General features: G+C 40.9%; 1 protein-coding gene and 1 pseudogene across 1 annotated transcript; one reads left to right on the top strand and one right to left on the bottom strand.

Annotated features, from left to right (window-relative positions):
* The first annotated feature begins 26,701 nt into the window (after positions 1 to 26,701).
* LOC134203434 (uncharacterized) lies at positions 26,702 to 106,372 on the top strand (annotated as a pseudogene).
* Positions 106,373 to 112,528: 6,156 nt separating this feature from the next.
* LOC134203435 (uncharacterized) lies at positions 112,529 to 113,637 on the bottom strand. The gene is made up of 2 exons (XM_062678309.1): positions 112,940 to 113,637; positions 112,529 to 112,882 (listed from the first exon to the last, which is right to left on the bottom strand). The coding sequence occupies exons 1-2, from the start codon at positions 113,616 to 113,618 to the stop codon at positions 112,653 to 112,655; spliced, it is 909 nt and encodes a 302-aa protein (XP_062534293.1). The 5' UTR covers positions 113,619 to 113,637; the 3' UTR covers positions 112,529 to 112,652.
* Between the last annotated feature and the right edge of the window lie 30,542 nt (positions 113,638 to 144,179).

The raw sequence follows: 144,179 nt of genomic DNA, 5'->3' as shown, positions 1-144,179 counted from the left end.
CACTTTTTTGAAATGTGAATATTATCAATATGATTGAGATTTTTGACAATTTTTGAATGGCATCAACTAGCTATCTTGTTTAACTGTTGCATAATGTAAAAATACCCATGAATAGCGTTACAAATAAGACAATAAAGCAGTGTTTGCTTAGGGCATATTGCACCCCCTTCCCCTACTTTCCAATTATAAACTGCAACCACCATGTACCTAATAGGAAAATGGTAGCTTCAACCAATTTTAAGAATAACAATGAACAAATGTTGAATATCATTATGCTGGCCTTTTCAGCGATATTACACAGAATTTTAACAGCAAAAGCTCATCGCATTCTGAACATTTAGCAATAGTATTTTCCCATACTAATAAGAGCCACCCTAATGTGTGTACAAAAAATAGTTTGCCGGGTTGGCCGTGTATCTTTTGTTAACCTTCCGCGACTCGCCTCAATTTTCATAACACTAGAACTCGCATGTTGTAAAAAGTATCAACGTGAATTTCTCGGTAAAATAATAAAAGGGATAGATACTCTCATTGAGGACATATTTTAAGTCCAATGAATCTTATGCTGGTCCTCCGGAACATCCGGAACCAACGGAACACCGGTAAAAATAGTCTTTTTTTTAAATAAACGGCGCAATGTTTCTTATAACATTTCTTGAAATAGTGGCGTAGTAAAACACATTCTAAATCCATCTATGATCCCATTCGGCCCTGAGTCAGGAAAAAAAATATTAGGAATTATTCCACTTGGCAGTGTGGATATAACCACCAGTGTGGTTCGATATCTCGGGATCTATGAGATTTAGGAAGTTTCCTTCTTCTACAAAGTCTCTCTAGGATTGTAAACCAATAAGTTGAGAAACTGTTTAGTTTGGAATTCATCCGTAGGGCGGCGCTACTGTATATGAGAGATTGGTTTGGTTTGATATCTCGGGATCTGTGTGAATTAGGAAGTTGACGTCTTCAACAAAGTTCTTCAAGCATTGGAAACTATTTTTTTTTTTTTTGAGAAACTGTTTAGACTAGAATTCATCCGCAAGATGGTGCTACTGTACATGAAAAATCAATTTGGTTCGATACCTCGGGATCTTTTCGATTTAGAAAGTTGCCGTAATTTACAGTTATTTGGGAATTGAAAACCAATATGTTAATGGGCTTGATAGTCATAAGGTAAATCTGGGTAAGATGCCGCGTCGTACTTTAGAGCTCTGGTAGAACAGACTTGACCTATCCATTTCAATCGGTATATATGTCACAAAAACTCAGGGTGATACCTACTTACTATCAGCACATTAATGAGATATTATTATTAAGTGAGAAAATCATGTAAAATATGCAAACTAAGATATTGCAAGGAATTTGAAGCAGAATTCTGCCCAAAAAATCCAGACGTCCATGGATATTTGTTCCTTTATTAATGCTCCGAAATTAATGATGTTTGCAAAAGTAATACAAGGAACGATTTCGACTTAAACTAGGGTAACCGTACCCTTAGTAGAGGTAGCACCAATAGTGGAGGTAGTGGGGTTTTCATGAGATTTATCATGTTTATATTCTTTTCGATGGTTTCAGTTGATGCGTCGTGCTTTAAATGCCCTGTTAAATGCAACTTATCTTAAGATTTCGCTTGAAAAACTATTGAAAACAATGATTTTCCTTAACAAAATTGACTCCCTTGCACCTATAGTGGTGCAACTGTACCAATAGTGGCGAGTCTCATAAGAAACCAATGGATAGCACCACTATGGGAACCAAAATTAATTTTTACCGCCACTAAAGGAACAGTGTACCCATAGTGGTGCAAGCAATATTTTGTAATTATTGATTTTAAATGACATCTATCTCATTTTTGTTAGCAAATTTATTAGTTTATCTATTGATTAAGATATTTAAGCTGTAAATTTCCCATAATTATCAATTTTTAAAAAATATTTTCTTTTGTCGATCTACTAATATCTCCACTATTGGTACCGTTACCCTATGTCATTTTTCATTGTTAGCATGCGTGCTAACTACTGAAAACATTACAATAATGAGAAACAAATCAATTTACGCCCCAATCCTTCGTTTTAGATTGTTATTAATATGGGTACATATTAATAGGGCAGCAGGGACTATGTCCAAGGGCTTGACGATCCCTCCCCAGGCCATCTGCGAGTTGTGGCGCCGCGTGCCGCTCAAAGCGCACAAGCCCAAGTCCTGGTGTTAGGTGAGACGCTAAACAGCCCTGACACGACGGCCCTCCGACGAGACAGGAGGTTTGCGCAGGCCCAATAAGCCGCCTTTAAAAACAACTATTACGAACGACATAGAAGATAATACGACTCGATACAATCGGCAACGACCTAGGCGACGAATAAAGGATCACGATTGGAAGCTTGGAACATGGAACTGCAAGTCGCTAAGCTTCGCAGGTTGCGACAGGATAATCTACGATGAATTACATCCCCGCAACTTCGATGTCGTAGCGCTGCAGGAAATCTGCTGGACAGGACAGAAAGTGTGGAAAAGCGGACATCGAGCGGCAACCTTCTACCAAAGCTGTGGCACCACCAACGAGCTGGGAACCGGCTTCATAGTGCTGGGAGAGATGCGCCAACGCGTGATTGGGTGGCAGCCAATCAACGCAAGGATGTGCAAGCTGAGGATAAAAGGCCGTTTCTTCAACTATAGCATCATCAACGTGCACAGCCCACACGAAGGGAGATCCGACGACGAGAAAGAAGCGTTCTATGCGCAGCTGGAGCAGACACACGATGGATGCCCATTGCGGGACGTCAAAATCGTCATCGGACCGGATAGTCTGCATACCGTATCGAACGACAACGGCCAACGATGCATAAACTTTACCCAAGTAACCAGTAAGCATTATATAAAGCATTTAAGTGGCATTATATGCGCCTTTACTGCAAAACATTAAATGCCAATAAGCCCTATAGTCGTCTTTAATGCTATCTTAATGCAGGTTTTGGCTCAATATATGGCTGCTTAAATGCTCAATCCTATTTTATCGATAAAGTAGAATTTTTGATGAGTAGCATTTATACAGCATTCGAAATGCTGAATAAATGCTTAATTTTAAAAACAAGTAAAAAGGTTTTTAATGGCATTTTTTCTAATTCTTTTTTTACATAGTTTTTTTTCATATTATATCGTCATTGTATTTTCATATTTGAAATGGAACATATTTTTTTACTTTCTTCGAGCGGGATTCGAACTCGCGCTCTTGCCACCCGACACTGTAGTTGTCATCGCCCTTACCAGCTGGCCCATAAGAGAGAAATGGTAGTGGGAATCATTTTGCCCAACATAAACACTACGCCCTTTCATGAACATTGAAACTAAATCTAACTCATCTCAGAATGCAACTGTCACAAACGTCATACCCAGTTGCAATGAAACAGCTACAGTAGTGCTGCTTTAATGCATCCATCGAAAATAGTGCAATGGAATAATGTTCCTAAACTATGTAATTAGTGATAAGGTTAGGTTAACGACAAGTACTCTTGTCAATGGTCGGAATGGAAAAAACATTCTGCACGTACCGATTTCTATTCTCAAATGTAAGTTCATTGGACAAATAGTCCCCGCTATATGGTTCCATATTGGAAAATGTTTGACGTATGAACACTACAGGCCTTAAAGTGGCACTAATGTAGCTGTTCCATTGTACTTAACGAAAAACAACATTGTGCATTCAAAATGCTATTATAAGACTATGCCTCTCATGATTGTTTTGAGAATGCTTATTTACAGCATGGAGCATATGCAATGCCAGTATAATGCTACTATAGTGCTTACTTTAATGCTTATTGGTTACCTGGGTACAGCCTCCCGCGGAATGGTAGTCCGAAGCACTTTCTTCCCCCGTAAGAATATCCACAAGGCCACATGGAAATCACCTAATCAAGTAACGGAAAACCAAATCGACCACGTTCTAATCGACGGTAAATTCTTCTCCGACATCACGAACGTACGCACCTACCGCAGTGCGAATATTGAATCCGACCACTACCTCGTTGCAGTATCTGTTTAGATGTTAACTAAATAAATGAAAATACCTCGTTGCAGTATGTCTGCGCTCAAAACTCTCGACGGTGATCAACACGCGTCAGAGTCGTCCGCCGCGGCTAAACATTGGGCGGCTACAATACGGTAGACTAGCCCGAGACTACGCGCAGCAGCTGGAAGTGGCACTCCCAACGAAAGAGCAGCTAGGCGCAGCATCTCTTGAAGATGGCTGGAGAGATATTCGATCCGCCATTGGAAGCACCGCAACCGCTGCACTAGGCACGGTGCGGTGGCTCCGGATCAGAGAAACGACTGGTATGACGGCGAATGTGAGCAGTTAGTTGAGGAGAAGAATGCAGCATGGGCGAGATTGCTGCAACACCGCACGAGGGCGAACGAGGCGCGGAACAGACAAAACTCGATTTTCCGGAGGAAAAAGCGCCAGCAGGAAGATCGAGACCGTGAAGAGACGGAGGAACTGTACCGCGCTAATAACGCACGAAAGTTCTATGAGAAGTTGAACCGTTCACGTAAGGGCCACGTGCCACAGCCCGATATGTGTAAGGACATAAACGGGAACCTTCTTACAAACGAGCGTGAGGTGATCCAAAGGTGGCGGCAACACTACGAAGAGCACCTGAATGGCGATATGGCAGACAACGGTGGCGGTATGGTAATGAACCTGGGAGCACGCGTGCAGGACATACGACATCCGGCGCAGAATCTCCAGGAAATCCAGGAGGAGATCAGTCGGCTGAAAAACATTAAATCCCCTGGAGTTGACCAACTACCAGGAGGGCTGCTAAAACACGGTGGAAAGGCACTGACTAGAGCGCTGCACTGGGTGATTACCAAGGTTTGGAAGGATGAGGTTCTGCCGCAGGAGTGGATGGAAGGTGTCGTGTGTCCCATCTACAAAAAGGGCGATAAGCTGGATTGTAGTAACTATCGTGCAATCACATTGTTGAACGACGCCTACAACACACTCTACCAAATTTTATGCCGTCAACTAACACCAATTGAAGAGAGTTCGTGGGGCAGTACCAGGTGGGATTTATGGGCGACCGCTCTACGACGGACCAGGTGTTCGCCCTACGTTAGGTATTGCAGAAATATCGCGAGTACAACGCTGCATATGAGACAATCGATTGGGACCAGCTATGGCAGCTAATGCACGAAAACGGATTTCCGGATAAACTGATACGGTTGATCAAGGCGACGATGGATCGGGTGATGTGCGTAGTTCGAGTTTCAGGGGCATTCTCGAGTCCCTTCGAAACGCGTAGAGGGTTACGGCAAGGTGATGGTCTTTCGTGTCTGGTATTTAACATCGCTTTGGAGGGAGTAATACGAAGGGCAGGGATTGACACGAGTGGTACGATTTTCACGAAGTCCGTCCAGTTATTTGGTTTCGCCGACAACATTGATATCATGGCACGTAACTTTGAGAGGATGGAGGAAGCCTACATCAGACTGAAAAGCGAAGCTAAACGGATTGGACTAGTCATCAACACGTCGAAGACGAAGTACATGATAGGAAGAGGCTCAAGAGAGGTCAATGTAAGCCACCCACCACGAGTTTCTATCGGTGGTGACGAAATCGAGGTGGTTGAAGAATTCGTGTACTTGGGCTCACTGGTGACCGCCGATAACGATACCAGCAGAGAAATTCGGAGGCGCATAGTGGCTGGAAATCGTACGTACTTTGGACTCCGTAAGACTCTCCGATCGAATAGAGTTCGTCGCCGTATCAAACTGACTATCTACAAAACGCTTATAAGACCGGTAGTTCTCTACGGACACGAGACCTGGACGATGCTCGTGGAGGACCAACGCGCACTGGAAGTTTTTGAAAGGAACGTGTTGCGTACCATCTATGGTGGGGTGCAGATGGCGGACGGTACGTGGAGGAGGCGAATGAACCACGAGTTGCATCAGCTGTTGGGAGAACCATCCATCGTTCACACCGCGAAAATCGGAAGACTGCGGTGGGCCGGGCACGTAGCCAGAATGTCGGACAATAACCCGGTGAAAATGGTTCTCGACAACGATCCGACAGGCACAAGAAGGCGAGGTGCGCAGCGGGCAAGGTGGATCGATCAGGTGGAAGATGATTTGCGGACCCTCCGTAGATTGCGTAGACATGGACCGAGCCGAATGGAGAAGACTCTTATATACCGCACAGGCCACTTCGGCCTTAGTCTGAATAAATAAAATAATAGTTGAATAATTATTAATGGAAAATATATTCTAGCTTTGAAGCTGTGCATAATGATCACTGCTTTCAAAACGATTTATTTCGAGCCAGAGAAAACCCGTAACAACAAGGGCAATTGATCATGTGGCCGATTATTTCAAAAGAAGCGTATTAACTTACTGATAAAATGTATCGAAGATACCATTACACTAAATCGCATAAAAAAGATACTATAAAATAAACGTATCTGATTGTTCCCGTATAATATAATTTTTATATCACCTGAAAACATATTTCGTTTTGGGGTACTTGGGTCATACCTATTAAAGCTTAGTACAGGACACAGGGACGCTCTCAAGTCTGTCAAAAACGCTTAGTAGTTGAAGTTACGATTCAATAAATTCAATTCATGATTTGTACCACTTTAGAAAAGTGTCGATTGAAATAAAACAAAGCTGTCCTTCACCTTGACAAAAAAACACAGTTTAGAAAGCCTCCCTCTATTCCTATTTGGGACACCCAATTGCACTTGATAGCGTAATTGAAGAACCTGCAATCAAATTCCACATGCTCATCGCCCGATCGATCGATTGTTCGATCATTTGTACGCAATCGCGGAACATCCGCTTGGACAGCGATCGACCGACAACGACGAAAACAGCAGCCCTATAATTCATTAATCGTTTTGATCGATGAGTAGCTATGTGACTGCGATTGCGAACACTCCACGACTGACAACCCGGCCAAATTTGCATAATTGCTGCACTGTATTGCGGTGTAGCATCCGATAATGGCGAGGGCATCTTTGCCATTAACCGGTTCTTGTTGCCGTTGGGGAAACGTAATCGAACGATCAACATTTTTTCTGCGATGTAGGTAATCGTTGGTCAAGTCTGTTGATTAGAGTGGCGGAAAGTGATTTTGTCAACTACCTCCAGTTTGCTATAATCGCAGTCGCAAATATTCGAAGGGCTTTCTATACTAGAGTTCGGCGTAGCACAAACTTGTTTTTCGTTATGTGAATGTGTTGTAAATCAATAAAATGATTATCATTTAGCACCGCATGGTAGGTATCACCCCGTGAGGAAAACAAACATGTCACGACTGAATGATTTTGATCTTGTATAAATTTATCGTTATTCTTGGAATTCACACTCGTGAAGTGCATTCAAATCAACATTGAATTTGAAACAGAATATTTTTCATTAGCGGTGCAAGAAATATTACTTGTAACCTTTTCTTTAATTGATAATGTTTTCAGACTAAGAACTAAGCATCCTGAAATGAAATGGCATATACATTGTTGTCAGAGAAAAATAAATAAGCAAACTTTGACATCATCTTTCTTCAATTTAAGTAAAATAGATGGTAATCTGATAATTAATACATAGATTATAAATGATAAAAAATAAATAAATAACTAAAGTCGCGAAACATATGTATCTGAAAGTTGTGCTAAAATCTCAATGGTTAGAAGACTCTAAAGTTTTAACCTGATCAAATTTGCATCTTTCGCATTTGATTTCTAACAGACTTGGGAAAATTCAGCGATTTCACAAAGAACATTCAAACTTTCATATGTCAAGGTTATATCACCCAACACTAATCAAACAACAGTATCAACAGTATCGATTGTAGTAAAACGCATTTCTGCAGCACTTATAACCATCAGGAACATATATTCCACAAATACATAAGATACCAACCCATTTGACCAAGTTCGTAACCATTATGGAATGGAATTATCATTATTATATCTTGTGCCCATTCTTGTCGACCATTCATATTTTTATTATGCACTTCATGCTATAGTTTGATCTATCGATCCACTTGGGCACTTGTTAATGGTCAGTAAAAAATAGTCACTTTGCTATAGTCTGGTGGATAGAATGACGAGATTCAATTGTTACAAATCGATTTTTGGAATCCAATTGAACAGAATATCACACAATGGATGGAAGTCTTAAAATGTTTTTTTTTTGTATAAAACTGAGATAAAATTCAATGAGTTACGGGAAGTTTTGATATAAATTACTATATAACTGTGACAAATTTTACTGTTAATATTTCATCACACTTTCAGCAAAACTATTTGTTTGTGAATTATGTTTGAAAAAGTGTTAGAAGGCAGCAGGAACATTTTCCCGTGGAAGTGCTGTTTGTTTCGGTAAATTCGGTTAATTTTATATTCGCCGGACTATAAAGTAAAGTGACTATGCACAAAATGTGTCACAAGTGCAGCTCTGAGTACATATAATAACTGTGCGAGCTGGTCTTCTTCAAAAGTCGTCATAATTACCGATGGACAGCCATTCATGTATGTATTGCAATTGTAAAGGTAGATAGGGTGAAATAGTCCAAAGTGCACCCCTACATTTTTCAATGTTTCGCCCAATCAGTAAATTTGCCAATCATTGGAACGTGCATATACCAAATTTGCAAGAAATTACAATATTAGTTTAACTCAAAACATTTTTTTTTTAAATTTTGTGGTTCTTGATCTAACAGAATATGTGATTCTTAAGGCGAAAACTGGAAAAGTTTTCTTTTTAGTTTTACAGGTTCTACAGACCATTTAATGATTTTACATTTCACCACACGGATGCGCTTAAGGTCATTCTCCCCTATTTATGACGCCTTCGACGGCGTATGATACGGCATCAATATCATATATAGTGTGTCACCGTGCGATATCGATGACTATCCATCTAGCGGTATCTGCGCATCTGTTTCCTTTAGAGGCACATGTGCAAACCAATCTTTTGTTTATTTGCTTCGAACGTGTACAAACGGATCGATTCATTACAATGTTTCCAGTCACAAGCATTCTCAAACTCAAGAGCCCCGGCGGGATATTGATCGATCGGCAGTGCGGCGCAGTCCAACTCAATGACCGATTTGAATGTCAAAGTCAGTCTTGGCTGTCGCTCTGCAGCTTTGTGCCAGTTGAACAATGTGGTTCTTTGTTTGACTTTCGTTTCAGCTTTGAGTTGGAAGAAAAGAAAAAGTATTGATTTACACATCCAACATGTTGTAGGTTTCAAATGCAAGTTCTAAGAAGAAATATGAATCACTTACTAAAATTTTCTATGCATCAGAGAGATAACGGATTTTTTAAATTTCAAATTCGGTGAACGCAAAAGGTAAACTCTTCACGCACAATATAGGATTCTATTGTGGGGGAACAAGAAAGGTTTCACGCACATTATACACCTCGGGCAAATTTTTCGCCGGATTTTGAATTTTAAGTGGGGTCAGGATTTTGATTTTCCGTACTCAAATCCCGGAAACATCGTCTATGTAAAAATACATGGAGGAAAAATCCGCGGACCAAATTCTCGAGGTGTTAGGCTACGGTATTCGTATTTTAAGACGGAAATAGCAGAGCATCACGCCAAGTTGATTTTCTCTTAAAGGTTATGTGCAGTATGTTCGAGAATAAATTTAATATGTAACACAGAGCACAATTTTGGTAGGTTGCCCGCAATTCGTGCTGGTTATATGCAAATCTCGGCCGCATAATAAATCACAATAAGTAGATTTCTTACATGGAACTAAGGCAGCCGTTTCAATAGTCACGTCACCGTCTGTCACCACATTGTCTGAAACGTAAAGTGAATCGACAGATTTCTACGAAGGTTGGGCTATTAACCGGCTGGTGGTTGATCGTGTGAATGATTCATATATGTAGTTACCTGTTGCACCTGTAAAGAAAAAAAAGCAAAATAGATTATCAAATGGTAATGTAGAATAAATAACTCTAAAATCTATTGCTAATAAATAGAGCTTGCTGACGTTTACTCACCCTTCTCTTTCAAGCGCATGGGGAAGATAGGATTTGTTTTGCTTCCGCTTCCGAAGCGTTTCCCGATGAAAACAAAACTCATTCTTTCTGTGCGAGTACAAGAGAAAGATGACTTAAGGTGACACGGGGAGCACTAACAATCATCAAATCGTCATCATTTTCATCATTGAATGCTTAACTTTTTTTCTACAACAAATATGATTTAAAGAAAAGTATCACCGGCGCGTGCTTACTCGCAATTTACATGCTGATACATTTACAGTTACATCGAACAACTGAAAACCGAAATACGCCGCTCCAAAGTTGCGAGGTGATAATGATAGAAAGAGACGAAAGATAGAAGAAATAACACGGTGTTTAGTGCCTCCCCGAGTCACCTTAACGTCAGCAAGCTCTATACAAAATATGATATTGTATAATAACTGATGAAAGAGGTCGCCCTAACCTTGAGCAGAGCATATATTATACATATACGTCAAAATAGTTAGATAAATTTAATAAATATCTTAAAAATTCATTTTTTTCAATGATTTTTGCAGAAAATTACCTAGTGTCCGTAAAATATTTTTTTCTCGTGCTTTGTCAACCATGATTCAAAACGTATTTTTAATAATAAAAAATTACGTGAAAATAGATTGAAAACATATTATAACGGGACTGAGATATTGAAGTTTTAGCAAATCTTATAAACCATGAGCATTTGTTAATCTATCGACATTCTACAATTGTCTTATGGTAATTTCAACAATTTTGACGTCCGTTCAACCCGTGGTTAAAGCATTCAATATATTCGGTTTGTTATACGTGGTTTTGAAAAGCATTCAGTTTAAATTACGCTTTTTTGTTAACATAAATTATGAAAACGTTATTACATACATGTAACCAGACAAAGTGATTTTAGCAGACTTGAGAAGACTAATGGTTTCAATAGTTTTTAGTGTGTTGACTTTTCCTTGATTAATGACTTGTGAGGGAAGTCAGACACGGTGTGCCTGTGACGGTTATTAACGAAAAAAAATGTCCATCCATTCTGAACTCGCCTTTCGAAAGATATAATGTCCAGGCGTCTGCTATGAAAATTTCAAAATCTTTCATCTAGGGAATCGAAAGTTATAGCAGTTACAAATTTAATAATTTTTGCGTTCGATATTTCACTAATATGCAACCATATATATCGTGAATTTCCTCCTGATTACATCCAAATAAATTATCATCAAAGATGCAATTTGCAACCTCAATCAACTATAACCTAAAACCTATTCTTTGAATAATAGAAAAAAAATAGCAAAGGATGTAAGAGATAACATTGTACTACTATCAATGACAAAATAGACAATACAACCACAATACAGTATTCAAATTACATAATTATTGCACTTCAATCTCCTAATCATACCAAAGTGTGAATATTGTCTATGACAGACAAGTAACTACACTCTGTATGATGATTCTGCTTTTATTAAATATGATAATAGTTGGTAACATAGAATACCGCGCTGAAACAATTTTGTCTTTCATGGGTACTGGGTAGTTAGTATGACAAGTAACCAACATTTAAACAACAATGTGCATCATTTGTTGCCTGTTATACAACCATCATCCAGTTCGATTCAAGCAGTGGTACAAAAACGAGTTCCATTTGGCTAGATCACACGAGGAAAACCGCCTTTTCCGAGAACGGTAGACGGAAAGAGCATATATGCCCCAATTCGGAACGTCTCAACAATTTAACTGACGTGTTGAACTAAGATGCATTTACTTCATAAATTAATGCATTTACTACATAAATTAACTGACACAGGGAATACTAGTATCCGACTTAGAACTATAAGAGAAAAACCATCGCGTTTTCATAAAGCCAGGTAAGAAAATAAGAGATTTTAGAAAACTGAAACTATTTAAGAAATATTTCACTGTCATGAGACGAGTTTACTACAATTCCATTTAATTCCACCAAATCGTATTACTTTTACATATACGTTTTTCGACCTCAACTGTAAGGTCGTCTTCAGTGTCTCTTACTTGACTCAACTCAAGCAAACATGTTTTTGCCGAGATTTCTGTCAAAATTGCTGAAAATCAGCAAATGATTTGCCAAAAATCAGCTAACAAACATCATTTTTGCCGGAATATCAGCTTTTTGATTTGTTGGCGTACGGCTGTGCGGATTTTTGCCGAGCTGAAGAAATAAAAACTAAGTGTGTACAGTTAAGGTCGAAATACGTATATGTAAAAGTAATACGATTTGGTGGAAATAAATAAATTGTAAAATCTTTCAATTGATTTAAGTTCAGTTATGTCAGTTGAACAAAAATGAACATTTATCAATTCTATTCAAGGTGAATCAGAAAAGAAATTTGCAGATTTGAATTGAGGGAACATACCGTGTGTTGAGATAAGTTGTCAGATGAAAAATTCATCTTTCAGTTTCACAAGCCTACACTGGAATTTTCTTTCTTAGAAAAGATGTTCAATTTTGATACGCATAGTTAAGTTGTGCCATTTAAGATGTTTTTATGAAATACTAGCTGTCCCGGCAAACTTTGTTTCATTTTTTTTAGTCTACATCTAAACAGATAACACTGAATCAACTATTTGACGCCACAATACACGGTTCGAGGCCGCATCTCTCCATCCTCGAATACGCCCCACGCTCGCCAAGTCGTTCTGCACCTTGTCTGCCCATCTCGCTCGCTGCGCTCCACGTCGTCTCGTACCTGCCGGATCGGAAACGAACACCATCTTTGCAGGGTTGCTGTCCAGCATTCTTGCAACATGCCCTGCCCATCGTACCCTTCCGGCTTTAGCTACCTTCTGGATACTGGGTTCGCCGTAGAGTTGGGCGAGCTCATGGTTCATTCTTCGCCGCCACACGCCTTCTTCTTGCACACCGCCAAAGATGGTCCTAACCACTCGAGCATCGTCCATGTTTCATGTCCGTAGAGGACAACCGGTCTTATTAGCGTCTTGTACATGACACATTTGGTGCGGTGGCGAATCTTTTTTGACCGCAGTTTCTTCTGGAGCCCGTAGTAGGCCCGACTTCCACAGATGATGCACCTTCGTATTTCACGACTGACATTGTTATCAGCCGTTAGCAAGGAGCCGAGGTAGACGAATTCCTCGACCACCTCGAAGGTATCCCCGTCTATCGTAACACTGCTTCCCAGGAGGGCCCTGTCGCGCTCTGTTCCGCCCACAAGCATGTACTTTGTCTTTGAGGCATTCACCACCAGTTCAACTTTTTTTGCTTCACGTTTCAGGCGGGTGTACAGTTCTGCCACCTTTGCAAATGTATTGCCATAATATAAGTTTGTTTCCTTATGATGTCTTATTCATGAAACATATGCGCAAAATATTTATTTAAATTTGAGCTTACTAATTTGAAAGTTGTTTATATCAATTCACAGATTTACGTCTTTTTTTTTTAATTATAATATTTTTTTAATTTTAAGCAACAATAAATATGATTGAACAATGAACATGTTTTAAATTCTAGTTTTTAGATTATCCCTTAATATTATTGCAATGTCTTGCTATAAACGACATCTTTAGTTTTTCCGTTGGGAACATATACATATAAAGAAGTTGGACTGCCAACCCGTGAACAGGCAACATTGTTACCATTTTGGCTACTTTACCCTAGGATCCAAATCTGAGCAAAGTATTGGTAGTTAAGAGAAATTAAAAGCGTATAGTACTGTTCACCATGAGCAGAATTTATTTAGGTAACTCACTTGTTGTAAGCAATGTTGAATGCAATTATTTAAATTAAAAACCTATAGGAAAAGAAAATAGATAATCCACTCCCATCACCAACTGTTAGTTTAAATGAAAAGTGTAGTCTAATACCCTAAGCACACTTAATACACTACACACACACAAATAGACACTGAGATGAAATAAATGAGTGGGTTTTTGGATGGAAATACAAAGGAATGGGCGTTAAAGGAGGAAAATTGGACAAGGAAGGGAGGTATGGTGCAATGATGGGTTAGCTAGAGCTGAACTAGGCTCGAGCTACTTCTTTCCACTTAGGACAGTGAACTATTCAGTCGCCTAAAGTCAAAGCTCCAAATTAGTAAAAGTTTGCAAGAAGTGTCAGTTCATTTCAATAGTTGCAGTGACATTGTACAAGTGCAAAAGCTATTTGATTATTATCCTAAATAAAGTGGAAGGTTTCTTTAAAGGATACTCTAGCAAGTCAGGTAACATAACCTGAAAAACAACCCAGTGGCATTACAGCACCCTCATACCTCCCCATATTTCCCAATAGGACCCATTAAGTGTCGACTGGAGATTTACGTGGTTCTCAAGCCCACCAATCACCGTCGCCAGCTTGGCCGAGATCGCAATCCGGGTTAATACCGACCTGCGGTCAAACCCGGTAGCTGCCTCTAACGGAAATCAGGGCCACGTGGAAGCAACTAAGAGCCCCTGAATCCCTCTCCGACGCCATACGGTTGAAACACGCCCACCGTTGCTAAGGAAAGCAAGGCCACGTGGAATTCACGTCCCATTATTACGAATTGACGCAGTACGGCAGAAGGACGTCTATCGCTAACAGCCCCTCAGGACCACGAGAAAGCCAACACGAGTCCCGGTAGCCATCCCACCGAAAATCGTCGTTCTACATCGAGTAAACGCAATTTGCAGCAGTGAACGTCTATATCCAGTGTCCCACCAGTGCCGGCCGGCCCCCATACACACCTACACGCATACCCATACACACGAAGTAAGTGAATAAAGCTATTTAAACCGACAGATTAGTGTTTTGAACGTTTGATCAGTGCTTAGAGTCGACCCTGTGAGAAAGAGTTTGGGAACCCCTGGTGGCGAGGCCTGGTAGGTCTTGTCCCCAGCGTCCGCCTTGAGTTGGTCCTCGTCGTGAGAGTAACCCTCGATAATAACATAGAGTTGACCATGTGAAAAATATGGAAATTCGAGATTCAATCCACAAACACCTAGTGACTGCCCTTGCACCTTATTGATCGTCACGAGGCGCACGGGAAACTGCAGTCGCTTGAAGTTGAATGGTAGGTCTGTGGGAATCATTGGAATTCTAGAGATAAAAACATCTTCAACATTGAATTTTCCTTTCAGAAACGTTGCTTCTATGACGTTATTTATTAGCTTTTTCACAACCAGTCTGGTTCCATTGCAAAGTCGGGGTGGACTTTTATTGCGCAATATGATTATTACCGATCCTATTTTCAACTTTAAATTGTGAGGTGGTAGTCCTGATAATTCCACCACTGATTTGTATGTCTGCAAATCTCCTGCAATTTCGTTTTAACTAATGAAGTTCATATTATCGACATCTTTTTTTTTTGCAACAAGTATCGCCCTTTCGCTCAACCAATTGTGATTTTTGTAGTTATGTATTTGGAATATTTGGAAACACCTGCAAAGTGTTTTTTTAAATATATTGCTAAGAATATCACTGTATACTATTAAAACAAGGTTCGCATATTTTCTATAGTAAAATATACACAGTCACTTAACAAGCAAAAAAAAGCTAATATATTACCTTTTTTATCAGGTCAGCATTCGATTCAGTGAAATGGCAAAACTTGGCTAAAAATAATATAAGGCCAGAGGTAACGGCTGTAGGAAATTTGCCATCCCCAATATCCAATAATTGTTTAGAGAACATATCAACTTCTCGATCGTTCAGCAATGCAACACGCATATTTGTAGTCAATTTCAGTTTCTTAATGTGATTCCAAACATTCGAAGACTTGAGACACGCGTTGATTTCATCAGCTGCAGTTGATCTTGGAATTACAGGCAAAGTTTGACGAAAATCTCCAGCCAAACGAAATAATTACACCCCAAATAGTTTCCTATTGTTGCGTAAATCCTGCATTGTTCTATTTGGAGCCTCCAGAGACCTTTGGACCACTGTACACTCATCCTAAATGATAAGTTTACAATTCTGCAGAATTTGCGCCATGGCACATTTTCTGGATATATTGCACGTTGGATTATCATTCATTTGAAGATTCAATGGTAACTTCAGTGCAGAATTGGCTGTACGACCACCTTCTAATAAAGTAGCGGCAATTCCAGATGATGGAAGGGCCAATGCTTTTTGATTTTCCGAACGATAAGATGCCAAAATCAGCGAAATAAAAAATGTCTTTCCAGTTCCTGGGGAAATAGATTATTATTTGTAGAATCCATTTATAGTTTTATTGACTCAAATAATTGAGGCAAATAAAACACTTGTCTTTTTTTATTTAAAAAAAAGTTTAGTATTGAATCAAAAAATATATAAGGTAAATCACTACTTGGGCCTATGAACCCGATTCCCTGCTCACTGCACTGAAAACTAAGGATTTATACTTTTTGGAAGCCGTAGGTTTATGATTGAATATTTTTAAAAAGTCTCCCATTTATTTCGCACAATGCTCAATATTTTCCAACCATTTATTTCACTCCTAATTGGTCCAGTTATAGAAAATAAAAATGTAGATTCCGAACATTCGCTCTCCGTTGGGGTTCATTCACAAATTACATAACGCAAAAATTGACCATTTTCAACCCCCACCCACCCCCTCGTAACGTTTTTTGTATGAAAAGGTTCTGAAATTTATATGGGCCGTAACGCTCTGATAGGTACCCTCCCACCCCCTAAAGCGTTATGTAATTTGTGAATGGGCCCTTGCTACACCACTGACCGGAGTGAATCTTTGCACTTTTACAAAACGGTATTTTCATAAAAATACCAGAGTCTATTATATAGAGTTGCGCAAAGAGGATCTTCTTACTCTTATTCTGATGCTCTTGTTATTATGTTGAAAACTTTCATTTTTGTTCAACCCTTCAAGTGACTTCACGGGAGTGATCACTTCTAAAGCTTTTTAATTCGATAATCAAAGTCACCTACAGAGTGCAAACACGTGAGTTTCTTGTTGCAACTTTATTGGGGGGTGTATTGAAGTTTTTTGAAGCTGTTTCTTGAACAAATCTAATACATTTCAATTCATGAGTTTTAATTCGCCATAATAATCATCAGGCGATAACAATACTTCCGCCTTACCAACAATCATTTCAAGACAAAATTTTCAAAACGACTTATCTGCTTTCGTAAACAAAGATTCAAACGGCGATTTGACGAATCTGATAGCTCTCCCACGCAAACAAACACCATCAACAGGTAGCGGAAGCCTTCATCTACCTATTGATGGTGTTAGTTTGCGTGGGAGAGCTATCAGATTCGTCAAATCGTTGTTTGAATCTTTGTTTACAAAAGCAGATAAGTCGTTTTGAAAATTTTGTCTTGATTTGTTTACTTTGCTCGATAGGTAGACGGTTTGACAGTTCAATAGGTAGATTTGGCTTCACTCTTTGCGTAACTCTATATATAATAGACTCTGATAAACACCTACCTGAAAATCATCACAGTTCTCGATAAAATCATTGCTTGAAGCTGTTATTCACACTTTAAGAGTGAAATCAGTAGTGATTCAGTTTAGTTGTAAATTTTCGAATACTATTCTAGTTTGAATATGAGCCAAAATAGAACAAACTCACAGGCTTCCCCAGCAGTGTTCTATTCATGTTTGATTGTTTTTCCATTAAATGAAATGATTATGTTGCTGCTGAGGAAGGCGCGGTAAATGCAAAGTGGATTGAACCGTACATAAAATGACGCATTCATGCACCAAAACAATTGAAAAATATTTGAATCTCGTGATTCATTCGTGGTTCAAATCTGCAGAAAATAGAACTGAGCGGTATAACAGTTTTAAGCTTTTGAATCTCGACTGTTATAAAAAATGAATCTTGAGCCACTGCTGGGAAAGTGCATGATTCAGATTCATATTCAAACTGACTGATATAGTTTTTAAGCGTTTTTGGATGAGTGAATTTATCTTTTCAACCAAATAAAAATTATTAGCGTTTGGAAGTAATTTGGATGAGTGAATATATCTATGTCGGCGTTGAACGTGCATATTTTTGTTTACGTCGCATTTTCTACCGTCCCGAGAGAGAATGAGAGTAAGATGCTCAGAGATTGAGCGAAATTTTGCTTAGGCCGGGAACTGGTATTGAAGTGGGCCGCTAAAAAACCGAGTCAAAGTGATTTTTCGCGCAAGATAATTGCTTGAGTTATGAAGCAGATATATGTTTGATACAATTTTCTAAAGAAGCAGTGGTTAATATCTCCCTGCAAATCGAAGTATTATCGCTGAAATATTGATTAATGTGCGTGATGATGATGATGATGATGATGATACTACCATCTATTGTAGCAAGGCACCTGCCGATAGCACTGGCCATATCTGACAAATGATTTGATCATGATTATACTATTGTATGTATTTCATCAAACTCCTGTATGAAGGGCCAAAAATGGGTAGGGTGGATCCATAAGCAAAGACGCTTATGCGAATCCACGGGATGAATAGAGAATCTCCTTCCAGAAGAAAGTTCGTACATACTCTAATACAATCTAGCCCTCGTTTTTCAGATTGACCCAATAGATGGGGAGAAGAGCCCGCCCTTTATCCACGAGATGTTAACAATAGGAAGTTGGCGATTCCACTCTTCCTATCCAAATCGCTTCAATCGGGTGCCCTGATGGTTTCATATAATGGTTTCATAATCAATATCAAGTATAAATTGTTTAAAAGAATATATTGGAATTAGCTCACCAAATTTCCTTTCAATGAAAATCCTGAGGGTATATTTCATTATTAACCAATATCTTGATAGAGTAACCAGATATCCGACGTCGTTCGAAGGTAAAAAATCTTGAATCATGACTTCCAGAAACGTGAACCCTTTTCCGTTCAGCTGTGCTATCACCAAGTCTTCCTAAAATGCTGAAACTTCATCGAATCTTCTCTCAAGCGCTTATTCCACTGTTACAGTTCAAAAAGCTTGACCAGTTCCTCATATTCCAAGACAGGTGGGAGGGGGTGATTTAGCATTATAGAATTTTTACTGCCCCAGAGAAAATTAGTAAGGGTCATGGCGGGTATCTTCACCTTCAACACGTGTCAGTTCTCTAATTCTTAGTCATGTTTAACTAGCTTCAAATTCGTGACGTAGCTTTCGTATTTATCAAAAGGTATTAAAAGGTCTCCAGTATTAATCACGATTCCAGTTTTGCTTGTAATAAGGCTCAATTTTCTTTGTCGTTTCGGTCGTAATGACGCCAAGTCCCTCTTCTGACAGGATCAAACGGAGTGCCCGGGCGAAACATCACTTTTGAAAGCTGTAACTTCGATCCTTGTAGTCGGTTGTTAACCAGGGGTCACTTAGGGCTTTCATCCACATTCATCACCAGCCGTATCGGAGAACTTTAAAGTGTTTGCTAGCCGCGAAAAATGTCTCGAGAGCGAGAAAAAAAATCTGCTGTCAAAAACACGTTTGACCATAAGCCTCGGCTACTACGATCTGTCTGATTAATGTGCGTGATGAGCCAATATTACATCCAGGGCCAACATTACCGCCGGTAACCCCAAGTTTTGCAACTATTCTACTACTTCCCTTCGTACTGCAGAATTGTTTGCACAACGTTGATCTACTTCCTCGTCAGTATTTCCCATGAAATAAATTTGCAAAAAATTATGCTCTGCATCGGGCTCAGGTAATAACGCATCTGTCCGATGGTAGATTTGGCCATGAATCTGGAATTTCGAATCGAAATACATCGATTATACCAAAAGTTAAGAGTTAAAAAAGTGTATTTTGTAGTGTGCGTTTTTTAAATAAATTTATTATTGTCTTTTGTCCGCATTTGTATTCGCTTTGCTTAAAGTATGTTATTTAGTTGATTTTATGTTAATTATATATTGTTGTGTTTAAGAGATGCATTGTCGTGCTAGGCGATGATGCATTTGCCTAAAAAAGCTATTTCCTTACCAGACATCATTGCTGAATATCCCAATAATCCATTCCATTAGTTCTGGTAATTTTACCTTACCGCTGGCGCAGCACAATCCGCTGGTTTCTTTCGGAAATTTCAAAGCATTACAACTCGAGCATCTTATCGTCAATATTCCAATGTTCACCGATTTGTCGGCGGCATAATTTTGCATTGGGTCATACCGGAATGCTACTTAAGCGATCAAATACAATTGTCGAAGTCGATTGCCTGCTCACTTGATTTTTCATACTATTTTGTTCCCTAACATCTTCTGAATCTCAATTCTCAATTCTCATTACTTTCTACACCATTTTGCTGTAGTTGAATGAATGGTGCTGATGTTGACTGTGACGGTTCAGTTTGGTTATCAGAATATATTCTTTGCTGATTTGCATGAAGGGTACGGCGACCGATTTTTCTCCGTTTTACCTTTGGCATGTCTCGCCCTGGGTATTTAATGAAATTGTATATTGTAAGTATTGTAATAGAAATGTGAATATAACTAACCGTTTGTGACGTGTCCGTTATGCTTGATCACTGCCAGCAAAATAAAGATAAATTTGAGATCTTAAGAATGTATGTTAAATGTCACTCTAGATCACTTTTCATTATTTTGTTTTATTCTCTATTATCTGGCTTTTAGTATTATTTTTATCAAACTTTTAGTACATACAAACACTCTAGAACTTAATACCAAATGAACAAACCAATAAATATGCAAATTGATCAACGCGTTCGTGAGTTGAATCGTCAGGAAGGTCACCAAAACTCATTTTTATTTATATAGAAGATAGCGAAAAAAAAATGTGGGTGCCAGTGGGACTTGAACATCCACCAAGTACACGGACGTATTACCAATTATACAACAGCTGTGAGAAGTTGTTCCATAACCAGCTAATAATGACATTCTAAATACTCACGTCAGTTCCCCGTATCCATCGAATATGGACATTTTGAAAAAAAAAAAATATTTACATTACATTTTTTGATTTTGCAAATCGTTTGTCAATCCTCCCCACAAACTCAATCATTTCCAGCTTACCACAGATAAGTAAGATAGTAAAATCTATTTTACTGTTGTGGGATTAGATGCAGTAAATTGAGATTTGTTAACGATTCAAAGGCTTTTTACAAATTGAACAAAAATGCGAATGCTACAAATATGCGTCATGGGCAGTTTAGAGCTCTAAAGTTTATGGAAATCAAGTTATATAGGACAAAACTGCTCTTCTTTTGAGTGCAATAAACGTTGGCAGAGTAATTGTTGAGCGTTAAGTGAACTTCGGAAACCCTCAACCCTCACCTGCGCAAGTATTGCTCAAACACAAGATTAAAGTTGTGAAAAGTGGGTAAGTATTAATTTCGGCATTATGTAATGCGTAGATTAACTCTGTTACTTGAAAAAATCATGCACTCTTGACCAGTCTATTTTGATCAATCTAATCTTACTTATTCTATATATATATTCTATATATTACTATATTTACTATATATTATAATTATCATTGAAATATTTTCCGATTTCTGCTTAATTACATGTAATCCGGGCTAAATTCTTTTGTATTGTGATTTAAAGCAATGAAAGAAGGTAATGCCTACTTTGAATGACCGCATCCGGTCGTTATACTGCAAAATGAGGGAACAATGCCTTCTTGAAATGGACACGTTTGCTCGGTATGAAGAAAAGAAAAGAGGTAGTCCCTTACCCTTATATGAATTAACGCATCTGTCCGGTGTAAAGCAAAGGGAAAAGATAATGCCTACTTTGAATGAATGCGTCTGCCCGGTATAAGGAGAAAGGAGGGGTAACGCCTTCTTCAAATGGATGTATCTGTCCGGTATAATACGAAAGGAGTTTTTTATACCTTCTTTTAAATAACGCGCCTGCTCGGTATAAGCAAAGATGGCAAGAAGCTTCTATCCATTACCCCTTCCTTCGCGTTATCTCGGACAGTAGCATCAATTTAAAAAAAGTGTTACCCTTCCCTTTGCCTTATACGCAAAGGGAAGGGTAACACTTTCTTTAAATTGATGCTTCTGTCCGACATAACGCGAAGAAAGGGTTAATGGCTTCTTTAAATAGTAGCGTCTGTCCATTATAAGGTAGAAGGAGGTGATAAAGCATTCTTTAAAAGAACGCATCTTCCCGACATAATGCGAAGGGAGGGGTAATGAATTCTTTGAATGAATGCGTCTGCTCGGTATAAGGCGAAAGAAGATGACAAAATCTTCTTGTGAAAACTTATATGTGAATATGTACGTTATATGGAAGATATTAATTTGGAAAATGTATTGGAGGTAACCACTTTCCCTTCGATGGGACTCGAACCCATGACCCTACAGTACGCTAGACTGGTGCTTTAACCTAACCTAACCTCGAATAATCAATATCTTCCACATAACGTACATATTCATATATGAGTTTTCACAACATTGTAAATTTATGTCCAAGTCGGGTGGTTTAATCCCCGGAAATAGGCAATTACTTTTGATTGAACCGAAAATCTTCTTTTTAAGAACACATCTGCCAGGTATAACGCGAAGAAAGGGTTAATGCCTAAGGAGTTGATAGTGCCTTTTTTAAAAGAACGTATCTGCCAGATATAAGGCGAATAAAGGGGTAATGCTTTTGTAAATGGATGCCTCTGCCCGGTACAAAAAGAAGGGAGGATATAATGCCATATTTAAATGAATACGTTCTCTCGGTTTAAGGCGAAAGGAAGAAATAAAGGATTATTAATAAAAACGTATATCCGTAACAAAGTAAAGAGAGGAGATAATCCCTTCTCTCCTGGCCCGCTTGTCAGATATAATAAAGGATTTGTAAAGGGCAATTGAAATTTCGAAAACCACTTCTACATATTCTGGGAGGCCTTCCTTAGCGGAGCGGAAAGATGCTTGGTTGCCAAGCAAGACTATGCTGGGTTCAACTTCTGGCCCGGTCTAGGAAATTTATCGATGAAAATTTTTCTCGACTTTTTTTTGGCATAAAAGTTTCAATGTGTTAATCTCGTGTTACAGGAATGCAAAAAAAAGAAACTTGGCTCAGAAACCTCGCAAGTAATAATTGCTGACACTAACGAATGAACACTAAGCAATTATTATTATTAACTAGTCGACCCGGCAGACGTTGTCCTGCATAGTAGGCGAAAATACGCGCTGTGAACTACCCAAGCAAAATTTTTATACGATTCTTAAATATAATTTTTCACGATTTATTCAACCTTACCCGTGATTTTCGAATGATGAAATATAATATAAACACGTCGGAAACGATAACGTACATATATGCTGAATGAATGAAGAAAATCCATTCAGCCGTTTTTGAGTTATGCGGATACGAACACAGACCATTTCATTTTTATTATTTAGATATTTCGCGAAATGGTACATACCGCCAAAAGTCATTCGGGGAAAAGGTACAATCCGCCAAATGTCGTACCGCGAAAAGTTACGAACCGCCAAATGTTATTCCGCGAATTAGTTATCGGTGAAATGTTATACAATCACCCTAAGCCGTCTAGAAATACAGAAAATCTCTTAAAAATGTTCACTATCGATTAAACAAATTACTTTTGGAATTATTCCAGGAAATCGAAAAACTAATCGTCAAACAGCTTGTTTTAGGTTATCCGATTTTTATATTGAATCATCACTTGAAAGCTATTCCATGTACTACAGTAGTTTTCATCAAAATTTCCCCCAAAATATGTACCGTTTTGACTTAAATTCCGAACACTACCGTTTTAGCGCCCTAAAACTAACATTTTTATCGGTTTCCCGTATTGAGGATCAAGATGACAAAATAATTCCAGATCATATGCGAATAAATGAAAATGGCCATTTAAAAGCGAGCGTTCGGAATATGAATCATGTTCGGAATTTGAGTCAAAATGGTACCATGCATTTATTTATTACTTTTTTCAAGCAAATTCAAAACAACAATCTTCTCAGCTCAGTTCTTTTAGAAGTTCAAAAGAAATATTTTATAGCTTCTGAAGGCTCAGATTATTTTTTCACTTGAAGAGAATGACTCTAAAAGTTAATCGAAAAAACTCTCGGGACTACATCAAGAATTCCATTTTTAAAAGAAAATTATTTAGAGCTTTTCATTTGTCATGAGTCAAGTTAGAACAATCCCATTTATTTCCATAACTTGATTGTATCTTTACAGAAACGTATTTCGCCCTCAACCGTAAGTTTGTATCTGTAAAGTTACAATCAAGTGGTGGAATTAAGTCAGATAGTTCAAACTTGGCTTATGGCAAGTGAATAATTCCATATAGGGAACTGCTCCGATCTCCATCTCACTGAACATAAATGCATCTCATCGCGGAACAATGAAATGCAGCACCAATTTCATCGCTAACAAAAAAAATCAAATTGCTTTCCATTGCTTTGTTTTTGATGGGATGAATATCGGAGCCATGAGATGAATTCCAGGAGCGCTTCCCCTAATTCCTAATAGTTATTCAGTATGGCTTCAATAATTTGAATCCATGGCATCAATTCTGTTTTAAGTCTATTTTATCTATTTAAATATGAACCTTCAAAATTTATAACAGATTTATGCTTAATTTACAGCGGTTTCGAACAGTAAAATCTGAAGAGCTAATTCAAAACAGTAAACACTTTGTACCAATGCTCGATTCAGAACGTTGGAAAATAGGCGTCATGTATTTAGTGTGTATTATGTTAGATGAATACGAGCACTTTGTATGTCTGGAACTCGCTAAACTTATTGGGCGAAATTGAATTTATTGTGCAGCAGCAGCTTAACCGTGTTTTTTTTTAACAAATCGTGTTGGATTTCCGAGAAGAATGAGCCTTGGGATTTTCTCTGCTCATGCTCTTGAAATAAACAAAAAAGTTTCAGTGGCTCTAGACAATAAAACCAGTTACGTCGATAGTTTATTTAAGAAAAAATATGATAGATTTTCTTATGCTCTGCTTATGGTACAGCTATGGGTATACCGTAGTCCAAAGTTAAAACAAATTTCAAAATTTTTGCTGCAACAATTTGTCCAATCAGCTGCGGCCGGCGCAATAAACGCGGAAGCAATCAGAGGCACTAATTTCAGAATCGCCTCGCCAACGGTATCAATTATTTAGTCGCAGTTTGCTCAATTAACCAACGATCTGTGGCTGCCACAGTTACCGCAGTTGCAAGATTACCCAACATGTTAGACCCCTCAGCGAACCTGTTTTCAACGCTCCCACTAGAAGAATGTTGGCAAGTACAGAATCAGCACCAAGGAACATGTTCGGTCGGGGTAAGTCTCGACCAGAAAAATCTGCATCGTATGCAAATTCACCTCTTTTCTCAAGTGACCTTTCCCTGGTCATGTTCGAGCGCTTGTGCGGTAGCCATGGACCGCTACACCCCAGCTAACGATTTCAACAACACAAGATCGATCAAAAGCTTAAACCCGGTGAGAATTTTCCAACTCTTATCACCATTGAAGCGAACCGTTCTGCACCTACGCTTGAGGCAGCAAAAAGCTATTCAATTCACATGTAGACAATAGGTCATAAATGGATGTTTAAACTCCCACGCCGAAGTGGCAGGCTGGTAAACGTTAACAACATAAGCGCAAGATAAGCGCCGCAGAATGAAATGCTTTGAATCTCTGTCATGGAACGGCGGCAGGCGATTTGAATTTTTAATTGATGGGAATTTAAGACGCCAAGAGGCGGGGTTGGGATTTATATTGACGGCGCTTCTTTGTGCGGTCAAGAATGATCTTTCTTGCGGGAGAGGTGTTCAGGTGATTGTTGACTTTACTTGGTTCCTCGTATTTCTTCGTTGACATGGGAGATGTATTGTTTGCTTTGCAGTGTTTGCTATTTTGTTCTGACTTTTGGTTCTGACTTGAGATCTTGCATCGATTCTGTGGTTCTCACGAGATGGGCAGTTAATTAAAATAAAATAAACGGGCAGTGTGGCAGCAAGCTTATGTCGATATCAAGACACGAGTGGCCGTAAAAACTCTGTTATTGAAAATCAATAAACCTGATAAGCATGGTTTTAAAGCGTTTAGTTTGTTTAATTTACATGAAACATAAAAAATACAAATCATTTAAACATTGAATTGAGAAAGCTGCAGACGTGTAAAATTCACACAATATAGTAAAACTGCAACATTATGTATTTTTTTTCTCGATCCGACGAGGAATGACGCAAATAGTTTTTGCCCAATATATGAAACACTCTCGCTGCGAAAGCTGCTCAACTTAGTCTGTGCTCACTTCACAACTAATGTTTTTATTTCAATCAGCCGTGGTTACTGTGCTGCACACTAAATCCAATCATATCTCATTATAAAAAACGCTTGCAAACCAAAGCATTAAACAAATGCTTCTCTGGCTGCACCTGGCGAACAGCCTGCCATAAAATCAATCATAATAACTACCGATCAGCTACTCGAAAGCCCTAGGTTTCACTGGTCAGCACTTGGTCTTGAATTTTACTTCGAAGATGGTTTCGGGCATAATGATTTCAGCTCAACATCGTAAAATATAATGCAATCATTGTGTCGTAGAGGGAAGTTTGAAACCAATAAATATCTACTGAATGTGCAAAACTTTTAGAAACAGATTAGTTGTACATAATGGAGTGCATCCAACCATGAGATCATGATCCGCCCAATGAATATCATGGACTCTTGAGAAATATTCAATGCCGAACTTGATTGATCAAAAAATCAATTTGAAACGGTGCATTTTTATTTGTATCATGATTATGCAAAGTTAATCAAAACTAGTACAACAGCACAGAAAATCTACAAATATTGTTGCAATTGTTATGGGCTACGAAATGGTGAGTTGACATCTGGGAAGGGGTGATCAATCTGGCCTTCACAATTTCCACGCTTCAAAGGGTCTGCTGATGATAATTGACCGCCAGTTAAGGGTTGCGTACTTAGCTGGTAGTGTGGCCTGGGCATTGTTGTCCTTCTGACATCAACTAGATTGAGGGAAACGAGGGGATCTTGGCCTGTCTAGGATGTGGTAAGGCTTGACAGTGGTCTCTTTTTAACTTCTATAAAAAAAAGCTACATGTATCTGCAAGCCTGAGTCTCCAGTTAGCCTTGCGAGCAAAAGGGTAGGCTTCCCAATCCGGTACTTTAAACAAACCTGCACGAGCGCCTGTTCGTCATGTTAGGGGTGGCTCAAAACAGCATCTGACCGTAGCGGGCGGGTCTTCGAAATTATTTAAACTATTCAGTCATTATTATCGGATGAAGGTCGAAAATGGCAGAAGGGATTTCTTCGTCGAGATCTAGAAATCACCATCCATACTTCAGAAGCTATTTCTTCCGCCAGCGCAATAGTCAAAGAGGCTGACATTCGTGGATGGTTTACAAACCTAGCATCCTAATTGTAGGACAACAACTTCATGGCAGCAGCACTGGATGCTACTCGAGTTTACCACGCCGATGAAACGTCATTCTTCCTACATCCGCAAACGAAAGCCATGCTCGCTAGTCGTTGGAGCAAGAACGTCTACGAATGTGAGCATGCTGACGGTCACACAAAGAACATAACTGTAATGTTTACATTCGGGACGGATTGATCAGTCGTGCCTCCCAGTGTCGTTCTTCCCATGCAGCGCTTGTCTGGAGCGATCCTGCAAAATTTTCCGGGAGATTGGGTATTAGGAAAGAGTGAACAAGGATGGATGGATAGTACCAACTTTATGTTGTACATCCGGAACGTATTCTACTCGCACCTCCAGTAGAAAAAGGTTCGATTTCCGGTGCTGTATTGTGTTGAAGGCCATTCGTATCATACGGCTGCGGAGGTGGCTGATTTATGTTTGAACTTGGGCATCGTTTTGATTACGTTATATCCAAATAGTATTCGAATCATACAGCCTCAAAAGCGCCTGGAAACAAGCTGTATGTGAATGGCGAATGGAAAACGAAGGAAAGAATCTTTCTGAGAAACACTTTCCGACCGTACGGAAAGCTGCGATGGACAAAGGAATAAAAAGTGCCAGTACATATCACGAACGGATTTAGGGTTTGTGGTCTGTTTCCTTTTGGCGCTAATAATGTCAACTACGGAATATGCATTACCAGGTCAGCAGCACGGACCGAAGATAATCTTACGATAGATGGTAGAGTAGTGAACGATCCTGAGATGTTGCCTGAATCGAGCGTGCAGACTGAGGAGTCACTGATTTTCTACCCTCCGCTGTCACTTTCAGGCGCTATAGTATATGCGTAAAATAGCCAGCATGAGTTATCCGCCAGAAATTTGTATAGCGAAAGATATCTAATACAGGTTTTCTCGAAATTAGGAACTTTTCATGAAAAAATATTTGGTATCGGTGATGTAGGAAGGTGTCCGCTACTACGCTTACCAAATATTTTTCGATGAAGGTGCTTAATTTTGAGAAATCGAACCTTAGATGCCTTTCGCCATACTGATTTCAGAAAGTAAACTCCTAGTGTGCCGCTGTAAGCACGCTCAAAGCAGGCGATTCATTAGTAAACCATTCTTTTCGGTCTATTTTTTTCAAAATTTTCACCATGCAGGCAGAGAAGCAATAAATAATTCTGCACAGTCCTGCAAAATCCATCTTCATCAAAAGCCGGATTTCAACCTTCATTCAGTCCCAAGATGGCCCATTCACGTTTTGGCTTGATTTAGCCAGCTGCCATTATAACAAGGAAGTGCTACAACCCAAGTAACATTTTAAGTTTTATAACGCTCTTAAAGACCATAATTTACTCTTCCAGAGTGTTATAAAACCAGCATAAAACCAAAATGTTACTAGGGAATGGTACTACAATAGTGGAGTCCAGTTCATCCCAAAAAATCTGAATCCATCAAATTGTCCTCAGTTCCATACAATGGAGTAATTTTGGGTGATTATTAACCAGAAACTGAAGATGAAGGGAGCAGTCACCACTGACATTGGTCGTATGAAGAATTGGTGGAATCAGCTAGCAAAAATCATGACTGGAGAAGGTGTGCGCCGACTGACAAGCGGCATCAACAGGAAACTGCGAGAATTTCTTCGAAATAACGATGCATGATTTGTTTCAGTCATTCATATGAAATAAAATAATATAACTTTTGTTCCATTCTTAGAAAGTTTTTCGATCAAACTTACTTACTTACTTACTTATGGATCCTGTACACCTCCTGTACACCATCCTGAGCGTTGCCCGGCTATCGCTTTAACCTGTTGCCAGGTTAGATTTCGGTCGACTTCTTTTATTTCTTTATTGAGGCTTCGCCGCCATGAGCCTCTGGGTCTGCCTCTGATGCGACGTCCCGCTGAGTTCCAGTCTAATGCTTGTTTACAGATTTCGTTTCCGCCCTTACGTAGAGTGTGGCCGACCCAGCCCCACTTCCGATCCCGAATTTCTGTTGCTATCGGCCTCTGGTGACAACGACGATGGAGCTCGTTGTTTGAGATCCAATTGTGAGGCCACCAGGCCCGAAATCTATACCGCAGGCATCTGTTAATGAACACCTGCAGCCGTTGAGTGTTCTCCACTGATACACACCATGTTTCGCTAGCGTATAGCAGCACAGATTTCACGTTAGAGTTGAAAATTCGTATTTTGGTGCGTTCACTTATCTGCCTGTTTTTTCAGATATTTCTTAAACTCGCAAAGGCAGCCCTTGCTTTCTTGATCCGTGCGCCTATGTCGATCTTGGTACCGCCGTCTGACGCCATTTGGTTACCAAAATATTGGAAGCTTTCAACATTCTCCACTGGTTGCCCGGCTACTGTTTGGCTACAACGATTTGGTTTTGTTGACGTTGATGACTAAACCTGCCGAGGAGGAGCGCTCGGCAAGGTCGTTGAGCTTACTCTGCATATCAGAGCGCCGTTGCGCGAGGAGTGCAACGTCATCAGCCAATTCGAAGTCATTTAGGTGCTCCATGGTTATAGGCTGCCATAACAGCCCGCGGTTTGGTTCACGGTCAATCGTATCTACCAGAATCTCATCGATTACGATGAGGAACAGTAACGGTGATAGAATACATCCTTGCCTCACACCAGCTACGACCCGGATTCGATCAAACTCAAAGTAAAAAAAAAATACACGCATTTGAAAGTGCCCCATTTCTAAATGATCTGGTCTTTACGAAACTCAGGAAATGTCGTATTCGTTGAATTCCACTCTTGAAGATAAATCGGCATCACAGCGCTTCACAGTTTATTGCAAGAACGAAACGGAAATGAACTCCCAGGTCGCAAATAGAGATATCGCAAATTAATCGATTACATCAATTAATCGATTCATCATTGTGATAATCGATTAATTTTGAATTGATTACTACCCAAATTATTGTATTCCCTGACCTCGACCAAACCGCAAGTCGTTCGGTTCCCAAAACTAACACTATGTATAAAAATCAAGAAATGTGTCAAGAAATAGTCTCGAAAACCAATAAAAGAGACGCTTTTTTGTAAAACTCATACGTACCAAATCGTAAGCTCAGGAGAAACGTTCTGCTATAGGGGAGTTCTAGCAAATGTACGTTGCTTTCGTTGGTTTTAGCCCCTACGACGATGGATGGAAATACCTGCCGTGTCCCTATCAAACTTGTATACAAGTGCGAAAAAACAAAATCGGATAGGGAGCCCCCACAGAAAAATGGTGATTCTCGCTTTGTTTTCGCTCTTTTCGTGTTGGTAACTGCACAGCTGTGTAGAACAAGTTGAAATGCATCATCAGAGCCAGTGCTCCCCACATTTGGAGCTTTCTAAAAGAAATTTATCATGGGGTACCTATAACATCCCGAATCAGATCTCTATCATGACAGCTTGCGAAAAAAGTTTCTCGCGGTATGTTACATATCGTATACATGTACAGAGATTATAAGTGAGAGACTTGCTCTTTCTCTTTAGGATTCAATCCCTGTCCGCGATTCATCTTCCACCTGATCGATCCACCTTGCCGGCTGCGCACCTCGCCTTCTTGTGCCCGTCGGATCGTTGTCGAGAACCATTTTCACCGGGTTACTGTCTGACATTCTGACTACGTGCCCGGCCCACCGCAGTCGTTCGATTTTCGCGGTGTGAACGATGGATGGTTCTCCCAGCAGCTCATGCAATTCGTGGTTCATTCGCCTCTTCCACGTACCGTCCGCCATCTACACCCCACCATAGATGGTACGCAGCACTTTTCTTTCGAAAGCTCCAAATGCGCGTTGGTCCTCCACGAGCATCGTCCAGGTCTCGTGTCCGTAGAAGACCGGTCTAATGAGCGTTTTGTAGATTGTCAGTTTGGTACGGCGGCGATTTCTATTCGATCAGAGCGTCTTGCGGAGTCCAAAGTACGTACGATTTCCAACCACTATGCGTCTCAGATTTTCTCTGCTGGTATCATTTTCCGCAGTCACCAGTGTGCCCAAGTACACAAATTCTTCTACCACCTCGATTTCGTCACCACAGATGCAAACTCGAGGTGGGTGGCTCACATTGTCTTCTTATAAACCCCTTCCAATCATGTAGTTCGTCTTCAACGTGTTGATGACTAGTCCGATCCATTTAGCTTCCCTCTTCAGTCTGATGTAGGCTTCCTCCATCTTCTCAAAGTTACGTGCCATGATATCTATGTCGACGGCGAAGCCAAATAGCTGGACGGACTTATTGAAAATTGTACCACTCGTTTTAATCCCTGCTCTTCGTATTACCCCTTCCAAAGCGATGTTGAATAGCAGACACGAAAGACCATCACCTTGCGCAGAGGGCGCGTTTCGAAGGGACTCCAGAATGCCCCTAAAACTCGAACTACGCACATCACCCGATCGATCGTCGCTTTGATCAACCGTGTCAGTTTATCCGGAAATTCGCGTTCGTGCATTAGCTGCCAAAGCTGGTCCAGATCGATTGTATCATATGCGGCATCGAAGTCGATGAATAGATGTTTGGGCACGTTGTATTCGCGGCATTTCTGCAGTACTTGGCGAATGGCGAACACCTGGTCCGTGGTGGAGCGTTCGCCCATAAAATCCGCCTGGTACTGCCCCACGAACTCTCTTGCAATTGGTGCTAGTCGACGGAAAAAATTTGGGAGAGTACCTTGTAGGCGGCGTTCAGCAATGTGATTGCGCGGTAGTTGCTACAATCCAGCTTATCGCCCTTTTTGTAGATGGGACACACGACACCTTCCATCCACTCCTGCGGCAAAACTTCCTCCTCTCAAATCTTGGTAATGACCCAGTGCAGCACTCTAGCCAGTGCCTCACTACCGTGTTCAAATAGCTTGCCTTGTAGTTTGCCAACCCCTGGGGCTTTGTTGTTCTTCAGCCGGCCAATCCCCTCCTGGATTTCCTGGAGTTCCGGAGCCGGTAAAATTATGTCCTGCGCCCGTTCTTCCAGGTCGATCACCATACCGCCATCTTCGTTTGCCACATCTCCATTAAGGTGTTCTTCGTAGTGCTGCCGCCACCTTTGGATCACCTCACGCTCGTTCGTAAGAAGGTTCCCGTTTATGTCCTTACACATATCGGGCTGTGGCACGTGGCCCTTACGTGAACGGTTTAACTTCTCTTAGAACTTTCGTGCGTTATTAGCGCGGTACAGTTGTTCCGTTTCTTCACGGTCTCGATCTTCCTGCTGGCGCTTTTTCCTCCGGGAAATCGAGATTCGTCTGTTCCGCGCCCGTTTATATCGTGCCTCGTTCGCCCTCGCAACAAATTTCATTCAAATGTTCAAATGATCTACAGCAATTAGACCCAGACGACCACCACCGATGCTAAGGTTTGCCGTTGAGACTGTTACCAGCGGCTTTGTGCTAATGTGTCCGCTCTGGGTGAAATCGTGTTCGAAGTAAGGATAAGATCCATACCCGCAAGTTGCTGGATTTCCATATCTGTGCTTGCGATGCATGTACGGAATTGGTTGGTTTGCTAATTTCTGAACTTTTTTTTGCCAATTATCGATAATAAATATTTGAAACTCAGTTCTTTCTAAGCAATACAAAGAAGCATTGACTCTTCCTTGATCGAATGGTAAAAAAACGTTCAAAGTTTATCATATTTTCGTGACGGTTCCCAATTTTCGCAACCGCAATATGTACCCCGGTTATAAAACATAGACGTAGTCCTACGTTAAAAGATTAAGCAGATAAAAATATGATTTGATAAAAGTTAGTATTATTCTATTCCGCATTCAATTGTGTACCTACGAGTGTTCTGCAATTTTTATATTCATATTTATATTCATGTAAGTCAGATCTCGTTTTTGCACCTTTTTTCTTTTCCTGAAATAGAAATATAATATAAGCCAAAGTGTGTGGTCATCAGAATTGGTGAAAAATACCAGCTTTGGGGGGCCCTCCTTAGCCGTGCGGTAAGACGCGCGGCTACAAAGCAAGACCATGCTGAGGGTGGCTGGGTTCGATTCCCGGAGTACCTGGAAAAAACAAAAACAGCGGACGGTACCTGCAGCCTCCTGGACAGAGCGAACGAAGTCCTCCAACAGCAGTGCCAACTAACACTCCCCAAGATCGCCTGCCGGTCTAGGCAATTTTCGGATTGTAAATTGTCTCGACTTCCCTGGGCATAAAAGTATCATCGTGCTAGCCTCATGATATACGAATGCAAAAATGGTAACTTGGCTTAGAAACCTCGCAGTTAATAACTGTGGAAGTGCTTAATGAACACTAAGCTGCGAGGCGGCTCTGTCCCAGTGTTGGGATGTAATGCCAATAAGAAGAAGAAGACCAGCTTTGGTGCTGCCGTTAACCGCCATTATCAAGCGTGCAAAGTTGGGTGTGCCAGAAGAATGAATTGATCAACTCAAATAAATTCAGTTGGCTTGTCAAGAGTTGAACGTATTAAACTGTCTTTCAATTTCAGGAGTTGAATGCCTGGAGTTGTTGAGTCGTTCAATTCGCATTCAAGTCAGTTACTTGTTTCCGACCTAAAAGTGGAGTTGAGATGAAAGTTAATATGCAACTGAGAAACCTGGACAACGACATCAGTTAGCCTCTGCTTTACATGTTCAGTTCCAATACGGTGTAGAATAGAGGCGGCAATCAAAGGGAAAGGCCCACAGAGCATTCAAACCCAGTCAATTGATAGTCGACCGGTGGCAAGAAGCGGTGAGTTCGTTACGCTATTCTGGTTCTTTTCCCATACCGTGTGTTCGTTTTTGCACATTCCAGTTTGCGCTTTTGCAGCTCGTTACTTTTTGCCGCAGCTAACCAGCTGATGTTTGTTTTGGTAACAATGTTTGTACTTTTCTAATTTTGCATGACTGGGATGAAACTGGCGCAATGCCTGGTTTACTGCACGCTAGGATTAGCTGTTATTGATTCAGTAGAGAATCGATTTCAAACCGTTGATAGCGGTCCGTCACGTCTGAGTAATTAGCGCTTTCGCGACGCTTCTTGCGTGACTGTATAAGAGATGGGTAGGAGATTTTTTCACAAGCTATTAAAATGTTCGTATTAAAACCGTAGGGAGAACATTTTTCTAATGGAACTCACATTTAGCTTCGTACAAAATGTTTTAACAATTAATATCCATTTATATTTCGAATTGTTTAAAGAGAAATATATTAGATTCGAAAGCCTTTTTCATAAATCAGCCTGTATTTTCTATTTCAAATCTCAATATGCGCTCTTTGATTAAAAACGGATGGGATCTGAAAATATACGACACTCAGCAAAGCAATTACTCTTCATGGTGGCAGATAATCAAAATAGAGCAAACCATGCTGAGCGGAACGCTCGCTGACAGCTGAGACCTACATACTATTTCGCAAAAAAAAATGAATAGCCAAGCCAACACTCAACCGTTCCCAACCAGTTTCCGTGTCATCATGCTACAAGCACCGCACTCAACTCACAAACATGCGGAATGTACATCTACAAATTGCATGCCAACATGCCGAGATAGGTATCCCCCGGTGAGATGAGACCACGATCTCTGGTGACATCGACGAGGAGAGAGCATGATACCACAGGGAAAGGAAACGATCCCGTTCTTCTGGTGGCCGGTGTGTTTCTGATGCGACATGGCAAACATTGGTGAAACTAGTTCACGTACAACATCGCTTCATTCCAGCATGTTGGAATTTCAACAAGGGGCTAGCTGAACATCCCCGCTAAGCAATGATAGCAAATGCAACTGAAAAGGTTAAATTAATTCTATCGGAAAAAAATATTCAAAAAAAAAATCCACTGTTAAACCCAACCCAACAAGAGTCCTTCCTCGGCCACGCGACTATGGAGCAAGACCATGGTGAAGGTGCCTGGGTTCGATTCTCGGTCCGGTCTAGGAAATTTTCGGGTTGGATATTCTCTCGATGAATGTATCATCGTGTTAACCTCATGATGATCAAATTAAAAAATCTCAATGTTTTTTTCTAATATTCTATTATTTATAATGCACGAGAGAGGCACCATCGCCATCAAGATGATCAAGCTGTTTTTAAATCCATTATTTGCATATTCTTCGAACTGCAATTATTACATAAATACCCTGATCGAGACCTCGTGTGACCCAAAGCGTAATAAACACATCCGAAAAACTCTCTCCAACCGGGTACCAATTATGCCAGCGACGATCTGCGTCAATCGACTGCATACATACAATGCAGTCCTCCAATGCAATGCACATAAACAATCTTTCTCCGTGCGACGTATGTAACCAACGAACAAACCAAACATTACAACAACTGAGCATCATCCACCGGATAAATAGGTCAATATTGTTTAGCAAAAGCTATGCGGTTCAGTTATGATCGCAATTATCATCCTAATTTTTTTTTCTCTTGCTTTATTTCTACCAGTTCGCGGAACACTTGCCAGACTGTGAGCACGCCGCAGCATTTTACGAAGATGATCGAGCCCATACTCGGAAGCATATGGTGTGAAATTCACGGAGGTTAGTACGCACTTTCTTTATTTTAAACATACATGTTTATTTATTTATTTCATTTTTGGGGGCGCCTCTAGATAGTTACAGTGGAACCAAGATGTTCAAACTATTCCCCATAAAATTTGTAGATTGAAAATACCGAACTAACTTTTATTTGAACTTAATTAATCACTGATTCGGATATTTCAAGTTAATGAACTTTATTAATCCATATTTTTGTGACACCAATCTAATAATTGAAAAAAAAAGTTTAAGGTATTGTATGGCAATAAACACAGCATTCGACAGCTGAACTGTAAACAGTAACTCTGCAAACCTTCGTACATTCTGCTTGCTATCGCTCATTGTTTATCATCATCAATCAAATGCAATAAATTCAATTATTTTCCCGTAAAATCATCCCACTGTGCCTCCCAAAACCAACACATCACTGTTCATTTGTTGCACCTGAACATGATAATTGCCCAACGAAGAAGAACTCCTCTAAATCGCCCGAATTGAAGTCGGTGCGAGAAAGGTGAAATTTCTGTTTTTTTTTGTGGCGTCCAACAAGTTAGCTATTGGGGTATGGATTTAATTTTCATTTCGTTGATTCGGGAAAATTTCTCCACCGTGACCTCGCTATACGCATAACGATAATCGTTATAATTATGAAGGAAATCTGGCCCAGGTTGAGTTGATTGTAATGGAAAGTTTTCTCTTTCGGAACAATCTGATGTGTCGAGCAATAATGGGTTGGGGAAGGTGGGGGAAGGTGGTACCATCTTCTTCGCCATTTTCGGAAGTTTTCCCCATGTACGAAGCAATGGGTAATGATGATGATTTAATGCGTCAAGAGCGCATGAGAGTAAACACCATGACCATCGTTTGGAGTCAGGTGTTACCGTTTATTGTTTTGGAGAACGAGTAAGATGAGGTTCAAATTGATTAATCTTTACGAGTTTAGCACTGTGGTCAGGTGAGGTCAAATAAATTTAATAACTCAATTTTAATACAGCTTCATACTCGAATAAATTTTGGAATATCTTACCTAATAGAGAGTGTTTGCTTTCACTTTTGATTACATCTTAGAATAAACAATTGTTTATGGCATTATCCTTTACCTGGAATAGAGAAGAAAGCTCAAATTAGATAAAATGTTATTGATACATATACAGAAAAGTTGATAAGAAAATTATTTAGAGCTTTTAAGCGGATCGTTTTCGATTATCATAATACGATTTTGCACTATCCCATTTAATTCCATCACTTTATTGTAATTTTACAGATACGTATTCCGAGTCGAATACGAGACACTGAAGACAATCTCTCTGTTGAGGTCGAATTACGTCGAAAATTCGTCCTGGAACTAACATTACACTGTGTCAAACCTAACTGGGATTGAAAGCAAAATCATACATTGCCCATCACACTTCATTTATGATGGGCAAATTGTTCTGTTATGAAAAATTTGGGTCATACCACAATATTCCTATAATTGGTCGCAGGGGTGTTAATGGCTCGCAAAAAACGAAGAAAAAAAACATTACGACATTTGCGAAAAATATCAATGATGCTATAAAACACTGTGTCTGGGTCAACTTGTCTTCTTCATCTAACTAAATATAGATAAATGTGTAATTTTAGATTGAAGAATCCTTTTCGCATTGTCTATAAATGGAAATCGATATGAGTATATTTTTGAAATTTTTCAAGCATTCCCATGATTACTTAGCTTAGATTAGCTTAGTTTATACTGAGTGTACAGAACTGGTGCAAATTGCACTTCGATCCAAGTGAATAAAGGTTGGGATTTACCAACTACTTTCGAGGTGCACGTTTTAGCAGCTTGCTGAAAATGTTGATCAAAAACGGCGCCAGCCAAGTCCTTACAGTTAGTTGGGGTAGAGAGGGAATGTTAGTGTGTGGTTATTGTTGCTACTAGAGACCAAGAATACCTCTGCATCTCCACAATTACCTCAGGAAGGAAGCTGCGTTATTTGGTAGGGGTTATAAGTAACATAGATCGGGATTCACCATGGAAGTGATGTGACCATGCAACTTTTATACAACTGTATTAGTATTCCCTAAACTTGTTCATTTGTTCATCTTTCGCGAGGATAAACAATCAATCGCTCAATATGAGCGTTTGTTCATTTTTTGTTCACTCATTTGTATGAGAATTCCCCATAGTGCTCTAGTCGAAGACGCTGATTCTTTTTTTTTTCAATTTGGTCAATCGGTTAATTATGGATGTGATCCTTCGGTTTTTTTAACATTCGCCAGAAAAACATTGTTAGGCCGATACAAATATTTAAAAACAATTATGTCTTCCCCCAGCCCCCTCGGTTTATTTCTGCCAAAAAAAAATATTTTAAGGGGACAAAAAAAAAATCGGGTAATTTTGAGGATTTTCAAATCATTCTTTGACAAATCCGAAGAGTTTTTTTTTTATTTTTTTATTTCAATATTTATTTTTTATCCCCCCTCCCTTGACCTTCCTGTGACCAGAAGGATATAATTTAAATTAAATATTTGTAACGACTTTATTTATTTTTTACAAGGGAGAATGCGTTCTTCACAACAAGTGTCACTAACGCACAATATCGAGTATCTCTCTTTTTCTGTTGGATCGCTATCTTGGCGGTCTTTGCCACCAAGTTAAGAGCCTCCAACGCGCACTTACCCTTGCGAAAACCGCACTGATTACTTGACATGCCGTCCTTACCCTCTGAGTACGGGCTCGGCCTGTTGAGGATGATCCTTTCGAGCTAGCCTAAACATGTTCGGGTTCGCTATGGTTGCTGCCTTGAGAGCGCTGTCCGGAACTACATCAAGCCCTGGAGCGTTGTTGGTTACCATGGAGTTGGCCACCGCGAGTAACGCTGCGTTCGTCACCGGAGCCACCATTTCGGCCGCACCCATATTGCCTTGCGGTGCACGAGGCCAGAGGCGTGTGGGACGGGAAGAGCACCACGATAACCCTCGCCAACCTATCCGGGAACCGTTCGAGGGGGGGGGGTTGAAGAGCCCCCTTTGGTCTTGGTCACCACAATCCTGTAGACGTCACCCCACGGATTCGCGTTGGCACCTTCGCATAGATTGTCAAAACGCTCTCTTGCTGCTCTTGATGGCCTTGTTAAAGGCCAGTTTCACAACTCGAAACTCTTCACGGCGGTCCGATCTTTCATCCTCGGTGCAAGCTCATTGCCCAAGCAGCATACATGTTTTATCTAAGTTACAGTAACTCAAATACAACCAAATTTGGTTACATTTGAGTTGCTGCAACTAAATCAGTCTGAGTTGTGCTACTCGGGTGGTCATCCACCACGGACCTGATAGGGATTCCCGGACCTCGGATGTTGCACGCCATAGTTGATCTTAAAGCGAATTGCTAGATGATTACTATGGGTCAGGCTTGTAAAATGTCATCTGCATGTCATTTGACTAATTTGTTCATAACTTTTTTCAGAAGCCAAATTTACTTCATATTTTTGGATGTACTCATAACGCTTGAGTAAGGCTATATTTTTGTCCAAGGGTACATTGCTCTAAATATAACATCTGAGGCTGGAGAGTGAAAACTTTCCAAAATGTCACGTGTCATTTGACATAATGTCATTTGAATGACATTTTGCCTCCCACGCCCCATATTACATATTTACAGCAATGTCTTATTAGACAATGTTGTAGGCACATTTAAGGGCTATAAGTTCGACATACCTCAGGAGCAGATAACTAACTTCTGATCAAGTTCTGGAAAAAATATACAAACGAATGCAAATGACATTTTACAACACTGCTATGGGTGTAACCCACATCCACCCTCCAGTCCAAGTCTGGTGCTAGACCAGGACTGACAAACGTTACGTCAATCCATGACTCGACCCGGTTCCTTCTGAACGTGCTAGCGGAACCATCATTAATAAGCACTGCGTCGAGCTTTGCTAGCACCTCTATAGAGTTACTATTAACGCTTAACCCCTTCGATTGATGCAGCAGCTGCCCCACTCCACTGTCCAAGCGTTAAAATCTCCTGCCATGACGACCGGCTCACTAGCCACTAGGTCATACGATAGCCTGTCGATCATCTGGTTCAACTGTTCTAATGGCCACCATGGTGGGTCATAGCAGCATAGTGTACCACCTCTGGGATCGGGTACCGTCCCGTCGTGTAAATAGCCGCCATCCTAGACCCGTCCGCCACCTAATTGCCGTTATCGATAGAGACGTTGTACGGGTCGGACAGGAGGGCAACATCGGTTCCTAGACCGACTGCCACAGCAGCTACTGGGCAGCTGCACAGTGGTTAAGATTCAGTTATGTTACTTGCACGGCTTCTTCTTGTTTGTCTCTCCGATGAGACACGAAGATCCACCCATAACGGGGTTACAGCTGTTACAGCCTAGGCTTGCTTTTTGCTGCCGCAGATAAGCCATTTTGGTGCCTTTCCGCCTCGAGTCAGTGACACACGGCTCAACTAAGAGAGTAGAATGTCAGACCACCAGCCCTCGCTTTCACAATATTATAATATATACGATATCCAAGACAAGGTCCGTTAACACGCGGCCAGAATGCCATAGTCAGGATCTCACTGGTATTTATCCTGTTGTGCCAATTGGCAATCACTGGGCTCATATACGCTTTGAGCGGCACTCGGTCGCTTTGATAGGGCCTGCTTGCTATTGAAAATTGGGCGGATCGGACTACGGGATCACAAGTTATGGACAAAATATTAATTTCGAAACACCAACACCAAATCATCCGATTTACTTGTAATAAGTTGCGGTCGGCGAGAAATTTTATAATGCATATAAACGAAAATAAAAAAATAAGACCTATCCATTTATTAGTGCTATTTCAGATTTTTCTTATATATTTCTTAACTCTTATGACCGAACGAGAAAGACACCATCACCGGTAGGTGGATTAATCAGGGCACAATGGACATTTGGCATAATTATGAACAGCGTCAAAAGGTGACCCTTCCTTTGGCTTTTTTTATGTGTTCAATTTGTTGTTCGACCAAGTGGTTTGACTAACCGGTGCAGGAAAAATATTTACCGTCTACATATCGGGCAAGAAAAAAAATACCCTCGGTGGCCCCAAATGCTGCAGCAGGACGTACGCGTTTGTGTGAGAATCCCCCCGATTAATTTCCTATCCCAACAGTATTAGAAACCAATCAGTTAGCTGCAAGGAAAGTCTTGGGGAAAGACCTACCAAAGTTTAGTGGTCGTCCGGAGGACTGGCCACTATTCATCACAAGCTTCGAGCAGTCAACGAAAGCGTGCGGATACAGCGACGTTGAAAACTTGATTCGACTCAAGAAATGCCTCGAAGGCAATGCGTTAGAGTCGGTACGTAGTAAGCTACTCCTCCCATCCAGTGTACCACACGTCGTGCGACCCCTACGCACACTACATGGAAGACCCGAATTACTAATTCGGTCATTGTTAAAGAAAATTCACCACGCTCCGATGCCGAGATACGATAGGTTAGAGACCGTTATAGAATTTGGAGCAGTGCAAACCCTGGTAGATCATCTACTTGCAGCGAATCAGAATTAAAATGGAATGGGCGGTGTTTAAATCACGTATTGCGGTTACAATCATTTTGAGACTTCATGTCTGGCATGGAGTTTCCTACGAGCTTACTACGCTAGACCGATCCAGAAAGAACGAAAATACGAGAAACGATAACAAAGGTGTCATTCAAACACATTCTACTGGAACAGTAGCCGAATCCACACCATCAACTACTGAACTCAAAAGCGGGAAACCATGCAAACCTTGTGCATGCTGTAATCGAGACGGTCATAGATTGTTGGAATGCAAACGTTTCCAGCCCAGCCCTGCCGTCCTTCTTAGTCACACTTGGTCGACAACTAAGAAGCTTTGCCCAAATCCAAAAATTTCTATTGGTCTCTTTAGGCTATATGTGTGCATGTGAGCGTGTATGTGTGTACAAAAAATACTGTGCCGTACGGCCGAACACCTTTACAGTCACTGTTGGTTACTATCAACTCCTCTCAAAGCCAACATTTTGCGCTCTCGCAGGTGCGGATTCGCACTGCTACCGCCCACATGGGTCTCAATTATGCACTGTTGGTTACTATCAACTCCCCCCAAAGCCAACATTTTGCGCTCTCGCAGGTGCGGATTCGCACTGCTACCGCCCACATGGGTCTCAATTATGCACTGTTGGTTACTATCAACTCCCCCCAAAGCCAACATTTTGCGCTCTCGCAGGTGCAGATTCGCACTGCTACCGCCCACATGGGTCTCAATTATGCACTGTTGGTTACTATCACCTCCCCCAAAGCCAACAATTTGCGCTCTCGCAGGTGCGGATTCGCACTGCTACCGCCCACATGGGTCTCAATTATGCACTGTTGGTTACTATCAACTCCCTCAAAGCCAACATTTTGCGCTCTCGCAGGTGCAGATTCGCACTGCTACCGCCCACATGGGTCTCAATGATGCACTGGTGGTTACTATCAACTCCCCCAAAGCCAACAATTTGCGCTCTCGCAGGTGCGGATTCGCTATACCAGCACCCAGACTGGTCCCAGTTTCGTATTGGGAGTATTGATTTGTTCCCTAAAATCCCATTTTCACACCGCATGAAAAAATATTTTATTTTGGGATACTTGGGTCATACAGCCCTGCCGTCCTTCTTAGTCACACTTGGTCGACAACTAAGAAGCTTTGCCCAAATCCAAAAATTTCTATTGGTCTCTTTAGGCTATATGTGTGCATGTGAGCGTGTATGTGTGTACAAAAAATACTGTGCCGGACGGCCGAACACCTTTACAGTCTCTTTACAGGTGCGGGTTCGCACTGCTACCGCCCACATGGGTCTCAATTATGCACTGTTGGTTACTATCAACTCCCCTCAAAGCCAACATTTTGCGCTCTCGCAGGTGCAGATTCGCACTGCTACCGCCCACATGGGTCTCAATTATGCACTGTTGGTTACTATCAACTCCCCCCAAAGCCAACATTTTGCGCTCTCGCAGGTGCGGATTCGCACTGCTACCGCCCACATGGGTCTCAATTATGCACTGTTGGTTACTATCAACTCCCCCCAAAGCCAACATTTTGCGCTCTCGCAGGTGCGGATTCGCACTGCTACCGCCCACATGGGTCTCAATTATGCACTGTTGGTTACTATCAACTCCCCCCAAAGCCAACATTTTGCGCTCTCGCAGGTGCGGATTCGCACTGCTACCGCCCACATGGGTCTCAATTATGCACTGGTGGTTACTATCAACTCCCCCCAAAGCCAACATTTTGCGCTCTCGCAGGTGCGGATTCGCACTGCTACCGCCCACATGGGTCTCAATTATGCACTGGTGGTTACTATCAACTCCCCTCAAAGCCAACATTTTGCGCTCTCGCAGGTGCGGATTCGCACTGCTACCGCCCACATGGGTCTCAATTATGCACTGTTGGTTACTATCAACTCCCCCCAAAGCCAACATTTTGCGCTCTCGCAGGTGCGGATTCGCACTGCTACCGCCCACATGGGTCTCAATTATGCACTGGTGGTTACTATCAACTCCCCCCAAAGCCAACAATTTGCGCTCTCGCAGGTGCGGATTCGCACTGCTACCGCCCACATGGGTCTCAATTATGCACTGGTGGTTACTATCAACTCCCCCCAAAGCCAACAATTTGCGCTCTCGCAGGTGCGGATTCGCTATACCAGCACCCAGACTGGTCCCAGTTTCGTATTGGGAGTATTGATTTGTTCCCCTAAAATCCCATTTTCACACCGCATGAAAAAATATTTTATTTTGGGATACTTGGGTCATACAGCCCTGCCGTCCTTCTTAGTCACACTTGGTCGACAACTAAGAAGCTTTGCCCAAATCCAAAATTTCTATTGGTCTCTTTAGGCTATATGTGTGCATGTGAGCGTGTATGTGTGTACAAAAAATACTGTGCCGGACGGCCGAACACCTTTACAGTCTCTTTACAGGTGCGGGTTCGCACTGCTACCGCCCACATGGGTCTCAATTATGCACTGTTGGTTACTATCAACTCCCCTCAAAGCCAACATTTTGCGCTCTCGCAGGTGCAGATTCGCACTGCTACCGCCCACATGGGTCTCAATTATGCACTGTTGGTTACTATCAACTCCCCCCAAAGCCAACATTTTGCGCTCTCGCAGGTGCGGATTCGCACTGCTACCGCCCACATGGGTCTCAATTATGCACTGTTGGTTACTCGCGACACCCTCAAAAGCCAACCTCTTGCGCCCTCGCAGGTGCAGATTCGCACTGCTACCGCCCACATGGGTCTCAATTATGCACTGGTGGTTACTATCAACTCACCCAAAAGCCAACAATTTGCGCTCTCGCAAGTGCGGATTCGCACTGCTACCGCCCACATGGGTCTCAATTATGCACTGTTGGTTACTATCAACTTCCCTCAAAGCGAACATTTTGCGCTCTCGCAGGTGCGGATTCGCACTGCTACCGCCCTGGGTCTCAATTATGCACTGGTGGTTACTATCAACTCCCCAAAGCCAACAATTTGCGCTCTCGCAGGTGCGGATTCGCTATACCAGCACCCAGACTGGTCCCAGTTTCGTATTGGGAGTATTGATTTGTTCCCTAAAATCCCATTTTCACACCGCATGAAAAAATATTTTATTTTGGGATACTTGGGTCATACAGCCCTGCCGTCCTTCTTAGTCACACTTGGTCGACAACTAAGAAGCTTTGCCCAAATCCAAAAATTTCTATTGGTCTCTTTAGGCTATATGTGTGCATGTGAGCGTGTATGTGTGTACAAAAAATACTGTGCCGGACGGCCGAACACCTTTACAGTCTCTTTACAGGTGCGGGTTCGCACTGCTACCGCCCACATGGGTCTCAATTATGCACTGTTGGTTACTATCAACTCCCCCCAAAGCCAACATTTTGCGCTCTCGCAGGTGCGGATTCGCACTGCTACCGCCCACATGGGTCTCAATTATGCACTGTTGGTTACTATCAACTCCCCCCAAAGCCAACATTTTGCGCTCTCGCAGGTGCGGATTCGCACTGCTACCGCCCACATGGGTCTCAATTATGCACTGTTGGTTACTATCAACTCCCCGAAGCCAACATTTTGCGCTCTCGCAGGTGCGGATTCGCACTGCTACCGCCCACATGGGTCTCAATTATGCACTGGTGGTTACTATCAACTCCCCCCAAAGCCAACATTTTGCGCTCTCGCAGGTGCGGATTCGCACTGCTACCGCCCACATGGGTCTCAATTATGCACTGTTGGTTACTATCAACTCCCCCCTGCTACCGCCCACATGGGTCTCAATTATGCACTGTTGGTTACTATCAACTCCCCCAAAGCCAACATTTTGCGCTCTCGCAGGTGCAGATTCGCACTGCTACCGCCCACATGGGTCTCAATTATGCACTGGTGGTTACTATCAACTCCCCCAAAGCTAACATTTTGCGCTCTCGCAGGTGCGGATTCGCACTGCTACCGCCCACATGGGTCTCAATTATGCACTGTTGGTTACTATCAACTCCCCCCAAAGCCAACAATTTGCGCTCTCGCAGGTGCGGATTCGCTATACCAGCACCCAGACTGGTCCCAGTTTCGTATTGGAAGTATTGATTTGTTCCCTAAAATCCCATTTTCACACCGCATGAAAAAATATTTTATTTTGGGATACTTGGGTCATACAGCCCTGCCGTCCTTCTTAGTCACACTTGGTCGACAACTAAGAAGCTTTGCCCAAATCCAAAAATTTCTATTGGTCTCTTTAGGCTATATGTGTGCATGTGAGCGTGTATGTGTGTACAAAAAATACTGTGCCGTACGGCCGAACACCTTTACAGTCTCTTTACAGGTGCGGATTCGCACTGCTACCGCCCACATGGGTCTCAATTATGCACTGTTGGTTACTATCAACTCCCCTCAAAGCCAACATTTTGCGCTCTCGCAGGTGCGGATTCGCACTGCTACCGCCCACATGGGTCTCAATTATGCACTGTTGGTTACTATCAACTCCCCCCACAGCCAACGTTCTGCGCTCTCGCAGGTGCGGATTCGCACTGCTACCGCCCACATGGGTCTCAATTATGCACTGTTGGTTACTATCAACTCCCCTCAAAGCCAACATTTTGCGCTCTCGCAGGTGCGGATTCGCACTGCTACCGCCCACATGGGTCTCAATTATGCACTGTTGGTTACTCTCACCTCCCCCCCACGCCAACACTTCGCGCTCTCGCAGGTGCGGATTCGCACTGCTACCGCCCACATGGGTCTCAATTATGCACTGTTGGTTACTATCAACTCCCCTCAAAGCCAACATTTTGCGCTCTCGCAGGTGCAGATTCGCACTGCTACCGCCCACATGGGTCTCAATTATGCACTGGTGGTTACTATCAACTCCCCCCAAAGCCAACAATTTGCGCTCTCGCAGGTGCGGATTCGCTATACCAGCACCCAGACTGGTCCCAGTTTCGTATTGGGAGTATTGATTTGTTCCCCTAAAATCCCATTTTCACACCGCATGAAAAAATATTTTATTTTGGGATACTTGGGTCATACAGCCCTGCCGTCCTTCTTAGTCACACTTGGTCGACAACTAAGAAGCTTTGCCCAAATCCAAAATTTCTATTGGTCTCTTTAGGCTATATGTGTGCATGTGAGCGTGTATGTGTGTACAAAAAATACTGTGCCGGACGGCCGAACACCTTTACAGTCTCTTTACAGGTGCGGGTTCGCACTGCTACCGCCCACATGGGTCTCAATTATGCACTGTTGGTTACTATCAACTCCCCCCAAAGCCAACATTTTGCGCTCTCGCAGGTGCGGATTCGCACTGCTACCGCCCACATGGGTCTCAATTATGCACTGTTGGTTACTATCAACTCCCCCCAAAGCCAACATTTTGCGCTCTCGCAGGTGCGGATTCGCACTGCTACCGCCCACATGGGTCTCAATTATGCACTGTTGGTTACTATCAACTCCCCTCAAAGCCAACATTTTGCGCTCTCGCAGGTGCAGATTCGCACTGCTACCGCCCACATGGGTCTCAATTATGCACTGGTGGTTACTATCAACTCCCCCCAAAGCCAACAATTTGCGCTCTCGCAGGTGCGGATTCGCACTGCTACCGCCCACATGGGTCTCAATTATGCACTGTTGGTTACTATCAACTCCCCTCAAAGCCAACATTTTGCGCTCTCGCAGGTGCAGATTCGCACTGCTACCGCCCACATGGGTCTCAATTATGCACTGGTGGTTACTATCAACTCCCCCCAAAGCCAACAATTTGCGCTCTCGCAGGTGCGGATTCGCTATACCAGCACCCAGACTGGTCCCAGTTTCGTATTGGGAGTATTGATTTGTTCCCCTAAAATCCCATTTTCACACCGCATGAAAAAATATTTTATTTTGGGATACTTGGGTCATACAGCCCTGCCGTCCTTCTTAGTCACACTTGGTCGACAACTAAGAAGCTTTGCCCAAATCCAAAAATTTCTATTGGTCTCTTTAGGCTATATGTGTGCATGTGAGCGTGTATGTGTGTACAAAAAATACTGTGCCGGACGGCCGAACACCTTTACAGTCTCTTTACAGGTGCGGATTCGCACTGCTAACGCCCACATGGGTCTCAATTATGCACTGTTGGTTACTATCAACTCCCCTCAAAGCCAACATTTTGCGCTCTCGCAGGTGCGGATTCGCACTGCTACCGCCCACATGGGTCTCAATTATGCACTGTTGGTTACTATCAACTCCCCCCAAAGCCAACATTTTGCGCTCTCGCAGGTGCGGATTCGCACTGCTACCGCCCACATGGGTCTCAATTATGCACTGTTGGTTACTATCAACTCCCCCCAAAGCCAACATTTTGCGCTCTCGCAGGTGCGGATTCGCACTGCTACCGCCCACATGGGTCTCAATTATGCACTGTTGGTTACTATCAACTCCCCCAAAGCCAACATTTTGCGCTCTCGCAGGTGCGGATTCGCACTGCTACCGCCCACATGGGTCTCAATTATGCACTGGTGGTTACTATCAACTCCCCCCAAAGCCAACATTTTGCGCTCTCGCAGGTGCGGATTCGCACTGCTACCGCCCACATGGGTCTCAATTATGCACTGGTGGTTACTATCAACTCCCCTCAAAGCTAACATTTTGCGCTCTCGCAGGTGCGGATTCGCACTGCTACCGCCCACATGGGTCTCAATTATGCACTGGTGGTTACTATCAACTCCCCCCAAAGCCAACAATTTGCGCTCTCGCAGGTGCGGATTCGCACTGCTACCGCCCACATGGGTCTCAATTATGCACTGTTGGTTACTATCAACTCCCCCCAAAGCCAACAATTTGCGCTCTCGCAGGTGCGGATTCGCTATACCAGCACCCAGACTGGTCCCAGTTTCGTATTGGGAGTATTGATTTGTTCCCCTAAAATCCCATTTTCACACCGCATGAAAAATATTTTATTTTGGGATACTTGGGTCATACAGCCCTGCCGTCCTTCTTAGTCACACTTGGTCGACAACTAAGAAGCTTTGCCCAAATCCAAAAATTTCTATTGGTCTCTTTAGGCTATATGTGTGCATGTGAGCGTGTATGTGTGTACAAAAATACTGTGCCGGACGGCCGAACACCTTTACAGTCTCTTTACAGGTGCGGGTTCGCACTGCTACCGCCCACATGGGTCTCAATTATGCACTGTTGGTTACTATCAACTCCCCCCAAAGCCAACATTTTGCGCTCTCGCAGGTGCGGATTCGCACTGCTACCGCCCACATGGGTCTCACTTATGCACTGTTGGTTACTATCACCTCCCCCCAAAGCCAACATTTTGCGCTCTCGCAGGTGCGGATTCGCACTGCTACCGCCCACAGGGGCCTCGATTACGCACTGCTGGTCACTATCAACTCCCCCCAAAGCCAACATTTTGCGCTCTCGCAGGTGCGGATTCGCACTGCTACCGCCCACATGGGTCTCAATTATGCACTGTTGGTTACTATCAACTCCCCCCAAAGCCAACAATTTGCGCTCTCGCAGGTGCGGATTCGCACTGCTACCGCCCACATGGGTCTCAATTATGCACTGGTGGTTACTATCAACTCCCCCCAAAGCCAACAATTTGCGCTCTCGCAGGTGCGGATTCGCTATACCAGCACCCAGACTGGTCCCAGTTTCGTATTGGAAGTATTGATTTGTTCCCCTAAAATCCCATTTTCACACCGCATGAAAAAATATTTTATTTTGGGATACTTGGGTCATACAGCCCTGCCGTCCTTCTTAGTCACACTTGGTCGACAACTAAGAAGCTTTGCCCAAATCCAAAAATTTCTATTGGTCTCTTTAGGCTATATGTGTGCATGTGAGCGTGTATGTGTGTACAAAAAATACTGTGCCGTACGGCCGAACACCTTTACAGTCTCTTTACAGGTGCGGATTCGCACTGCTAACGCCCACATGGGTCTCAATTATGCACTGTTGGTTACTATCAACTCCCCTCAAAGCCAACATTTTGCGCTCTCGCAGGTGCAGATTCGCACTGCTACCGCCCACATGGGTCTCAATTATGCACTGGTGGTTACTATCAACTCCCCCCAAAGCCAACAATTTGCGCTCTCGCAGGTGCGGATTCGCTATACCAGCACCCAGACTGGTCCCAGTTTCGTATTGGGAGTATTGATTTGTTCCCCTAAAATCCCATTTTCACACCGCATGAAAAATATTTTATTTTGGGATACTTGGGTCATACAGCCCTGCCGTCCTTCTTAGTCACACTTGGTCGACAACTAAGAAGCTTTGCCCAAATCCAAAAATTTCTATTGGTCTCTTTAGGCTATATGTGTGCATGTGAGCGTGTATGCGTGTACAAAAAATACTGTGCCGGACGGCCGAACACCTTTACAGTCTCTTTACAGGTGCGGGTTCGCACTGCTACCGCCCACATGGGTCTCAATTATGCACTGTTGGTTACTATCAACTCCCCTCAAAGCCAACATTTTGCGCTCTCGCAGGTGCAGATTCGCACTGCTACCGCCCACATGGGTCTCAATTATGCACTGTTGGTTACTATCAACTCCCCCCAAAGCCAACATTTTGCGCTCTCGCAGGTGCGGGTTCGCACTGCTACCGCCCACATGGGTCTCAATTATGCACTGGTGGTTACTATCAACTCCCCCCAAAGCCAACATTTTGCGCTCTCGCAGGTGCGGATTCGCACTGCTACCGCCCACATGGGTCTCAATTATGCACTGTTGGTTACTATCAACTCCCCCCAAAGCCAACATTTTGCGCTCTCGCAGGTGCGGATTCGCACTGCTACCGCCCACATGGGTCTCAATTATGCACTGGTGGTTACTATCAACTCCCCAAAGCCAACATTTTGCGCTCTCGCAGGTGCGGATTCGCACTGCTACCGCCCACATGGGTCTCAATTATGCACTGTTGGTTACTATCAACTCCCCCAAAGCCAACATTTTGCGCTCTCGCAGGTGCGGATTCGCACTGCTACCGCCCACATGGGTCTCAATTATGCACTGTTGGTTACTATCAACTCCCCCAAAGCTAACATTTTGCGCTCTCGCAGGTGCGGATTCGCACTGCTACCGCCCACATGGGTCTCAATTATGCACTGGTGGTTACTATCAACTCCCCCCAAAGCCAACAATTTGCGCTCTCGCAGGTGCGGATTCGCACTGCTACCGCCCACATGGGTCTCAATTATGCACTGTTGGTTACTATCAACTCCCCCCAAAGCCAACAATTTGCGCTCTCGCAGGTGCGGATTCGCTATACCAGCACCCAGACTGGTTCCAGTTTCGTATTGGGAGTATTGATTTGTTCCCTAAAATCCCATTTTCACACCGCATGAAAAAATATTTTATTTTGGGATACTTGGGTCATACAGCCCTGCCGTCCTTCTTAGTCACACTTGGTCGACAACTAAGTAGCTTTGCCCAAATCCAAAAATTTCTATTGGTCTCTTTAGGCTATATGTGTGCATGTGAGCGTGTATGTGTGTACAAAAATACTGTGCCGGACGGCCGAACACCTTTACAGTCTCTTTACAGGTGCGGGTTCGCACTGCTACCGCCCACATGGGCCTCAATTATGCACTGTTGGTTACTATCAACTCCCTCAAAGCCAACATTTTGCGCTCTCGCAGGTGCAGATTCGCACTGCTACCGCCCACATGGGTCTCAATTATGCACTGTTAGATACTATCAACTCCCCCAAAGCCAACATTTTGCGCTCTCGCAGGTGCGGATTCGCACTGCTACCGCCCACATGGGTCTCAATTATGCACTGTTGGGTACGGTCGAGCGCCGCCAAGGGCAAGAGTGTGCGCTCTCGCGGGTGCGGATTCGCACTGCTACCGCCCACATGGGTCTCAATTATGCACTGGTGGGTCCTATCAGCTCGCCCCAGGGCCGACAGTATGCCCCCTCGCAGGTGCGGATTCGCACTGCTACCGCCCACATGGGTCTCAATTATGCACTGTTGGTTACTATCAACTCCCCTCAAAGCCAACATTTTGCGCTCTCGCAGGTGCAGATTCGCACTGCTACCGCCCACATGGGTCTCAATTATGCACTGGTGGTTACTATCAACTCCCCCCAAAGCCAACAATTTGCGCTCTCGCAGGTGCGGATTCGCTATACCAGCACCCAGACTGGTCCCAGTTTCGTATTGGGAGTATTGATTTGTTCCCTAAAATCCCATTTTCACACCGCATGAAAAATATTTTATTTTGGGATACTTGGGTCATACAGCCCTGCCGTCCTTCTTAGTCACACTTGGTCGACAACTAAGAAGCTTTGCCCAAATCCAAAAACTGCTATTGGTCTCTTTAGACTATATGTGTGCATTTGAGCGTGTATGTGTGTACAAAAAGTACTGTGACGTACGGCCGAACACCTTTTCAGTCTCTTTACAGGTGCGGGTTCGCACTGCTACCGCCCACATGGGTCTCAATTATGCACTGTTGGTTACTATCAACTCCCCTCAAAGCCAACATTTTGCGCTCTCGCAGGTGCGGATTCGCACTGCTACCGCCCACATGGGTCTCAATTATGCACTGTTGGTTACTATCAACTCCCCCCAAAGCCAACATTTTGCGCTCTCGCAGGTGCGGATTCGCACTGCTACCGCCCACATGGGTCTCAATTATGCACTGTTGGTTACTATCAACTCCCCCCAAAGCCAACATTTTGCGCTCTCGCAGGTGCGGATTCGCACTGCTACCGCCCACATGGGTCTCAATTATGCACTGTTGGTTACTATCAACTCCCCCCAAAGCCAACATTTTGCGCTCTCGCAGGTGCGGATTCGCACTGCTACCGCCCACATGGGTCTCAATTATGCACTGGTGGTTACTATCAACTCCCCCCAAAGCCAACATTTTGCGCTCTCGCAGGTGCGGATTCGCACTGCTACCGCCCACATGGGTCTCAATTATGCACTGTTGGTTACTATCAACTCCCCTCAAAGCCAACATTTTGCGCTCTCGCAGGTGCGGATTCGCACTGCTACCGCCCACATGGGTCTCAATTATGCACTGTTGGTTACTATCAACCCCCCAAAGCCAACATTTTGCGCTCTCGCAGGTGCGGTTTCGCACTGCTACCGCCCACATGGGTCTCAATGATGCACTGGCGGTCACTATCAACCCCCCCAGCGCCCTCATTTTGCGCTCTCGCAGGTGCGGATTCGCACTGCTACCGCCCACATGGGTCTCAATTATGCACTGTTGGTTACTTTCAACTCCCCCAAAGTCAACATTTTGCGCTCCCGCAGGTGCGGATTCGCACTGCTACCGCCCACATGGGTCTCAATTATGCACTGTTGGTTACTATCAACTCCCCCCAAAGCCAACATTTTGCGCTCTCGCAGGTGCGGATTCGCACTGCTACCGCCCACATGGGTCTCAATTATGCACTGTTGGTCACTATCAACTCCCCCAAAGTCAACATTTTGCGCTCCCGCAGGTGCGGATTCGCACTGCTACCGCCCACATGGGTCTCAATTATGCACTGTTGGTTACTATCAACTCCCCCCAAAGCCAACATTTTGCGCTCTCGCAGGTGCGGATTCGCACTGCTACCGCCCACATGGGTCTCAATTATGCACTGTTGGTTACTATCAACTCCCCCCAAAGCCAACATTTTGCGCTCTCGCAGGTGCGGATTCGCACTGCTACCGCCCACATGGGTCTCAATTATGCACTGTTGGTTACTATCAACTCCCCTCAAAGCCAACATTTTGCGCTCTCGCAGGTGCGGATTCGCACTGCTACCGCCCACATGGGTCTCAATTATGCACTGTTGGTTACTATCAACTCCCCCCAAAGCCAACATTTTGCGCTCTCGCAGGTGCGGATTCGCACTGCTACCGCCCACATGGGTCTCAATTATGCACTGTTGGTTACTATCAACTCCCCCCAAAGCCAACATTTTGCGCTCTCGCAGGTGCAGATTCGCACTGCTACCGCCCACATGGGTCTCAATTATGCACTGGTGGTTACTATCAACTCCCCCCAAAGCCAACAATTTGCGCTCTCGCAGGTGCGGATTCGCACTGCTACCGCCCACATGGGTCTCAATTATGCACTGTTGGTTACTATCAACTCCCCCCAAAGCCAACAATTTGCGCTCTCGCAGGTGCGGATTCGCTATACCAGCACCCAGACTGGTCCCAGTTTCGTATTGGGAGTATTGATTTGTTCCCTAAAATCCCATTTTCACACCGCATGAAAAAATATTTTATTTTGGGATACTTGGGTCATACAGCCCTGCCGTCCTTCTTAGTCACACTTGGTCGACAACTAAGAAGCTTTGCCCAAATCCAAAAATTTCTATTGGTCTCTTTAGGCTATATGTGTGCATGTGAGCGTGTATGTGTGTACAAAAAATACTGTGCCGTACGGCCGAACACCTTTACAGTCTCTTTACAGGTGCGGATTCGCACTGCTAACGCCCACATGGGTCTCAATTATGCACTGTTGGTTACTATCAACTCCCCTCAAAGCCAACATTTTGCGCTCTCGCAGGTGCGGATTCGCACTGCTACCGCCCACATGGGTCTCAATTATGCACTGTTGGTTACTATCAACTCCCCCCAAAGCCAACATTTTGCGCTCTCGCAGGTGCGGATTCGCACTGCTACCGCCCACATGGGTCTCAATTATGCACTGTTGGTTACTATCAACTCCCCTCAAAGCCAACATTTTGCGCTCTCGCAGGTGCAGATTCGCACTGCTACCGCCCACATGGGTCTCAATTATGCACTGGTGGTTACTATCAACTCCCCCCAAAGCCAACAATTTGCGCTCTCGCAGGTGCGGATTCGCTATACCAGCACCCAGACTGGTCCCAGTTTCGTATTGGGAGTATTGATTTGTTCCCTAAAATCCCATTTTCACACCGCATGAAAAAATATTTTATTTTGGGATACTTGGGTCATACAGCCCTGCCGTCCTTCTTAGTCACACTTGGTCGACAACTAAGAAGCTTTGCCCAAATCCAAAAATTTCTATTGGTCTCTTTAGGCTATATGTGTGCATGTGAGCGTGTATGTGTGTACAAAAAATACTGTGCCGGACGGCCGAACACCTTTACAGTCTCTTTACAGGTGCGGGTTCGCACTGCTACCGCCCACATGGGTCTCAATTATGCACTGTTGGTTACTATCAACTCCCCCCAAAGCCAACATTTTGCGCTCTCGCAGGTGCGGATTCGCACTGCTACCGCCCACATGGGTCTCAATTATGCACTGTTGGTTACTATCAACTCCCCCAAAGCCAACATTTTGCGCTCCCGCAGGTGCGGATTCGCACTGCTACCGCCCACATGGGTCTCAATTATGCACTGTTGGTCACTTTCAACTCCCCCAAAGTCAACATTTTGCGCTCCCGCAGGTGCGGATTCGCACTGCTACCGCCCACATGGGTCTCAATTATGCACTGTTGGTTACTATCAACTCCCCGAAAGCCAACATTTTGCGCTCTCGCAGGTGCGGATTCGCACTGCTACCGCCCACATGGGTCTCAATGATGCACTGGTGGTTACTATCAACTCCCCCAAAGCCAACATTTTGCGCTCTCGCAGGTGCGGATTCGCACTGCTACCGCCCACATGGGTCTCAATTATGCACTGTTGGTTACTATCAACTCCCCCCAAAGCCAACATTTTGCGCTCTCGCAGGTGCGGATTCGCACTGCTACCGCCCACATGGGTCTCAATTATGCACTGTTGGTTACTATCAACTCCCCCAAAGCCAACAATTTGCGCTCTCGCAGGTGCGGATTCGCACTGCTACCGCCCACATGGGTCTCAATTATGCACTGGTGGTTACTATCAACTCCCCCCAAAGCCAACAATTTGCGCTCTCGCAGGTGCGGATTCGCTATACCAGCACCCAGACTGGTCCCAGTTTCGTATTGGGAGTATTGATTTGTTCCCCTAAAATCCCATTTTCACACCGCATGAAAAAATATTTTATTTTGGGATACTTGGGTCATACAGCCCTGCCGTCCTTCTTAGTCACACTTGGTCGACAACTAAGAAGCTTTGCCCAAATCCAAAAATTTCTATTGGTCTCTTTAGGCTATATGTGTGCATGTGAGCGTGTATGTGTGTACAAAAAATACTGTGCCGGACGGCCGAACACCTTTACAGTCTCTTTACAGGTGCGGGTTCGCACTGCTACCGCCCACATGGGTCTCAATTATGCACTGTTGGTTACTATCAACTCCCCCCAAAGCCAACATTTTGCGCTCTCGCAGGTGCGGATTCGCACTGCTACCGCCCACATGGGTCTCAATTATGCACTGGTGGTTACTATCAACTCCCCCCAAAGCCAACAATTTGCGCTCTCGCAGGTGCGGATTCGCACTGCTACCGCCCACATGGGTCTCAATTATGCACTGTTGGTTACTATCAACTCCCCTCAAAGCCAACATTTTGCGCTCTCGCAGGTGCAGATTCGCACTGCTACCGCCCACATGGGTCTCAATTATGCACTGGTGGTTACTATCAACTCCCCCCAAAGCCAACAATTTGCGCTCTCGCAGGTGCGGATTCGCTATACCAGCACCCAGACTGGTCCCAGTTTCGTATTGGGAGTATTGATTTGTTCCCCTAAAATCCCATTTTCACACCGCATGAAAAAATATTTTATTTTGGGATACTTGGGTCATAATCCAGCCTATGGATACAGATGATCGGTGGAAATTGGTAGAACAAAAAAGGATTTGCCGTACCTGCTTGAATAGTCTCGGCACGTGGCCTTGCCAGTCGTGGAAAGGGTGTGAAGTGGAAGGTTGACGTCACAAGCATCACTCATCTCTCCACGGTGCCTTATCGAACCCATAATCTATTGGAATGTCAGCCAGCCATCTGTTCACAAGCGAAAGCTTATTATGCATGTTCCGGATTGTCTCAGTAGTACTACATGGAAAAGGACAAAATCTGTTGATCTTCGCTTTCATCGATGAAGATTCTTCGGAAACCCTTATAGAAGAAGCAGTAGCAAAAAGTTTGGGTACATCCGGGCCGACGGAACCTCTAACGCTGTATTGAACGGACAGTGTTACTCGGGAAGAATCTGAATTGCAGCGACTATTTGAAGATCTCCGCAAAGGATAACGCAGTTCGTCATGATTTGCACCATATTCGCACAGTAAGTTGTCTTGTGCTTCCGTCTCAAACGTTGCGCTACAAAAAATTGACGCGCCGTTTTCCTCATTCACGTGGAATCCCAATCGACGACTATATTAATGTTCAACCAAAATTGCTCATCAGGCTCAACAATCTCGGCTTGTGTGTACCGAGAAAGTGCGAGAAGGGGGGATTCTGAGCTAGGAGAAAGAGTTGCTCAACATATACGCGAATATGAAAAGAATGGCTACGCACGTCGTATCAGTGAGGACGAGTTGTGGACCAACCACACTAAGCGCATTTGGTATCTTCCTCAGAAATTGGTATCAAGTTCCAAAAAAAATCTAATAAGCTACGACTAATATGGGACGCAGCAGCGAAAGTCGCTAATGTCTCATTCAACTAAAAAATCCTTAAGGGACCAGGTCTCTTGACACCGCTTCCGACTGTACTTTCTCGTATCCGACAGCATCCGATTGCAGTGACAGGGGATATCAAAGAAATGTTCCACCAAATCAAGATAAGGAAGGAGGATCAACATTCGTAACCTTTTTTTTTTGCGGGAAAATCCATCGGAAACTCTAAAGCTCTACATAATGGAGGTGGCTACCTTTGGTTCGACGTGCTCACCAACATCAGCCCGATTTGTAAAAAATCTCAACGCGGATGGGCACACAATTCGGTATCCTCGTGCAGCGAAAGCCATCCAAGAAAATCACTTCGTGGATGATTACTTGGATAGCTTCTAATCTATTGAAGAAGCTATTCAAGTATTAAAATACGTTAAGCTTGTCCATTCGATGGGCGGGTTTGAAATCCGCAATATCCTTTTAAACTCTGTGAAAGTACTTCAAGAGGTTTGCGAAACATCAAGCGATAATACAAAGAATCTACCTTTGGCATGCGGTGAGTGTATTGAATCAGTTCTTGGAATGCAGTGAGTAGATGACGTTTACTCTGACATATAATTCGTGTTGGAGACCAATCATATAAGGACGAAGCGGGAGGTTCTAAAAGTAGTGTTGAGTTTTCGACCTCCTCGGCTGCATATAATTTTTCATGGTTCACGGCAAGATCCTTATCCAAGATACATGGAAAGGCCGTTTCTTCAACTATAGCATCATCAACGAGCACTGCCCACACGAAGGGAGACCCGACGACGAGAAAGAAGCGTTCTACGCTCAGCTGGAGCAGACATACGATGGATGCCCACTGCGGGACGTTAAAATCGTCATCGGTGACATGAACGCACAGGTAGGAAGGGAGGAAATGTATGGACCGGTCATCGGACCGGATAGTCTGCACACCGTATCGAATGACAACGGCCAACGATGCATAAACTTCGCAGCCTCCCGCGGAATGGTAGTCCGAAGCACCTTCTTCCCACGCAAAAATATCCACAAGGCCACATGAAGATCACCTAACCAAGAAACGGAAAACCAAATCGATCACGTTCTAATCGACGGTAAATTCTTCTCCGACATCACGAATGTCCGCACTTACCGCAGTGCGAATATTGAATCCGACCACTACCTCGTTGCAGTATGCCTGCGCTCAAAACTCTCGACGGTGTACAACACGCGTCGAAGTCGGACGCCGCGGCTTAACATTGGGCGGCTACAAGACGGTAGACTAGCCCAAGAATACGCGCAGCAGCTGGAAGTGGCACTTCCAACGGAAGAGCAGCTAGGCGCAGCGTCTCTTGAAGATGGCTGGAGAGATATTCGATCCGCCATTGGTAGCACCGCAACCGCTGCACTAGGTACGGTGCCCCGGATCAGAGAAACGACTGGTATGACGGCGAATGTGAGCAGTTAGTGGAAGAGAAGAATGCAGCATGGGCGAGATTGCTGCAACACCGCACGAGGGCGAACGAGGCACGATATAAACAGGCGCGGAACAGACAAAACTCGATTTTCCGGAGGAAAAAGCGCCAGCAGGAAGATCGAGACCGTGAAGAAACGGAACAACTGTACCGCGCTAATAACACACGAAAGTTCTATGAGAAGTTAAACCGTTCACGTAAGGGCCACATGCTACAACGAGATATGTGTAAGGGCATAAACGAACGAGCGTGAGGTGATCCAAAGGTGGCGGCAGCACTACGAAGAGCACCTGAATGGCGATGTGGCAGACGACGATGCCGGTATGGTGATGAACCTGAGAGAGTGCGCACAGGACATATTTTTACAGGCTCCGGATCTCCAGGAAATTCAAGAAGAGATTGGCCGGCTGAAGAACAACAAAGCCCCTGGGGTTGACCAACTACCAGGAGAGCTATTTAAACACGGAACACGGTGGTGAGGCACTGGCTAGAGCGCTGCTCTAGATCATTACCAAGATTTGGGAGGAGGAAGTTTTGCCGCAGGAGTGGATGGAAGGTGTAGTGTGTCCCATCTACAAAAAGGGCGATAAGCTGGATTGTAGCAACTACCGCGCAATCACATTGCTGAACGCCGCCTACAAGGTACTCTCCCAAATTTTATGCCGTCGACTAGCACCAATTGCAAGGGAGTTCGTGGGGCAGTACCAGGCGGGTTTTATGGGCGAACGCTCCACCACGGACCAGGTGTTCGCCATTCGCCAAGTACTGCAGAAATGCCGCGAATACAACGTGCCCACACATCATCTATTCATCGACTTCAAAGCCGCATATGATACAATCGATCGGGACCAGCTATGGCAGCTAATGCACGAACACGGTTTTCCGGATAAACTGACACGATTGATCAAAGCGACGATGGACCGGGTGATGTGCGTAGTCCGAGTTTCAGGGGCATTCTCGAGTCCCTTCGAAACCCGCAGAGGGTTACGGCAAGGTGATGGTCTTTCGTGTTTGCTATTCAACATCGCTTTGGAAGGGGTAATACGAAGAGCAGGGATTAACACGAGTGGTACAATTTCCAATAAGTCCGTCCAGCTATTTGGCTTCGCCGACGACATAGATATCATGGCACGTAACTTTGAGAAGATGGAGGAAGCCTACATCAGACTGAAGAGGGAAGCTAAGCGGATCGGACTAGTCATCAACACGTCGAAGACGAAGTACATGATAGGCAGAGGTTCAAGAGAAGACAATGTGAGCCACCCACCGCGAGTTTGCATCGGTGGTGACGAAATCGAGGTGGTAGAAGAATTTGTGTACTTGGGCTCACTGGTGACTGCCGAAAATGACACCAGCAGAGAAATTCGGAGACGCATAGTGGCTGGAAATCGTACGTACTTTGGACTCCGCAAGACGCTCCGATCGAATAGAGTTCGCCGCCGTACCAAACTGACAATCTACAAAACGCTAATTAGACCGGTAGTCCTCTACGTACACGAGACCTGGACGATGCTCGTGGAGGACCAACGCGCACTTGGAGTTTTCGAAAGGAAAGTGCTGCGTACCATCTATGGTGGGGTGCAGATGGCGGACGGTACGTGGAGGAGGCGAATGAACCACGAATTGCATCAGCTGTTGGGAGAACCATCCATCGTTCACATCGCGAAAATTGGAAGACTATGGCGGGCCGGTCACGTAGCCAGAATGTCGAACAGTCATCCGATGAAAACGGTTCTCGACAACGATCCGACGGGCACAAGAAGGCGAGGTGCACAGCGGACAAGGTGGATCGATCAGGTGGAAGACGATTTGCGGACCCTCCGCAGACTGCGTGGTTGGCGAAGTGCAGCCATGGACCGAGCTGAATGGAGAAGACTTTTATGTGCAGCACAGGCCACTCCGGCCTTAGTCTGAATAAATAATAATAATGGATTTCCAAGATTGGGAATTGCTTAACGCAATGGAAGCGATTGACAGGACTGTTTGATCAGCTACCGTTCCTCAGTTCCTCTCATGCGCCGTTCCCAACCGACTTCAACCTTTTACAAATACACGTATTTGTTAACGCTAGTGAATTATGCATAGCATACATTCGGCTGCCAGTAGGAGAACACATTCAGGTGGCGTCGGTCGCCGGAAAGACAAAAGTAGTCCCTTTCCACGTATGGGGCTGAAAGCGGCCGTTCTTGGCACTCGCCTTCTGGAATCCATAAAGCATCACCGTACTCTCCCGATCAAGCATTCTGCACTATGGAGTGTCTCCAAGACGGTGCTAGCGTGGATACAATCCGAACACCGACGATATCACAAGTTCGTTGCAGTTCGCGTTGGGGAAACACTGTTTTCCACAGACGTGGAGCAATGGAAATGGATACAGACAAAGATGAATCCGGCGGACGAAGCTACAAAATGAAGAAATAGTCCCAGCCTCCATCCAGCGTTTCCATGGTACGGAAGGGTGTCCTGAAACACGACAACGCACTGTTTCGAAGTCAAGTCGCAGCTATAGAAAATCGTCCTTCCTGGATGAAGACGGGTTTTTTCGAATTGCGGGAAGGATTGGCGCTGCCTTCTTTGCTCAATATGAAGCAAAATATCCAGCTTTTCTGTCTCCTAAGTACCCAATGACAATTCTGATAGTCGATTCGCTCCACATTCGATTCCGTCATGCAATTAGAGAAACGGTCACCAATGAACTAAGACAACGATTCGATATTCCCAAGCTTAGAGCACTAGTAAGTAAAGTGATGCGTAGTTGCAAATGGTGTCGAATAATGAAGGTGACTCCTCAGCCTCCGGTAATAGGACCTCTGCCAGAAGTACGCGTTAGACCTTTCGTCCGACCATTTACGTACGTAAGACTAGATTACTTTGGCCCGGTATTCGTGAAAATTGGAAGGAGTCAAGCAAAGGCGTGGGGTGGCACTATTCACCTGCCTGACTATCAGAGCTGTGCACCTTGAAATAGTCCACAGATTGAGTACAGTATCGTGTATATATAATGACCATACGTAGATTCGTCTCTCTAAGTCAGCGGTTCTCAACCTTTTTCTGGAGAGGTACCCCTTCGAGCTTTTACATTCATTGAGGTACCCCCCACCCAAATTTTCGCTGTTCCGTGAAGCTTCCCAAATAAAATTTGGAAATTCCGTGGATCTAGGTTTCGAAGGGTTTTGAAAGGATACTTCCGAGTCTCTTGAAGGGAGGCATCCGAGTCTTTCGAAAGTAGGTTTCCAAGGCTCTTAGAAGGCTTCTGATCGTTCTACAAGGACTGAGGACAAGGCTTCTGAGCCTCTTAAAAGAAGGTTTTTCTTGAATGGAGACTTGTCTTGTCTCTTGAATGGAGACTTCTGACTCTTGATCTAAGACTCTAGAAAGAAGGCTTCCGTTCCGTGTCTCTTAAAAGGAGACTTGGAAGGAGGCTTCCGAGCCTCTTGAAAGGAGACTTCCAAGTGTCTTGAAATGCGACTTCCAAGTCTCTTGAAAGGAGACTTCCAAGTCTCTTGAAAGGAGACTTCCAAGTCTCTTGAAAGGAGACTTCCAAGTCTCTTGAAAGGAGACTTCCAAGTCTCTTGAAAGCAGACTTCCAAGTCTCTGGAAAGGAGACTTCCAAGTCTCTGGAAAGGAGACTTACAAGTCTCTTGAAAGGAGATTTCTGAACCTCATGAAAGAAGGCTTCTTAGCCTCTTGAAAGGAGGCTACCAATCCTCTTGAAAGGAGGGTTCTAAGACTTTTGAAAGGAGGCTTCGATGCCTCTTGAAGAAGAAGTCTTCCTCTTGAAAGAAGTCTTCCATGCCTCTTAAAAGGAAGCTGCCAAGCTTCTTGAAAAGAGGTTTCCGAGCCTCTTGGAAGGAGGCTTCCGAGCCTCTTGAAAGAAGCCTTCCGAGCCTTTTGGAACAAGGCTTTCGATCTTCTTGAAAGAAGGCTGGCGAACCTCTCCAAAGAGTCTTTCGAGCCTCTTGAAAGAAGGCTTCCGATTTTTTTTCTGCAAATTAGTGAAACGATACGTACTTGCTTTAAGTATTCAGTCGTGTTTGTTTGTTCATGCGAAAGGGCTCGATAATTAAGACTTTTAAATGATTTAACCAATACTGCTTGCAACGAAGTTATTTAGCTTTTTGGAAAAAGTCGTCATGCCTCTCAAATCTAAAACCTACAATCAACACCGAAAATAGGCCTCTTAAATTATGTTTGTAGTGGCAGGAATATGCGAATATCCCACAGTGCTGGACACATAAGCTATTTAACGAAAAACTCTCCAGTTATCCGGATTATGTTTAATTGTATACCATTTACACAAAATATGATCTTTGATAATTAGGTATTGGTATTGGGAGGTGTCCGGCGCTGGGAGATCCCCCTTATAGGTTTTCATTTATTGATCGCCATGCATATCATGTACAATGCAAAGTGCTAAAAAAATTACATAATTATCAAAACTTGATCAATAAGTGTTTATTGGAATTGTAATACATCCGCCATTACGCATTTTTGTCCGAGGTACCCCTTTTGGCCAGCGAAGGTACCCCCGGGGGTACATGTACCCCAGGTTGAGAACCGCTGCTCTACGTGATACACCTGCAGAATTTTACACCGATATTGCCACTTGTTTCCAGGCGGCAAGTAAAGAGCTAGACAGTGAGATATAGTCACAGAAGGAGGCCATCGCCCTCACGTTTACCAACGCACAAACTAAGTGTAATTTTATTCCACCTTCTGCTCCCCTTATGGGAGCGTCTAGTGCGTTCGGTCAAAACCGCAGTTGGAACTATTTTGGATGCGTCTCGTCGTCCCGATGATGAGACTTTGGAGACAATGCTTTATGAAGCAGAGGCGATGACGTACGTTCCTTTGGAGTCTGCGGACGAAGAAGCGTTAACTTCTAATCACTTTCTTCTGGGTAGTTCGAAAGGGATCAAAGTTCTACCTGCAGAAGCAGTACTGGAACATGCAAAGCTGAGAAATAGTTGGAAACTCGCCCAATATATTACCGATCAATTTTGACGTAGTTGGGCCCGGGAGTACCTTCCGGTGATCTTTAGAAGAACTAAATGGTCCGAAGAAGCCGCATTATTGATAATCTATAGTTTTGGCGGTGAGTGAAACAAAGAGGAACCAATGGATTTGTGGACGAGTTATACAAGTCTTCCCAGGAAAAGACGGAAGAGTTCGTCAAGCCATAGTGAAAACTGCAACTGGAATACTCAAAAGAGCAGCAGTTAAATTAGCGGTTCTCGATGTCATCGATGAGAATAGGCCAGTCGCAGAACCTTTATCTTCAGGCCCAGTTTACGAGAGGGGGAATGTGATGACACGATTCCCTGTTCTGGCGGCACTGCTACTGACTAGTAGTTTCATATTCCAGCTGTTCGCGATAACCCTGTCAATGTGAATGGTGCGAGTAGGGATAGCGGATAGGCACGAATATAGATATAAAAACAAAATAATAGACGATTGTCACAACAGGTGATTTGCTTATACACGATGTAATTAAACTAAATTGAACTTATTAAGCTAATTATACCTAATTAAATTCTTCTTAAATCTAATATTTAAAGTGCCCTAATCTAGTTGCAGTTAAAACTTATATCTATTACACAATTTCTATAAAATACCGTATACAGAACTCAATTGTAAGTACGGTGATTGAAGTGTAGAATTAAACCTAATGGGGTGCGCTATAATTACAGAGTTAAAATCAGAAACCAGTGGCATTGTAGATTTGACATTTTCAAAAAACCTTTCGGTACAGCAAATATGTAAGACAAAAAACAAACATGCATTATAACAAGAATAAATAAATAAATTATTTGTAGCTTGAAGGGCACAGACCTAAATCGTGTTGCTATCTAGACTTGGTGATTCCTAACCCCACAGGCAGTGTGAAAGTATTGTTATTGCCTGAAAATTATTATGGCGGAATAAAATGCATTAAATGAAATATTACCTAATGTTCAATACACCTCCCAATAAATTAGCAACAAGAAATTCACTTGTTAGCAGTTTGAGAATAACTTTGGTAAGGAATTGAAGAACTTTAGAAGTCAATAATAACATGAGCATCTTCTAGAAACAGTGTTAGCAGATCCTCTTTGCGCAACTTTACTGTTACTAACTTTGGTTCAGATATCAAACTAGACAGATGACGTCTCTAAAGTTTCCCATGTTCGATCTATTATTGGAAAACTCTTTACTCTCTATTGGTGGGAACTGAAAAGTTAAAGAAAAGTTTAGTTTTTTTGCTATTTGTCCGTGAAAATCGAATCCACTGCGTACTTTTATTTATTACGAGTTCTATATGTACTTGTAGAAAAAAAAATAATGACGAGTCATTTAAAATCCAGGAAATAAATATATTTTCATACACCATTATTATCGGTACAGCAAGTGTCTGTCAGCCACCCTCCATGCATCACAACGATCCCAACAGCTCAAATAAACGAACGGAGTGAACATCACTCTGAAAAAGAAATCAAATTACTGCATGTTTGCCAATTCGGTTGCATATGCAGCCTTTCATTGTGTGCATTGTGTTTAGGGAAGCAACAGGAAGTAAAAAAAACTATAGTTTGCTATTGTGAAAAGCAGATAGATTCATAGAATGTTTCATTAATGAAAACTGAATTTTAGATATTACTGGGATATCACTGAGGTTCAAGAGAGAGTCGTAGGCATCTTCTGGATTGCAAATCTTTTCTATTGCGGTGGGTATGAATTTATGTATTCAAAACACTTAGTTGTGAGACGACGGTAAGCTAATTGACATGAGTAATAAACATGAAAATGTAAAATTCATTCATCATTATTTTACCATTGCTAGTTTAATCAAAACAACAATCATGAAACTGAAAAACATACATTCCGTTTGTGTCGATGAAGTTTTCAACCTATCAATGAAGCCAATCTCTTTAAATGTTACTGCAAAAAACTTAACCACATCAACTCACACAGCAAATCCAAACTCAACACCCACTTTTCCACAGCCAACCCGCGCCGGTGAGCTACGGACTGCATGCTTGCACGACTGGCGCAATTTACAGTTAGGATGTTTTTGCAGCCTCAAACCACTCGAACTCGTTACTGGTTCACGGTTTCAGCTGCTTGTTGGCAGACGGTTTGCAATAAGTGTACCGGTAAACGGGAGAGGACCTGCTGTGCGCTCCAATATATAGGTCGATTTCGGTTTCATTTGGCTGCTTCGTTGCAGATCAGACCATAGTAATAGTAGGTTGTATCTAGACTGCACTGCTTGTACCGGGGAAATAAAAATGAGGTGAAATCGCTAATAGCTTTAATTTTCCATCAAATCACGAGGCACCACTAACCCCATCCAAAAATAACACTTTTGAAACAACCTTTAAATTTCTCGCCGAAGCTAGACTGACTCGAAGAATAGCCGACAGTCATGGAAGATTCATTGCCTGATGATGGCATTGTAAGGCCCCATAGCGTCAGTCAGCAGTTTGACTGCGTGGTCGATTTATCGCACAGCAAGCGAGAAACTGAAAGTGTCACTTATTGGAACACAATGACCGACCGACCTAGAACCAGATTTGCCTTGTCGGGCATTTGAGCGTGTTTATTGTGCATTATGATGTATTGCGCAGATTCCGCCTTATTAGACTCCTGCGCGAAAATTATTTGCGTGAATATTTTCCCCGTGTCACAGATGCAAATTAATTAGTACTATTTGCTGTTTGTTTGAGTGAACAAAAACACATGTGTCCGTTAAATAAATCCAACAAAAAAACAATTACTAAAGTGGTTTGAATGTATTGGTGTGTACGCTAACAATTCAAAGCAAAACGAAGTTACGCCAGAGTCTAAAAATTTATGCAACGGGCAATACAATGATTAGTGCTGTTCGCCGCCGCCGACAACGATTTTGGACTTTATCACGCCGATAAAGATATAATAAAAATGCGATATAATAAAAAAAAATCAATGAACTTGCCAAGCAAACAAAATTTGTATTCAAGTACCTATGACGTTGGAAATTCACCGAATTATGTTAGGAATTGACTGAATTCCTGTGGGAATTGCAATTTACCGTCGTCAAATTGTTTGAAGGTGAAAGCTCTGAACATTCAACTTGCAACTATGCTGCACGTTTATAAAAACGGCTCAAATATCTGAACAAGGATGGCTTGAACCCTAAGAAATAAAGGCTGTCCCAAACCTAGGCGATTTCATCGTCGCGACTCTATCGCTAAGTTGCTGCATGCAGTGTTCCATTTACGCTTCCACACCAAACGGACGGCAACAGAATGGCAGTCGCCAAGCAACGGCAACAGTCGCATCGCGTATGTTTGAAGGAACTTTTAGACCAGCGGTTCTCAACCTGGGGTACATGTACCCCTGGGGGTACCTTCGCCGGGCCCAGGGGGTACCTTGGACAAAAATGCATAATGGCGGATTTTAATCAATTTTAATCAAAACTTATTGATAAAGTTTTAGTTTTTTTTTCTAAATTGTGTACATAATATGCTCAGTGAATTAAGACTATTGAATTCTTCTCTCCACAACCACCAGGCCCGGAAGCCTCCTTTCAAGAGACCAGGCCTCATTTCAAGTCGCCCGGAAGCCTCCTTTCAAGAGGCCCGGAAGCCTCCTTTCAATAGGCCCGGAAGCCTCCTTTCAAGAGGCCAGGAAGCCTGCTTTCAAGAGGCCCGGAAGCCTCCTTCCAAGAGGCCAGGAAGCCTCCTTTAAGAGGCCCGGAAGCCTCCTTTCAAGAGGCCCGGAAGCCTCCTTTCAAGAGGCCCAGGCCTCCTTTCAAGAGGCCCAGAAGCCTCCTTTCAAGAGGCCCAAGCCTCCTTTCAAGAGGCGGAAGCCTCCTTTCAAGAGGCCCGAAGCCTCCTTTCAAGAGGCCCGGAAGCCTCCTTTCAAGAGGCCAGAAGCCTCCTTTCAAGAGGCCCAGGCCTCCTTTCAAGAGGCCCAGAAGCCTCCTTTCAAGAGGCCCAGAAGCCTCCTTTCAAGAGGCCGGAAGCCTCCTTTCAAGAGGCCCAAGCCTCCTTTCAAGAGGCCAGAAGCCTCCTTTCAAGAGGCCCGGAAGCCTCCTTTCAAGAGGCCCAGAAGCCTCCTTTCAAGAGGCCCAGAAGCCTCCTTTCAAGAGGCCCAGCCTCCTTTCAAGAGGCTCAGAGCCTCCTTTCAAGAGGCTCAGAAGCCTCCTTTCAAGAGGCTCAGAAGCCTCCTTTCAAGAGGCCTCAGAGCCTCCTTTCAAGAGGCTCAGGCCTCCTTTCAAGAGGCTCAGAAGCCTCCTTTCAAGAGGCTCAGAAGCCTCCTTTCAAGAGGCTCAGCCCTCCTTTCAAGAGGCTCAGGCCTCCTTTCAAGAGGCTCAGAAGCCTCCTTTCAAGAGGCTCGGGCCTCCTTTCAAGAGGCTCAGAGGCCTCCTTTCAAGAGGCTCAGGCTTCCTTTCAAGAGGCTCAGGCCTCCTTTCAAGAGGCTCAGGCCTCCTTTCAAGAGGCTCAGAAGCCTCCTTTCAAGAGGCTCAGAAGCCTCCTTTCAAGAGGCTCGGAAGCCTCCTTTCAAGAGGCCCAAGCCTCCTTTCAAGAGGCCCGAAGCCTCCTTTCAAGAGGCCCAAAAGCCTCCTTTCGATGGGCCCGGAAGCCTCTTTTCAAAAGGCCCGGAAGCCTCCTTTCAAGAGGCCAGAAGCCTCCTTTCAAGAGGCCCAGGCCTCCTTTCAAGAGGCCCGGAAGCCTCCTTTCAAGAGGCCCGGAAGCCTCCTTTCAAGAAGCCCGGAAGCCTCCTTTCAAGAGGCCCGGAAGCCTCCTTTCAAGAGGCCCGGAAGCCTCCTTTCAAGAGGCCCGGAAGCCTTCTTTCAAGAGGCCCAGGCCTCCTTTCAAGAGGCCCAGAAGCCTCCTTTCAAGAGGCCCAGGCCTCCTTTCAAGAGGCCCGGAAGCCTCCTTTCAAGAGGCCCAGGCCTCCTTTCAAGAGGCCCGGAAGCCTCCTTTCAAGAGGCCCGGAAGCCTCCTTTCAAGAGGCCCAGGCCTCCTTTCAAGAGGCCCGGAAGCCTCCATTCAAGAGGCCCAGGCCTCCTTTCAAGAGGCCCAGAGCCTCCTTTCAAGAGGCTCGGAACCCTTCTTTCAAGAAGCTCAGAAGCCTCCTTCCAAAAGGCTCAGAAGCCTCCTTTAAAGAGGCTCAGAAGCCTCCTTTCAACAGGCTCAGAAGCCTCCTTTCAAGAGGCTCAGAAGCCTCCTTTCAAGAAGCTCAGAAGCCTGCTTTCAAGAGGCTCATAAGCCTCCTTTCAAGAGGCTCGGAAGCCTCCTTTCAAGAGGCCCGGAAGCCTCCTTTCAAGAGGCCCGGAAGCCTCTTTTCAAGAGGCCCGGAAGCCTCCTTTCAAGAGGCCCGGAAGCCTTCTTTGAAGAGGCTCAGAAGCCTCCATTCAAAAGGTTGGAAAGCCTCTTTCCCAGGGGTGAAACGTCCTATCAAGTTGCTTAGAATGTTACCTTCAAATGGCTCGAAAGCCGCTTTTCAAGAGGCTCGGAATCTTCTCTTCAAGAGCTCGATGTATGAAAATTCTAGCCAACTTCATGGAGAGCCATATATCCTGTTAACTTTCACTACCATATTTTATATATCTTATGAGATACACTTATTTTCATTTACAGCAAAAAATAGGGGGTACCTCAATTGATACAAAAGTTCGAAGGGGTACCTCTCAAGAAAAAGGTTGAGAACCGCTGTTTTAGACTAATTCCTATCATTGAAGTGTTTTCCTGAGTGGGGAAAATGCCACTTAATGTAAATATATTTTATTAATGCGGTATTTACGCATACAACAAAGAAGATAAATCATTATAGATCTAAATATTTCGTAGTGGTTAAATGTCCCTGACAAACAATAAAACAATAGATCATTGGTTTTACAAATTTCTGAAACACCGATGTCACCGTCAGGGGTCCCTGTTGGGTCCTCTTTGAGAGTGGTTCTAGTTTGGCCAACTGAAAGAAAAATTATAACTCACGAGCATCAGGGACATGGGTTCGAGTTCAAATCAAAATCTTCCACTTAATGTCCATGTCGGGTGGCCAATACCAGAAAAATAGGCAAATAACTTTGATTGAACTGACAGTTTACCATGTTTGCACTTGTAGATCATGTGACTAGTCCGACGTTAATTGCGATTTCATTTATTATTACAACTTGGCATCTTTACAGGCAAGTTTTTTTTATGTACAGGTTATCCGACTTAGTAAGTAGATGGGAATAACCAGCGCGGGGGGGGGACATACATTTTCAGTGCAAAACGTAAACAAACGAGCATAAATTCCATACAAAAATCCAAGATGGCTGAGTTGGGGATATTGACAAGTCAGAATACCCCCCAATAAATGCATCCTGGTTACTGGCACATATTTCAACTTCAACAGAGAGGTTCTTTTGAGTGTAGTGGTGTAATGTAGAGTCTTATGGCTTATCTCTAAATGGCAAGTTAAGACATAGTACCTGGATGCCTGGATACCTGGTTGGCTACAGCGCCAATACACATATGCCTGGCGTATTGTAAAGTTCCATAATTTTCGATCTTGGGCGATGTTCCTCCAGTTTTACCAGTGCTCGTGGCTTTCCACGAAGTCGCCAGCCCCAACCTGGTTCTCTGTTGAATATTGTTTTCGCAATTTGCTACACATTTTGCAACAACTTCAAACACATCCCATGTACTTTGTCTTGGTAGAGTTAATGGTTAAGCCTATCCTCGCCGTCTCCCTTTTCAGTGAGACAAAAGCCTCCACTACCGAATACTTGATTTCGAGTCATCCGGCATAGCACGTATCAGTCTAATCAGTTTGTCGGAAAACCAAGTTCGAACATTAGCTGCCACAGCTCATTTCTTATTCACTGAATCGTACGCTACTTTGAAATCTATGAACAGATGGTGAGTCTGCAAGTTGTACTCCCGGAATTTATCAAGGATAATTCGCAGGCTAAACATCTGATCTGTCGTTTATCGGCCCTCACGAAAACCTGCCTGGTATTCGCCGACGAAGGACTCCTCAAGCGGTCTTAGTCTGTTAAACAGGATATGCGGCAGGATTTTGTACGCCGACTTCAGAAGGATGATCCCTCTGTAATTGACACACTCTAGTCTGTGCTTTTTATGGATAATATGGTGGATTGATTGATACAGCTGCTCGCTTCCGTGTTTGAGAGGCTCGACCGTGATCTAGTCCTTCCCAGCAGCTTTACTGTTTTTCAACTCGTTTAGAGCCTTCTTTACTTCGTCCAGCGTTTGTGGTTCCACAGCTCGACCGTCGCCGACTATATCCATCCTGCTCCTTGATACACCTTCATTTTCACCGTGAGTAATTCGCGCTGGAACCAGGCCGCCATTGGCACATATTTTTTTATTTCAAAATTTCCATCGCTATTAGTTAGAATATATTGAAACTAGATGAGAAACGCTTTGGTTGAGCCAAATTGATGGACGTCTCCTTTGCTATGGGGCTAAGCATGTTTTAAAAAGGTCGATTTTTCGATAATTTCAAGGTAAGTAATCAAGTTATACCACAAAATTTTACATTGAAACATCTTCAAAACTCGTTACTGTTGGATAGAGGATGAATAAAGCTTTCAATTGATGTAAAAAAAATGTGGCGGCCTTCTTGGATTTGGCCGCCATTTTGAAGTTTATCAAAAATATCGATTTTTCACTATGAGCGCACCGCTCAATCTTATTTCTGAGAAGACCATCTGAAAGCTGAGAAAAAAATACATAAGATACAGTTGAGAAACTATGTGTGCATTGACATTTACCCGATAAAAAGAAATATTTTTCTAAAAAGAGCTTTACGTATTTTTAACGTGTATTGCGCAACATCAATATGTATTATATTTGTGTACGCAATAAAGCATAATTTTGTAATCGTTAATTTTTCCTGAGTTTAGTTAAGTAAAGAACATTAATTTTAAGTAAAAAAACCCAGATTAATCCACCTAGCGTTGGTGGTGCCTTTCTCGAATTTAGTTAAGACACCAACCTTATATGGGGTTTATATGGTCCGATGTACCATTTTCTTCATAACTTTTAAACGCAATGACCGATCGTTATAAAATTCAATAGTGATCAACAAGGCTTTGTCCCCTGTCGAATGAAACTTGTTACGAGAAAATCGGTTAAGGATTACTATACAAAAAGTTGTCTAATGTTTTTATAGCTTTTGTGCACACACATACACACACACACACACATACACACATACATACACACGGACAGACACACATGTGCTCAGCTCGTCCAGCTGAGTCGATTGGTATATAATACTATGGGTCTCAGAGGCTTCTATAAAAAGTTCGTTTTCGGAGTGAAATGATAGCCTTTCGGTACAACTTAGTTGTACGAGAAAGGCAAAAAATATGCCTATCTTCGTTTAAGACGCCATCTTGATTATTAGTAGTTAAGCATGTTTTTCAAAATCCGATGTGAGTTAAACTAGTATTAAATACATTATAGTTAAGTTGTTTCAAATGAAAATAAATATAATAAAATCGTTTTTAGATACCTCAAATTCAATTACCTCAAAACTCTTCGAATATTTTTGGATATGATTATGTACTCGTTTTGTGGCAAAAATAATGGTTGTTCTGAGTCCCTTTGAGGAAGCATCTGTTATCAGCTTGTCTCTATTTGGCGTTAAGCTGTATTTGTACGCAGCACGTTTAAGTGTTCCCGCCACCCCATCACATGGACATTTTCCGTGAGAACTGGCGTGAAAATTCCATTCTACATCCATTTGGAAATCTTTCTTCATGAATGTGATGTTGGTGAAATTATATTTGTTCTTGTACTGACTCCCAGCTCCATCGGTGAACACGTGGGTCTTTGTAATCTGCGTAAGATTGATCTTCATGAACTCAAACAGCTTACGAAAACAGCAGTGCACCAAAACATAGTTATGCTCAAGAACGGGTGAAATAATTGTACGGGTGAAATAAATGTTTTATGAAGAAGCTCTCCTTCGATTCTGTAATAAATCACGAATGGATGAATTGTAACCATCTGTCTTGCAAAATGGTGCGATTGTATCTCGTTTTGAATGATTACTTTCACTTTGTACTTTTCTTGAAAGTCTGCGTAAACGATAGTTACATTTGACTTCAGATTGGACTTCAGCTCAAATAGATAGTCTATTTGTGCCTAAGAATATAAACATAAAATGAGCATTTCTGAGAAGACCATCTGAAAGCTGAGAAAAAAATACATAAGATACAGTTGAGAAACTATGTGTGCATTGACATTTACCCGATAAAAAGAAATATTTTTCTAAAAAGAGCTTTACGTATTTTTAACGTGTATTGCGCAACATCAATATGTATCATATTTTTGTACGCAACAAAGCTTAATTTTGTAATCGTTGATTTTTTCTTGAGTTTAGTAAAGTAAAGAACATTAATTTAAAGTAAAAAAACCCAGATTAATCCACCTAGCGTTGGTGGTGCCTTTCTCGAATTTAGTTAAGACACCAACCTTATATGGGGTTTATATGGTCCGATGTACCATTTTCTTCATAACTTTTAAACGCAATGACCGATCGTTATAAAATTCAATAGTGATCAACAAGGGGTTGTCCCTTGTGGAATGAAACTTGTTACGAGAAAATCGGTTAAGGATTACTATACAAAAAGTTGTCTAATGTTTTTATAGCTTTTGTGCACACATACACACACACACACACATACACACACACATACACACGGACAGACAGACATGCGCTCAGCTCGTCCAGCTGAGACGATTGGTATATAATACTATGGGTCTCAGAGGCTTCTATAAACAGTTCGTTTCCGGAGTGAAATGATAGCCTTTCGGTACAACTAAGTTGTACGAGAAAGGCAAAAAATATGCCTATCTTCGTTTAAGACGCCATCTTGATTATTAGTAGTTAAGCATGTTTTTCAAAATCCGATATGAGTTAAACTAGTATTAAATACATTATAGTTAAGTTGTTTCAAATGAAAATAAATATAATAAAATCGTTTTTAGATACCTCAAATTCAATTACCTCAAAACTCTTCGAATATTTTTTGGATATGATTATGTACTCGTTTTGTGGCAAAAAATAATGGTTGTTCTGAGTCCCTTTGAGGAAGCATCTGTTATCAGCTTGTCTCTATTTGGGGTTAAGCTGTATTTGTACGCAGCACGTTTAAGTGTTCCCGCCACCCCATCACATGGACATTTTCCGTGAGAACTGGCGTGAAAATTCCATTCTACATCCATTTGGAAATCTTTCTTCATGAATGTGATGTTGGTGAAATTATATTTGTTCTTGTACTGACTCCCAGCTCCATCGGTGAACACGTGGGTCTTTGTAATCTGCGTAAGATTGATCTTCATGAACTCAAACAGCTTACGAAAACAGCAGTGCACCAAAACATAGTTATGCTCAAGAACGGGTGAAATAATTGTACGGGTGAAATAAATGTTTTATGAAGAAGCTCTCCTTCGATTCTGTAATAAATCACGAATGGATGAATTGTAACCATCTGTCTTGCAAAATGGTGCGATTGTATCTCGTTTTGAATGATTACTTTCACTTTGTACTTTTCTTGAAAGTCTGCGTAAACGATAGTTACATTTGACTTCAGATTGGACTTCAGCTCAAATAGATAGTCTATTTGTGCCTAAGAATATAAACATAAAATGAGCATTAATGGGTCATTTTTTTGTCAGTTGTGTACCTTTGTGATGAAGAAATGTGGCAAGCATCCGTTGAGCAAATTGCTGAAGTTATCTAAAAACTCTTCAGGTGCGCTTGTCGTATTATCAACAAGTTGATAATGGTTTTCAATCGGAGTCCAATTTTTAAACTAGATGATTTCTAGAGGAAATTTTTCAATTCCATCCAGTAATTTTCCACTAAAGTCACTCAAGTCAGGACATTCTGTGCATTCCAAAAAGTAGCATTGAGGAGAAGGGTTTTTACATACTAAATATTTTTGAATCAGCTCGCTTAAGCAGCTGTCTCGCATTATCGGTAAAGCATTAACCACACGCAATGACAATTCAATATTTTCATGCCTCATGCATACGCACACTGTATGCGTACCGGAGCTTCCGGTTAGTATGCATTCCAGAGGTCGAAGCTTAGCAAACGTAGAAAATCCGATTTTTCAAATTTGGGAAAAGTTCTTTAAAGTTTGCAAAAATTTCGTTTAGTGATCCAAGAAGCAAACGTTTTTGCCTACTTTCTCGACCGGTGGGTGTCTTTACACTGATTTTATCCCGCATATCGGGCATTAACGTACTACAGTCCAAATAGTACTGTTTTCCCTCTTCCTGAGCGACCTTTTCCAATTCTGTTACCGATGTACCCGCATCTGGAAGTTTAACCCTCTAAGACCCGGGACGAACGGATTTTTTTCAAATGGCTCGCATTCAGCACCTGATCGTCGGAATTCCTCGCGGTTTCGTTTGTGCTCAATGGGAATAGCTATATTTTTGCTCTAATACATTTTCAAATAAAAATTTTTGTTCAGGTCCGAGTTATTGCTAAAAATAAGTGTGCGCGGGGGTGTCTATAATTCAAACATCTCTTCAATATTCTGGACGTGTTCATGCCCAAAATTCATCAAATCACCCATCAAACCAACCCAAAAAGATATTTGTAAAGATTTTAGTCGATTCCGATGTTTTCACCATTTGAGTAGGGCAGGATTGACTGAATTCAGGGCCGCATTCAGGGGTTACAATGGTAGAGTATGGGCTAAAAATTCAATTACAATGAAATTTGCATGAGCATGCGGCTGCACAAATTTTACATATCAGGAGTTTTAAATATTAAATTTTCAATTGAAATTGACCTTCTGAAATTTATATCAGGGCCGGATTTGGGGTCGAAATGGGGGTGACCAGGGGCCATATCACCAATTGCAATGAAACTGGGCATGCGACTGCTCAAACTTCATGAAAACACATCAGGAGCTCAAAGAACTCTGTTTGAATTTGAAATTGACCTTCTGTAATTTTGACCAGGGCCGGCTTCAGGGGTCCAAATGGGGAGAGCAAGGGCCATATCACCAAAAGCAATGGAACTGGGCATGCGACTGCTCAAACACCATGGAAACACATCAGGAGCTCAAAGAAATCTGTTTCAAATGGAAATTGATCTTCTGGAATTTCAACCAGGGCCGGATTTAGGAGTGAAAATGGGGAGGGCAGGGGCCATATCACCAATTGCAATGAAACAGGGCATGCGACTGCTCAAACTTCATGAAAACACATCAGGAGCTCAAAGAACTCTGTTTGAATTTGAAATTGACCTTCTGAAATTTTGACCAGGGCCGGCTTCAGGGGTCTAAATGGGGAGAGCAAGGGCCATATCACCAAAAGCAATGGAACTGGGCATGCGACTGCTCAAACACCATGGAAACACATCAGGAGCTCAAAGAAATCTGTTTCAAATGGAAATTGATCTTCTGAAATTTCAACCAGGGCCGGATTTAGGAATGAAAATGGGGAGGGCAGGGGCCATATCACCAATTGCAATGAAACAGGGCATGCGACTGTTCAAACTTCATGAAAACACATCAGGAGCTCAAAGAACTCTGTTTGAATTTGAAATTGACCTTTTGAAATTTTGACCAGGGCCGGCTTCAGGGGTCTAAATGGAGAGAGCAAGGGTCATATCCCCAATTGCAATGAAACTGGGAATGCGACTGCTCAAACTTCATGAAAACACATCTGGAGCACAAAGAACTCTGTTTGAATTTGAAATTGACCTTCTGAAATTTTGACCAGGGCCGGATTCAGGGGTCCAAAAGGGAAGAGCAAGGGCCATGTCACCAAAAGCAATGAAACTGGGCATGCGACTGCTCAAACTTCATGGAAACACATCAGGAGCTCAAAGAAATCTGTTTCAAATTGAAAATTGACTTTTTGAAATTTCAACCAGGGCCGGATTTAGGAGTGAAAATGGGGAAGGCAGGGGCCATCACCAATTGCAATGAAACAGGGCATGCGACTGCTCAAACTTCATGAAAACACATCAGGAGCTCAAAGAATTCTGCTCGAACTTCAAATTGTCTTTCCGAAATTTTGACCAGGGCTGGCTTCAGGGGTCCCAAATGGGGAGGGCAAAGGCCTTATCCCCAATGGAAATAAAATTGGGCGGGGGGCATGCGACTGCTCAAACTTCATGAAAACACATCAGCATCTCAGAGAACTCTGTTTGAATTTGAAATTGACTTTCTGAAATTTCAACCAGGGCCGGATTCAGGGGTGAAAACATGGAGAGCGGGCTGCTCAAACATCATGAAAACACACCAGGAGCTCAAAGTATTCTGATTGAACTTGAAACTGCTCTGATACAAATTTCAGGAATTTCTCCGGCAAATACTCCAGGAATTCCTCTAGAAGTTCCTCCGGGAATTCCTCCACGAATTTCTCCGGAAGTTCCTCCAGGAATTCCTTCGGAAGTTCCTCCAGGAATTCCTCCGGAAGTTCCTCCAGGAATTCTTCCGGAAGTTCCTCCAGGAATTCCTCCGGAAGTTCCTCCAGGAATTCCTCCGGAAGTTCCTCCAGGAATTCCTCCGGAAGTTCCTCCAGGAATTCCTCCGGAAGTTCCTCCAGGAATTCCTTCGGAAGTTCCTCCATAAATTACTCCGGAAGTTCCTCCATAAATACTTCCGAAAGTTCCTCCAGGAATTCTCCGGAAGTTCTTCCAGGAATTCCTCCGGAAGTTCCTCCAGGAATTCCTCCGGAAGTTCCTCCAGGAATTCCTCCGGAAGTTCCTCCAGGAATTCCTCCGGAAGTTCCTCCAGGAATTCCTCCGGAAGTTCCTCCAGGAATTCCTCCGGAAGTTCCTCCAGGAATTCCTCCGGAAGTTCCTCCAGGAATTCCTCCGGAAGTTCCTCCAGGAATTCCTCCGGAAGTTCCTCCAGGAATTCCTCCGGAAGTTCCTCCAGGAATTCCTCCGGAAGTTCCTCCAGGAATTCCTCCGGAAGTTCCTCCAGGAATTCCTCCGGAAGTTCCTCCAGGAATTCCTCCGGAAGTTCCTCCAGGAATTCCTCCGGAAGTTCCTCCAGGAATTCCTCCGGAAGTTCCTCTAGGAATTCCTCCGGAAGTTCCTCCAGGAATTCCTCCGGAAGTTCCTCCAGGAATTCCTCCGGAAGTTCCTCCAGGAATTCCTCCGGAAGTTCCTCTAGGAATTCCACCGGAAGGTCCTCCAGGAATTCTTCCGGACGTTCCTCCAGGAATTCCTCCGGAAGTTCCTCCAGGAATTCCTCCGGAAGTTCCTCCAGGAATTCCTCCGGAAGTTCCTCCAGGAATTCCTTCGGAAGTTCCTCCAGGAATTCCTCCGGAAGTTCCTCCAGGAATTCCTCCGGAAGTTCCTCCAGGAATTCCTCCGGAAGTTCCTCCAGGAATTCCTCCGGAAGGTCCTTCAGGAATTCCTCCGGAAGTTCCTCCAGGAATTCCTCCGGAAGTTCCTCCAGGAATTCCTCCGGAAGTTCCTCCAGGAATTCCTCCGGAAGTTCCTCCAGGAATTCCTCCGGAAGTTCCTCCAGGAATTCCTCCGGAAGTTCCTCCAGGAATTCCTTCGAAAGTTCGTCCCGGAAGTTTCTCCAGGAATTCCTCCGGAAGTTCCTCCAGGAATTCGTCCGGAAGTTCCTCCAGGAATTTCTCCGGAAGTTCCTCCAGGAATTTCTCCGGAAGTTCCTCCAGAAATTCCTCTGGAAGTTGCTCCAGGAATTCCTTCGGAAGTTCCTCCAGGAATTCCCCCGGAAGTTCCACCAGGAATTTCTCCGGGAGTTCCTCCAGGAATTTCTCCGGGAGTTCCTCCAGGAATTCCTTCGGAAGTTCCTCCAGGAATTCCATTGGAAGTTCCTTCAGGAATTCCTTCGGAAATTCTTCCAGGAATTTCTTCGAAAGTTCTTTTAAGAATTTTTCCAGAAGGTGCTCCAGGAAGTTCCACCAGGAATTCCTTCCTAAGTTCCACCAGGAATTCCTTCGGAAGTTCTACCAGTAATTCTTCTGGAAGTTCCACCAGGAATTCCTTCGGAAGTTTCTCCTGGAATTCCTCCAGAAGTTCATGCAGGAATTTCTGCAGAAGTTACTTCGCGAATTCAGGAATTCTTTCGGAACTTTCAGAGATCCTCCAGAAATTTTTGACTTCCGAAGGAATTCCTGGTGGAACTTCCGAAGGAATTCCTGGTGGAACTTCCGAAGGAATTCCTGGTGGAACTTCCGAAGGAATTCCTGGTGGAACTTCCTGGAGCACCTCCTGGAAAAATTCTTGAAAGAACTTCCGAAGAAATTCCTGGAGGAATTTCCGAAGGAATTCCTGAAGGAACTTCCGATGGAATTCCTGGAGGAACTTCCAACGGAATTCCTGGAGGAACTCCCGGAGAAATTCTTGGTGGAACTTCCGGAGGAATTCCTGGAGGAACTTCCGGAGGAATTCCTGGAGCAACTTCCAGAGGAATCTCTGGAGGAACTTCCGGAGATATTCCTGGAGGAACTTCCGGAGAAATTCCTGGAGGAACTTCCGGACGAATTCCTGGAGGAACTTCCGGAGGAATTCCTGGAGGAACTTCAGGAGGAATTCCTGGAGGAACCTCCTGGAGGAACTTCCGGAGGAACCTCCTGGAGGAACTTCCGGAGGAATTCCTGGAGGAACTTCCGGAGAATTCTTGGAGGAACTTTCGGAAGTATTTATGGAGGAACTTCCGGAGGAATTTATGGAGGAACTTCCGGAGGAATTGCTGGAGAAACTTCCGAAGGAATTCCTGAAGGAACTTCCGGGGAATTCCTGGAGGAACTTCGAGGGAAATTCTTGTAGGAACATCCGGATGAATTCCTGGAGGAACTTCGGGAAGAATTCATGGCGGAACTTCCCGAGGGATTTATGAAGGAACTTCCGGAGGAAATCATGGAGGAATTCGTGGAGGAACTTCCGGATGAATTCCTGTAGGAATTTCCGAATGAATTGCTGGAGGAATTTACGAAGGAATTCCTGAAGGAACTTCCGGAGGAATTCCCGGTGGAACTTCGGCAGAAATTCTTTGAGGATTTTCCGGAGGATTTCTTGAAAGATCTTCCGGAGGAATTCCTGGAGGAACTTCCGGAGGAATTCCCGGAGGAACTTCTATAAGATTTCCTGGAGGAACTTTCGAATGAATTCCTGGAGGAATTTCCGAATGAATTCCCGGAGGGATTTCCGAAGGAATTTCTGAAGGAACTTCCGGAGGAACTTCGGCAGAAATTTTTGGAGGATTTTCCGGAACATTCCCTGAAAGAACTTCCGGAGGAATTGCTGGAGGAACTTCCGGAGGAATTCATGGAGGAACTACCGGAGGAATTCCTGGAGGAACTTCCGGAGGAATTCCTGGAGGAACTTCCGGAGGAATTCCTGGAGGAACTTCCGAAGAAATTCCTGGAGGAATTCCCGGAGGAACTTCTAGAGGAATTCCTGGAGTATTTTCCGGAGAAATTCCTGAAATTTGTATCAGAGCAGTTTCAAGTTCAATCAGAATACTTTGATGTGCTGCTGCTCCTGATGTGTTTTCATGATGTTTGAGCAGCCCGCTCTTCATGTTTTCACCCCTGAATCCGGCTCTGGTTGAAATTTCAGAAAGTCAATTTCAAATTCAAACAGAGTTCTTTGAGATGCTGATGTGTTTTCATGAAGTTTGAGCAGTCGCATGCCCACTACCCAGTTTTATTTCTATTGGTGATATGGCCTTTTCTCTCCCCATTTGGACCCCTGAAGCTAGCCCTGGTCAAAATTTCGGAAAGACAATTTGAAGTTCGAACAGAATTCTTTGAGCGCCTGATGTGTTTTCATGAAGTTTGAGCAGTCGCATGCCCTGTTTCATTGCAATTGGTGATATGGCCCCTGCCTTCCCCATTTTCACTCCTAAATGCGGCCCTGGTTGAAATTTCAGAAGATCAATTTCCATTTGAAACAGATTTTTTTGAGCTCCTGATGTGTTTCCATGGTGTTTGAGCAGTCGCATGCCCAGTTTCATTGCTTTTGGTGACATGGCCCTTGCTCTTCCCTTTTGGACCCCTGAATCCGGCCCTGGTCAAAATTTCAGAAGGTCAATTTCAAATTTCAAGTTCTTTGAGCTCCTGATGTGTTTTCATGAAGTTTGAGCAGTCGCATGCCCTGTTTCATTGCAATTGGTGATATGGCCCCTGCCCTCCCCATTTTCACTCCAAAATCCGGCCCTGGTTGAAAATTCAAAAAGTCAATTTCCATTTGAAACAGATTTCTTTGAGCTCCTGATGTGTTTCCATGGTGTTTGAGCAGTCGCATGCCCAGTTCCATTGCTTTTGGTGATATGGCCCTTGCTCTCCCCATTTGGACCCCTGAAGCCGGCCCTGGTCAAAATTACAGAAGGTCAATTTCAAATTCAATCAAAGTTCTTTGAGCTCCTGATGTGTTTTCATGAAGTTTGAGCAGTCGCATGCCCAGTTTCATTGCAATTGGTGATATGGCCCCTGGTCACCCCCATTTCGACCCCTAAATCCGGCCCTGATATAAATTTCAGAAGGTCAATTTCAATTGAAAATTAAATATTTAAAACTCCTGATATGTAAAATTTGTGCAGCCGCATGCTCATGCAAATTTCATTGTAATTGAATTTTTAGCCCATACTCTACCATTGTAACCCCTGAATGCGGCCCTGAATTCAGTCAATCCTGCCCTACTCAAATGGTGAAAACATCGGAATCGACTAAAAATCTTTACAAATATATTTTTGGGTTGGTTTGATGGGTGATTTGATAAATTTTGGGCATGAACACGCCCAGAATATTGAAGAGATGTTTGAATTATAGAAAAAACACCCCCGCGCACACTTATTTTTAGCAATAACTCGGACCTGAACAAAAATTTTTATTTGAAAATGTATTAGAGCAAAAATATAGCTATTCCCATTGAGCACAAACGAAACCGCGAGGAATTCCGACGATCAGGTGCTGAATGCGAGCCATTTGATAAAAATCCGTTCGTCCCGGGTCTTAGAGGGTTAAGAGTTCCCTTCGAAGCACGAACTTGATGAGCCTTTTCGACGAACCAGTTACCTGCAGAATTGTGGAAAATTAGCTTCCGAATGTTGATGACTTTCTCGACTGAATCTTATGTATTTTTTTCTCAGCTTTCAGATTGAGCGCCATAGTAATAAATTGATATTTTTGATAAAATTCAATATGGCGACCAAATCCAAGATAACCGCTACATTTTTTTACATCAACTGAAAGCTTTATTCATCCTCTATACAACAGCAACGAGTTTTGAAGATGTTTCAATGTAAAATTTTGTGATATAACTTGATTACTTACCTTGAAATTATCCAAAATCCGACTTTTTAACAACATAATTAGCCCCTTATGAAACGAGGGGTCTATCAATTTGGCTCAACCAAAGCGTTTTTCATCTAGTTTCAATATATTCTAACTAATAGCGATTGAAATTTCAAAATCAAAAGATAATGTGCCTTTGTGTTGCCTTTTTCTTCTGCGATGGATACGTTTCTCTTCTGCTCTTGCTAAACTGTACCGCTCTCTTTCGGAACGGGTACGAGCCACTAGCATTTGACTCATAGCAACATTTTTCTCGTCCGTCACTCGCTGGCACTCCTCATCAAACCAACCATTTCGTTGGCGTCGCTGTGCAGTGCCTAACACTTCTTGCGCTGTTGTAGTCACAGCTTCGTGGATATTTTCCTGTTGACGTCGCCAGATCCGGTGACATCTCCTAGCAGCAGCAAAGGTCACAAGTCGCAGACCATTTTCATTGATGGCGGAATGAAGGCTTTTCGTACCAACGGCAGAACGAAAGAAACTTTCTCTTCCGATCTGCGCATTTGCACCCCCGATGACAATATTTACATCGTGTGTTGGGCACTCTGCGTAGGCCTTATCAAGGCTCTCATAGAACTCATCCTTCACGTCATCAGGCTTATCGTTCGTTGCTGATCAGGCTAAAGTTAAAGAATTTGCCCTTTATTCTCAACACGTAAATGCGGTCACTTATCGGCTTCCACCGGATAGCACGCTTCATCTGCTTCCCGATATTCATGAAGCCAATTCCACGTTCTGCTCTGCCACCGCCACTATAGTAGATGTGGTACTTGAATGAAAGTGTTCGCTATGGGATCCGCCACCCAGAATTCACGTTCTCCAGTTCAGGGCCACCGTATTTCCTAGATTGCTGCCACACTCACGCCGAACTTCTGCAGCTCACGAGCCAGGAGCCCAAAATGTTCATTCAAAGATCTTACGTTCCAAGATCAGACTTTCCAATCGTTGTCCTTTATTCGTTGCCAGGTCTGTTGCCGTTGTTGCAGTCCGTTTGCTCTACTTTTGCCTTTCTTGGAACTGTAGAATCTTCGGTAGGCTACCGTACCAGGGTTGAGCTTCCTACATCGCGTTAAAGGGGCTGCCTTCTCGATGCTGACACGATGCAACATGGTGTGCACAGTTTAGTTTAGTGTGCCTCGCTGGCACTCGGACGATGATCAGCCGCCCCTAACATGGGGAACAGACGCTGTTTTGAGCCGCTCCTAACATGGAGAGCAGACGCTCGATCAGATATGCACCTCCGGAGAGGAGCAAATCTCCCCTTCCTTGTCAGCATACGAACATAGTTCCTACCGGAGTTGGTTCCCTAAGGTTGCTCGTCTACCGACCAGCGCCACGATGAGATAGGGATAGGAGTTGTTGGGTAAGAGGCTAAGGACCGCGAAATGGGGTCTATTTTATTCCTTCAGGTACGTGAAGTACCAATGGTATACTTTACCTAGCATTTGCCGTCTCTTAAGTACGAATTGTCATTTGTCATATGTCATTTTTTCCCAAGTGAGTTTGGCTACCTCCAGGTTGGTCAACACGGGACCGGTTCTGTTGTGAACTCAAAAACCACAGTAATGAAGTTTAACATAAGTTCCAGAAAGACTCAAAAAGGACAGTTACTGATTCTAACATTTCGGTGCTGTTGAACAACTCAAAAATCGTGGTTTTTCTATCAGAAGCCATAAAAACTCATGCAATATACTTCACATTAAGTTCGGTCAGCTTCAAGGGGTCAACATGGTTTAATCAAAATCCAATCCAAATCCAAACCCGACGAGCTCGGTGGTCTAGTGGCTACCGCTTCTGCCTTATAATCAGGAGGTCGTGAGTTCAATTCCAGGCTCGTCCCTTTCCTACTTTGTATTTCTATCTTACTTCTTTCTGTGTTTCACGTTCTACCACAACGATTCCTACTGTTATAACCTTCCACACAATCCCAAAACCTCCCGTGGCACCTATGAGAGGTCGTAGAGTTCCCTGCATCTTTCTTAAGTAGGTGTCCAACAAACCATCCTTCCCCTCCTCAGTATTCGCAAGGACGTGGCCGGGACAGATCTCGATTATTGGAGAGTGCATTGCTTCCATCTAAGAGATATTGATTAGTTCCAAATCAATATCTGTGGTAAAGGATAAAAGTGATGCTACTCCCATACATGTATGGGCTGACTTGTACCACCTACGAATTTGTGCGAAATGCTCAATGCTAATGCTAATGCTAATCCAATCCAAATCCAAACCCCTTCTTCTTCTTCTTCTTCATTGGCATTACATCCCCCACTGGGACATTGCCGCCTCGCAGCTTAGTGTTCATTCAGCACTTCCACAGTTATTAACTGCGAGGTTTCTAAGCCAAGTTACCATTTCTGCATTCGTATATCATGAGGCTAACACGATGATACTTTTATGCCCAGGGAAGTCGAGACAATTTCCAATCCGAAAATTGTCTAGACCGGCACCGGGAATCGAACCCAGCCACCCTCAGCATGGTCTTGCTTTGTAGCCGCGCATCTTACCGCACGGCTAAGGAGGGCCCCTCCAAACCCCATCTAATCCAAATCCGAATCTATTTCAAATCCATTCAAAATTCGAAACAAATTTAACTCAAATCTAGTCCAAACCCAATCCAATAGAAAACCAAATCGAACAAAGATCCACATCTAATCCAAATCAAATCCAAATCTTATCTAATCAAAAATCCAATCCAACTACTGACCCAAATCAAATTCAATTCATATCCAATCCAAATCCAATCAAAATCCAATTCCCATCCAATTCAAATCCGAATCTATTTTAAGTCCAACCAAAATCCTATACAAATATGATTCAAATCTAAGCAAAATGCAATCCAAACATTGTCCAAACCTTATCCAATGGAAAACCAAATTATATAAAAAAAAATTCAAATCCTATACTAATCCAATCCAAATTCAATCCCATCCAATCCAAATCAGAATCTATTTCAAATCCAATCCAAACACTATCCAAACCTAATCCGATACAAGACCAAATCCAATCGATTGTGTAGGACATAGTTATGTCTATGCGGTCTTCAGTTAGCTTTGCAAGCAAAGTCATAGGAATGCCAATCCGGAAATGGCGAGTTCGATTCTCGATCCGGTCTAGGATGTTTTCGGTGGGAAACATTCTCGACTCTCGGGGAATAGTGTATCATACATATCCATTGTACTTGTCACACAATATACATACTCATGCAATAATGGCGGGCATAGAAAAGCTTTCAATTAATAACTGAGGAAATGCTAATAGAATACTAAGGCGAAAAGAAGGCCAAATTCCAGTGGGAATGTAGAGACATAGAAGAAGAAGAAGTTCCTTTTTTTTTTATTTTTTCTTGTAGGTATGTTTTTTTAATGCTTGACAATCGAAGAATTTTTTATCATTTTTCAGCCATTACGCATTTTTGTACCCTGAGACCAGAAATGGTATTCCAGATTGAGAACCAGTGCTCTACATTGTCTCAAACGTGTCCTTTTTTATACCACATGAAGCAAACGTGTTCTGCTTATCATCTATCAATATTCAGCAAATTAAAAGTGAAAAAAAAAGTTTCTTAATTCCCATATTTAATGTCAGAGTTCCACTGTAGTTTCGTTCGTGCGATGGTAATTTTATCCTATATCAAGTGGGCGTTCATCGCCACGTGCTGAATGCGTCATAAGCAGCGCGTGCTTGAAACATAAATCCGTCGCTGTTGTGAACGTACCGAATAATTCATAGTGGGAAATACCCATTCAAATCGCTAAACCATGAGGACTACTAACTACATAATACGACAGTAAAACCAAGATAAAACTGACAACCGATTAGATTTTGTTCCGAAATGGTTTCATTGAACGGAAGATGAGGAGCATTGGGGGCCATGTTTTTGTATCTGCTTACCATCGGCACTGGAATAGCTTACTTAATATCTCTAAATTGCCCTTGGTCCGTTGCATTATTCAACGAGCGATCGTGTTTCTCCGCACTTGAGGCATCCATTGGACTGCTTTTTATGGATATGACCTCTATCTGTCGCGATGTGTTTGCCCTGTTTTGTCAACGGTGCGCTCCACTTCACCAAGATTTTCGCCCAGACCCAGAGTGACGAAGAAGGGAGGATTGAACCGACGAGACGACGTGGAGAAACAATCTCTGTTATCATGTACCTAACCAATGCGTTTGCTCGTGTTTCGTACTGGAACCTCGTGGAACTGTTATCAATTGGTTTACTCGAACGTTATCGCCTGTGCTATGTTAAATAGAAATGCAGCGATATTATGAAACCGATTGCTGTGGGGGATCGCTACGTAGTGGTGATAGTTAATATGGGAACTTACCAACAGAAGTAGTCATCCTCCAAAATCGAAACGGTGTAGATTTCAAACGTCATGATTCAAGGTTGGAACGTCGCGTCGTTCAACAGATAGACGGCCAATGTCAACTTTAGGAAGTTGAGTAACTAACTACTTATTGCAGGTCGATAAGATAGAAAGCTACAATGACAACAGAAAACTGATAATTTTGGGCAAGTCCAATGTCAATTGATAACACAGTAACTACAATTAAGTCCTTCAATAAAACTTATCGTCATCAGATAAATATAAAATTAATGCCAAAGACTAAACGTTAATAACAATTTAATCAGCTTGCATCGCGCTTAGTATAGCGCGCCGAAAGGTACAATTAGTCATCCGGAGAAGAGTGTCGTGGGATTTCCGAGTTGAGGGACCGACCGGTTTGCATCGACCGCCGCGCCGTCGTGATTGTCTATGAATATGATCCGAAGCGCATTCATAATCATAACAAAGCATTCCACTTAACACCGCAACCCCCTTAGAGATGCTGTGTAGCAAATCTTCACGCTGAATTTGTTAATTACTCAACCACAGAGAACAGACGTTCATCTTCATTCGCGTGGTTGTGTAAAGTTTGTACTGGCCATTTTAAAGTATGTCGTTATGCCCCCGTTGCGCGGTGCTAGTGTGCTGATGAATATGATTAAGATTTGCCGTGTTTTACTTTTTAGCGCTAGTGTTCATTCCGAATTGCTCCTAGGCTCGCTCCTAGGTGGCAGCACTACATTGTTTATGTAGTGTATGCCAACGCCATCGCTTAGTGACATTGAGGTTTTATGTCGGGCAGCATGCGTTGGCGGCGCTGAGGTACGATTTAAATCTTTACACAGTTTTTAACGAAATTTTGTTCGAGCATCCATGTCTGTTCTCTGTGACTCAACGGCGTGCGAATTGTGTCTGGGTCTGAGAATGGCTTTTGTTGATCGGAACTGGCTGTAACTTAGACAGATCGTATCTCGCGTGGGTGGCCGGCGTTAAGCCACTGGAAATCCGAATGGTTCAAATGTTTATTCAATTAAGACAGTTTGTTTTCTGGATAACAACACAGCGATTACGGTCAGCTGATGTTTTATGGCATTAAGGCCACCATGATTGCAAAAAAAGAGAATTGTGTCAAAATTGGCCTTGAACGAGCACGGTGGTTCCCGGAGAGTGATTCAATGAGCATCAAGTTAATTATCTGGGCATTGCGAGTAAAGTTTGATAGTGAATCAACACTTACCAAATGAAAAACAGTGAACCGACCGAGGTGGGTTCAACATGGAAATGCTTGGAAATTCGGCTTCAAGTGGGAGTGTAAATATTACCCTACTATTGGTTCGAATTCATTAGATCATTAGAATATATTTGTTATCTTTAAATGCGAATCAGTTTGCCAATGGTGGATTGCTGAATAGAAGACTCAGTGGTCCAAGTAATTACACGAACCGTCGCTATCAATTGCACTCTTCGTAAAATGTTTGAATGTAACATATTTCGCCTACGATGACAACCTCAGTAAGTAAATACTTTTTTAAATGTAAAAAGACCAGTAAAAGATGGAAAGAGTTTGCGAAAATCTCGTTGATGCAGTTGGTCGTAGATCTTGCTGAATAGTAAAACGGCCAAGTGCGTTCTGATTAATTTGCATTTCAACCACCCAGCTGTTTCCTTGTTTTACTTCGCTGGATGCTTTTCCTAAATTTCAACCGGAAATTCTTCTGAAACCGAAATTTTTTTTCTAAAATACTATCAAAATTTCTGAATTTCTACAAGCAATTGTTTTGAATTTTTGAATTGGGGTTTTTTCTGTGTTTCTATAACAGAATATGCCCAATTTTCGCTACAAATTGTTCTGTGCTTTAACGGGTAATGTTCCTAAATTCTAACTGGAATTTTTTAAATTAATTTTCAAGCTGAAGTCTTCTGAAAATTTCTACAGAAACTCGAAAAAAATTGAAATTTTCCAGACTGTTACCTTTTTTGGCTGACTTAACATATATTCATCTCATCACGAAAAAATATATAGCACAAATCACGACACACTCACGTGCTCACTACTGAAAAAATTATATTCCTTTGAATTTCTTTTTGTTGGATGAGATGAACATAGAAGCTATGAGTAGTAGAATTAGTAAAAAGAAACAAAATTTTACTTCGTATGGTCGAACGGAGATTTTTATAATTTGGTTTTAAAGAAGACTACAAGAACAGCCCTCTGATTAACTGTACGAACTGTGGACGTAGAAAACTATAAGATTTGAGGGAATTTGTGGATGAATCTAATAGAACATCTAACATGTTCGTACATTAAAATGATTTAAACATTCAATTATTGTTAATTATTTTTTAATTGCGAAAAAATGAAAGAATCGTGAAACAAACCACTTTTTATTTAATTTCGAACAATTGTATATCAGAGATATATTTTCTGCTTTTTGTCTCGTATAAGAACGGTAGAAGACGAATTAACACAACATTTTTTTCTAAACTTGATTGTTCCATTGCTCCAAAACCATTGTTCTCAACACTCAACACTCAACACACCCAAAGCTTCCGTATAGAGGTTGTTGCGATGGTTTCCGGCGTTTATATCTGTCGTTATATTTTTTTTCAAAATTGAAAATAGCTCAAAAACACTAAATCGACTTGAGCCACCTCGAAATTTTATCCGAATTAGCTGAAAATTTTACAGGAAGAACAGCATAAAAATTGTGATGCTGGGCTGACCGGTTGAATTTTTGATGCTTTTTGGAAACATGAAGAGGTCTAATCCACACGGACTTCGACAGGCTGCTCGAGTCGCAAAACAAGAACAGTAAGCGTTCATCAGGTGGATGCTTTTACACTCTGATACACTCTGAAATATGGACATTAATGGTAGTTGTCTTTTAAAATCCGGTTCAGTTAATTCTCAGAAATCAAGGATTGAAATAGTGAATTCATGTGGATCGATAAATCCGGGCGTGTCCGAAAAACGTAGATTTTTTTATTTGGCTGGCGTCGTTCACACCGTGATACAATTCAAGTAAAATAGCTAGTTGTACTTGTTTTATTTTCTACAAAAATGTAAATGATTGAAAAAAAACTTTTGAAGACAACCTACCGTTAGAAACTGAAGGTAGGATTTGCTACTTGGTCTGTATTTACAACAAAATGTCTATATCTTGTGTGATATTCTCAATTTATGAGGTGATACCATTATCAATATGAGTATATAAGGTGAGAGCAAGCAATGTTTCAATGATGTGACAACTCGAATGTAATAAAATTGTAAATATGCTTGCTCATCATGATTCATTTGAATTTAATTAGCTTAAATGGTAAACAGATATGTAACATCCTTTAAGTATGTCCGGAAATCGAAGCAATTGTATACACTTGCCTCGAAGTCCGGACATGCACATAATATGCTCAAAATTATATTATCATTGATTTAAAATCAATTTTCTTGATTTATCACAAAGATGTGTATCATACTATGCTAATAAATCACTCATACCCCTTATATATGATATACTATAGAAAATACGTGCTTAGTTTTTCTTATGCTTATTACGTTGCTTATTAACAATTGTTGCTAATCTAGAAGTAGATCAACTTTCTAACCAGAAAAATCAAATTTCCATCTAGGTAGAGTTACTGCTCCTGGACTTCATCTCATACATCCGATGTTCATCCCATGAAAACCAAAGCAAGGAGCATGTTAGCAAAAAGCAACGACGAAATTGGTGCTATATTTCTTTGTTTCGCGATGTGATGAATATACGTTCAGTGATATGGAAAACAGAATAATTCCCCTATAACGTTTTGATAACCATTTTAAAATCGACGTTCTATATGCATTGACGGGTGTTATGAAAAAACGCCATCCAATCCCCATTTTGTTTCTGCACTGCCGTCAGAGCGAATACAGAATGGATCCCAACAACGAATACTTTCTGGCTTCAATAAACTGTTTTTGACAGCAGTGGTTATTCATTATGCACAGCTTAGGGTGGAATCAGGAGTGATTCAGTTTCATTCTAAATTTTCGACCACTATTCTAGTTTGAATCTGGAGCAAAATAGAACAAACTCGCTGGTTTCCCCAGCAGTGTTCTATTCATGTTTTTCAAATTATGAATTAATTGAAATCATTATGTTACCGCCAAGAAAGGCGCCGGAATTGCAAAGTGGATTGATCCGAAGATAAAATGACGCATTCATACACCAAAACAATTGAAAAATATTTGAATCTCGTGATTCAATCGTGGTTCAAATCTGCAGAAAATAGAACGGGGCGTTATACCAGTTTTATTTTTTTGACAGTTGACTGGTATAAAAAATGAATCTAGAACAGCTGCTGGGAAAATCAATGTTTCAGATTCATATTCAAACTGACAGCCGAACGATTTGAATCACTGCTGATTTTATTCTTAAGGTGAAGTAGTAAGGTGAAGTTGGTTGAGTACCAAAACAGAGGTTTGAAAGTATTAGTACAATAAAAACTGTCATATATTGTAGTAGTATTGGTATCGTATTTATAAAAAAAACATTAAATATTAGTAGGGTGCTTCAAAAAACGACCCAGCTCGAACACGCTCACTCGAATCCGTTTCATGCTCCGAGTGTAATCCAAAAACCGAATTGAACAAAAACTGGTTGAGCACAAGCCGGTTCAAGTTTGTATGAAAACTAGTATGGGAAACTAAGCCTTTCATTACACTTGCTACAGCGCCTCCCCTCCAAACGCTGGAGGAAAGAGAACCCACATAGCTGAAAGCAACATTCCAGAGTCTTCACTGAACGAAAATCGCACCGCAGGAAAGATTCATTGAACGTAACGCAAAAAATAGCATTTTATACCCCGCTCACCCCTGTCACACTTTTTGTATGAAGTATCTGCCCCTGGTGCGATAGATATCACTGACAAATTCTGGCTATTTTGTTAAATTACACGTTTCACTGATGGTTTCCCCCCTTGCCAGCGCCCAATGACGGAGTGCCACAATCATAATAATGTAAAATTCAACCTCGCCATATCAACTGTCATACAAACCTGAAACGACCTGTGCACGATAAGTTCCTATTCAAACTGACCCAAACCATCGGACGATACCCAAAATATGAAGCATAATCGACTGAGCCTGGCGGAGCAAAATCATTTTTGAGCCACCCTAGTTATTAGTTTGCTGCTGTCGGTACCGGTGTTTACATTCGCTCCGCGATCAGTTTTTGATTGTTTTTTTTTCGGGCAAAAATAGCAGTTTATATAAAGTTTTCGATTCAAACAAGTGACTGATTTCAAAAAGTGATGTTCAATTTGCATTCCATCAACATTTCGGGCTGCTCATGTGCGGATAAGTGAGTAAAAACTTGATTTTTCCAATGCCCTTTGAGAAGAAGTGAAGTGCAGTGATAACCCCACCGAATCGCGAACATCTATTAAATTGGCACGAAACGGCTGATTTAAGGCTCCCCCAGACCGAAGCGATTACACCGCCGCGACGGCGACAACTAGTCGCCGCGATTCTATCGTCGGTCGCTGCCGGCAATGTTCTATTTACGCTTCCATACCAACGGCGACAGAATCGCTGTCGCCAAGCGATAGAATCGCGTCGCGACTGTCGCATCGCGTGTGTTTGGGGGAACCTTTATGCTATAATTCGAGCCGAAATTCATAGGACTCTTTGAAGAAACATGTTCATTATCACGGGAAGTAAATAAATATGCGGTGAACAGGTTAGTAATTTGATTATTAAACTTTTGTTCGATGCATTCGAATGTTGGTGGGAGAGAAGTGCGGGAGGTGTGGGGTTGACCCGTGGAAGGTCCGGTGCCATATTGACTGCCATCGTGGTACTCTTCCAACTATGTCCTTAAAAGCGTTCTAAAGTTAAAAGGCAAACACCGTGATGAGCAACCATGAGTTTTCTAAATGAACCGCACGGATAAATATAAATATTCTAAATTGCTTAAACTTTAATCTAAAACCATATTCTGTCTATCCACTCATCCTAATGATTATTTTTAAGGTAAGCTTTTCAATGCTTAATCTGCGTTTAATCATTTGGAATGCTTATTCCCTTTCAAATATACGCGAGGCTTCTTTTTTCCAAGATTGAAATGAAAACAAAAAATCAAGCGGGATGAAAGCGTAAAATAACAAAAGCAAAAAAATAGATCCCTTTAAGAGCAATTGTAGTTATGAACGGGGGAATTTCGGTTTGAATTTTTGCAGCCTAATTGTAACTTGAGTACTTGCTCACAAGCTGCTTGGGTATTATAGGGGGAAAACCAATTGTATTTTGGGATTGCCAAGGAGAATGCCACAAATTTCACTAGCCCCGAATATCCCGAAAGATGCTACATCCCACAAAAAGACACCAACTTCCGCACAAGATATGCGGTAATGTTTTTCAGATATTCCGTCTTTTCGGCATTCTTCGGTTTGGAGAATTTCTGTCGCCCTCTTGCGGATTGCTTTTCGATTCGGTGGCACTCCGGAATAATGAGTATTTTCGGAGTTATCGCCGACTGTGCAAACACTCACTCAAGCCGGACTGGAATGACGACATATTGGTATAGAAGATCCCCTGGAACAACCTGAAAAAAATCTCAAGAAATATGGCTTTGATACGACCCACCTTGCTGAACGACAAAATGATAATGAATATTTTTCTCAAGTCTCAATATTAGCACTGTGAGCTTGTTAAGCATTCAAAAGTTTATTTTTCATATAATCATTGCAATGCTTAAAAAGCAAGCTAAGCTGAATTTATTAATAATCCCTGTAACAAATAAAATTTGTAAAAGCTTCAGAAGGAATAAACAGTAAGCTAAATAGCTTAATTCATTTTATCCGTGCGGTTGTTTAAGACACTGCATAGGGGTCGTAGACTAATTACGTAAGCACTTATGGGGGGAGAGTGGTGTGTCATTTTCTTACGATCCATTTAAAAAAAATGTTTGGGAAAAATCTTACATGGGGGGAGGGGGTTAAAACACCCTGAAAAAAATGCTTACGTAATTAGTGTACGGCTCCATACGTGACATTTCGGACCAAAATATGATTTTAATATACATGTTGTGAATCCTCGTTCAAAAATCCGAATTCTGACGAAAAACTTTCCGATCCCTGGTTTTACAGTTGCGGTTAAAAGATTTGATGTAATTGTAGCACGCTGCCTAAAAAATACTCAATTATGAAAGTAATGGGTTGCGCCACGGCTAAAATGATTAATAATTCAATGTGTGAATGTAAACAGTGTTTTTGTTGATTGAAAAATAAAAATATAATCCAAACTGCTTGATTTATTGAAAAACAAAAACAACAGTGTCCAACTAGGAAATTTGCTCCGTCGAATGAAACCAGTCGAAACAGCGACAACTAATCGTTGCGATTCTATCGCTGGGTCGCTGCAGGCAATGTTCCATACCAACGGCGACAGAATCGCAGTTCCCAATGGATTGAATAGCGTCGTCATTGTCGCGCCGCGTGTGTTTAGAGGAACCTTAATACAGGTTTCACAGTTCGTGTTTGGGTGATAAAACTGCCTACTTTTCTATACCAACGACACACCTGTGGTACTTGTACCATGGTACAAGAGGACAAGAAAATTATTCCAAGACTATCTTTGATAAAGACAATAATTGGTATGGTACTCATTTCAAGATTCTTGTACCATGGTACTTATACCACCAGTGTGTCATTAGTATTATTGCTATAATGGAAAACCGACATTGGAACAGAACTTACAAGACATTTTATACAATTAGCCTGGTTGTTAAATACAAGAAGCATAAGTACTAGAACGCTATTGGCGCTGTAGTCATTTAACGCATTTTGCCAAAATATGTTCCAACAAACTTAACGTGGCAGTTTATTATGCATCATGTTGTATTGTATGTTTTGTTTCAACACCAACATCGGTTTGATACTTGTTGCACAGAGAACAGACATGGATCCTCGAACAAAATTTCTGTAAAAACGTTTGTAAAAATTTAAATCGCTCCTCAGCGCCGCCAACGCAGGCTGCCCGACATAAAAACTCAATCTCACTAAGTGATGGCGTTGGCATACACTACATAAACAATGTAGTGCTGCCACCTAGGAGCGAGCCTAGGAGTGATTCGGAATGAACACTAGCGCTAAAAAGTAAAACATGGCAAATTTTACCCATATTCATCAGCACACTAGCACCGCGCAACGCGGGCATAACGACATACTTCAAAATGACCAGTACAAACTTTTACACAAGCACGCGAATGAAGATGAACGTCTGTTCTCTGTGCTTGTTGTACCGTTACTTTGGCTGTCAGAGCAAAGTAAACTAGATTTTAGGTACGCGAACAGGAACGACGTTAGCAATCATATATCATATATCATATCACAGAGAACAGACGTTCATCTTCATTCGTGTGCTTGTGTAAAGTTTTTACTGGTCATTTTGAAGTATGTCGTTATGCCCCCGTTGCGCGGTGCTAGTGTGCTGATAAATATGGTTAAAATTTGCCGTGTTTTACTTTTTAGCGCTAGTGTTCATTCCGAATTGCTTCTAGGCTCGCTCCTAGGTGGCAGCACTACATTGTTTATGTAGTGTATTGCAACGCCATCACTTAGTGAGATTAAGTTTTTATGTCGGGCAGCCTGCGTTGGCGGCGCTGAGGTGCGATTTAAATCTTTACACACGTTTTTACCGAAAATTTGTTCGAGCATCCATGTCTGTTCTCTGTGATCATATATCACAGTATACTGTGTACTGTTGCATCAATTTTAAATACTATATCCGTTGGGTTTATTTACTTCAATTAGTAGCATTTCAAAATATTTATTTTTATAAAAACAGCTTTTTGTGAAAACTATTGCAAGATCGGTAAAATATTTTCCTGGAGGGGAAACCGTCGATTTATTCTCTTATACTTTGCAGATACTTTAAACCATATCATTCAGTGTTGCATCTTGATTTATTCCATATGTAATGCTCGTTATATCCAGAATCTATTATATAGAGGATCTTCTTTTACATACTTATTCTGAATGATGCTCTTGATATCATGTTGGCAACTTTCATTTTTGTTCTACCCTTCAAGTGACTTCACTTCTAAAGCTTTTTAATTCGATAACCAAGTCACCCACAGAGTGCAAACACGTGAGTTTCTTGTTGTTACTTTATTGGGGGGTGTATTGAAGTTTTTTGAAGCTGTTTCTAGAACAAATCTAATACATTTCAATTCATGCGTTTTAATTCGCCATAATAATCATTAGGCGATAACAATACTTCCGCCTTACCAACAAGCATTTGATTACTTTGCTCGATAGGTAGACGGTTTGACAGTTCAATATGTGGATTTGGCTTCACTGTTTGCGCAACTCTATATATAATAGACTCTGGTTATATCGATTACGAACGAAGAAACTATCAAATGTTGCCTCTAATGCTCGTATATTGATACCACAGAGAACAGACATGGATGCTCGAACAAAACGTGTGTAAAGATTCAAATTGCACCTCAGCGCCGCCAACGCAGGCTGCCCGACATAAAAACTCAATATCACTAAGTGATGGCGTTGGCATACACTACATAAACAATGTAGTACTGCCACCTAGGAGCGATTTGGAATGAACACTAGCGCTAAAAAGTAAAATACGGCAAATTTTAACCATATTTATCAGCACACTAGCACCGCTCAACGAGGGCATAACGACCTACTTCAAAATGACCAGTACAAACTTTTACACAAGCACGCGAATGAAGATGGACGTCTGTTCTCTGTGTTGATACTATAAATAAGAACTGTGAAAACGGCATGATAATGGTAAAAAGGCAGCACTTTTCATGTAAACAGAAATAAAGCTTATCTTATGATAAGCAAACAATCCATTGCATCAGGACGAACATTTAAGTCGCTCTTCAACTACATCGTATTTGTAGGTACCTATATGCATGCGTTTATGAATGTAGAAAATGTTACAATGATTCAATGAAGAATAGAATCGAAATACGATTCTCTTTCAGGGAACGATGAAGCTGAACATCCTGAAAGCGTCGAAAAAGAAAGTTTAATTTAAAATTGAAAAAAATATTAGAAAATGATTCTTCGACATTTTTGCTCTTGTTTGACGTGCTAAATTAGGTGGTATAATATGTTTACAAACACAGGGCACTTCACTCAACTTTTAACAGTTAATATCCTCAGAAAAATATATTAAGCTCTTTTAGTGGAATGTATTCAACTGTCTAAGACGAATTAAGTACTCTCCATTTAATTCCACCATCAATAATTGGTGGAATTAAATGGAAAGTACTTAATTCGTCTTAGACAGTTGAGTTAATATCCTGCCCATTATCGCATATTTGTAACATTTGCATTTCGATTAGTTTTTTAAATCGTTTGTTAATCCTCCTCACAAATCATTCATTTCCAGCTTACCACAGATAAGCAAGATAGTAAATCCTATTTTACTGTTGTTGGATTAGATGCAGTAAATTGAGCTTTCTGCACGATGAACAAAAATGCAAGTATTACAAATATGCGATCATGAGCAGTAAATGGGTCTGACGTTTTTGGCTAATGGTTCAATCGTTCTGAAATGTTGCCTTTTCAGCAGCAGAAGTTGTTCAGCTCAAAACATGTCTCAAAGTCAGTAGGTTAGAACGGTCCATAATGCACCCCTGGGACAAAATGGCCTCACGCATTAAACTACTCATTTAATCTATTGTAGGACATTTATGCACGCATATTACCATTACAATTCATAATTAGTTATCTATTAATTAGTTCCATTGTTCAATCCATTAAGGAAAAACAAACAACCATGCGTTCACCATTATTTTACATGCAATTGAGTCATTATACACCACCATTCGGGCGTTTTGCCCAGGCCTATTTTTGAAACATTATTTAAATTCGTTAGAAAGTCATGAAAATCTTATTGTTTTGAATAGGAGATCATTGTGAAATGTAGCTGGGTTTGTAAATTTTGCATCTACACTTGAAATTGTTCTATATTCTTGTTCATATTGGTGAAAACATCGAAAAAGCTTAAGTTTGCATGCTCCCCTACATTCAAAGTTAATTGCATATGTTCCGGGTATTAAACCACCCGGAGTGGAAATTAATTACTATGTCTGAAACTCGATTATGCATATGCACAATATGTACTAGATTTAGTTCGGAAAAGGTGTTGGAGGATATCAAAGGAAAAGGTATTGGAGGGATCAAACCCCACCGAAGGCAGCGGTTACCCTCCAATACATTTTCCGAACATGTTGTGCATATGCATAATCGAGTTTCAGACATAGTAATGTTTCAAACACATAAATATATTTTTTATTGGCTCAAACTATTAAGAGGTTTTAAATGAAATCTGTTCATGTACCTATTCTTGGTCGATGCACTATCGTTTACAATCATAAATGACGGGCTTTAGCACGAAAATTGGAGTGGGATACGTAACACATCAATCTAAGATGCATATTTGTGCAGGAAATTAAAATTTAGATAATGTTTTGTAAAAAATATATAGCATTTAATACTTTTTGAAACATTTGTGTAGTTTTTAAAGTATTAGATCTGAGCTAATGAGATGCCTCCCCGCAGTAAAAAGAAGGTAAACAGCAAAAAAGAAGTTGATTTGATTACCATTTTAACCTTTAGGGACATGCGTTTCCAAATATTTTAATGTCATTTCAGAGGGTGAGTAATGGCGTTTAAACCAAGGCTTATAAGACCGGACACAGATTAAATGCTTTGTCTTAAGAAGAAGAACACAAATGAGAGAGGAGTGACAAAAACATTCTTAGCAAAATCACTCCCGACGTATTAAATACATTATGTTATCGCTTATTTAGAGGGATGATTCCAAAGCAACATCTCTCCCAACTTGTTAAGCAGATGTCATATTATCATTCCCTTCCTTTTCCTTGTAACGGAGGAGATGATCGTGGCCAGTAATGGTAGTTTTTATGCTTTCTCATGTTGGGCCTCCAATTGAATTGCTATTACGGGTAGCTTTCCATAAGCAATTGAAAGGATAATAAAGATATACATGACAGCTGCGTGATGAACGTATACTTTAAATAAAAAAATCACGGAAATAAAGTTTGAATAACATGACAGCTATCAGTATGCCATCAACGAAATACTCCGTTTTCAACGCAAAGTGCCTCTCAACAATTATAATAAATAGTAAATCGATTTATTGAATATACATTACCGCGATGTTTTTAAAAACATATGTTAATTGTAACATACCTGAAACAAAAAAAAAAGAAATTATTAGTCAATATTTTTAGATATCCATATAAATTATGTAAAATTATGCTTTGGTCTTTTTATGTCATACAATTGTGTCATTTTTCACCATTTGTAAACTCATACGTTACTAATCTTTCGCAGTGTTTCGTGAACAAAATACAATGATTGAAATAGTCTATAAGCTATGTCAATCACGTGCGAGTTGATATAAGCCGAACTGATCTTCACAAAAATCATCCAATACAGTTGAACAGCAATTTAAAGGAATAAAAAGTAGCAGAATCATTATCCATATCAAAATCACTCGCCTAGATTTGCAACCATCGCATCGCAGCATTATTCAACCGAGGTCAAACTAAAAAACAGCTGAAGTAGTCAATAACGTTTCACATTTTTACACACCAAGGCACTCATTCAGTTATTATTACCGATTCGCTTCTACCAACCTCACATCCTGTGCCATTCTTTATTATTTATTGTTGCGATGCATGCAGAGAGCCAACCACCACACTGCTGGCACAAACACAAAACTCGCACTTCAGCATAATACACAGTCCTAAGACGTCTACACCATACGGAGCAATAAAATCGTTTCTTCAAACTGATGCCATTGCGCAGACATCCACCCCAACTGTACAACAACCTCCACATTATTGGTTCGGTTTGTGCACGCCTAGTTTTTCGTTTTGTTACTGGTCAATAATGCTTATTGCTGGCAGTAGCAGTAGCTAGTAGCATCACACTGACTGCCAGAACGGAATGTTAGAGGCCCGGTAAAAACAAAGCTTAAAAGCCTTCGAGTTCTACCAAGTTACAATGACGTGGCAATCGCTATCTAATCGCAGGAAAGTTCTGCTTGTGCTGTGTGACGTAGGTATCAAAAGTGTTTATGGGTTTACTGCAACAATTTATCAGGGAATAACGAATTGAAAAAAACACGGTAGTAAATTGAAACGATGAAGATAATAGTTTTGGATAATCAAAAAATATGAAGAATTAATGTATAGATATGTGTCTTTTTTCCTAAAATTGTGCATTTCTTGTATGTTTCGTTCAAGATGGTACATCAACTGCTTAAATGGAATATTTTTTTTTAAATACACTCAACTTGCGATAGCTCATGCTAAATTATTTACATGAAAATTTGGCATATACAGATTTGCTGAATTTAATACAATCATCGTATTCATGTTTACAATCACTGGCACTGCATCAAACCGGAATCTATAAAAAAGAGCTTACATTTTCTGTATTAGAAAAATGCTGCATGCTGTATAAGCCAAGATTGAATACAGATTTGTGAGAATTGTTTTTAAGTGTAGATTATTGAGAAATTATTATGTAAGCACTAAAAAATTTAATGGAGGCAGGGGAATCTGTCATTTCAGAGAAAATGCTTTACGTAATTAGTTTATATGGCTACATTGCCTAAATCTAAAACAACGTTTGAAAAGGGCGCAACAGTCGAAATGCAAACATTCCAGTTCTTCCCCAAGAAACAATTGTTGTTTGAAGAAATGTCTCTTACAGCTGCGTTATTCAGCTGTACATATGTTTAATTATGATTGATTTATTGCATTTGATACTACTATACCAACCTTGTTCGCCCAAAAATGGAGAATCTATTCAACAACAGCAGTTCTATAAGCATGTTGAAATAAATGTTTAAGGTTCAAATGTCATACAGCAAATCGACTTCTTTTCTTGCTGTTCGCTTCTTTTTTTGCGGAGAGCCTACTCATTCGCTCAGATCTGATGTTGAACAAAGTAAACAAACATTTCATAAGGTATCAAACTCTATATATTTCCACAAAATATTAACGTCCTTTTCAATACCTGTACAGCGCATATATTATGGCGATATGCATAAACAACCTCAAAAATGCATCTGAGATTGATTTGATGTGCATCCTTCTCCTAATTACACAATTTTCTACATGCATTTTACATGAATGTAAAATTATGATGCAGTTGACTACCTTCTCAAATGTTCGTCAAGATTCAATAGATTGTTTACATGATCATATGATCGGTCTTCTCTCTGTGTACATGAAAAGTGATGCCGTTTTAGCAGCACAACATTATCAAAACTTGAATTATGAAAAAATAAATAACCTGCGTTGCTTATGAATGCTTGTGTTTTCACAGTTCTAGCTCACATCCAATATTTAGTGTCAATATATAGCATGAAAAGTAACATTTTCATAGGTTATTGCTTGATGTTTACGTAAATATTCGAGAAAACAAGCATAATATATAGAACAAATCAACACGCAACACTGAACGATGATTTTCGAGTATCTGCAAAGTATAAGAGAGCGTGAGAGTAAATCGACGGTTTCCCCTCCTGGAAAAATATTTTTTCAACTTTGCAATATTTTCTGCAAAATGCAGTTTTTTCAAATAATATTACGAAATTCATCCCAATGAGCATCCCGCGGATGTATTGAAGTCACCACTATGTGTTGATGTAGTTTTAACACGAGAATGCTTCCCCGATTCAGCTGGGGAATGCATTTTCTCCTCGGTGGGCGGATTTTTTCCTGGGGGTGGTACAAGCACGTGGCTGGTTTTCTTGTCAATGACTGGATTACGATAATTTGGGCCTTAAGCTATCACCTTGCCTCGATTGTTCAACTGCAAAAACAATAAAACAGCTACAACAACATTAATTCAACGCTTGTTACTACAAAGCTTATTACCCGAACTAATAAAGCTTTTGTTCAATGTTTTACTAATAAGGCTGTTTGATATACTGTTGTTTGTGTAACATAGAAAATTGGAGGAAACTATTATTCAACATTAGTTTGAGAAAAAGTCCTGTATACAAGTTGAATAACGTTGGTTTTGGTTGCATTGTTGTAAGGAATATCTCAAATACAGCTTATTAGAAGTTTCCACCACAAGCATTTTTTATAAAATGTTAAAGAGCACTAATTCTTACGGATAATTTGTATCTTTTAACTAATTAATGAACAGTGACTTTTTTTTTACATCAAGTAGTCATTACTACAGTTATCACAATCTCGAACAATGTGAGGCTTGAACCCAGGACCCTTCGATTGACATCCGCTTGCTCTTCCGCTGCTCCATGCAAGGTCATATAAATCGACCATGTTAAATGTAGTTATAAATTATTTAACATCAAATTGAACAATTCATTGCACAAACATTGCATAAACAACATTTGAACATGTTTATTAAATAGAATGTATATGACAACAATATTGTTGAAAACGTTTGCACAGCAACGTTTATACAAATTCAGATGAGCATCGAATGTAGTTGCCCCGATTGCAGTTTAAGAATCGTTGAATAATGAATTCTGAAACAATCCGCCTTCAATAGTCAATCCGTGCGCACATCCTTTGCCCATCACTGTGAAAACAGCAACAACAAACAGTTCCGGTCTGAAATTATGTTTTTTAGTATAATTTTATGATATTGATTTATACCATTCGTAGGATCTGGTACAGCTTTGAGTTTTGCGAATGTCGCTGCATTTTCCACTGTTTTGTGTTGTACTTGTAGCATCCTACACAACAACCGGTGTTTTTCACTAACCACTGATATGATATGTACCACTCTTTTCGAACTTTTAGAAAGATTTATCCATTTTCACAAAAAAATCAAAGCACAGTGACATCAGCACAGCCAGATACGACATAATTGATTTTGTCAACAATGATGAATCAACAGCAATTATGTTGTGTTGAACAACATTTGAAAGAACATCATACATTAATAACAGTTATCATACAGTAAACTTATTTCACAATTAATCAACATGTTTGGTTCAAAGGCTTTCAATCTAATATAAGACACATTACTTCATTGAATTGTACAACTTCGGCAGCGCTGTTGAATAACAAATTCTAACAAATGTTATTAGGCATCACATAAACATGTTATTCAATATCAACTTGATTACACAAAATATGATTTACTTTGGTGGAATAAAGTATATTTACAGTGAATAATACAACTGTACTTCACCCTGCCAGGGAAATTTTAGGGCAACATTTGTTAAACTTTTATTCGATGCTTTATTCAAATAACAACAAAACAGGGAACTAATGCGGTGATTTCAATCAGTATAACAATTATTAAACAACTTCTTAAACATGCTTTATTGTTCAACTACAATCGCTTCTATACAGCAATTGTTCAACAAGCTTGTTAATTTATGGCTCTGAATTGTTTCTTGGGTCGTCTATATATTCAGCTTTACGGTGATTTAGGTAGATGTAGACGAATGACTGGAATTATTACATTTTGTCTGTTACGCCAATTTTAAGACGTTGCTCTAGAAATCAAAATTACGAAATTGCTTTGGAAATACTGAAATAATATTTAGTTAACACTACAAGTACCGAGCCATGATTTGTAACTTAAAGTACCAAGTTCGCAGAAAACGTGGAACGGAAACTTTGAGCACCCAGATCTCAGCCGTTTTATAACTAAATCTCTTAATTTTTTTTCACAGAACAATCTGTGGGATGTCAAAAATTGACTACTGAAGACAGATTAAATTTTCATGTAACGGGCACTGAGAACCAGCCGGATAGTTCCGTTCCACGTTCCAAGCGAGTGCAGTGCGTGTTTTAGTCGTCGCGAAAATTATAAATTATCTGGTATTCGGTGGCTCATGTGCATGTATTGCGCTTTGCTCCGGTTGTAACGAGCGCGATCTTCAATAGTTTGCAGTAGTCATCGAGCAGTGCATGTTTTAGTCGTCGCGAAGTAGTTAAGATATCGAATCAGTCCTCGGGGAAATACGTTAGACACGCGTTGCTTTTCCGTTTTTGTATCATTATGAATATGGCGTCGTTCAAAAGAAATAATTAGTCGCTTACAATGCACAGTGTTTTATTTCGTCGTTTTCACGATCGAAATACAAAAACTCGAAAAGTGTTGATTTTTGATATAGGGTTTGTTCACAGAAGTTTCAAAATGTTTAGGAGCGCATCTTTCGATAAAAATAGTTTGATAATTAATTACCCTAAAAGTGAGTTGAAAAATTATTTTTTCACCAGAATGAGATAGACACATAGTGTCTTCCGCAAAGTTGTGGCAATTTGTAATACGAGCAACTTTGCTGAACATGCCGAGTCTCTATCTCTTATATATAACAAACTTAAGACGTTTTATGTAAAAACCCCTTTAAAATCACATTTTTCAACTCTTTCCAATGATTTTTCCCATTTTCCGTCTCTTCTAGGAAGTTGTTAAGCAAGCAAAATAACATGTTTTGCTGAACATTGGAACATTCCATCTCATATACAACAAAAGTTATCTTTAAATTATACATATTTTTAGAGGTATTTCCACTTATAATTACTCCCTTAATTGCAAAAAGTCGCAAATTTCTCCACGATATGCTGAAAGTCGCTCATTTCAGCTTTTCACTGAAATTGAAAACTTTTGTCGACAAGAGTCTTAATTGCTGTGTTAAAAACTTGTAAACCCACGAAAAATCATAATGTTTGAATAACTTTGGTTTTATAAGAGATGGAAAGTTACAATTTTCAGCAAAAACATGTATTTTTGCTGGTTTGACAATTTTGTAGAAGAGACGAACAATGTGAAAAATCATTGGAATTAGTTAAAGTTAGGATAATGATTTTAAAAGGATTTCCACATAAAACATGCCTGTGTTGAACTTAGTTCACAATCAAAAACACACTAATAATGTTTGAAAAAAAAACACGAAACATGTTAAGTTTATTATATCAAAAATATGGAAACTCGGCTTCATAGCCGCATTTGTTTTTAATAGCATTTGTTATAACATTTATTTGCCAGTTGTTTCCAAATTTAACTGGATACAAATTTAAATGAATACAAAATTTTGCTGTTTGTCATCGCTTTCACAATTTCACTATAATTGTTTTAGTATCTTCTGTAAGGAACTTCCTTCGACTTCTCGGCCAACCTTTGGCTTTTGATACAACTGGATCCTACGAACTCAATGATCAATGCCTCAGTTCCTCAATGCGTCCTTAAATTTACCTAGATAAGCAGATGTTTCAGCTGTTTAAATCAAATCGAAACGCTTCGACATGTGTGTTGTGTAAGTTTATTGTATTTTCGACATCACGCGAATACTTTTAGAAGTTTGAATTCCTTGAATTCTCTTTTATGATTTCTCAAATAAATATAAATTATATATTTCTTGTGATTTTTCTCTGAATTTGTAGAACAAACAAACTATAAAACTTATATAAATTATATATGACAAACAAACGTTTTATGTTCGTTATGAAACCTCAAAACATTCTTTAAGCTAGAACTAATTCTGATGATTTTTCACATTTTCCGTCTCTTCTACAAAGTTGTCAAACCAGCAAAAATACATGTTTTTGCTGAACATTGTAACTTTCCATTTCTTATAAAACCAAAGTTATTCAAACATTATGATTTTTCGTGGGTTCACAAGTTTTTAACACAGCAATAGAGAAGACTCTTGTCGACAAAAGTTTTCAATATCAGTGAAAAGCTGAAATCTCGCTTAGCTTTTCAAAAGGACCTAAGTAACATTTTTTCATGAATTAATTTGAATAGCGCAACCAACAGAAAAAAACATTAAAGCTTTTGATTGCAGTACTCAAATTATTTCATGAAAAAAATGTTACTTAGGTCCTTTTGAAAAGTTAAGCGAGAAATGAGCGACTTTCAGCATATCGTGGAGAAATTTGCGACTTTTTGCATTTAAGGGAGTAATTATAAGTGGAAATACCTCTAAAAATATGTATATAATTTAAAGTTAACTTTTGCTGTATATGAGATGGAATGTTCCAATGTTCAGCAGAAACATGTTATTTTGCTTGCTTAACAACTTGCTGGAAAAGACGGAAAATGGGAAAAATCATTGGAAAGAGTTAGAATGAAAAATGTGATTTTCAAGGGGTTTTTACATAAAACGTCTTAAGTTTGCTATATATAAGAGATAGAGACTCGGCATGTTCAGCAAAGTTGCTCGTATTACAATTTGCTATGTGCGGAAGAAACTATGTGTCTATCTCATTCTGGTGAAAAAATAATTTTCTCAATTCACTTTTTGGGTAATTAATTATCAAACTATTTTTATCGAAAGATGCGCTCCTAAATATCTTGAAACTTCTGTAAACAAACCTTATATCAAAAATCAACACTTTTCGAGTTTTTGTATTTCGATCGTGAAAACGACGAAATAAAACACTGTGCAATGGCGATTTTGTCACCCACACCAGTGAGAACCTAAACCCAAACTCCGCACCTCTATGATAAATTACGGACAGCCTCACTGGTGGCGGAATCATTAGCTGTCATTGAAAATGTGCAGAGCCTATCGTTAATGACGAAGTAGTGAGCATCGCGAGCACTCACACCTGTCGCTTATTTACAGCGGTTTGAGCCCGGTTGTCATTGACAGGAAGGGATGCCAACCTTTAAGATGCCGTATGTCAATCTTCGGGTTGACTTCGGAACACCTTTCGATTTTCTGAGGCCCGCCAAGCGACCGAAGAATAGAAATCGCTCTTTCGAGTAAGAACCGCCAACGAATTAAGAAGTGCGCGTCGAAATAAAGTTTTAAAAAAATAATTTGCTATAATATAACAGAGTGTGAATAGAAGTAAAAAGGAAAGTGTACTTCAAGACTGAGCGGAAATAAGATTAACAAAAAAAGGTCCGAATTAGGGCCTTTTCTTTCGGAAAGCTTTCTGGAGGACCAAAACCTGTTTCTCGCCCACAGTAAAGCCACCGGAACAGCCAGGACACGGAATCGGCCTCGGGAATCGTTAAGCCACGGTAACAGATAAGCCACGTGTAGCGATAGGCCAGCTTGAAAGCCATTCCGCTCACCATTTTGTAAAATCAGAGACTGAATAACACCCCACGCCATTGTATACCGATCACGCAAGCTCTAGGAGCGTCGACCACATTCGGTCAGGGCCGGAAAGCAGCACGTATCCCGTTCTCGAAAGCGACTCGAAGCGTTCCGTAGGGTATTCCATTAACCATCTGGCCATTCCATCATCTTTCCGGCCATTCCATCATTCGTCCGGCCATTCCATCATTCGTCCGGCCATTCCATCATCCGTACGGCCATTCCGTCATCCGCCCGGCCGTAGGAAGTGCCGCCTTAGTCACGCCGATCGCCCAGATTGGCCATTCCAGCATCCGCCCGGCCGTAGGAAGTACCGCAAAAGTCACGCCGATCGCTCAGATTGGCCATTCCATCATCCGCCCGGCCGTAGAAAGCTCCGCAAACCTCCCGCCGATCGCCTAGATAGGCCCTTCATCATCCATCCTCCGTCTGGCCGTAGAAAGCTGCACGAAAACCCCAACGAGCGTCCCGCTAGGTCATCCGTCATCCTCGTAACCACGCCGTAGTCAGCCGAAGCAAGATCCGCCGACTAACACCAGCGCCATCCGGGCGAGAAGTGTACCGAAACATCGCATGCAACATCGGAGGGCCCTCCACAGCATGATACCCTAGTTGGTTTTCCCGGAACAACCTTTTTGAGTTTCCAAATTAAGCCTTAAGAAATCCCCAGGGAAAAGTGTTTGTAATTTCGAAATGATCTTCTTAGGATTTCCAAGAAAATTCTTCTGAATTTCCACGGAAAATTCTTCCAAATTTTAACATTTTTAAAGGAAATTAGTAGGAATTACGGAAAATTATTTGTGTTGTTCGGAAATTCTACGGGAAATTGTTCAAAAGGGGAAGAATCATATGGCCGAAAATCATTCGTAAAATTGAACGTGAGGCCGAAATGATTAACAGGTCGAAAACGGTTTAACCGAAAATGTCATTTGGCCAAAAGCGTCATATGACTGAACTGGTAATTTGGCCGAAAAAGCAGTTTGCCTCAACAACTCGTTTTGTCGTCATGTAGTCGAACATGCCGTTTGGCAGAAATGTTCATTTGGTGTACGGCCGAAAATGTTACTTGCTGTGTGGATAATATTATTAAAAATGTCGACAACCAAAATGTCAAACAACATTTTCAGACAAATGGTCCTTTCTTATCAGTTACGACAGTGGTTTCTGTTTCTGCATAACAATTTTTCACCAAAGGACCAGTTCGGCCGAACGACATTTCCGGTAGTACAAATGTCCATTTCAGTCAAATGACATTTTCTACCGAACGGCATTTTAAGCCGAATGAACTATACAGACAAACGACTTTTTTTTTGCCCGAATGACCAGTAGTCCATTTCGGTCGAATGAGTTTCGATCTAATGGTTTGTTCGGCCAAATGACGGATACATGGCTTTACCCGTAGTTCGACTGAAAGGCCATTTGTTCGAAAGCCACTTAGTCGATTGTCATTTAGCCGAATTCAATATGGCTGAATTGGACGTTTGACCGAAACCGTTACTGGGTCGTAAATAGTTTGGCTGAAAATGAAATTTGGCTGAAAGCGACATACTGCCGAAAATTCCATTGCCAAACAGGTCATGTGGCCAAAAAGGCTGACCCGTTTGACCTGTTCGGACAAATGACTTTTTCAGCAAAATAATCAGTTTAGGCAAACAACACTTTCGGCCGTATGTCCAAAATTTCAAACGAAATTTTTTAGAATTTGCACAAGAAGTGATTCGATTTTTTTTTTATTTTATCACAAACGCCCGAATGACACTCGCCTGTATTCCATTCGCCCGAATGCCACAGTCGCTCGAAAAGACCATTCGCCCAAATGGACCACTCGCACGAATAGACCATTCGCCCGAATAGGTCATATATACATATGTATACCTCCAGATTCTATAACAATATGTTATTTCTCATAATCATATTAAAAGAAAAAATATGCCAATCACCTGGAATATATGAACGTACCAGTTTTAGTAAAGTGGGTCTCTAGTGGTCTTTTTATGCTTTGATTTGCGACCATTCACATGAGTCCACTACGTTATGCATAATTACGTTAGGCATAATGGACGTTACGCATTACGGACGTTAGGGATAATGTACGTTAGCCATAATGGTCGTTTGGCATAATTCCGCCTTCATGTCATGGGCTGTTCTTTAGGTCATTTATGTATAACGTCCATTATGCCTAACGGGTACATCCCATTTACATAATACTTGCTTACATACAAAATACGTTTCTCTGGGCGAGATTTTCGAACCTCTTTGGATGCCTTTGTTATATCTTCACATAAAAAGTGCTAAGGTAACAAACTTTTTATAGGCAAGTTGAAGTCTGTTATCCTTTCCGTATGCCGGCTGTAATCCCAATCGCTAATGTTTTCTAAAAACAAAACTTTGGTTGAGGAGAAAAAAACATCCTTAAAACTTGAATTTGGGAAGACACGTTCCTCAGTATTAATCTCAGCCATTTTAAAATTCAATAGTATATACTCTGGATCTAACGTATACTGATAAATTTAGAGCAATGGTCTATTCGGGCGTTTGCTCTATTCGGGCGAATGGAATTCGGGCGTTTATGATTCGGACGTTTGTGATAGAACTTTTTTTTCGTGGGATAATCTTCGGAATTTACTCGAAAAATTTCCCGAAATGTACACTTAAATTCTCCACACTGCCAAAAATCCTTACATTTGTATTGGCGAAAATCCATTAATTTAACTTATGATGTTTATTACACCCTATATTTTTTACACGGGTGGTATTCATTAATTTCTCGCTTAACCCGAACCTTCACATCTTTTTATATATCACCTGTTTTTTTTTTAAATTTTTTGTGATTTTTTTTTTCACTCATAGTTTCATGGACGCTAAAGGTCTTAATCGACTAAACCCATCCGTGTAAAAAAAAAACTGTGTGTAGTACACACATAACCACTCTTCACGCAAAGTACAAATAGAATCTATAATCAAATAAAATTAGAGACCACACATCTAATATTCAGTTATTGAATTTATGCGTGGATTCATCTATATACATAAAAATGAATTTCTGTCTGTCTGAACCTTATAGACTCGAAAACTACTGAACCGATCGGCGTGAAAATTTGTATGCAGAGGTTTTTGGGGCCGGGGAAGGTTCTTAAGATGGTTCGAGACCCCTCCCCGCTTTGGAAAGAGGGGCTCCCATACAAATGAAACACCAATTTCTTCATAACTCGAGAAATAATCAAGCAAATGGAACTAAATCTGATATGTGATATATGAGGTTTTGGAATGGAAGATATACTTCTGTGGTGGTTCGAAACTCATCCCTTTCTGTAAAGGGGGCTCCCATACAAATGAAAAAGAAATTTCTGCATAACTCGAGCACTAATCAGAGCATAAATCAATTTGAGGCGAAAGGAAGTTCGTCAGGTCTGCTAGTACTAAATATATTTGAGACCCCAAATTGCAAATATATTCAGTATGAAAAATTTTCTCAGTGGAATTTCCATGGAGAATTCTTCCAATATTTTAAGGAAATTTAATTGAAATCCCGAATATTTGCCTAATTCGGTAAAAAAAAAATCTGTGGATTTCAGCGGAAAATTCTTCGGCTTAACTTTTACGGAAAGTTTTTAAAATTTCAACGGGAAATGGAATTTGGAAGAAATAACATTCACGAAAATTTTCATAAATTGTGTTTTTTCTTGGCACGGTGGCACACGCCTCTAACTGTGACGTACAAAGAGGTCAGACAAAAACACAGAGATATAACCATTTCCGTGAAAACGGTTCCGGGAACATGATGAAATGATAACAGATTGGAATAATGCAAATATGGGTATAACTTCATAGCTCTACACCCAAAATACAAATCCGACAATTATTGTATAAAATCTTGGCATATACAATTCGATAAGCTTTTTATGCAAATGTTGTATCAAAATAATACAAATCTGTAAGATTTCCATACACAATTGTATTAAAATCTTCCGGAATCGTGTATGCCAAATTATTATACAGTTTATGTAAGGTTCTTATGCAGAACTGTATTAAAATCTGCCATCCGCTGGTTAGGTGTACGAGACGATGATTACAGGAACATGTCCAGGTTGATAGTTTCCACTGCCACCCTTATAGCAGGTTTCAGGGACCTTCGAGGAAGAATTGGTTTTGGAACCATCTGGTACCATTGGTATCAAGTTTCATGTTTTTTTTTCAAGATGATGAATATAGAACTAAATTAAAGATACATTTTGAGGGCTCAGGGTGTATGGCCAATACCGGACCGTTTTCACGGAAATGCCCATATTTCTGCGCATATCTGATGGATTTTCGATCTGCAGCCAGCATTGCATTGGTCTACATATTAGCTCTAGTGTCTAGGGAAAGCATAAAACACGATGAAAGTAAACATCACATAAAATGACAAGCAGAAACAGAAGCAAAAAAAAAGCATTTTCAACATACCCTCGGTAAACCCGGAACATCTCCGGTGGTCAATGGCCATCCTGAGATTTTGCATGGGGACAGAATACTAGAAGAGTTTCAGCGTTTGGTGCACCCAGTTTTATTAAAATCGGATTATTTTACGCAAAGTATAGCTGATTTAAATTCCGACAAAATTTTGCCTATCTCAACCTTTTTGTCTAACCCCTGTATGTTATTTCCTATTGAAAATTAGTTGGATAGGACTATGAACATAGAAGTTATGGTCAAAGTTAGGGCCGCATTTAACCGGGCGTCAGGGTCGACGATTTGAGGGGGGCTATATAGTACCCAAATATTTAATGCCGATCGGTTTTAATGCATATAACAGCTTTCCAAGTATTTTTTTATTTTACAAATCGACATGTGTCTTAGTGGCTTGTGCCTTGCTACATTAAATGATCATCATCATCATATTTAAACTTCAATCACATTCATTCGACTTATAGATATTTATCACTAAGCTCGGTGCAAAATAAATCCACTGGAAGCTGAACTAAACAGTTTCACTCTATTTGGCGATTAGATTTCTTGGTTCGTCGCATTTTGGCACAGAACGATCGCTCACCGTGATCGAATCATCAACCGTGATGCCTGCCAATCATACTTTCTGCGATTCAGTACATCACCCTCGAAAGACACCAACAAATACCAACCAACAGAAATGCGGAAAAGCAAAGCTTCCAAGAAAATTATCATCGGGAAGTCAGCAAGCCAGGGCAGTCGGCTGCGAAAACAACAAAAACCTAACGATGAATGGGTCTCTATCTACCAACAGTAGGTAGTGGTGCGGTAAGCCATCACCGAGTGATGACTCATTCCTAACCCGGGTCCATATGGATGGCACCCTGCTTGGATTGATGGCGTATACCATTATGTGCAGCCTAGCATGCAACACACATCTCACCCACCAGTGCACGACTATGTCACGTCAATTCGACGCTATGTGTTATTACCTCTGGATGGAGCTGGCGTTGATTAAAATCATCTTGGAAGGAAGTCAGTCCGCCTAAAAGTTACGCGAAGAATTGCATTGTCAAGTGTGTATTTGAATACTTGTAAAAGGAAATGGATTTTATTGAAATAATATACAGCTAAACAATTTGAGTAATTTGATGGTGGATGAAAAATTTCTCGAATTGGTAGGTACGAGGATTTGAACTTCCTGTCTCAAGCTGGCATTTAGATCATTTGATTCGACTACAGCCGGATGCTGTATAGGACTGTGAGAGAGACACGAAATGATTGGTTGAATTTTGCGCAAGCGTGTTTCTAGGCGGGTGAATTGACCTTTTCCATAGAGTGACTTCTCGGGCAGAAATACCAAACCTCTTCCTAAAAGGAAACACGATTTACGGCTTTTGGTGTGTAAACATTGTTTCTTTTAATTTGATCACTTCCAAACCATGACTTGTAACTCATCTTGGGAGAGAAGACATTTACAATCGATAACATTTGTTTTGTTATATTACAGAAATGTTTTGGAAAGCAAGTAGTTTAGAGCTACCATCTTGAATCGGTACCACTTATATTCATTGGCACCGCGTGTTATGTTCGACGCTCTATTCACGCTTTCAACTAACCGTTTACAACCCTCTTATGTCACACAATTAAGCTAACGGGCGCCCATTACTTCATTACCGAATTCCTCTGCTCAGCCCGGAAATGCACGCATATTTGCTAGCCAGGTATTTGTCTCGACTGATAGAGCGCTTGTTTGTCTGATAGTCATTCGTTACTGTCGCTTTCTTTCACACTCTTCGTATAGACACGACGTAGGTTCATAGTCCATACGCTGCAATTGATTCACCCGTCCATTCCATTCAAGCTAGTCGAATTAGCGTTTCTCGTAACGAGAAATTACAGCTACGTTGGGTCGAAGTAAAACCTCTGCTCTTTAGTGCATGTTCTATGTGAGCAATCAAAATGCTCCGCTACAGGGTTGATTGATCCCAGCCATTATTGCATTGGAGACAACGATCCGTCGAGAAGATGAACAAAACAACGAATTTTGCATTTCCGGATGACAAGACCGATTGGCGTGACTGACAAGAGTGACAGGGAGCGTTGTATTCGTTCTTTTCTCGAGAAAACAAAAGCACCAAAAGGGTTTCCTATTCGTTTTAATTTATTGGTGTCTACGGGTAAAGAATGTACAGAATGGTTGATGATTTCATGGATGACAGTAAGTGCAATCTATTAGAAAGGTAACTGAACTCTACTCGGTAGATGTTTCCATGCTTTCGATACCGTCGTTTTCTAGCTCATTAGCAAACCATACGCTGACCGGTGCCAAGTTAACGTTCAGGAACGATTCGTAGTCCCCGGGTTGGCAAAAGCTTCCAGGAATGGATGTTTGTATTTTGTTGGATATACCTAGCAGGGTCCACCCTCCAGGGCCTTTGATGTAGAGGGGAGTGCCACGACCCGTTGAATGATACTTGGTATCTATGAAGAAAGCAATCAATAATCTGCATAACAAACTGTTGACTTAATCGACTGTACCTTTGGTTTTAAGTTTGATGTTGCTGTCGCTAACCGCTCGCGCCTTAACTGCTAATGACGGTCCATAGCACACAACTTCCTTTTCAAGTTGCAGTTTAACGATCTCGAATCCGCCCAACCGATGCCGATGGCTCTGTTGCAAAACGTAAACCGACTCTCCGTAAATCTTGTCAAAATCTTCCTGTCCGTCCGTCATGCAGATCGGCATACCCTCCCATTCGTCGTACACTTTCAACCGGATCAAAGCCAAATCCAGCTCCTCGTTCAGCACTACGTTCTCCACATGGAACCTCCGGGATCGCTCGGTGTTCTGCTGCAACGCCACCAATCCCACATGAACGATCATTCCCTTCAGTTCGAGCACTTTTCCTCCACCGCTCTTTAAACAGTTGGCCGCGGTCAGCACCCATCCTTCCCGATCGACTAGCGCCCCCTCGCAAACTTTGTCCGGCGGGTTAAGTTTCGAACCTTTCCACCAGTACACTCCCACATGCCAAGGCCACTCGCCCGGTTCTATTTGCTCCCCGTCCACGACGGATTCATTTTTCGTCTGCCGAATTCCACACACGCACTGACCGTCGACCATTCGCAGCCATAGTCCACCGCAACACACCAGAACCGTAAGGAGGAGAATTGTGAAGCCCGATATCCGACAGAACACGCCAAGCATGTTGGACATCTATGACTACGGTTGCGAAACTGAGGACGTCGCGCATGACGGAGCTAGCTTTTATAGAATCGCGAAACCTAGTAGCATCCTCATCTTCGAATTACCCGGCGGATGATTTGAAACAATTTGCGCCAATTGGAATCGGTAGACTTCTGTTTTTGAATGAAACGCGTTTTGGTCAGCCGAGTATCATAAGCAAGCGGGACCGAACGGATGCTAAACTACTACGGTTGTAGGATCGTTTCGAAAGACATTGGGCCAATTGCAGATACGCAGTGTAGGGCGGCTAAAATTAGTTTCTTTCAATTGAGGATGTGCTTGAATCCCGTCCATCAGGGAGTTTGGTGTATGAGCTGCACGATTCGCAAATTGCAATTGTCTTAATGAAGCGGGGAAAATAGTGACGAACCGAGTATGCGCGCTGAAAGTATGTCGTGATTCCGACGACCTTTCAAAGCAAAGTCTACAACCATAAATCATTTTGAATGATACTCAGTTATAAAATTCTATTCATTCAGTTTGCCACTTCGTTTCCTTAACGCATATTATCGCGCAAAGGCTCGGTTCGATTATGCGAAATTTTTGAAAATGTATCTAGTGTTGAGTTATGTACAACATATTTGAAACATTTGAAACTGCATATATCAATTTTACACAAAACATCAAAAAACTGTTTTTGAACAAATTGGCACCGACCATACGTACCGTATTTAACGGGACAGTTCCGTTATTTAGACCTTATTGTAATGTCCCGTCGTAATCTAAAAAAAAAATTATTTTCCAACGAGCTCCAAAGTATTAAACAAACAAATTAAAATTTTTAGGCAGAAGTCTAAAATGAAATAAATAGAAAATATTTTTTTGTGTCTTTCTTAGAGAGATTTACATCCCACGGCTGACTCATCTCTCAACAAAGAAAGTGAACGAAACACATTAAAAAATGTGAGATGTTGTGTTATTAGTGTTGCTTTTAGTTTTCATTGATCGACTTTTCAATTTGATATTTTTTTACGTAGGACTACGTCTGTCTTTTCTATATTGGGGAACACTTTGCGATTGCAAAAATCGAATACCGTCACGAAAATATGATAGACTTTGAACGTTAATATCTCAGCCATTTTTCGATGGATTTCCAATATTTTTGGACCGTTCGATCAAGGATGAATCAACACTTTATTGTATTGTTCTTAAGCAGCGGTTCTCATAATAGGGTACATGTACCCCTGGGGGTACTTTTGCTGGCCCCAGGGCCATAATGGCGGATGTATCACAATTATTATTCAATATTATTGATAAAGCTTTGACAATTGGGTATTTTTTTGTTTCAAAACTTTGTCTTGTACATAATATGTATGGCGATCAGTAAATTGAAGCCAATTGAATCCTGCCGTTCACAACCAACACAGTGTATGAAGGGCTGCGGGATAAAAGTCCAACAGAATAAAACGTCGAATGAATAAATTTTGAACATCTTCTACTCGATCGAAACAAAATAATGAATGATATGTTAAGAATATGGTTCTGAACTAAAATCTAGAGTCTGAAGGTTCTGAAGTCACCATTTGAAGGCATGAAGGCTTTTTCTTTTTCAAAAAAGTCAGTTGCTCGTGCAACAACGAGGATTGTAAGCCTCCTTCTACGTTTCTCAAAAGCCTTCTTGCAAACAGCTCAGAAACCTCCTTTCAAAAGGCTCGTAACTCTCCTTTTCAGAGGCATGGGCACCTCTTTTCAAGTGGCTCGGACCCCTCCTTTCAAGCGGCTCGGAATCCTCCTCTCAAGAGGCCCGGAAGCCACGTTTCAAGAGGCTCGGAAGCATCCTTTCAAGAGACCCGGAAGCCTCCTTTCAAGAGGCCCGGAAGCCTCATTTCAAGGGGCCAGAAACCTCCTTCCAAGAGGCCCGGAAGCCATCTTTCAAGAAACCCGGGAGCCACCTTTCAAGAGGCCGGAAGTCTCTTTTCAAGAGGCTTGGAAGCCTCCTTTCAAGAGGCCCGGAAGCATCCTTTCAAGAGGCCCGGAAGCGTCTTTTCAAGAGGCCCGGAAGCCTCCTTTCAAGAGGCCCGGAAGCCACCTTTCAAGTCCTTTCAAGAGACCCGGAAGCCTCCTTTCAAGAGGTCTGGAAACCTCCTTTCAAGAGGCCCGGAAGCCATCTTTAAAGAGGCCCGGAAGCCTTTTTTAAAGAGGGCCGGAAGCCTCCTTCCAAGATGCCCGGAAGTCTACTTTCAAGAGGCCCGGAGGTCTCCTTTCAAGAAGCCCGGCAGCATCCTTTCAAGAGGCCCGGAAGCGTCCATTCGAGAGGCCCGGAAGCCTCCTTTCAAGAGACCCAGAAGCATCATTTCAAGAGGCTCGGAAGCCTCCTTTCAAGAGGCCCGGAAGCCTCCTTTCAAGAGACCCAGAAGCATAAATTCAAGAGGCTCGGAAGCCTCATTTCAAGAGGCTCGGAAGCCTCCTTTCAAGAGGCCCATAAGACAAAAGAATGCTGTAGGAAGCTGTTAGCCTCCTTCTACGTTTCTCGGAAGCCTCTTTTCGCGCAGCTCCTAAGCTTTTTTAAAAATGCGTCCTTTCAAGTGGTTCGGAACCTTCCTTTCTACAAGGAAATGTATCAACTAAGTTTGTTTTGGGAAGTTTCACGGAATAATGAAAATCTGAGTCAAATTCATGGAAAGCCATATATTCTGTTAGTTTTTAGGTCTATTTTCCATATTTCATATAAGTTACGTTTATTTTTATTAACAGACAAAAATAGGGGCCACCTGAATTAATGCAAAAGCTTCAATGGGTACCTCTTAAGAAAAAGGTTGAGAACCGCTGTTCTAAAATACAAATTTTCAACTATTAATTAGTGAAAATTGGATAACAGTTTACAAATAGTAAAACAACCAATCCCGTGCATGATCGCAAGCACAGACATCAAAATCAAGCAGCTTCCAAGTTTAGATCTCATCCTCAGTTCAAACTAGATTTCACGTAGTGCGGAAGCAGCGGAACGGACACAGCAGCACGAAGGTGCTGGTAGCATTTTCAACAGAAAACCATGCCATTTATGGTGGTGGTCATTCAACCTCAACCAAACGTCATTCAACCAGCGTTGGCGATACTGAAAGTTTATTCCAAATGGTGGCGTCATAGCGAAAAGTTTTCGAGTAGTCGTCGGACAATAACAGCACAAGGTGAAATTTAAACGCATGGTTCCGACAAGTTCCGACAAGTTGGTTATTAGAAAAGCGCAATGGGAAAAAGAAATAAGTTCTTCCCAGGACCAGCGTTTTCTGGACAGAACGGGTTGATTGCAAAAAAGAACGGCGTGGTAGCTTAGTTGCTGTTAGTGATTCCACCCATTCGAACAAATTTATTGCATCATCTCCCTCCGACGAGCGCTCGTGATTCGGCTACCGAAGGGCAACTTTCTGTCGTCGTCAAACGATTAAGCTTTTCACTTTGAAGAAAATCAATTTCAGATCAACCTTATTTTGTATAAAATGATGGACCGGAAAAATTCAGGCTTCTGACATCCTATTGTTTAGCCCATCGTCAGATCATAGCCAGGATGTCCCGGGCACTATTTTTTTCATACTGCTTTTTAATGATGACACTGCGCTTGCCACAGGCTCGAAAAAAACGATTTCATTTCTAGCGACCAACAAAAACAAAACCAAAGAATGTTGACAGAAAAGTCCACTTTCTGCCAACGACAGACGTTGACGATGAAGACGCTACTTTAGATGAAAAGTTCAACATCAGCCACCCAACGGCGACCGTCGCTCAGAACGACAGACGTCAAGCGATTATGTTTTGTACAAAGAAAAATTACGCCTTGGGTCAAATTTATTTTGTTAACCTTTTCAACAAAACGTTTTTTTGTATCATTAACAGACCATAACCAAATTCAGAATCTTGCGAAAAAAATTCACAGGAAGCTCTGAATTTCCAGACTCTTCCATGCTTCGAGAACGCTCTCTGTAGAATTCCGATCAAAATGGCTCGTGCTCGCCGGAAAGTAGCTTTCTTGAATCTAATGAATTAATCCCATTAGCCCAGACACTTTGTTTATCTTTATAAGTGCACATCATATTTACACCCGTAACAGATAACAAAGGGCGGAGCTAACAAGCTTAATTTATTGAATACAAGAAAGCTGCTTTCCGGAGCGTGCGATTCATTTTTATCGGGATTCTGCTCATTTCTCCTTTATTTCCTCTAAAGAGGATGGTGTCTTCTAGGATTTACAAATACCATCTATTTCCTATAGCTACGAGGTTTGCGTACAACCCGATTGGGCTGCACCTTTGAGTTTCGAAACATTAAGAATCATTCAAAGTCTTTTTGAATAATCCTGAGTATTTCGAAATCATCCAATGTAAAAATAACGACGGCATGAGAAAATAATTTATAAATCAACTGAACAAAGTCTGGTCAGATTAAAGGCTAGATTGGAGTCCTCACGCACTTTAAGACTATGTAGTTGCAAATTTCGCTGCATTGGAGATGATTTAAATCTGGGACGGGACTTGTAAAGAGGAAAAAATTTAACTTCATCTGCAACCAGCAAGCGCTGTCACGAATTGTCAGATGCAACCAGCACCTTTTTGTGTGAAAGTATTGGTATTCCTCAAAAATTATTCCGAATGATACTACGAGTACTTTTTCACTTTGAAAAGTATTCTAGAATAGCCGTTGATGTTGAACAGTTATGAATACGTGTTTTATTCCCGATAGGAAAATCACTATAAAAATAAGTTTACAAATCCGTAAATTGTAAACACTTTCATTGTGCTCAGAAGATTTTACCCGGGATTTAGGTAAAACACTCAAGGAAACAGTTGAGAATCGATGATCAACTGTGATGAAAAGAAGAACAAGTGTCAAAAAAAGGAAAAAGTAGCCGTCTTTGCAGGTCTCGTCTCAGATTTAAAGGCATACAACTTGGGTTCAGATTTGCTGTGTCGCAGTATGCGTGAAATAATAAAAATGTCGGTTGTGCGTTGCATCCGTTTTGAATGGTATTGTTCCTTGTAACAAAATGGCAACTTTCGTGATCATTTTCCAAGGCTCTCATAGAAGAGCAAAATTTATCCGCAGTGCAAAAAGCACGTGCTATCAAAGCATTGACCGCCAGAATCCACCACGTGGCGGCCTACCCGAGCAGCACACATGTTGTACATAGAACACAGTAGCTTATTTGGGACCCGATTTAGTCACAATTATGTTGCTGTAACCAGTTTCATTAGACTTCTGCTGCTTGGGTAATTATCAAAAATATCAAAGTAGCTTTTCTTTTGGAGGAATGTTTTTCTTAGGTGACTATAGATATCTGGCGTTTATTTTTCGTTGCGACCAGGTGGCGACTAAAAATAAACGGTGGAGTAGAATTTATTATGAGCGGTACACAATGCTCTTGAAAATGCGAGTGCATTTAATTTTGGATTCCGGGAGGCTTGTCCTTGAAAGTCGTTTTTTCCTTCATGAACAATTCCTTCAGCGACATAAAAGAAAGGGTTTTCTATATCGCATGGGTGATGGAAAATTGAATCATTACCAAAAGCGAAAAAAAAAATCATAGGGACTGCCATATCATGCATCAACTTCGTCAGTTCGGTTGAATATTTACGCTAGGAAGGTTGTCCTGTGTTTTTGGTAGGACTAGGTTGATGTTATCTACCATATAGGTGATTGAAACCTACTGAAATCATCTATGGGGAACATTAGGTTTTTGACTCAATTGATGCGAGTAAACCAAGCGCCTGAAAACGGTCCCAATACGAGCAGAGGCAAGAGAAAGTGATTCTTTAGCATTCACGTAGTCGTATTGTACTTGAAAAAAAGAAACGATTATAAGGGAAGTTTTATCACACCCGCTATATTCTATAGACAGTGCACATTCCGGATACATATCACTTGTTCCGTTCGATGACACATCTGGATCATCTGCAGATCTTTCATATTAAAACAGCGCAAAATTGCTTGATTCACGGAAAATACAGTTCTACCGTTATAATATTCGAGTTCTGCAAAAAAAAAGGGAAAAGAATGAGGCTAGCTGTGGCCAATACTTTGTTCAATACATTTCCAACCATTTGTTTGTTTTTTTTTAGACAAGTTAAATATTTAATCACAAGCTACTAACCATGTCCACCCAAGAACAGTTTAATCCGAAAGGCAAGGGCTAACGCATTCGATTCTAAACTCAATAATTCCTTCGTCGCAGTCTATAAAATGCACTAAAACTAGAATTCTTCGACTACTTTTAGAACCGAACTTCGGACACACGCACGCACTGTTTCATATTTCGGACACGTTGCACTTAAATTTCGGACTGCAGTTTTCCACAGAATGTTAAATGCAAATGTTCATTTTTCTCGTTAATTTATTCTGTTTGCCTTTCAAATAAACAATTGCTTCAAAACGACATGGCTAACTGTGCCCCAAATATTACAAAATTACTTCCAAACATGTAGCCTTTCGGACGAGAAAATTGAAACATTTCTGTGAAATATTTCAAAAAATCTTCCATGCAAATTTAGGTGTCCGAAGTTTGTGTGCGTCCGAAATATGAATTTGCACGGTATCCCTTTTTGTCATGTGGGTTCTCTTTTCGTTTATGAAGAAAATTTCGAGCTCTTCCCACAAATAATCGAACCACCGGCCACCGAGTATCAAGAGAGGACAAACATAAGTAACATAAGTCGACTAAGTTCGAGTTAAGGTTGAAATACGTATCCATGAAGAATAAGACGTGGTGGAATTAAATGGAATAGTACTAAACTCGTCTTCTGACAGGTTGAACATATTTTTTGCTTTGTTCTTAATAATTCGGCTGGGATGAACAATTCTGAAACTAAAATGTTTCATAGAAGGTAAGAAATGACAAAACCAGACAAAACGAGGCAGACAAAACGGAGCAGAAGGGACTATGTCAAAGGGCTTCTATTTGACTTTGTCCATTTTTTTTGTTTAAATTTTAAAATAGTCAGAGGCGTAGAAAAATATGTTTTTAGGAAAAATTAGACAAAAAATAGACAGGAAATATCAATTGAAAAAGCCCGCTGTTTGTATACACCGAAGTGATCCAGGAACATGTAAAATTCTAAATGGACTGATGTTAAATTACTTCCCAGATATATGGAAAAATGTCAAAGATATTCCAATTTTAAAGCCGGACGAAAAAAAAGCTATCTTCAATAATAAAACTGTTTGAAAAGATTATTTTAAATATAATGATGGTTCATATTAATGACAATTCTATTTTTGCTGATGAGCAATTCTGTTTTCCCCATGGGCTTAGGGTGCCAATGAAATGTATGGGAAAAAATTTGTCATCGAATTTCAAAAAACGCTCACAAGTTTCATTACCCCAAAATATGACCCCATGCCAAATTTGAGCTAAATCGGACATGATTTAGGAGTGCCTGAAATTCAATTGAAATTCAATTGAAATCCAATTTTTCTCTTGAAACATTTTTGAGTTTGTTGGGGATTTGAGACGATGATGAAAAAAAAATTTCATCGAATTTCAACACCGGACGATCCCCTATGCAAAATTTGAGCTAAATGGAACATGATTTCTTCTTCTTCTTATTGGAATTACATCCCCACACTGGGACAGAGCCGTCTCGCAGCTAAGGGTATGCGTTAAAACACTTTTTCCTAACGAAACGAAACGAAACAAAATTTAGAATGTCTAGGGTAACGGCTGTATTTTGGACCGGGCTCATATTTTGGACCACCTAGCTGAAAATTGCTTTTATATCACACAAAACTAAATAAAACATGCAACATTTAAATATTATTGCAAAAAGAATCTATCCATAAAGTATCTCCTACATTTGTTTCTTATAAAATATAGCCATTATTAAGAATATTTTCATGTATTTACCCATTATGGCTGGATTAGACAAAATCCAAGACGACATGGTAAAATTGAATTCAACTTTCAAAAGCTGTAAGTTTATTTGTACATAGATTTAAAACATGTGAATGATGTTGTTGACTTATTAGAACCTAATTGAAGCAGTTTCAGACCTGGAGCAAAACATTGTAAGTTTAAAAACAGTATTCTCAGGCATGTCCAAAATAGGTACATATTTCATTGATCCGAACATATTTTCGACATATCTTCTTTTTAGTTTCTAGATCTATTAAACTTTTGCTTTTTTGCTACCAGAGGTGAGCCAGCCATGATGACAATAATAATAATAACTTTTGTTTTTACCAACCATTTATTTCTCTAGTATCAAACAATTCATAAATTACTGTTTATACAGCATTTATAAATTACCGTTCATTGATGTAAGCACTAGAAAAATGTCTATTAAACCAACATGTAACTGTTTTCATTATTTTCATATGAAAACAGTTAAGAAAGCTCCATGACAAGAACCAAACTTTGCTAGAGCTCTCCGTCCGTGTTGCTTGCCAATGCAACAGAGTTCCGTGTTCTACGATTATGTTTCGATTGGAAAAAGAATGTGCAAGGAGCAAGTAAGAACCGGGCAATCCACAACTATCAATGACGCATATGGAACAGATCAGATCTGGTAAACTACATAAAAAATATGGCAGGGTAGGAGTGACCAGGTTCATACATCACGGCCATGGGCCGCACGTTTGTTTTGCTTTGATGAAGCTGTTCTGAGTGGTACTGCAATTGATATTAGTTTTAATACCCTTGACTAGTAGATATATTGTTCCAAGCTTTTGAGTGCTTATAAAAATGTATTGTTTAGCAAGGACTTTAAGGATGAAACGCCGAAAATGATGGAGGTCGCTAGTTTAATCTAATAGTAACATAACTTTGCAAGCAATATACGATTATTCGAGTGGTCCAAAATATGTGCAATGGGTGGTCCAAAATAAAAACAGGTGGTCCAAAATTGAATCTAACATATCTTCAGAATTTCCGATAGTTTGGTTCTTTCGGTGGGATTTATAAACATTTTTACCTACAAATCCTACCTAGCATTCACCACTTTTTAGTTGCATAGGGAATTGATCAAGCATTTTCAGAAAATCTAGCTTTTATTCGAAAAATTGTTTTGCCATCTCCTAAAGTGGTCCAAAATACCTCCCTTACCCTATTGGCGATAAGGCAATACCCCAGTTTTTTTTTTCGAAAGGAAAACATCGGTGAGCGTGTGCTCACGAAGCTGATCAATCAGTTCAGTTTTATATTAGTAAGTATATAAAAATATAGAAATTGTGTGATTTTTCTTTTCAAATTTCGTTAAAAACCTTAATTCACTTAAGAATTATGTGTCAGTGTGGTTTTATGGTATTGAGCTAACTTGAAATTAGACAATAAATGCTTAGATTTTATATTTTTATCCAGTGGGATACTCCGCCGTGAGTATCCGCAGATAGAGAATTGATAATACATTTGCTAACTAGAATTATCCTGTAAACCTTTCTAAAATGCACAAAGATATGTGTTTCAGTTTGTATTTCACAAATGTGGCCGCCGAATTTTTACGGCAGCAGCTTACCAGATATGAAATAATTTAATCATAACTGAACTATTGTCTGTTTGTCCTTGTATATGTGTTGTGCATATGAGATATGCAAAAAATGTTGACAAATTTTCATCATCAATCGATTTCAATTAAGTGCAAGAAAAAGCTGTTATTGTCAGTATGAGCTGAAAACAATCATGAATAAAGAACTTTCAGATCTTCCAACCCGTTCTGGATTTTTTTTGCAAATTTAATGCAAAGATCTAGAAATGCCCAAAGATCTAGAAATAAAATCCACATCGCCACAGCGTTGCCTCAAAGTTATACTGATCTGATTCATATCTGATTAGATTCACGCAAATAGGATAGAATTGTTGAAGATATTTTTCGTTTTCGGTAAGATATTTCTAACAAAATACTAGAGACGTTTTATAAAAGAAAAATATATACTTACATATTTGCGACTCAGAATGGGGTTATGTAACGGGTGGCCACTAAATAGCGGGAATGGAAATAATGGCTCTGGAAGAAAACTACAAAGAAGTACAGTTCAATCTGATATATGTTACATAAAGAGTTGGCCTTAGTATTTAAATATGCGTAACGTTATTAATTAATGAAAGATAGCATATGGTCCGTGGTCCACCGGTAGACATACCCGAGTAGCACACTTGTTGTAGACCAGTTTCTGTTACTCATTTGAGACCAAATCAAGTCACATATGAGTTGCTAAAACCAAATCAACCTGAATTGTGCTGCTAGGGTAGTTTAAACTTGCAGGTCGCACATAACCGTTGGACGGCTGCCATTTCCGGATAGTGCTTCTGATCCTATGGATGAGTTGCTTCGTGTCTTTGGCCTTCCATTTACCTTTGTATACAATGGAGCTTAGTAGACCAAAACTCCTAACAGTTTTCGAAAAAAAAATCACGTTTCAATTTGTCTACACGGTCTTCACGATTTTTGTTCGTTTGAAAATTGTACAATGCGCGCTGCAGTACTTCCTGTTGACGTCATGTTTTAAGCAACTAAACATGTTAGAGTAAATGTGTGTGGGCAACAATTTTCTGAATATTTTAAGGATTCAGTCACATTAAGAAATATTTCTTTGAAAGCATTAACGTCCTCATAGAAACTCATTGAAGTATTGAAATTCCCGTTTTTAGTGGCCACCCGTTAGTAAGCGTCTCAAGTAGCCTTGTGAGCAAAGGCGTATGATTGCTAATCCGAGTTCGATTGTCGGTATGGTCTAAGATGTTTTCGGGTTGGAGACATTCTCGACACCCTGAACATAGTGTATCCATTGTTTTTGCCACATAAGATACTAATTCATGCAATAACGGGCATAGAAAAGTTTATTACTAAGGAAGTGCTAATGTAATATTAAGTTGAAAATCAGGCCAAGTTCCAATTGGAATGTAAAACCATTGAAGAAGAGGAAGAAGTAAGCGTTTAAAAAAAATTGTATAACACAAGGTCTTGAAAATAGTTCTATGTTTTAGTTCAGCGACGCAGCCAAAATTTTTTATAATATAAAGTTAACTGCGAGGTTTCTAAGTCAAGTTACCGTTTTTGCATTCGTATATCATGAGGCTAACACGATGATACTTTTATGCCCAGGGAAGTCGAGACAATTTCCAATCCCAAAAATTGCGTACACCGGCACCGGGAATCGAACTCAGCCACCCTTACAATGGTCTTGCTTTGTAGCCGCGCGTCTTACAGCACGGCTAAAGAGGGTCCCGAACATGATTTAGGGGTGCTCAAAATTAATTTAAACTTTTTTTTTCATTCTAGGTTTTCCCATAACCAGTATTTATTTGAACTTTTGAAGTGAAAGCAGTCACACTGTTTATTATTATTATTTTTCATAAAATGGAGGATATTCTGTTTGTTGGGGAATATTTGCCATTGTTTCCCAAGTCATCTAATTTGCCGTTGTATGGTGAAGTTTTTTGTGAGTTCATGTTTCATTTGCGAGCTGAGAAACAAACTGCTAAACAAAGTGCGCAAATAACAACAGAAGCGTTGATAGCTGTATGGAAAGGAAAACAAATTAATCAAGTGATTGGTAATAGGACAATTGAATTTAAAATTTTGCGTTACCATAAAAATTGGAAAGATCTACAGGAAATTAGGCTGCTAATGTCGACAGCTGAACTTGAGAAGAGGCAATACATCTGCAAGAAGTGTAAATCGAAGAACAAGTTGGAAAAGCAAGCAATGCGCTACTTGCAAGAACAGCGACACGTGGACCCACAGATACTATTTCATGCAGTGACTTTGAGGAGGCAGATGAGAATCCTGGAGACACGAATGAACCGTACCTTACAGAAAATATCTTGACCAGTACCTTTGAAGAAGAACAACCCAAACAAGCAAAATTCGACGCGGAAAATGTATCAGATCCAACCAAAACTTGTGAGAAAAGCCAACAAAAAGGCTTCAATGTTTTAACAGCAAGTGTTTTTGAATCTTCGTCACAAACTGAAACACAAAGCGAGTCCGTCCCTATAGCAAGTTTTGCTGATTTTATAATTTTAATTGAATTATAATTATTTTATAAATACGAAGCATTCATGCAAACAGTTTTTCTATTTTCTTTGTGCTTTTTTATATGTGTTTGTGTTTTTAGGTCCTTCTAAAACCACAGTTGAAAAATGTAGTCACGGTCGAGGTTGCTGCTGCTTTCGACCGTTGCAAAGTTAGTGACGAAATACATTTGTTTTTTAAGTTCGTCTATCGCTAAATCCTTGGAACATGACGTTTGGACATTATTTTTGAACATAGAGTCTGTCAGAAAATCAAGGAAAGAAATTCGTGTACAAAACAAATCGAACTGAAAGCCACATTCAAGCCACGAGCAAACCAAACAGGTCACTAGGATTCAAAGCTGCTTCCTAACAATTCACCAGCTAAGGCGCTGGAGAAATCTGAACGTTTGGCCATAATTGTCTCTGGTGAAAGCATTCGAAAATTATAAGCTGTTCCGCCAATCCGAAATTCAACAGGGATAGAACAAGCAGCCACAGCGGTATATAATGCGATTGTCTATTGGGATCTTGAAGAAAAGTATGTTTTGTGTTAATTTCTTTTTTTAAAACTAGGGTAAAACGTCCTATCGTTGTGGTATGCCCTAATGTTGCGGTAGTGTTAAAATAGTCCATTCTGGATATAATACCATTGAAAACAATTGTGGGTACGCTAAAACTCTTCGGATTAACAACTAGAACAGCTTTTGTTTGACAAAATTCCGTTCAAAATGATGAAAAATCAACATTTTCGTTAAAAATTTGAATCCTTTGAGCCTATTATTGCGGTAGTGCTAAGGTCCTATTGTTGCGGTATCGCTCTCCATAAGAATTACATGCAATACCGCAACAATAGGACTGACCTTCAACAAATATCGCAACGATAGGCAACTGCGTCCTATTGTTGCGGTAGTTTGATTTTATTGTTATAAAAACAAAACAACATAAGTTCAGCACAATTGACGTAATATTTACAAAACTATAGTTAACGAGCATCCTATTCAACTACTACAATGTGGAAATCGACCAACAGGTAATTTTTGAATATTTTTTGTAATGAATTTTGTTTTGACACGGTGCTTAACCCCTCCATAATAGGTCGTTTTACCCTATATAATTTCCTCTTCAAGAATTATGTTCAAATCATTCGACACAATTGCATCAAACACCGGACGAAAAAGAGGAGACAAATTGTTTAAGAGACAGAAAGTTTGTCTTCCCTGTAGGCATCACATTCATGAACTTTTGGTCGGCAAGGCATTCAAAGTCCTACAATTCGAAAATTCACAATCTCCAAATGTTGAAATTTTCAAGCGATTTCAGACGGAATGGCACCGCCTAGAAAAAAGTTCGTATCACTCAGGTATGAACGATACATTCGTTAAATAATCAATAACAGAAAACGAGAGAAGTTCCTTATTAGAGTTTTTTGGACGACAACTCAAAGAGCAACATCACCGCGAAGATTATTGGGAAGTTATCCAACTTGCCATAATATTTTTGGTTGGAAAACTTGATTGTAAATTGCAAATTAGAGCTCCTGGTGCTTTCCATAATGCAAGGTGGATGGCAAAAATTATTTACTCAATTTAAAAATGTTCATTTATAGCCACACGTATAGTATGCCTAACAACACTAGAGATGGATTAGCACGATTCAATGTCTTCATTGTGAAAATTTATTTGAAAAACTGGTTTCTTAGCTCATGTGCTACAATGTGGGCAACTAATGACCTCAATTTATTGAAATTATTGGAATACTATAAGGCTTAAGATTAGGAAGTTGCAAAATCAGTACACAAAGGCTTTAACCCATTTACAGTATTTGGACAACACCCTCATCGGACTGTGCCTTTTTGATGAGAATTTTGACCCAGCGGACAAACAAAATGTGCACCAGGTAAACATTTTTAACTTTAATATTTTCAGACTATGAGTTCTTATCATTTAGAGAGGCACAGGAAATTGATTCCGCAAAATCTATAGTTGAGGCGTATGAAATTTCAAAGATCGAGTTGCACTATTTCGTGCAAGGTAGTAACCATATTAAAAACTTGTTCGAAGCTTTAAAAAATCCGGAGTCTATACTTGACATCGATGTTACGCATTAAAAATTTCAGAGGAGTATCAAATTGTCAAGAAGAGTTCGAAGCCTGGAAGTAGTGAATGACAATGCAGAACGAGGTATAGCATTGATAAAATATTATAATTCCAAACTCTCAGTAGATGAGGATCAAAAACATTGTATTCTACAGTTAGTTGAGGAACATCGAAAAATGTACAAAAGTCCGAAAGAATCTGAGCTCATTTAAAAGAACCATGTAATTTATTGAATAAAACAGTATGTCAATTCAACAACTCCTTGTTTACATTACTCACGTAATTTCTCAAATTACTTTTCAAATTCCTTTACATATTTATGTTACAAATCAGGAATACAAAAAAACAATTTTTTTGGAGATAACATCAGATCTCGACGTTTCATGCATTTTTAAGTCATTTGACATCAAAAACAAAAATTGGATTTTCGACTTTATCTTTGGTCCCACCTTGGAAAAAATGTCATGGGTATAAATTCCAAAACTTTGATGAATTTTAGGCACCCTAAATCATCTCCGATTGAGCTCAAATTTTGCATGAGGTCATATTTTGGGGTGACTTGTGAGCAATATCTTTTTTTTTAATTCGAAAATTTAATTAATAATTTTAATTTAATAAAATTAAAATAAACTATCAGAATTCGAAATCTGATAGATTGCCTGTAAGAGCTGGTGTTCCACAAGGCAGCATGCTGGGGCCCATATTGTAAAACATTTTTACTTCTGACTTACCTGATTTACCACCAGGGTGTCAAAAATCTTGGTTTGCAGATGACCCGGGCCTTTCCGCCAAAGGGCGAAGCTTTCGTGTCATTTCTGGTAGATTATAAATAAGTTTAAATATTTTTTCCACTTGCAAAAATGGAATATTTCCCCGAATGCTTCCAACACTCAGCTTTTGTTTTTCCCACATTAGCCGAGAGCTTCTTATTTAAAACCTTCTAGCAGACAGATTGAGGCTATAGTCATATATGAATATGGTTTCAATTAATTGGTCTAGTGAGGATACATATTCAGGGCTTCTACTAGATCAAAAATCAACTTTTAAAAATCACATTCAAGGTATTCAGGCCAAATGTCATGCAAATATATTAAGAGTCTATATACTCTTGTAAACAAAAAATCAAAACTTTGTCTTAAAAACAAATTTAGGATTTTCAAAAAAAAATCAGGCCAGCCATGTTGAAAGTTGTGCCAATTTGTTGTTGCAATACCAGAAAGAAGGCACTTCAGAGAATTTAAAAAAAAAATCTATTTTAGACGAAAATCGTTATTAATAAATTTTATATAAAATTAGGCTTCAGCTCTAAAAAAAATGATAAATATGTTTGTGACGGGAAGAAAACGTTACCAAACTCGAAAGTAAACAAAACTTAGTTTCGACAAAATCGATAAATAACTGTATAGATATTAAATAAATATTATTCTCAGGTTACTAAAAGTATTAGATGACATGAAGCAAGTTTCTTTTAAAATCCCCGTTCAGAGCTTTACTCGAACGTGAACATTTTGGACAAATCACTCAAATGACATGCAGATGATATTACTTACTACTAATCAATCAACTGCTTTTGCTACGTGGTGGTACTAATGGAACGCTTTGCATATTCAAAAACAAAATTACCAAATTCGTTCTTAGCACGCAACTTAGGCACCAAACCGTGCGTTGCCATCAAGAAACACTTAGAAACACGAATTTCGGTTAAAATCAATGATCTGCACAACACAATCATGGTTGTATGATACCTACACGTGTGAAACTTTTCCGATTGAAGAATTCCGCGTTGATAAAATAACGCGCTGCAATGAAGATGGGCCAATTTGTAGAATAAAGTATAATGCGTCTCCATTGCAGAAGAATGATTGCATCGCCATGAGTATTTTTACGATTATGTATTATGAATGTGAATGAATGTACTAGTCCAGTAATATATTTTCATCAATGACTGGAATTTCATCAAGAATTCTAATTTGAGGAACCTAACTCAAATTTCACATGTTTGAAATATCGTTTAAATTGATAAAAATATATTCACAACACTAACTTCTCCCCAGCATGATAATGAATTCATACAAAAAAAACTATGTAAATTCCATCAAAAAGTACGAACTATTGATCAACTAACTCATTTGTTTTTATAAGGGTTCAGCTGTTACTGAGACAGGCAAAACTCATTCGTCCCAATGTACCCCACAGAAACGTGACTCGTTCTTACAAGTGCAATTTACATGCATCATTGGTTTTTGCAGAACTCTTTGTGTAGCTCCATCCATCAGTTACTGAATCTTTGTTTGTTCACGTCAATCACTTTGTTCAAACATAAATGATCCATTCAGCAACTTCGAACCGTTCGACAAAGAAGCTTAGGTACATTATAAATGATGTTACTACAGAACAACTCCCTCTCATAATCCATATATAGGACCTGAACCAAAAATAAACAACACCGCTTGAACGTTTTCAACTGAACGCTTCGTGAGGAATTCAGTCTTCCGTGTACTCACCTCATAACAGCATAAAGTTTCGCCAAATTTTATCCTCCAGTAACTTCTCGTGAAACGGTAATAAAGTCTGGGTTTGCCGAAATTAACACAAACACCCTCTTCCAAACACTTCAGAAGCTCGATGATGCAAAACCCCACAAAAAAACGCAGTCAGTTGCACCTTAACGTGTATGTTTTATGTGAATGTGTAGCTTTTGCTAGTGCCACTATAACAGAGTGCCTTCACTTTTGGGCTTTCTGTTTTGTCAAATTCTGCTTCGACGACGATGGATTTCAATTTTCTTCTATTGCATCAAAAGCGAAAATCCATTTAATGAGTTACACACTGAGGTCTGAAAAAGTTGCACAGCACATACGTCCGAATAACAAACTCCGAGTGGACGTCGATACTAGTCTGTTGGAATGATTAATCGCACAAATATTTTCAATTTCGGTCACAAACTGTTTTGCATTTCAACTCCCAAATTGGTTCGTCGATTTGTGTTTTTCAGTTTACCCACTACGAAGCAGCAACAATCAAGATCCGCTAGTTATTAACGTTTCGTAGACCTCTCGGCTGTAATCGTTATTTGTTTGCCCTTCAATGCGATCTCCGATTTTGAATCGCACTGTTTTTCAGGTTCGTCGTCTTTTTAGATCATGAAAAAACTCAGAATGCGATCACAGGTCAATCACATAGCAGGCATCGACGACACATCACGCAAACACTAGGTCAGCAAGTTTCACTTCCTCATCAAAGTTGGCTGTGGACATATGGAGCGATAATAGACACCCAAATCCTCAAGGTTCCTTACATCGAACAGATTGTTTAGTTTAACAATTTCCCCGTTTACAGATGTTACGACTCATGAACAATTGCACAATATTTTTGGACGTCCAAAACCACAATCTTTAAAGCATTCCGTCAAAACACTATACGCGAACACTGGCGCACACACATTGTTTAGGGTCAACCTTTTCAGCTTCTCTGTCGCGCACGCAAACATACAGGTGGCTTCAACATCGCATAGCTCCAGTTAAGCCAAATCTACCTGGTTAATATCTGTTTATATTCTTCGCAATTCACTCGTCTCGCTCGCTTGGACTAAGACGCTTGCACAAGTTGTCAACACGCGGACCCCGGCTATGAGTGTGGGTACGAGAGTTCAGACAGACACAGGCACTAAACCGAGACTACGGAGACCGTTCAGCCTTGTGCCCTCGACAGCCAGAGCTGCTAAATGTTTTCCACCGTGCTGTCGCCACGGCAACGGGAATCCCGCGGAACAATAACACACAAAACTCGGACGACTTCGCGCTGCACCAAAGAGACACAACCGTTCGCGTAGACAGTTCAAACGGGTTTGCCGTTTGCGGGACTTTGAAAGTGTTTAGACCGCCACCACACCGCGCTCCGTTGAGTAGTGCCGCTGAGCCAGTGTGTATGGCAAAGGAGGAGATCCCCACTTCGACCGATCCGAATGAATCGCTCTTGCTCTCTGCCTTTGATAAAGCTCGTCGTTGATGCATGCTAAGGCGGCGTGGAGCTGCATCGCGTCCATTGAATGAACGTGAACATTACGACGTTCGGAGAGCGAGAGAATTGCGACTGAAGTACATACGAAACCACCCGTAGGAATGGGCGCTTTTGAACATATAATGTGAAATTAAGGAATTGTGGAGTTAGGATTTTTCTACATATATTCCTCGTTGATAGAAAAGACAATATAATTCATAAATTGATTAGGAAGATTTAAATTTAAAAAGAATTTGGAATTTTCAAATGTGATTTATATTTATATACTAGCAGACCCTTCGAACTTCGTTTCCTAACTTCGAACCTCTGCATACAAATTTTCACGCCGATCGGTTCAGTAGTTTCCGAGTCTATAAGGTTCAGACAGTTTATGTATATAGATTTTATAGATTTACAAACGATACATTCTGTTAAAGTATTAGATTCTATAGTTAATTGGTAAATACCAAGTGTTGCATATAATAAACCTAAACCATACTAGCTTTGAAAATTACATCAAATATCATCTGAATATCGTATGCTTATATGCGCATTGAGAATAGCTGCGTTTTTACAGGTCTTCAATATTGCAATACTTGACGATTATACTAAATAATCAAAGTAATTTCAACCAATTCAAATGATTCGACGACCATCAATCAAGTTACAAGCGAAAAGAGCGAAGAGAATAATACCAACAAGGGAGAATGATGTTTCGCGTGCGTTCTCACTGCTTTCCTCGATATTCACGCATGAACTATGCTGCACTGAGTAAACTGACCAAAACGATGCAATTGCAAACTGCATCATTAAAAGAAAATTATTAATCTTTAATTGTGAGAAACAATTTTAAAAACAGTATGTTTTGTTATCAGTCAGCGACTTTTGGGGGGTAAATTCGGTTTCTAATAGGACGCGACTCTTGAATTCGTCGCCAAAATTACTGTCAGCAGAATACAGTCGGTAAACTAGCAAGTCAGCTGTCAACTAGAATTGTTAAGCTCGTTAATAATAATATTTAGGTGGAAACAGTGCACTCTTTAAGCTTTTTCGATGTTTTCACCAATATAAACAAGAATACCGAACCATTTCAACGTGTAGATGCAAAATTTACAAAACTAGCTACATGTCATAATGATCTCCTATTCGAATCAACAAGTTTTTATGACTTTCTAACGCATTTAAAATATGTTGTAAAAACGGGCCTGAGAAAAACGCCCGAATGGTGGTGACTCATTTGCATAGAAACAAAAAAATGGTGAACGCATGGTTGTTTGTTTTGAACGACAATTTTACGGGTGAGGTGAAAATTAAGAGACTTTGCTCATTATTCATTTTTCCATTGTAGACAGTATTTAAATGGTAATATTCGTTCCAAAATGTCCTCCAAAAGATTATATGCGTGGTTGTGTTATGCACTCTTCTCTTCTACCTGAATTAAATGCAATTATGTACAGGAGAAGGAGGGGAACCATGGTTTAGCTAAGCATATACTGCTTCTATGCCTTAGCTATAATGATTTTCATGGGCGTTTCTACCTCATTCAACAGTCGAACAATAAAGTTATCTGATGCAAATTTAAAATAAGAAAATAGTCATATTTATAATATTCACATTTCAAAAAAGTGTTGATATTTCGTTGCTGGAAAACTCATGAGGCAAAACGCTTTTTAGCCGGCAGCTCTTAGGGATCAACGCATCACGCGTGAGCGAATCAGACTTGTGGTATGAACAGTGCGTGGAGACGCGTAGTACATTGTAGGTTAGTTCCACTAGGGTGTCAAGAGCTTTGCCTCGCCGAAATGTTAGATGTGCATCAATATGTGGAAAATTTCGGTTTTCCCTACATCCCTTTCTATTATTTTGACACTTTTTTTCGCCTAACCTACATAATTGATCTTTCCCATCAAACATTTTTATTCGCTCAATCGGTTCTTTGTCTTATTTAAGGTCAACTTTCCCAAAGAACTCATATTTTTGACGCCTCTAACTATTATTAAAATCGAAAACAAAAACCGAAAACGTGTGAAACGGCCTGAAAATTTCACCCGATTTTCGTTAAAAATCGGGCAAATTTAAAAAAACTGCACTTTTTCGATTTTTGTTTTCAATTGTAAAAATACTTAGATGCGTCTTTGGTTGTTGTTGACCCTAAATAAAACGAGATACAATTTTTGACGAGAAAGAACAATTTGACGACTAATTTTTCAAGGTCATGAAAAAAAACGGTAATTATGAGGGAACACCCAAAAGGCGTTTTGCCTCGGGGGGCGTTTTGGGGCGTCTTCTTGAAAATAAATCGCTCCAGATAATCGAACCCCCCATCGAGCCATTTTTGACGTAAACTACGTCTAAGGGGAAGACTCGGATACAGGGTGACAAATGAAAATTTCCAAATTCGAGACCGTCACGAAATAATGTAAGATTTTGAACTTTAATAGCGCTTTTATCTTCCGATGGATTTTTGAGATTTATATATCAATCGACTCGGAAATTCTCTACCAATTTGTCAATTATATTGAAACTTTGGGTTATGAACGTTAAAATAGGGTATCGGATCATTTTGGCAGCACCCTCTTTTTTTGTCCGCAAGAGTTTCGTTTCGGCCGTCGCCGTTCAGTGTGGTTGGCTTTTGGACTCTGCTTTTTGTGCGGTGTTTCGCACAAAAAGTAGAACAATGGAGCCGGACCAGTGACCGCGGTCGGAACAAATGTAACAAAAATGCGTAATGTAGTGCATTGTGTATAAAAAGTGATGCAGATAGGGACATGTCTGTGCAGGCATGAGACGAAGAAGAAGAAGCAGAAAGATGATAATCGAAAAATCTCCACGGGAAACCATACGAAGAAGTTTTTAAAACTCTTCCCAAAATTCTGGAAGCCATTTAATTTAAAACGGTAAGCAGTACGGGGTTGGACTTTTCTTCTACTGTATGATAAATACAATATTACTATTAAAAAATTTATTTTGTGATATTACACTCAATACACAGTATAAGAAAAGTCCAACCCCGTACAAACATGTTTATATTAAAAAACGACTTGGGAAAAATGTTGAGCATTTTTTTTGCAAACTGAAAACTAATAAGGCCGTTACACAGATTTATTAAAAATTATGGTCTCCGCAAAGTCAAGGGGGAGGGGGTAATCTTCTTCTTCTTCTACTGAATCGAGCGGCGTGAAAATTTGAATGCAGAGGTTTTTGGGGCCAGGGAAGATTCTTAAGATGGTTCAAGACCCCTCTCCTCTTTGAAACCTAGCTCCTATACAAATGCAACACCAATTTCATCATAACTCGAGATCAAGCAAATGGAATTAAATCTGGCGTGTGCAGGTTTTGGAAGATAAGATATGTTTCTGTGATGGTTTGCAACGCTTCCCCCTTCTGGAAAGAGGGGCTCTCATACAAATGAACCAAAAATTTCTGCATTACTCGAGAACTAATCAGAGAATAAATCAATTTTAGGCGAAACAAAGTTCATCGGGTCTGCTAGTTAAAAAATTAATATTAAAATGTAAAAAAATAAAAAAAAACTCCTCGGATTTGTTAAAGAAAGTTTAGAAAGTTCTCAAAATTATCCGGTAAATGTTGTTGTTGCCCCTCAAATTGTTATTTTTGAGGAAACAATCCGAAGGGGGGAGGGTGGGGTGGCGTGAGACATATTTTAAAAAAAATATTTATATCGGACTAATAATATTTTGTCCAATTAAATGCGCGCCTGAATCAGAAGGATTTAACTTTGATTCAGGAAGTGTGAATGCACTTAAGATTTTTATTATAATACGTGGGTGCAATCATGCGGTACTTATTGTACACGACAAAAGCTTCGTAACGCATACGTTCTTGAAACGGGCTATATGAATTACAATCGAGCTATCATCTTCTTGCACCTTGATTCAAAAGTAATAATATTGATAAAATGGTTGCACGAATATTTTATCCAAAGTGACACTCAGTGTTGGTAGAATCATACTCAAATCAGAATCATCGGGCTCGCCTGCGATTCTGTAGGGGGAGCATCGCGCTTGAGTTTCTCGGCCAGAATCGCATCGCTTCGCTCACTCACCGAAAAATGATTTCGTTCTAAAAAGCGTCAAATCGCAATCGAGGCATATGTTTTGTTTATATATGCAATTATTAGCCATTGTTTTAGACAAAAAAACAGTTAATTCAATGCATTCAACAATGAAGAACACGTAAATATCATGCAATATGCAAATTGCAATTCGAATCATGAACATATCTCTAGGCCATGATTTTGATGGGATTTGACTCACGCATGGTTTGAATCGCCGATGAGATTTGAGATTTTGAGACGTTTACTACTCTACGCATCACAACCAAATTAATTGGGATTTGGTACATGATTGACATTTTATGATTTCTAGTGATGCACGAAAACAAGATATGCCTATGATTGGAATGTTTCTGAATAATAAATGTTGCAAACGGAAAAGAGGATGCTCCCCTATAGGGCTTCTTCTATTGAAATATTTCATCAAATGCTTCAAAACCCAAATGTAGGCAATTCGGATCGAAGAAAGGCATCATTATCACTGAGGAATACATTTGGGTTTTCATAGTAAATTTTTTAAACAATTGGCGTATCCAACAATTTCCATATCTTAAGATACGCTAGTTTTGTTCGAAACCAGTGACATAAGTAATCAAATGCATGATGGCACTACAATCCTCAATGAACAAAACTGCCTTACGTAGTTTACGTTGGGCGGTTGTGTCTTGTACATAACCCTTCTGATTTTTTTATTTTCGCTCAAAAAAATATAACCTAGCTTAGAAAATATCCCGTTGATCCGTTTATGGGTTGTAACCAGCGTTAGAGACATGCGCCGCGGTCCGAAAATCGACAACGACGGCATTTTGGTTGGCGTTACGTCGAAAGCCATTTTAGCAAACGGCAACGGAGCGATTTTGTTATTGCATTTGTAACCTAAAGATTTTTTCTTGATATTTTAAGACATTAACGGGAGAGTTCCTACACAGAGAAAAATAGTTTTTTTATAATTTTGTTTTAAAGGTATGAGAAATTTGGTATTTTCAAGAGCTTGTTGCCGAGATTTCTGGCTTTCGGAATGAAATCTTGAATAACCTTCAGGGGATAAAAGTTTCATTTAAGATTGCCAGGAAGGGTGACTGCCGCGTTTTGCCGGGATCCTTTGACGGTCGCAAAAAGAAGCGGCATAAATTCTTCACGTACGACGACAAAACTGAACGATTGTTCAAAGTCGTCTTGAAAGGTCTCCCTTGTGATGATAAATCACTGGATGAGATTAAAATTGAAATTTCCAAATAACTTGGATTTGCGCCAGTCCAAGTAATTAAGATGAAAAATAAATCTCACTCTGGTACTTCCCAGAGAGGTATTTCTGAAGAATTTTATTTAGTTCACTTTAACAAAAGTGAACTAAATAATTTGAAAAGTTTGGAAAAGGCCTGTATTATGTCCCATGTCCGTGTTACATGGGAACATTTCCGCAGGCCTGGGGGAAATTTACAAAACTCCACACAGTGCCGTAAGTGCCAAAAGTGGGGTCACGGAACTAAACATTGCTACATGGATGCTAAATGCATGATTTGTGGTGGAACCTATCACGCCAAGGACGCCTGTCCTGTGAGAGAAGATTCCAATAAATTTAAATGTGCCAATTGTGGGATAATCATAAATCCAATTTCTGGGAATGCCCTTGACGCAAAAAAGTTTTGAATTCCCGCCCAATATTGATGACGGGAAATTCCAATAGGATCCCAGATTCGCCGGGTAAACATATTTCAAACGCTCAAAATCCGCCATCATTTGCCGGTCAAGTAGTTCATAGCCACCACAATCAACGAACAAATTTTGCTCCTACCTCTCACCGAATAACGAACAGTTCATCGAATTTTTCAAAAACGCTCACCTATGCAAGCATCGCTGCAGGCAAGCAAATTTTCATTTCCGAAAATTTACCGACGATGAATGATTTTCATACCCATTCATCAACTGAAAATAACGTGAGGCAAAGGCAATACCAAAGAACTCGCGATCCCGCGTTGAAAGTTATTTGACGAGATTTGCAAAATGAAATTAAAAAACGTTTCGCTATTCTGAGAAATACCAACTTTGAGAATAATGTCTCTTCCACCGCATAAAGAGGAAAATAAAATTTTATTAACAAATGGCGAAAAGGCTCAAAAACTTGCTCAACAGTTCGATAGTGGCCGATTAGGCCGATTAGGCCGAAGGCCATTTGGCCGAAGGTCATTAGGCCGACCGGTCATTCCGGCCGAATTAGCAAGAAGAAGCAAGAAGTGAAAATGAGAAGTTATTTCTTCACCTTACCTCTTCTTCGTTCTCCCTTCTTGTATCTCCTTCTTCTTTCTTCCTTCTTCCTTATTCCTTCTTCCTTTTTTCTTCTTCCTTCTTCCGTATTCCTTAATTTTTGCTTCTTCTTCTTTCTTCTTCCCTCTTCCTTCTACCTTCTTCTTTCTTCCTTCTTCCTTCTGCCTTATTTATTTTGCCTTCTTCCTTCTTTCTTCTTTCTCTTTCCCTCATCATTCTTTCTTCTTCTTTCTTCCCTCTTCCTCTTCTTTCTTCCTTCTTCCCTCTCCCATTTTCTCTTATTTTTTCTTTCATTATCTTTCTTCTTTCTACTTCCCTCTTCCTTCTACCTTCTTTCTTCTTCCCTCTTCCTTCTACCTTCTTTCTTCTTCCTTCTTCTTTATTCTTTCTTCTTTCTTCTGTTTTCTTCCTTCTTCCTTCTGCCTTCTTTCTTCTTTCATCTTCCTTTTTCCTTCTTTATTCTTCCTTCTTTCTTCTTCCTTCTTCCTCTTTCCCTGATCCTTCTTCCTTCTTCTTTCTTAGTTCTTCCTTCTTTATTCTTCCTCCTTCCCTCATCCTTCTTCCTTCTTCCCTCTTCATTCTTCCTTCTCCCTTCTTCCTTCGTCCGTCTTCCTTCTTTCTTTTTCCTTCTTCCCTCTTCCTTTTTCCATCTTCTTTCTTAATTCTTCCTTCTTATTTCTTCCTTATTCATTGTTTCTTCTTCCTTCTTCCTTCTTCCTTTTTCTTTCTTCCTTCTTCCTTCTTCCTCCTTCCTTCTTAGTTCTTCCTTTTTCCTCCTTCCTTCTTCCTTCTTATTTCTTCTATCTTCCTTCTTCCTTCTTCCTTTTTCCTTCTTCCTTTTTATTTCTTCTATCTTCCTTCTTCCTTCTTCCTTTTTCCTTCTTCCTTTTTATTTCTTCCCTCTTCCTTCATCCTTCTTCCGTTTTCCTTTTTCCTTCTTTCTTCTCCCTTCTTCCTTCTTCCTTCTTCTATCTTCCTTCTTCCTTCTTCCTTCTTCCATCTTCCTTCTTCCTTCTTCCTTCTTCCTTCTTCCTTCTTCCTTCTTCCTTCCTTCTTCTTCTTACTTCCTTCTTCCTTCTTCCTTCTTCCTTCTTCCTTCTTCCTTCTTCCTTCTTCCTTCTTCCTTCTTCCTTCTTCCTTCTTCCTTCTTCCTTCTTCCTTCTTCCTTCTTCCTTCTTCCTTCTTCCTTCTTCCTTCTTCCTTCTTCCTCTTCCTTCTTTCTTCTTCCTTCTTCCTTCTTCCTTCTTCCTTCTTCCTACTTCCTTCTTCCCTCTTCCTTCTTCCTTCTTCTTTCTACCTTCTTTCTTCTTCCTTCTTCCTTCTTCCTTCTTCCTTCTTCCTTCTTCCTTCTTCCTTCTTCCTTCTTCTTTCTTCCTTTTTTCTTCTTCCTTCTTCCTTCTTCCTTCTTCCTTCTTCCTTCTTCCTTCTTCCTTCTTCCTTCTTCCTTCTTTCTTCTTTCTTCTTCCTTCTTCCTTCTTCCTTCTTCCTTCTTCCTTCTTCCTTCTTCCTTCATCCTTCTTCCTTCATCCTTCTTCCTTCTTCCTTCGTCCTTCTTTTTTCATCCTTCATCCTTCTTCTTTCTTCCTTCTTCCTTCTTCCTTCTTCCTTCTTCCTTCTTACTTCTTCCTTCTTCTTCCTCCTTCTTCCTTCTTCCTTTCTACTCCTTCCTCATTGCGCACTACTCACTTCTCACTCCCCAGTTCTCATTCGGCCTAATGGCTATTCGGCCTAATGACCGTTCGCCCAGTGGCGTAGCCATGGGGGTGGTTTTGGACATAAACCCCCCCCCCAGAACAGAAACTGTTTTTGACCCTTCGTTGGACACTAATTTGGATGAAGTGAGATCTATTACTAGAAAATTTAAAAATATGATTACCCCGGGTGATGATGGTAACTTCCTGAGAGCTCTTTATCCTTTTTGGTTAATTTATTTAACAAAATGACCTGTAAGGGATGGTGTTCCTGGGCTGGGCACTTACTTGCAAAAATGGAAAATTTCCCCGAATGCTTCCAAAACTCAGCTTATAATTTTCCCACATAAGCCGAGAGCTTCTTATTTGAAACCTTCTAGCAGACAGATTGTCACTATGAATGGAGTTCCAATTAATTGACTTAGCGAAGCTAAATGTTTAGGACTTCTGCTAGATCAAAAATTAATTTTTAAACACAAACAAATATATTAAGTGTCTATATCCACTTATAAACTGAAAATCAAAACTTTGTCTTAAGAACAAACTCTTGATTTACAAACAATTTTTTAGACCAGCCATGTTGTATGCTATGCCAATATGGACTAGTTGCTGCAATACCAGAAAGAAGGCACTTCAGGGGATTCAAAATAAAATTTTGAAAATGATTCTAAAGTTGCCTCCGTGGTATGGTACCAACGAACTTCAAAGAATTTCTAATATTGAGACATTGCAACAAATGTGGAACAAAATAATTTCCAATTTTAGTCAAAAATCGTTGCAATCTTTTATGGCAACGATAAGCTCCTTGTACCCTTAGTATACATTAGATTAAGTTTACTTTAAGTTTAAATCATTGTAATTCCTACATGGTTCAATTTAACCAGAGGAAAAATCCTAACTGCCAGAGGCAATTGAAATGTATTAATAAAAATCAAACATGTAACATAGCAAATAAGGACGATAGTGTTAAGAAAACACGGAACACCTAGTCTAAGAGATGAATGCATGTATTAGATAAATAGCTAATAAAATTAGTTAAAAGTAAAACAATCATACCCTATGCATCAAAAGCAATTTCTCCTAAAAAGACACCCTTTAGTATGACTCTTAGTACAACTACCAGACTTTGAAGTGATCGATAAGCTTCGCTTTCATTCATCTACAGGGGTTTGACAAAAAGGTTGAGATAGGCAACATTTTGTCGAAGTTAAAATCAGCATACCTTTGCGTAGAATAATCCGATTTTGATAAACCGGGACGCGGGACCAACGGACGCGGAAACTATTCTAGTATGCTATCCCTGTTCAAAACCTTAGATTGGCCATTGACGTTAAAAATGCATTTTTTTTTCTTCTGCTCGTCATTTTATGTGACGTTTACTTCCATCATGTTTCATGCTTTCCCCAGAAACTGTAGCTAATATGCTGACCAATACTGGCTGCAGATCAACAATCCGTCAAGTATACGCAGAGATATGGCATTTCCATGAAAACGGTACGAGATTGGCACTACACCCTAGACAAATGACACTTTCGTGGAACACCGGAACCTGTTACAAATTAGACAGTGAGCCTAACAGTCCAACAAATGTATCTTTAATTTTAATGCATCAAAAATTTAATTTTACTTTCAGATTCTATGTTCATCGTCTTGGGAAAACATGAATTTTAACACCCATATGCATTAACACCCAGATGGTTCCAAAACCTGCTCCTGCTTGAAAGTTTTGAAAGTCATGAAGTTAGATACCGGAAGATGATCATTGAGGCGAAGATGATCATTTGATAAGTCAGTCAAAAGTGCCTAATTTTTTTATGAAACGGTGGTCTAGTAGGTCAACCATATTATCTGTTCAAGTAATGTTACCGCTAGGTAGAAAATCCGAGTTTTTCGATTATAATCATGAAAGTGTAGTTTGTGGAAGAAATAATAATAGCCTTGGACATGTTTTAAAAAATTATTAGGTTTTCAGAAATCGTCAAGTCTCACAGATAGAAAAATCCACTGAAATTTACGCTAAAAATCATGCACATAAATGGAACGCCATTATTAGCGTAATTCCACACGGGATCTAGCCTTAATGTATACAATATTTGACGTGAAACGTCAATATTGCATACAAGTTGTAAACAATCTTGTTAGGAAGAGCACAATTTAAGCTTAGAATAGTGTAGATTTCCGCATTTCAAGTTTTACGCGCCGTTTATTTTTCATTATTTTTCATCGTTTTTCAAGCCCAAACAATCAATTTGTAAATTCTCATATATCTGGATTAATTTCTACGAATTTACATGCAAATCCAAGAAGTGTAACAAATAATGAAATTGATTGATCAGGGAAGAATTGCTGTTAAAAATATGATCGGATCTAAGCATTGCGAAGATGTAATGTTAGCTAGCCAAATGTTGAATTTCACTATTTCGACTCATTTATGCTTCTCCACATTTGAGCATTTGAAATTAGGTTTAAAATAAAGAAAAACATGAAGAATATTCATCGATTGCACTCGAATTAGATTCAAGAAGAATAATTTAAAAATGAATGAAAGAATCAACTCGTGAATTGCGGGTGGTATTCGATTAGAATGTTGGTTCCTTTTGGAAAACAAAAAAAAAGTTGTTCGGGATGCCTCGTTTGTTTTTATTGTAAATACTCAGGAAACTAAAGATAAGAAGCTTAGTTGAAAATTTAGCGATGGTCATTTTTTTGTGATAATATTGTTCTACTGGACACGCCGTGTAAACTGGAAGAACATTGCCCAAGACCGACGATTACGGAGCACTACAATACGTTAGGCATAGGTGAATCAATGCTGTAGCCAACCAGGTCAGAAAATATTATTTTCGAATAAAGAATCTAAATTGCATTGCACTTGCACTTTCGCGCGCATTTCGATTAATTTAAGGACAAATATCGTGATTTTAAAACACAAATTCATTTTCAGTGCAAGACAACAACAAACCAGCTGGCTCTCCCATACTAAAATACAGGATGGCTGAAAAGTGAATTTTGCAAATTGGAACACCTAGTGGTGTACTCATCTTGGTTAAGACATTCGTAACATACGTAAGAACCCAGGTAAGAACTAAACCCTACTTCAATCACCGGGTAATTGAAGGAAAAAATCAACAAATAATTTCCTTGTTTGAAGCTAAGCAATAAAATGCCATTTTCGAACATAACCTCACTACATAGAGAGTCAATGTCATGAGTTGTTTTTACATGTGGTCATCGGTTTCCAATAAACTTTCTACAAGAGTGGAGTTATCTAACACGTGGTGGTAACTCCTCCCTCATGTATAGAGGCAGTAATGACGGGCATCAATTAAATGCAAATTCCCGCCACAGTCGGAAGTAACGAACCGTATCACTTTTACTGCCAACTTTTCGGTTATCTTGTAAATGGTGGAAAGAGAGTGAAATCTGTTATAAAAATATTACAAGTTAATCGATTTCGAATGCAGCAGGAGCAGCCCTCAGATCATACGCTGTCCGATGCACTTTTTTCGAACAATTAATAGCCACTTCATTAGCGGCGTCAACGGCAATGATGCCCGGTGGCGCTCGGTGGTGCAATAAAAGTTTCACTCGAAAAATTGTAAATCAGTCTGCTTTCCGCCCATGCAGCATCTTCTTCTTGGCGTGATAGCATCACTTGTTTGTTAGTTGGAAAAATATCCCATTATCAGCAGTGGGCAGACATGACCGACACGGCGGGAGCCGCTAAACAGAAGTGAAATGGTTTCCATTTCCTTTCTCGAGCGGCGGAGATACGTTATGTCCCTAACAAGAGATATCGACATGTGGCGAAGGCATGCGTAAGTACAGCGAGTGAGGTTTGATCGGTATGTGAGCATGAGGAATGCATTTTCCTCAATTTGGACACGCATTGATGAGAAGCTTTTCTTTTCGGGCGTTGCCGACTGAAATTTGCACAATGCCATCGTGATCTATCAAAAGAGATGCTGTTGAAATCAAATAGATGAATTTCAATGGAATTAGCATCAGCAAGCATAAATACATCGATGATGATGAAAATAGCACAGCCATATACCCTTGTGAAGGATTGAGCTAGGAAATTTATCTGGGGGACTGGAAACTAGGTATAGAAAAGGCTAGATCCACCGAAAAATCACTTTAAAAAAGTATTAAGAAAAAAAGATCTACCGCGTTTCGAACCGTTGGAGCGCCGTTGCACTGGACGTTATCGCCATCCGAAATCTCTATCACCCGACCAGTCACACGTTGATTCAGGTTGCCGGATGCAGAGCAACCTAGGGTAGGATGGATCCGCCGCTAAGGACTATCCAAGTAGACCGCGAACAAGGCGGGAGCTTAATGGCTCAACGATTAATTATTTATTACAGTCGACTCTCTACATCTCGATGTTCCACATCTCGATATCTTTCCCTATGTCGATGATTTGCTCAGTCCCTTCAATCTACCCAGTACCCACCTATATTTGTA

The sequence above is a fragment of the Armigeres subalbatus genome, unplaced genomic scaffold (genome assembly GCF_024139115.2).
Source record: "Armigeres subalbatus isolate Guangzhou_Male unplaced genomic scaffold, GZ_Asu_2 Contig1854, whole genome shotgun sequence".
NCBI classification, from domain to species: Eukaryota; Metazoa; Arthropoda; class Insecta; order Diptera; family Culicidae; genus Armigeres; species Armigeres subalbatus.
Note: the sequence above shows the minus strand (reverse complement) of the source record. Positions and strands in the feature narration are given on the sequence as shown.

Bases quoted from the DNA above. Each gene is read 5' to 3' on its own strand.
- LOC134203435 (XM_062678309.1), bottom strand. From the start codon at position 113,618: ATGTCCAACATGCTTGGCGTGTTCTGTCGGATATCGGGCTTCACAATT. The intron at 112,883-112,939 runs GTACAGTCGATT...CTTTCTTCATAG, and splicing joins CATCAAACTTAAAACCAAAG to ATACCAAGTATCATTCAACG.